The sequence below is a fragment of the Rutilus rutilus genome, assembly GCF_951802725.1.
Source record: "Rutilus rutilus genome assembly, chromosome: 8".
NCBI lineage: Eukaryota > Metazoa > Chordata > Actinopteri > Cypriniformes > Leuciscidae > Rutilus > Rutilus rutilus.
The window spans coordinates 29980114-30124292 of NC_140222.1; the positions used below are offsets into that span (position 1 = coordinate 29980114).

The 144179-nt window shown below is 38.5% G+C and overlaps 3 protein-coding genes across 8 annotated transcripts in view; 1 reads left to right on the forward strand and 2 right to left on the reverse strand.

The window, feature by feature from the left end:
* Positions 1–12861: 12861 nt before the first annotated feature.
* On the reverse strand, positions 12862–76709 carry nek7 (NIMA-related kinase 7). Of its 2 annotated transcripts, none has more exons than XM_084415922.1 (10): positions 76449–76709; positions 58636–58715; positions 52648–52785; positions 48883–48945; positions 45317–45427; positions 40989–41097; positions 38235–38342; positions 31697–31791; positions 18414–18527; positions 12862–14691 (listed from the first exon to the last, which is right to left on the reverse strand). In XM_084415922.1, exons 2-10 carry the CDS (start codon positions 58687–58689, stop codon positions 14581–14583), a joined length of 903 nt encoding a protein of 300 aa, XP_084272048.1. In that variant the 5' UTR covers positions 58690–58715; positions 76449–76709; the 3' UTR covers positions 12862–14580. The 2 variants fall into 2 exon arrangements, 1 of the variants encoding a protein (XP_084272048.1); XR_014628119.1 differs by lacking the exon at positions 12862–14691 and adding an exon at positions 17376–18098 and having other exon boundaries at positions 18202–18527; positions 76449–76703.
* A 9795-nt stretch (positions 76710–86504) lies between these two features.
* lhx9 (LIM homeobox 9) lies at positions 86505–98314 on the reverse strand. 3 transcript variants are annotated; one of them, XM_084416925.1, is made up of 6 exons: positions 98203–98254; positions 95398–95608; positions 94337–94539; positions 93482–93834; positions 89829–90031; positions 87708–89422 (listed from the first exon to the last, which is right to left on the reverse strand). In XM_084416925.1, the coding sequence occupies exons 2-6, from the start codon at positions 95569–95571 to the stop codon at positions 89168–89170; spliced, it is 1188 nt and encodes a 395-aa protein (XP_084273051.1). In that variant the 5' UTR covers positions 95572–95608; positions 98203–98254; the 3' UTR covers positions 87708–89167. The 3 variants fall into 3 exon arrangements, with proteins under 3 accessions (XP_084273052.1, XP_084273051.1, XP_084273050.1); XM_084416924.1 differs by having other exon boundaries at positions 88715–89422; positions 93482–93837; positions 98203–98314; XM_084416926.1 differs by lacking the exons at positions 87708–89422; positions 98203–98254 and adding an exon at positions 86505–87316 and having other exon boundaries at positions 93482–93837; positions 95398–95858.
* Positions 98315–108018: 9704 nt separating this feature from the next.
* The window catches only part of dennd1b (DENN/MADD domain containing 1B), an 89981-nt gene continuing 53820 nt past the window's right edge, over positions 108019–144179 (forward strand). For all 3 annotated transcript variants that reach the window (XM_084415983.1, XM_084415981.1, XM_084415982.1), the window contains exons 1-4: positions 108019–108297; positions 108973–109037; positions 132100–132143; positions 143707–143756. In XM_084415983.1, the coding sequence (XP_084272109.1) occupies positions 108281–108297; positions 108973–109037; positions 132100–132143; positions 143707–143756 (176 nt within the window). In that variant the 5' untranslated portion in view covers positions 108019–108280. The remainder of the gene's footprint in view (positions 108298–108972; positions 109038–132099; positions 132144–143706; positions 143757–144179) is intronic.

Here is a 144179-nt window from a genome sequence, read left to right on the forward strand (position 1 = left end):
CTGGCATTTATTAACTAGAGGCCGGATTGTAATTTGAACTGTAAGATTAAAAATATTATATGAATGCCTGGCTGAAGAGATGCGACTTTAATCTAGTTTTAAACTGGGAGAGCGAGTCTGAGCAACGAACAGTATCAGGAAGGCTATTCCAGAGTTTTGGAGCTAAATATGAAAATGCTCTCCCTCCTTTGGTGGATCTGGATATCCTAGGTATGACCAAAAGCCTTGAATTAAGTGATCTTAAAGAGCGCGATGGATTATAGGGCGATAGAAGATCCGTTAAATAGACTGGAGCTAAGCCGTTTAGGGCTTTATAAGTCAGTAGCAATACCTTGTAATTAATAACTTTATAGGTAACCAATGTAGTGATGATAAAATCGGTGTTATATGATCATATTTTCTTGATCTAGTAAGAACTCTAGCGGCGGCATTCTGGACTAACTGTAGCTTGTTAATTGAGGATGCAGGACAACCAGCTAATAAAGCATTACAGTAATCTAGTCTCGAGGTCATGAATGCATGAACTAACTTTTCTGCGTCAGAAACTGATAGCATATTATGTAGCTTAGCAATGTTTCTAAGGTGGAAAAAGGCGGTTTTTGTAACATATGAAATATGATTTTTGAAAGACAGGTTGCAATCGAGTATAACACCCAGGTCTTTTACTGTAGAGGATAAAGTAACAGGACATCCTACTTTATTAAAGTTGTATTGCGAGAGGTTTTGCGGGTGGTTTTTTGAACCGATAAGTAGTACCTCTGTTTTGTCTGGATTTAATAAAAGAAAATTGCGCGTCATCCAATCCTTTATATCTTTAACACACTTTGTCAATTTGGATAATTTAGCGTTTTCATCTGGCCGTGATGAAATATATATTTGAGTGTCATCAGCATAACAATGGAAACTAATTCCATGTTTCCTTATAATATTTCCAAGTGGCAGCATATATACTGAGAATAATAGAGGGCCTAACACAGATCCCTGCGGCACTCCATAGTTTACATAGTTTAAATCAGGACAGAAGTGGTTAAAAGAGATAGAGTGTTAAAACACCAGGTGTAAACGGGTATGTGTCTCCCTCGTCTACTTGTGATCCGATCAAACAAAATGCATCAATACCAGCAGTAAAAAGGGCCACAGATGAAAATACTTCAAAAACACTTGGTGGTAACATTTCCAAGTCCATCAAATTTAATCATACATGCTTGTTATAATTTTTAGCATACTAATCGGTAGAATAAGACATTAGTGGCAACAAAATAAGTGAGGTACTGGGGGACCATTCCTTGGCTGCCCGAAGGAATTGGTAATAAAAAGCTCCTGGTAGATGACCTATCAGCGATGAAACAGAGACACCGATCTAATGAGGTATTGCTAATGAGTAGTGTAAACGAATGTGTTTGTTCTTTTATCGTGGCTAAAGCTAATAAACATCAACTTGAACATGTGAAGCATTCTGAATTCTTATGTTTTTACTCTGAAAATGTAAACTGTATTTAACTTTGAACATTGAACATTGAATTTAACTTTCACATCTCAAAATAAGAACAAGAAAAATCACGGTATGCAGTGTTTATTGTCTGGCCTAGTGTATTTCCCAGTTATTATATCCCAATTTGATACACTAGGAAATAAGTTCACATATTAAAACACTTATTTAACAACATCATTGCAATAAAGACAATAATAATGAGCAAGTCCTACATCAGGAACTTGGAATGGCAAAGCATTCCCCAGAGAAATACCTTTTTTTGGAAAGATACCTTGGCTGCACCCCAGAGACTTGGCTCTCAAAAGCTAGCCACACACAGTATGCAGCCTTTGTTCCACTGAAAGCATTTGTCTTCAGTGCAGCGCAAAGAAGAGGGGTTAAAATCCAATTCAATCGATATCACTGGAGACGTACAGATACAAACAGAGGCTAAGGACCCCTCCCATCACCAGCTGAAAGTTAAAATAGAATAAAATGTTGAAATATCTTTGAAGTTTCAATACCAAACCCTGAGCAAGTCAATACTCACCGTATTGTTACAGATACCCAGAAAATGTCTACAGAAATCCACAGAAAAACAATGACAGTTCTATCTAAATATTCACATTGAGATGTTAATTATTGTCTGCTTGCACAAGGTCATGCATTTCTGAACAATAAATGGTATTTTAAACATTTGGTGGAGCTTATCAAGGACTTAATATTCAGCGAGAGTAAGGGTAGGTGGTCCATGTGAGGTTGTTTCATTGCAATCCCAGGCCAAGGTAGTGTATAAATAAGATGACTGTCCCACCACCATGACCAAAACCCCTCCCACTCACTCTCCATTCTCTTACCTTTACCACCTTCCCTCCAGGTTAACTCTGTGTCCCAGCTAATGAGGAGTTTCCGTGGCCTACTGAGCTCCCGGGATGGGATGGAGCTTACCCCCGGTGTGGGACTGGGGGAGCGGGACGGTAGAGCACCGGTGTCAGCCTCCGCTTCGCTGCACATACATCATGCCGGTCATTAGTGGAGGATCAGGCTGGACCTTTGGCCAGCGCGCAACTGGCGGCAGGGAGGGGATGGCCATAAAAAACCCCAGGCTCTGTCACTCATTGTCACTTAAAGTGAGAATTTATCAGGGCCTCTGTCTGCGCACCGATGAATAATGAATGAGGTTCTGGAGCTTTGCCTTGACGCTCGGGTGCTAATGGGGCCGGAAAGCTTCGGCAGGACCATCCTTTGTGCCAGGAGGTTGCACTGTCGGGGTACGGACTGGCCTCTATTGGTGGCCGAGCCTGGCGATAATATCACACATTCACTGTGAGGTATACGCCTTCTCTTGATGTACATGCCTGGAGCACCTTCTAGACCCTGGGTAGTCCATTTTGTAACACCAAAAGTGTTAGGAAGTTTAACACCAGTGCCTATTTAAGAAGCATAAGCGCCCTCAGTTTTGGAAGTGTCCGAATTCTTGTACAAGTAGTGCATGTTGACATTCCCTTGTGTTATTTGGCACAAGACTTGATGAATGTTGTTATTTTGACAAAGCTGCTTAGGGTGGCCTTAGAAGAGTTAAAACTTACTTGACTATAAATATAGAAGCCCTTTTGCTGTCAAAATCTGGATTCAGGGAAGAGAAGTTTATCCCTCACTGGGGCTTTAACATAGACTCATGAAGACCAGCATATTGCATCAGTTGTAAGTATTCAAAGAGAAATGATAAAAAAGGTCAGTTTATTTTTCTCGTTAATTCAGAACAAGTTTGAGATAAGATAAACACATCTGACATCTCAGGACCTTTGTATAACCGAAGAAGCAGATAAAAAAAAGAGATGTAGTCTCTTCAGAATCTATAAATTATTGCCCTATGCAATACTATCAACCTTGTTCTGCATGTAAACCGCGTGAAATACGATCCAGCGTAGTGCAGGAAATACTGTCACAATCAAAACGTTTGGAGTTAACTTCTTGTGAGGAAAGTTTGTGTTTTCTGGACCGAAAAGGACTGTTCGGTTTACACAGTTTTTGATACTGTAACTTACTATAAAACTCTACGCTCCTGATGAAATAAAGAGTTCAAAATCAGTCTTAAAGTCTGGGAGCAAAAGAGTTTTTGATTTATTCAGAGAACGATTTTGGGGCGAATAAAAAAGAAAAGAAACAATAAACAAGCGCACATTCTGAGCTTCTGCCACACTTTCTTCCTGTCAAGTCTGAGAACTTTCAACTAATTACGAGCAAAGCCCCACACCACAGAGAACTTGCATCCGTCGCTGTCTGAGGATGACAAAAGGCTTAGAGGGGGCAAGAAACAAACAAGCCCCAGAATACGAAGAAGGCTTTCCAGCTAGCTGCATGGGCGACAGCAACATCTAATCAGTTGGGTTTTTTTTTTTTTTCAGCGCTGCCTTCAGCGTCGCATCGAAGGCACAGTTCCTCTGATCATTGTGCGAAGGGGCTCTCCCACTGCGCCAGTCTCCTCTCCTCTGAACCACGGGTCAATCCTTGGTGAGTAGCCTTGCTCCTCCGTCTACTTCATGGTGGTGCATCTCAACTTCATTACCATGCAGAGACACATACCGGGGGTAACTGCACCCCAGGACTGCCTGGAGGGGCTACGCTCTATCCGGCCTCCATCGGGATCTCCCTCGCTGCTGGTTGCCGCCGAAACGGGAGCGCAGAATGGAAACGCAGTGCATTAAGTGACTCCGTGCCTCAGGGTCAGAGAGGAGGCGACGTGGCATCTCCGCCGAGCAATCGTAAACAAGCAGAGGATGTTAGATCTCTTCATCCTATTCAAATGCTTTATTATGCTGATTTTTGAGCAAACTGTAAGCTAATCAGGGCAACTTTTTCCCGTTCTCGCATGCACACAGGGGAAATTGTCAGAAAGGTTAGGTGCTGAGAGTCAATTCTGGTGCCTCGCCTCCAAACTTTGCACTCTCTGGATCATTTCAAACAAACACGGAGAGTCCGAGGCTCTGTTGCAGTGGAAGAGATTTCATGCAGCATACTTAATTGGAAGGGGGCTTGGTGGACCATTGCGAGAAATATTCACATTCAGTATGCTCGTCGGGACCGAAGTTGTAAATAGTTAATTATGACTCTGTATGCAAATGTTGGCCTTTAAATGAATTCAAGGAATAATTTCCATGTTCATGTATTTGCATAAATGCATATTACATGCATTTCACACTCAACACCTCAAAATGTCATAAAGAGTGATACAATTTTAAGTTGATATCTAATGCATTAACTTGCCGTACCTCATACAGGTTACAGAAAGGACCTTGAGAATTTCACAGAACACAAAAAATATTTGATGTTTATCTTTATACACTACAGGTCTCAGTCCTATTCTTCCGTAGAAAACTAAAAATGTTATATACATTTACAATACAATAAAATAAGAAAAATACCGGGGTGATTAAACTGCCCTTACATCATATTCTTCCAAATTAAAAAAACTAAATTCTGAAGTAGTTTATAGTATATTGTTTGTTAAATCAAACTCATGTGTTGAAACCAACATGCAGGATAAAACAATTATCTACATTAACATAAATCTAAAACAAAAAAATCTAAAAGAAATAACCAAATAAATCAGGAACTGATCACTATACACTATAATTTTACATAGTAATTTCATATATTCTTGATAATAGTATAAATGTTTTATAACCATTTGAAATCAACATGGTTCATATGTTTTAATCAAGATGTTTATAAAAGATTTTTGGACACTCATATTGGTCGTAACAGAAGGCCACCAGAACATAATTTTAGTAAATAAAGTGATCCTACAAGCAACTACAACTGCAACAAACGATTGATGCAAATAAATTGTCTGTCGACAGATTTTCGATGACATTTTACCCGACAAATATCCTTCACTAATCACCACCTGCATTGAAGATCCAACACATTATTGTTATCGTTATTCCAGGTGGGCTGGTCTTAAGACAAAGCCTGAGCTCTGGCTGACAAGAACAGGTAGAGAAGAAGCAGGGGAGGGAAGGAGGGTGGCTAGGACGACTGTGTTAATTGGACTTTACAGTAACAGCGTGACAGGTGTTGTAAAAAAAAAAAAAAACCTCAGCGAGAGTAGGATAAAGAACACACCGAACAGTTTGTCAGGAAAAGGCAGCTCCATCCTCACGCAACCGTTTCCCTTGCCGTTCTCCCTCAAAATGAATGCTGTCTACTTGTTTCTCGCCGAGAGAACTCCAGGCCGGCATCCTCACACTTTTTTTTGGCCCTGCCACATGGAGGTGGGGCTAAGCCTCATCCTGATAGAAGCCCGCGTCAAGAGTAATCCGACAGGATGCCCCCCACCTTCATGATAGATATGCAATACTTGTCATTTAGAAGAGAGAAATTAGGTGTTTTAACAGATGTGGCAGGTCATAACACTTTGTTGCCTCGTTGCTGTCAGAGCAAACCACTTTTTAAAACACAGGAAGTCTTCTCTTGCGTTAAAAGCTGTCAACAAATAGAGCCGACAACAGCTCGCTCTATTCTCTCCGGGCAAAGGAATTTGTCCAAAACAGATGTTTCACCTCTAAATATATATAGTCTATTGCTGTTGCTTGTGATGGCACACACACAAAGTAATTTTGTTCTGGAAACCGTTGTTGTACAAACTTCAGCTATCTCCAGCTGCATTGACGTCAACTCTAAACCACGTTGAATGTGATGTAGATGCGATTTCAAAGCGGTTTTCTTCTAAACGAAGGACACACAAGGTCATCAGAAAATGAAAAGCATCTCGGCAGCGACTCTGCTGACAATTTCAGCCTTCCCTGCGTGTCTTTCTTCTCGTAATGACCGGAGACCAGCGGTACAGCCTCCGCTGGCATGCAGTACAGAGGAAAGCGTGGGAACGCACAGGCAGACGCGGGCTTTTGCTTCAGTGTGCAGCGAGGCCACAGGTTTATGCAGGAATGCCTGTGGTCGCACGCTCGCCGCGTAAATCAAGGCTCCAAAACAGAGCATTTCATTCAGTGAGGTTGGGGAGGCAAAAGCTCAGAGGACGCCTGCATCTGGTAGCGTTTTTGATTTACTAGGGACCTGCACAACATTACAGCACTGGAAAACGGTGGGAGCCCGAGTCCAAAGGGCTCTAATGTGTAGGCGAACGCAGTCTAAAGGATTCGGTCGTAGTGGTTGGCATCCAGGAGCGATATGCCATTCCACAGGATATGAGGCAACGAGCAAATGCGCTGGCTTAAATGAGTTTTCCTGTATGAATCTGCGAGAAAAAAACCCCAAACCTTTCAAAAGGAGCAGAACTCATGTCATAGCAGTTAGGGTAATAACACTTGAAAGAGAATATCACATTATCACATCTGACATGTTTATGACATGGCAGCACAATAAGTTTTTCATAATCATTCTGCATAACATCTTATTTGTTACGCCAAGTTCAGTTTGAACCTATCCAGACAAGACTGTCAACATAAATGCAAATAAATGCTAATTATTTAAATCCCTTAAAGAATGCAAACAAAACAATGAGGAAAAAATATATATTTCAGGTCCTTGATTAAGGAGGTAGACAATGTTTTTAACCCAGGTTGAATTAAATTTAGAGGATATCTCAATCAAGACAAAAACTAGAACTAAAACAAAATTAACATTAATTGATTAATTACTTTCAAATTTTCTTGTGTTTCCCAACTAGAGCATAAGCACAGTCTGATAAAACTGCCAGAATGACTACAGTGATTTAAAAAAGTATTATAAGCCTGAATGAAACCGATAAAATCCAAATAGCCAAACACGTATGTATTGCAGACTTAATTTGCATAAATAAATAAAAACTATCAACCATGCACCATTACTATTTACGTACAGCTTACAGGATGAACCCTGTTTCTCTTGTTAATTTAATTTTTTTTAGACTCTGAGTGATTTTAATTACTTTACACTCCAGATTGGAGTCCAAAAAGAAAATAATGGCAAACATTCTCTATTTTCATGCTTACTCAAGCAAGTCTATTTACTTTTTTTTCCCCCTCATTCGCAGCTTGATGGAGGGAGGCAACAGGATGGGATGTGACATTTTGGTTGGAAAGGCTTCAGAATTCAAAGCAGCTGTGGGTAAAAACCACCTGTAAAGACACTCTCTGGATCAGATTTCTTTTGAAACCTCAACCTAGCATTTGTTTCCAATAGTTGGCTTGTGAAAAACCCCAAAAATTTCTAGAGATGCTTCCTTGGCCGGGCAACAAGATCTAAAAATACCAGGAGATGGTATTCAAATGTTTATATGTCCCGCTCAGAGGGTAGCCTTTTTTAACTTTGTTAAGGTTCACCACAGATGACCATGTATTTCCCCATGCTTCCTCTAGAAAAAAACAACAGTATTGCAGTATGTGCTTATGTGTGCATGGTATGCATAAAACAGCCAGTTCATTGTCAGATTACTGTCATCTGTAAAGGGAAGTAATGAAAACAACAGGCCTATTTGTTTTGGCATGATTTTTTATTGTAAATTTAGGTATGATTTTAAACATTTAGTTAACGCATTGCGTCTTGTTAGAGTCACCATGAAATCAAAATGGACAATTCTTATGTTTTTACAGAATGTTGTGTTGTGTTAATTATATAGACATAATAAAAAAAAAAAAATTAGTTTTGATATTTTCATGTTAATTTCCAGGGTGAAGAAGGATAGTTAAAACAGCCTGCATAATGATTACCTGAGAGCTCACCTGTTACATTACTGTTACATACGGTAGGTGACACTGGTTATATACTCTACTGAAATCAAACTGTCTCTGTGTAGGCTATTTCACAACGAAAATAACTACATAGCACCATCTTGCGCCCAAGTTATATGCTGTTAATGGCAAATTGATGTATTTTCCTATGACAACAGTATAAATATGATTCAGCACATAATTACATTTCATAACTGAATATTGTCACCTTTGACTTGTTAGGGTGTTTTTTGTAAAACTGCTTAAAACAATATTTATTGTAAAAACAAATACACTGAATTGAGTGTGAAAACGCTGAAATGCACAAAAAACATTTTTATTTGTCAACTTTAATTTTTATTACCAAATACTGAACAAGAAAGGGAAGGAGGAGATGGATATATACCGGTAGATGTGAAATGACCAGACTGAGAACTTTATCTTATTAGGTAAAAATATATATGGAGAAAGTTTTCCTTTGGGGACATTTGCAGTTGAAGAAAGGTAATAAATCACAATGTATCACAATACTCAGCATAATCGCGAAATGTTTAAAATTGCAATATGGACCTTATTTACAGCGGCGCCATCTTTGGGAATGAAAGCGAGGCTATCAGGGATAGACATGCATCTCTTTAATGGGATGTACTGTAATTGAATGTGTTTTTGGATTGTCCTACTGACGAGCCACTGCAAAAATATATTTCCAAGGAGTTTCAGTAGACGCCAGAAAATTATAAGTAATCTGGGAGCTTTATACAGCTATTTACAGCAAATGCCACTGAAAACACGTCAAATCTATCTCTCACAGACTCGCTTTCATACCTGTCACGGCACTGCTCTGAATAAGGTCTATTGTATCGAGGCTTAAGTATCGTAATAATATCGTATTGTAGAGCCTCTGGCGACTCCCACCCCTAGTTGACGTGTTAAGATTATTCCCAAAGCACAAACAAAACAACATAAAATGACCAAAAAAGCCGAAACATACGTTTCAGTAACTGAAGTTTTTAAGGACGACGATTTCATTATGACAAAAAGTAAAAAAAATTGTAAAAATTATAATTAAAAAATAAAAAGTTAACAGGGTCGACGAATAACTTCCTTTAAATAATACATTTTGTCAATCAAAATGTTAGCCTGACTTCGTCATACTCATATTCTAGTCAGAATGTGAGTCTGATACCGCTCCATAGAGATTTGATTATGGGGCGTGTCTCAACCGAACTAGGAAAAAAAAAACCTCTGCACTCAATTGGATAGACCTACAACCAATCAGAGCAACGGAGTAAATGACGCATGTCCTTCATTCATATTTTCAACCAACAAAATGTCGCGGGCGCGGCTCTCTGTTCCTCTTTTAAAATGAATGCGCTGTCGATATCTTCTATAACAGACGCGATGGCGGAATCTACACATGATGTTTCATAAACAAAGTTCGCGAGGAGCACGTACTCAATCCAATATCAACTTGTCATCAAACAATACCATGTCTAACGTTACCGCGGAAGCATATTCACTCTGTCAACTTACCTAACACTCCTTGACAGTTTTTCAGCATCCCTCGGTCCCTCCACCACCCCGAATCCTCACTCTTGTCTTGTTCTCTCACAACCAGGAACACGGGGGGAGTATGGCTACCGAGCCCACAGCCCTCTCGGACAGCACGTCATATACGCATTTATTCTATCTTACTTATTTGTGTGAACTCATGACATCTCATATAGCCTACGCATTTATTCTATCTGACTTATTTGTAAATGTGAACTCGTGAAATCTCAATTCTCCAGCTGCAGTCGTCTTTGTTGTAAACTAATTCAAATCAAGCGCTCTTTGGTGACGTAACCGCAGACCATCTGTCCATCATCGATTAAAGCCCGCCCTGGCAATTTGATTGGCTCGGCCTTCTAGGAGCCGAGCATAATTACTCCTCAATGGATCGAGTCCAGACCGAACTTCCCGACCAAAAAATGTTGTGGGCGGGGTTCGGGCTGGCACCCAGGCTATCAAAATGTTACAATTATGTAATAAAAAAGACAAAAATGTTAGCTTTTATAAACACATCTTTATTTTTCATAAAGATGTGCATATTTGCCGAAAATAGCAAAGTGAAGTTAAAAACAAAGGGGTGGGAAGAGACCCCCCCAAAAAAGAAAGAAAAATATATTTTTGTTAATGCATGCTGAAAACTGTCTATGGTAACACAATAAAAGCTGGAATCAGATATTCATTGTTAAAGTCATTTTACCACGCATGTATGAGGGAACGCGTTTTGTAGAATGACCCAATAAAGAACAAAAGGAAAGTAAAAACAGAATCATTAACAATACATAAGGCAGAGTTTACTCGCTGTTGTTCTTTTTTCCTTAGAAACCGCAGTTCTAAGATATTGCCAGACATAGCATTTTGGAGAAAACTTTTCAAATAATAATAATAATAATAATACATTTAAAAAAAACCAAAAAAAAAACCAGCAACGGTTTGAATGGTGGATGTTTGGAGATCATCCCTTGATAATTCTCTTCCCCTCACAAACTAATTGGTTTAAAGTTGCCAAGCATGCGCCACAAGCTATTTCAAACCTGCATGCTATTGACATTTCATGTTTCAAAGCACAAATCCTTTCAATAAAGAAAAAAAAAAGAAAAAAAAGAAAAAAATCCTGAGATGCGCAAGCTATTTTCCTCCATACGTGTCCACTGGGGGGAACGAACATTGTCTACTTGTTTTTTTTTGCCCCGATTAGGACTTGTTTGTTGTCCCTGCTGCACTCACAGCTCCAAACTTGGACAAAGTTTGGCTCAAAAGCTGACACTCTCTGCTGACCACACAATCGGCCAATAAAGCGTCAGCTTCCCGGCCACTTCAAACGGCGTGAAAGAGGCGAAACTCGCCTCAAGAACCAGACCTAAAGAGGAACGGCACGTTTCTCTTACCGAAATACAAAAAAAAAAAAAAAAAAAATCTATGAAAATGCTGCCAGCAGCTGAATCTGCTGCCAATGCAGAAGGGACACGTTACAAGTGCTGGTCCCTCTGGCAACAGACAGATATAGAGAGCTGAACCAAGCACCTGGATCTTAAGGAAAGAGAATATATTTGGCCTTGGTGCAAAAGGTAAAAACATCTGAGTCAGTTCGGCTTCTGTAGTGACATCTCTCAGTGTCTGTGCAGTCTGCCGACAAAGTGTAAAACGGATCAGTGGGTAACAACTAGCATACTGTTCAATAACAGGTCTACACTACTTTGGAACATGTTTTGCGAACAGCGAAAAAAAGAAAAGAAAAAAAAAATCTCAATTTCTTCAGACTGACTGATGCAATTGTCGGACGTTAGGAAATGCATCATGCTACCACTAAATTAGCAGAACTTTTTAATGATCTTTCCAGTTACTTTTGAATCAGTTTGCTAACATAGATTTGAGAACCTAATCAACAAATTCATTGAAGAAGAAAAAAACAAAAAAAACATTGACTCAAAAGAATGATTCTTCAATGATTCAGTCATAAATTGGCTTCCGAGCAAGTTAAACTCAAAAAAAAAAAGAGACTAATATTTAGCCATTTAATTATGGTTAAATTGTAAATAGAGTGTTACTAAAAAAAATGCACAGTACTATTTAAAAGTTTGGGATCGGTAAGATTTTGAAATAAATCTCTTATGCTCAAAAAAGCTGCATTTATTTAATCAAAAATACAGTAATATTGTGAAATATTATTACAATCTAAAATAGCTGTTGTCTATGTGAATATATAGTAAAACGTCATTTATTCCTGTGATCAAAGCTGTATTTTCAGCATCATTACTCCAGCCTTCAGTGTCACATGATCCTTTAGAAATCACACTAATATGCTGATTTGATGATCAAGAAACATTTCTGATTATCAGCGTTGAAAATCAATGTCTTTACTCTCACTACTCACACAATTTTAACGAATCCTTGCTGAATAAAACTATTCATTTCTATTAAATAAAGAAAATTGGACTCTTTAATTCCACTGCTCATATGGTACGAACATGCCTCTCATCTAACAATATGTGAGCTGTACAACAGAAGGTTTCCATGCAGGTTAGTGTCAGTCTGTTATGCAGTTAGACTGTATCACCACTAGATGGATACCTGCATCTGTTTTCCAATATCAAAATGTACACTAAGTGCACAGACAACAAATAAAAAAAGCCCTTTTTCATAACTAATGTCGACATTGGACCAGTCTGGGTTAAAGGTAGCAGCTTGCACGAGGTTGGAAACAACAATCCAGATATCAATTGTGGTGTTTACTGAAGTTTGTTTTCGTTGTTCTGGCAGTTTCAAGGGAGCAATTTCCAGTGATACAATTGAACCGCTTTCCTTGAGGAATTCATTAGAATGAGAGGAAATAGTCCCCTTGTCGATGTCTTTCCTGGAGGGAGTAAGCCGGACGTGGACCCTGGGGCACGGGCGCGACACGCTGCCAGCTAATAAAGCTCGAGGCTAAGCGGAGACTAAAACAATACAAATAAACACGAGTGGGCGACGCTTTGGGGGATTGATTGGCATGTGCAATTAAAAACACTCTGAAAAGCAGCACAAATAAAGAGTTTTATAGCTAAAAAGTGAAACGGTTTCAACGTTATGCTAATTTTGAGAATGCTAAACGGATATCAAACTTTAATAAATAATCAAAAACACCAGAGTAAATGGTTTAAGTCATTTCATTTTATTTATTTTTTTCCATTTCAATTAGCATACAAAGAATTAATGTGCATCTTGAATGTTAAACGTTCAAATAAACAGTCAAAAAAGACAAATAAATAAAAAGTTGCCTGTCGCTCCCAAACGATTTGGGTGAAAGTAGAGTACAGACCGTGAGCGTCCGATTCACGTGTGCTTTACCGTGGTAAAGGATCCAGATCTCGCTGGAGGAGGCTTTGAGTGCCTTGTTGAGATAAATACATACTATTATCTATAAGGCAACAAGCATAATCTGTTATCGTGTTAACATAAGGCGAAAGGAAAAGGTGATTATTGCAAAATACATAAAAAAAAAAGAAAAAAAGAAAAAGAAAAAAGGGTAAACACTAAAAATGCTCTCGATTAAAGTTACAAAAAAACATACCATTTTATACTTGGTACTATCACAGCAAATCATACTGTCTGCAAAAGGTGCTGCATAATAGCTGCTGTCTGTATATTATAACTTCATACGCTTGTGCAACTCATATTAGACCGAGTTTGCAAAGATCACAAGCCACGTTCTGGAAAGCAGCACAGGAGCACATAGATTATAGTCTGGAAGAGGTCAAAGTTTGCGTGAACATAGTGGAATTGTACAAGGCCAAACGGACTCATTGTAAAAAGTCATTTGTAAACGTACCTCTTTCAGGATGTGTTGCATGTAAACCAATTGAATGATGTAATTAGAGCCAATCTCTTAAAAAAAAAAACCTTTTGGTTTACAGGAAGAAAGGCACTGTTTTCTTTTCCTTTCTTTTCAGAGCAAGGCATTACGAAGGCATAGAGAATGTGTGAATATTTATAAGTTACTGCATTGCAAGTGAGGCCTTTGCATTAAACATTTATTAAAGTTCAAGTATCAGCCGTAAAGGTGCGGATACTGGGAATAATAATTTCCTTTTTAAAACGGACCTCATGCTGAATGCGTTATACGATAACGCGAATGCACCGTATTGTCATGATCAATGATTTATTTAATGCATTTTAAAACCACAAAAGGTCTAAGACCTCAAATCCCAAGAAGAATCGCAATAAACATGTTTTAGGTGCGGTGGGGACGGCGAGGAAATAAAAAAATGACTTGGGCCTGAGTGCATGTTTTTCTGGCATCACAGCAAGATGCAAGTACAAACTGCTGAGGTTTAGATATGGACTAGTAATGTAGCCCATAAAAATTGCGACAAATACCACTATGATATCACGCTCTTTTAATAGAACGACAAACCTCCTAAATGTTTTAATGCAACGAAGTTGCTTTTTAAGGGGAATTTTCATTCTCTTTTTATAGGGATGTTTTTCTCATAAAATAAGTTCTTGGAAGGGTGTTATGGGATTGTGAAAAGCATATCAGATTTCATGCTAATGCGGTAACAGGAAAAAACGAAGGTATATACACAAGCATCGCACTGTACCAGCATCGAAACGAGCAAAAATCAAGTCAGACCAGTTTTTAGAACACTGCTTAATTTTCTATTTTCTTCTTTGGAGAGCTATATTAAAAGGTCTTTGTCTTTTTTTATGTTGTTTTGGTATACCAAAGGCCTTGCTTTGTGCCTTACATTGTATGTTTTGTACTGAAAGATGCCAGGTTTCATTACGATGGAGCAAAACAAGCTTTAAATGACATTGGTGGGCCAGATGAAGGTCTTCAAAGTAGAAGCAAGAGGAATCGGGTAAGCAAACTCAGTTTGCGATCGTCAAGGCTTGCATGTGCTTGGCGATGCTGTATACGTAGGTGATGTCAGGTCTTTTCTCTGGGTCGGGGTTGATGCACATATCTACCAGTTTTCTCAGCTTGTGAAAAAAAAAAAAAAGACGTTAATTCATAATACAGATAAATAATACAAAGCACCAGACAAACCCCACTTAGACCCCAAACTTTTGAATGGGGAAAAAATTCTATAATTATAATTTACATACATACATACCATACATACACATTTATAAACTTTTTTTTTTTTTACTTGCTAAAGCATACATTTTTTAATACATTTTTCATTTTATATTTATATTTACACACTCATAAATTCTTAATAATAAAAAATATATTTGCAACAGTTTTAGTTGGAGTCTGGATCCCTGTATTAGTCATTGGTTTAAGACAAACAAGATGATTGACAAAAATGGCAAGTGTTTCAGAGAACAGAGCTCAGAGAACAGGAAAGCCGAGGGAAAGGCTCCAAGCAATGTAACTTCCAGCAAGAAGCCCTCTGGCCCTGCGAATGTTTGTTAATTCTCTGCTACAAACATTCTACACATAAAAGAAGTACACAAACATATAGTCCCCGCCAGTGAGGGACGGGAATGATAGTCGTGATGCTGCACTGAGAAGTAAACTAAGCCCAGGCAAGCAGCAGCAGCATCATTAAAAGTGGGGGAAAGGGGGAAAAAAAAAGCGGAAGGAAAGAAGATGCCCCTGTGTCAGATCGCCATGGCAACCGCCTCTCTTGCCGGGGCCTGGCTGCTGTTGCATGGCGCGGCGTCTCCTAATCAGCCCGGCATGTGAAATGCAAATGCAGACAGTCTGAGAATTAGTGGAGAAGAAATAGGAGGCGGCGGCAGTGGGGGCGAGTAAGGATGCAGATATGTAAAATATTCATGCTTTTGCACGAGAGAAACGCGGGGGGTTCGATGGTCGCGTCCCCCCACCCCCCCCACCCGTTTTAAGGGGGGCTGTCTGTCAGGTGAGATACAAGAGACGGTAAATGACACACCAAAGATGAGCGGCTGACACTTTTTTGCCTTTCGCCTTCAGGAGCATTGTTTACATGTAGACAGGGAGGGAGGCAGACCTTCCTGCAGCACTGGAAAGCTGAAGGAAGTGCTGAATGGAGGAAGAGTCGTGCCAGGCTTGTAAATAATAATAATGGCAGCTTTGGTCGGACGTGCCGGATCTATCGGAGGATTTTGTGGGTTCTCCAATGGTTGACATCAGAGAGTGCCGGCATGTTACGTGGAAAGACCGGCTTTCCATGCTGGAAATTCACATGCTGTTTTGGTGATGGACTGCTTGATGGACCAGTACTGAACATGCTGTTCACAAGTATGGGGAGTAACTAAAAGAGATCGTTCTGATTATTTGGTCATCATTTACTCACCCTAATGTTGTTCCAAACCCATTTGACTTTTGAAAAATGTATTTTGTACATGCAATGAAAGTCAATGGGGTCCAATGTGTGGTCCACAACATTGGACCCCACTGGCTTTCAATGTAGGGACAAAAACAGTGGAATCATTATTCAAAATATCTTCTCTCGTAAATAAGCTCTTAAGTTATTTTTCGTTCTTTCTTTAGGAGTAAAACGAAGTTCGAAATATGTGATCAGCGATATACTGGTAGCGAATATCCGACCATGCCCACACTGCTGAGAGCGACGTTTAGATGAATATGTAAATGTGTGCTGCGTGCTTTCCTCTCAATAACAAAATAAACACACAACAAAACTGAGAAATAGGCAAGCATTTTTAAAATAAAGCATAAGAAAAGCATCCGATTATAGCAACATGGATTTGTTTACAAGAGCTCTGCAATTCGGCACTCCAGTAAAGTCACGTCACGTTTATTTATATAGCACTTTATACAATAGATTCATTAAAATCAAGCAGCTTTACTGTATTAAACATGAAAAACAGTGTCAGTGTCTCGTTTCATCAGAAGTACAACATTTTCTACTATAATGTAGCTCTCCAGTGTGTTCATGTTCTCACTAGGGCTGTAATCTCCCAGTCGATTAGTCGAATAATTGGTCGATACGTTCTGGCTCGACCAAAATTCTGATTGGTCGATTTTTTGCCGCGTTCATTTCATTAGTTTTGCCGCGTTCATTTCATCAGTTTTGCCGCGTTCATTTCATCAGTTTTGCCGCGTTCATTTCATCAGATGGAAAGCACTAATTGCTAATGGGGGTGTTTTCAGAGCACCCCTGTTTCACAGGTAACAGTCTGTCTTCAGAAAACCCCCCTTGTTTTCACTTCTTTTGGATTAGCCCAACCCACTGGAGAAGAGAGACAGATTGAAGAAAGTAGGCTACTAGAAGGTTTGCTGAATATGTTTTATTTAATTGTGAGAGCGTTTAATTCATAGTAACTCAGTCCTCTTCTACAATGTCAACAAAGACATCGGCAGTGTGGCAGCATTTAAAAAAAAAATAGAAAACGGGAAAAAAGTCAAATGCAAATTTTGCAAGCAACAGTTTGCATATCAAAGCTCGACGACAAACATGTCATATCACCTAAAAATGGTAAGCTAACTTGTCTGCGTTAGGTTGGCCCGTCTGTTTTGAGTAGGCTATATGAACATATCAGAATTGCCATATTTCAATGTTTTAGTGTAATAATATTTCTAGTATTATTTATTGGATTTGGGCACTTATGCGCCTAATGCGCAATGCGCTGTGCCCACTGTTTGTATTAGTTTTGAGCCTATGCTTTATTTTTCAGTTATGCACTTTATTTCATTCTGCTCTTGATCTCGTTTGTTTAATAAATATTCTTTTTTTATTAAAGTGGACGTGCCTTTTGTGTTTAAGAGTAAAAGCTTTAAGTTAATAGTCTATTCGTGTCTCGGCCGCGAAGCTGAGCTCCTGTGTTCAGCCTCGCTCTGTGCGTGTCTGTCAGTTATTATATGACAAAAACAATTGTCTAAATTATGTTGCATATTCCTCAAAAGTTCTTGTGATTATCACTAGTTGACAACGTAGTACTATTTTCGGAAATCATAGGCTATAACGTTATATTGCGCAGGTGCACGTGATGCAACGCTGTCAGAGCCGACAAACTCGTGTGTCATACTAATTTCCGTGCAAAATAATTAGGTAAAAAACGATTTAATATACTGCAAATAGCCTACTAGTTTTTATTTATTATTTATAATTCATTTAGGTGGACAACAAGGCTACCAAGTACTGCGCACAGTGCTCAGCTAATTAATTTAACGTTTTTTTTCCTAACGTCATTTTTAGTCGAAAATTTCAGGACTTCAGTCGGCCAAGATTTTCTTTGGTTAATTACAGCCCTAGTTCTCACTCACAAACGTCTAACCTTGACTGACTAATAAGACCAAATGAACCCAAAAAAATGTTTCACGTGAAAGAAGGCGGAGCCTCAGCGCACACCTATCTATTACATAATCGCCATGAACCAATGGTAGTACAAAGGTGTTTTCCTTTTCAGGAAAATTTGCTTTGGCAAGCTTTTCTGAACTGCCAAAACAAACTCCAAACGAAGTTAGTTTTGGCCTGATTTTGTTCGAAATGACATCACAGCAGTTCCTTCTTTTTGATTTCGCTTGAAGTATATCAGGGCCATTAGTGAGATTGACACAACTATTAAGGTTCGGCCACATTAGCAAAATTTCGACAATATCGACAACATTTCCTAGGCCAAAAAGGTAATTGCTTATTGTCAATAGTGTAGCGATGTATGAAGCACAGCTCACACGGAAGTCACTTTCAGACAAAGCAACTTGGTCAATGTGGCGAAATCTGCATGTGCAATTCTTTGAGCTTGAAACATACCTCTTCAGAGTAATGGTCAGACGGTAGTGGGGGGTAGTCACACTGCTCGATCTTTTTACACAGCGAGTACAGGTTCATTTTGTCCCCGTAGAATGGACTCTGCAAGGCAGCCATCTAAGTGAGAAGAAAAGAGAGAAGGTTTCAGACGTCCTGCTAGCTTAAAAAAAAATGGGTGACAAGTTCTTATGAAGCAATTTTGCAAGGTTCATATCATGATCATTTTAATTCAATTCATTAAAACAAAGGTACAAGTAGTGAAAATGCATTCCTATGAATAAAAAAAACAAAAAAAAAACATTTACTTATATTTTCAGTTCACACCTGGAGGTTGAGTAATTCATTTACTCCAATGCAGGTACCCATATCTCTCATGCTTGCAATGCACACTAAATCTTCATCAAGCAAAGGCTGACTGTCTGAGAAAGAGACTATGGTGTCCTACGTCACAGATGGCAACTGCCATCTGTTTGCTCAAGATGTCAAAAAGCTAAGAGTCAAGTCTATAGAGCATGTATCATGTCACTCTCGAGATGTTGTGCGTTGCATTAACGATATTAAGCACATTAAACATTCTTACACTCTTAAAAGTAAAGGTTCTTAATGGGCATTGATGGTTCCATGAAGAACATTTAACATCCATAGATCCTTTCCATAGAACAAGAGGTTCTTTATTGCAGAAAAAGTTTCTTTAAGATTAATAAAATGTTCTTCACAATATGGTTCTTCTATCAGTTCTATGGCATCGCTGAAAATCTTTATTTTTAAGAGTGTGGAACCTCTCCATTGCAGAATAGGTTCTTAAGATCGTTAAAAACATCTTCAAGGAACCAAAATGGTTCTTCTGTGGCATCACTGCAAAAACATCCAAATTCAACTGATGTGTGTGGAGACAAATGTGCTTACTCTGAGCATTTTTGGTCAAAGTTGTATTTCTGACTTGTTAACCAAGTAGTTCACCAAAAATATAAACGGTTTACTTGCCCTTGTGTCATTCTAAACCTTAATGACTTTGTTCTGTTGAACACAAACAAAGATATTTTAAAGACTGAAAACTACAACTTCTCCACCTGGCTTTCACAGGCGTGGTAATCACTGTTGATTGTCCTGATGTGTTTGAACACAGTTAAGTTGATTGCTACATTCATTGTTTGTATGCCCTGAGGATGGTCTTTTGACCAAGGATTTGCTTAAAGGATTCAAGTGTGCAGACAGTTTATTTTTTTAGATCTTCAGTCTTGTTTGTCTGGCACCTTGGTGATCGTGAGTGCGGTGTAACTCCTTCAAAAGACTGAAAACCGAAACATAAATTTAGGCAATAGAGTAAAAACAATAAAAGCAATCACGCCACAGGTGGCATGCATCTTCAAAAGAACAAAAAACTAAACGCATCCATTTACTCAACACTTCCAAACCACATTCGCCAACTCATGGCTAATTAGCTTTCTGTATCTGGCCTGATACACTTAGCAAGGAAAATTATGGATGTCCTGTCCCAAGAAACCATAACAACACGAAAAATTAAATGCAAAAACAAAGCTTTTAAAAAGGATGATAGCATTTCAGTAGATGTTTCGTGAAATGAATGTAGAAGATGAAAAACAATGTTGATGTCTCAGTTTTTGGGACATCAATCCTAGTGGTACGGAAGAGATGGATGCAGTGCATCCTGTTAGCCTGGAGCTGTGCAATCCCGCTCAGCCAGGAATGTGATGCTTTGATGACGTTATGAGATTATGATACTGCAAAAGCAGACTGGCAAAAACAGCCCTATGCAAAAAAAAGGAAAAAAAAGAAGAAGCTTTCCAGATGCCAAGCATGCAAGCCACACAGTACTCGCACGAAACCACTACACCGCAAAGCACACTGGACGAGAACTCAATTAAATTGACATAGAAGGACAGAGAGGAAACGGCAAGCGAGTTAACGGAGGTGGGGGTGTTGGGGGGTGTGATCGAGCGAGGCGAAACGGCGGTTTGGGCTGTCAGAGGAGGAGCGGAGGAGAGGAGGAGCGGAGGAGAGGAGCGCGGAGGGGCAGAACTCATGGAGCAGAGCCGGTTTCATCACCGCTCCATACAAAATGGGAAAGGGAGGGCTGGAGGAAGGGGGGAGTCCCTCTCTAATCACTGGCAGTGCAGGAACTGGGAGGGCTGGGATGTTTCTTTAACATGTACCATTCTTACACAACCAGTACTTCATACAGTACTTCGAACTAAATGTGTCAGAGCAAAAGTCACCAAAAAAATGCTCAGGTGTTGTTTGAACAAATCCAAATAAACCACACCCAAGTCTCCATACCTGCATTTACACAGCAGCAAAATTATGATGAAGTGACATATAAACAACAGTGACAATTGAATTCTATAACTAAAGTGACATTTTTAGGATTCACACTTGTATTCAAGAGTGAGTTTGGTTAACTTGTGAGTTATTGCATTTATTAAATTTTTTTTATGTGGGGTTTCCAGTAACTCAAATAAACAACGTGAAGAACTAAAAAAAAATAAAAAATGTAATGCAACAATGAAGCTTAAAAAAAAGAAAGAAGCATTTTGGTATATGCAAGACTTTGCTAAAGCAGAAAGAGATGAACAAACAAAAATGTCATGTCATCTGAAAGTTTTATATCCAGTCACTGCCTTCCATCAAGACTCGACAGATGAACTTATATTTTTACAAGTTATTTATTTATTTATTTGTAAATGGACACATTTGTGTGTGTGTATATTCACTGTCTAGGGGGAAAAAAAAGTTGCTGGATTTAAATAGGCAAATGCTTAAGAGTCTATGACTGGATAATTATTGCATTGATTATTGTGTTTCTAGCATGTTATACACTGAACAAAGATGTTATGTACTGCCAAATTCTCTGAAATGCCTTTGGAGACGGCTTATGGTAGAGAAATGAACATTCAATTCACGGGCAACAGCTCTGGTGGACATTCCTGCAGTCAGCATGCCAATTGCACGCTCCCTCAGAACTTGCGACATCTGTGGCATTGTGCTGTGTGATAAAACTGCACATTTTAGAGCGGCCTATTATTGTGGCCAGCCTAAGGCACACCTGTGCAATAATCATGCCGTCTAATCAGCATCTTGATATGCCACACCTGTGAGGTGGATGGATTATCTCGGCAAAGGAGAAGTGCTCACTAACACAGATTTAGACAGATTTTTGAGCAATATTTGAGAGAAATAGGCCTTTTGTGTACATAGAAAAAGTCTTAGATGTTTGAGTTCAGCTCATGAAAAATGGGGGCAAAAACAAGTGTGTTGCGTTTATAATTTTGTTCAGTGTATGTTTGGCAACAGTTCTTCTAACCCTAATTGATGGAGTGTGAAGCTTTTCATTTCTTAAACAACCATGTAGGAAGAAACATCATGGCCATATTCCAGGATGACAATGTCAAGATTCATCAGGCTCAAATTGTGAAAGAATGGTTGGGAAGGAGCATGAATAATCATTTTCACACATGAAATGGCACCTCTGAGGCCAGATCTTATACTCATTGAAAGTCTTTGGGATGTGCTGGAGGAGACTTTACAGAGTGCTGGACTCTTGCATTGACAATACAAGATCTTGAACAAAAATGTATGCACCTCTTAATGGAAATAAATGTTGTGATGTTATTTCCATCAAGAGGTGCATCAATTTTTGGTTGCAAGTGGATACAAAATATTACGAGCTTTCATGTTTGCGGTTGCCAGATGTCAAGGTTTTAAATCCCCCAATCAGAGCTTTTCTCTTAAAAAGAAGCATTTTCTGTCCGGTGTTTTACTTAATCTTTGCAATATGGCAACCATAAACATGAAAGCTCGTAGAGGTTAAAACAGTCTGTAATATTTTGTATCCTCTTTTTTTTGTACAAAATGTACACGCACTCTCTCTCCACACTGTGAAGAAGTGCCAATGATCTGAAAACAATGACAAACATTTAGGGATCTCCATCTGAGATATTATGCTTAAATAAAAGTATCACTCAGTCAGTCTGTGTTCTGAGCCGCTTGCGCTGTTTGCTGTGACTAAATCTGCCATCAAACCTCCTCAGTGATGAACTGTAATAAATCCAAACATGGATTGTGGTTGCTGAATAAATGCACTTACACTATGCACTATGTGCGGCAGTACAAAACCTTTTTTGCTGTTGTTTTAATAGAAAAACATTAATGTAATTTGGAATTATTGGAATTACTATTAGGAATTTCACTGTTTAAATTTTTGAGAGAAGTTTCTCGTTTTACCAGTAATATAGAAAGTGTGTTAATTTATATGATAACTAGATGTAAAATAAACCATGCATATGAGCTGACATTCTCTTGATTTGTGCTTATATGTGAAAGTGCAATAATTCTGATGAAATGCAAATATATATTTTTTTATTTAACCATTATGCAGCATGATGAAATTGTGACTAAAAAATTGACTAAACTGCCCAGACATTTATGCCTAGTTTCAAAGATAAGCCTTAAGCCTAGTTCCAGACTAAAATGCATGTTTTGAAAGCAACTTGCACTGATGCACACCAGAGAGGTTTTTTTTTTTAAGGCATGTTTATAAAAGTTACTAAAATGTCCTAATTGAAATAAGGCCTAATCCTGGCTTAATCAAATTGTCTCTGGCTTAATCCAAGCCCCGTCTTCGATTAAATTAAAAATGGATAACGAAGTAAATGGATAAATCAGTCAGGTAAACTAAAGGTAGGATGAAAATAATGGGGCCAAAACTAGATTTTTGTAGAAAAATGTTTTTGTAGAAAAATGCATGTCCTTCTTGTTCCTCCATCAGTTATGGGGATGGAAATGTGTGTATGTGAGTGTGACACTAATGGGCTCTGTGAATGAGTGTGTTTTGACCAGATTGCATTTGGTGTGTTTTTCCAGTGAAAAAAATTCTTCACAGCAAAAGGGTAGGTGTTTTTTTTTTTTCTTATACAGACTCAAGATGATATACCTATAGTGTCATTTCATAGCAACATCTGTTTTGCCAGTGTGCCGCCACTCTTGCGAAGAGTTCCTCAAGATAATTGCGATGTGCAGGACCGTAGAACGGCATTTAGCGAGATGAGAACACAGCCGTGGCTTAGACTGTTTACATGCGGTGTGCCTACCTGTGGAAGTGTGGCCGCAGAGGGGGGTCAGGGGCAAGTAGCAGCTGTAGCCAGCAAAGGGTTAAACAAGGACCACCATATTTTCATGCATCTTCCGCTTCTGACAGATGAAAAATGTCAACTGTCCTGTTTTTATTTTGGAGTTTTTGCACTATTCATCTGGTTCATTAGTGCCTGGGCGCTCTTGGCCCTGACAGCTGCTCGCCCCGTGCTCCCGGCCCCTGAATTTTTCAGGCTAATTTGATTCGGGGCGCCCAGGCGATGGGCAAGATGATTGACTTGCTCCCTGACCCCCGGAGCCCAGCAGCTCCCCTCATTGGTATTCCAGAGGAGTCCACCCCGCACCACGCTGGCCTGCTGTCTGTCTGCGGGGCTTCGGCTACCGGTGCACGGTGGCGAAAGACACACACGTTTACACACTCACATGCACACACAAAAGAGGGGAAAAAAACTTGCACACACAGACACCAAAGCTTAGAGGAACATACTTAAACAGAATCTCAACCACCAACATGGTGGTTGCGCTGACACAAAAACACACTCAACACATACAAAAAAAAAAAAAAGAGCCATGCCTGCTCAGAAACACACACGCATGCTCAAAATATCACAACAGCCGGAACCGAAAACAACTAGGACAGACATAACCACATATGGCCACCCAGACAGGAAGACAAAAACAGACTATTTTCTAATTCCTACCTTAATACAACCTGACCACCCTGGCTTGCGACGATAGTTCCTTTATTTAGTGAAACTCAATACACTACAGAATTAACCTCAAATATCTCACCCATTGTTGTAGCGTGGAGACTGCAGAGTGAACTTGTGTTAAGAATTTCCATTCCGAAATTCCCAATGGCGCATCAAATCAAGCTGACAAAGCAAATGCAATCAATCAAAATATAAACAACTCTGATTACGGCTGCTACCATTTCAACAAGTGTTTATTACAGCATTGCATTTAGGTCTACTGTGATTGCATAAAATGTTTCTATATACTTTTTTTTAATAGCTTGGGGCATTTTACCTAAGCACACATACATACTAGTACCATATATATATATATATTCAGATTAAGTGAAAGTGAAGTGCAAGTAAATGTAACTTATCAAATTAAAGTAAATATCCATTTTTCAAACCATACATCATCATGTCATGATGCCTAAATTCACTTGTAACATTTCAAATGATCGATTTCAGTTTGTACGGTTTTATTTTTTATATTTATTTTGACAAAATAGTATCCAATTTTAATGTCAGCCTTTGATCGCATATCAGCCATAACATGAAAATAAATACTAGCTTATCGTATCAGAATTCAGAGAGAATGTCTCAGTCAAGGAGACCATTGTTTTATTATTGATCTCTGTACCTTGTTGAATTCTTTGCATGCCAATTAAACTCCTAGAGAAGGTCCTGGCTCAAAGGAGCCATGGAGGAGGGCGTAGCATATGAAAAGACTCGTGTTCAAGTGTGAGAAAACCATCATTATTTCATGTTGCTCATCCTTCCCGCACTCTTTTTAATGATATATTAATCAAATGGAAGTGCAGGCATAAGGAAGGAACACAATTAAATATGAATCCATATTCTGCTACTTGAAAAGTCCCCGTCTGACGCCACAAACTGACTTGTACAAACGCGTAACCTACACACACATTGATGTTTAAGTTCTCTGGGTTTTCCTCTTGAACAAATGAGAAGTGAAAAATCACCTCTCCTTTTAGTAGCGCGATCACTCCAAGAAGAAAAGTTTTAGACACGTTTTGTTTGTAAATTTGCTGAATGAGTGTGCAACGCTTCTTGGTTTTATGCATCATTAGCAAAACATGGGTGCGGCTGCTCATCAGAATGTCAAGAGTTCTTCTGAGATGCTGGCGTTCACGTACGCCGCTCTCTCAAAGCGCCTTTAAAGAACATGAGTATTCTGCAGCTGTACACAGTTGGGGCAAATTAATTCACTAAGCTATCAAATTAAAATCTGAGATATGTGGTGAGAAGACACCAAGGTATACTGGGTAATCTATATTTGAATAGGATTCGGGGAGGGTTTAATTAGCTCAAACGTCTTGATGGATGTTTACTATTCAGGTGTGGGATAACACTTCCCAAAAAAATCTGCAAAAATACTAGAATATATAAACTTCTTGAGCTCTGAAAACGAAGTGCTATGCTGCATCCCGCCAACTACGGACTAAGCATTCTTATTTAATGAAAGAATATCATTAGCATCACATATCAAAAATTCAACACTCCTCTTGCACCATGTGCATGCTAATCTGCTTACTTTTAACGCTCAACGTCACTTAGCAGATTCGGTTCTCATCTCCGATGTTCTACTCAAAACACATGGTCGTAAATGAAGATGTGACTTCACAGTTTTAATTGTAAAACCTGGAGCAGGAAAACTGGCCTTGTGTTTTTGCGATGAAGGGAGATGCAATGGTCTCTGCCTCTTATTTATGCCAACATAAATCTGAAACACCTTCGAGAACGGCTATTAAGAAGAGTTTTAAGAGGACTTCAAAAGGCCGAGCCAGACCGTAAGTGCAGAGATCTACCAATATGAACTCGGTCTGTCTTTAATAGAGAGTGGAGATGGTGCAGGGCGGAAACGGCAAGGACACAGAGAGGGCCATCGGGGTAGCTTGAGACGATCCTTTCATTTTCAGCATCATAAAACCCAACACCAAAACCAATTGCACGAGTGCTCCAAGGATGGGTTAGGAGATCATAGGCTAATATAGCCACAGGAAATGGTCTTGATGATTGGGGGGGAGGAATATGTAGAAAATTTGTGGTCTGATTCAAGGTTAAATTGGAGTCAACTTAAAGGTGAAATCACTGAACGGTAGTGGTGAGGATTATGGTTAAATCTCAGCTAATAAAATCATTAGAATCTTTTCACCAAAAGATTTGGTCACTGATTGATTCATTAAAAGAAACAAGTCTTATTTTATTACAATTTGCACATACAAATCTAAAAAGTGAAACTAAAACTAAAATTAAAGAGAAAACTGAACATTTTTAAGATTAAAGCTAATTCAAAATATCCATAAATATTAAATACTTAAGTGAAAGAGAACAATTTGTTTACTTTAAAAATGTATTCAAAAACAATGATTCATTCAAAAATTTCCACCAAGTGTAGCAAAATGGTATCTTAGCTTAAAGCTGCAGTCCGTAACTTTCTTGTGTTCAAAATGTACAAAAATTCTATAAGCGAGTACATCATGAATCCATTTTCCAAACCGTGTTTTTGTCTTATTCTGAATCACTACGGTTCACCTATAATAAGTGTTTATATTCAGACTATTTTAGACTGGTTCGAGTCGGCACCGCTGCGGAGCAACACAGTACCTGTGTGACTCGTCATAGACATAAACAGAGAGAAGTAGCTCCGGCTACAATGTTCTTCCGCAAGACGCATGCAGTTCTGTTTATTAAAAAGTTACGGACAGCAGCTTTAATAACCTGTCTTTAAACAGTTACAATAAAGTTTAACTAGCTGCGCTACCTGTTTGCATATGTATATATTTGTATTGTAAATGCTATTAATTGCAAAACATGATGCTAAAAATACAAAATATTTGTTCTTATCGGCAACAGAGCCAGCTAACTGTTGACCTATTCAGGAAGTAATTGAAGAGAAGGACTGCAAAAACTTGGTATAAAGTTTAATAGTAGCTAGCGTCCAGTCTACTGAAAACCTTCATTGGCTACTTTTTTGAATAGCCAAAATATTACCCAGCTAACACCCAAACAGATCAAATGACCCTCAATTCTTCCACCTACCACAAAACCACACATTTTCTCCATATTGCAGAGCTGTCAATAATGCAGATGGACCGTGGTGTACAGTGCAGTGCTATTGACTGATGCGCCATGGGGAGAACGTGTCCCGTCTGCCGTGAAGGCCATTTGGGAGTCAACCCCAACTCTGGCCTCGTCCTGAACCCCTCCTATTCATCACAGGATGGCCGGCAAGCAACATCAGCTGACCAAATGAGCTCCAACCAAGTGCGTCGGCATCAAACAGAATAGCAGATGCATATGGAGGAATACAATGCACAGATATTGATGATTTTCAATCGAGGTCTCGCAACCTCAACGGCTTCCACCACCCCTCAACCCCCCTCGAATCCCCCATAACAGATCGACTAAAAGATTCATGCTCTCAGAATAAAGGAATTACATGCACACATATAGGCCCTCACACACAAAATAGATCAATGAGGATCAATGGAAGATGGCACAAGTCTGCAAATTAACAATTCAGCAGTTCAGCATGCAATGGAACACAGCAGATAGCTTTCAATTGTCTACTAAGACAATGTTTACACACACACACCAAAATAAATTATAAAACTGGACACACAATATATGTAGAGTACCTGGGTCTATGATATGATGCAATATCTTTTTGTCCCATCTTTATAAAATTATTCAAAAACTACCAGGCTTGCCCCCTAATAGTCCACTAAACATTAGTCGACAAGAAGAGACTTAGTCGAACAAATTTTAATTAGTCAGTTAGCTGCAGAAAAAAAACTCCACAGGAAGTGGCAAAGTGACGCAGTCCGTAACGGACAGATCGTTAACAAGGCTGGTCCATGTGGTATGTCGGGCAGGAAATCCAAATGTTCGCCTATCATTCATCAACCTCAAATATGGCTTATTATTTGAAACATGCAAGTAGTAGCCTAACAATAGTGACTTTACATGGCAGCTCACTCTAATATTAACCTAGATAAAGGCATTATTTGGTGCATATCCAAGGGTGCGGAGATCACTTGCATTTTTTCCTGATAACCGCAAAAAGAACTTAAAATGCTCCATAATTTCTGATCATATAAATAAGAGTAATAGTTCAAATTCAAACCTGTAAAGAGTCTACTTTTATTTGAGCAAACTCACAGTAACAACAGAAGTTACGCTGTTGAAAAATAAAGAAAAAACAGATGCGCTTTCTGCCATCTCAGACTCCGGGAACTGCTTTCTGGAGTAAGTCACAAAAATGAACCGAAACTTAGCATATACTTGCCTCACAGACATAACAAATATGTCTATCGAAAGCTTGAAATATCTACTTTAAAATGAACAATTCAAATCGAAAACAACCTTATGAAATGTTACTGTGTTAAACCACTATGCTGCAGAGATGGCGAGTCAGCATCATCAACTTTTGCAGCTGACACTGACTCAGAAAACACTAGTTTCATAAATTATTAAAATGTTCAGAAAGTCTCCTTGCTGTACGTAAAGGCAAAAATTAAAGGCAAAAAAAAAAAAAAAAAAAAAGAGATACAGCTATCCTGACATCACAAAAAAACCTGCTTCATAGCTTATTAAGATTTAACAAACTTGTTAAGATTAGTTCAGGTTGTAAAATGTGATTCACCTCCTCAAAAATTTGAATAATCAATTACAAAAATTGAAATGTTGTAAGAAATTACTTTTTTTTTTCAGTAGAAAATGAAAAATGTAAAATATTTCTTAAATTGTTCTTTTTTATTTTTAAAATGCAATGTATATAAAATGCTATATATACAATTGAAGAAGATATAAAAGTAAATTAAATTTTTCTCCAATTAGTAAATAGTAAAAAGATGATCAAATGAAAACTTCATGATAACGAAAAAAGACTCCAAAGTCATTGTTCTAAAAAAAAACTGCTTTAAAGTAACATCACAGCAACTGCCTACGGGTTTGCCGATCATCAGATCTGTCACTCAAACAGATGTCAATTCATCACCTCCCAGCTCCCCGCCCCCTCCAGGTCACGTGAACTGCTGGAAGTGGGACAAGATGAAAGTCTTCGTATACCATGGGGCAACAGCCCCGATCTGTTCGAGGCTGAGCCTGGACCTGGCTTTAACAGAAGCTTAAGAGATCACAACTGTAACCCGTTTGCCTTCTCCCTGCACTTGGCTGACCCATGGCCACTGCGAAGCAGGACGGACTGATCACACTGATGGGCCTGGTGCATTATGGGAGACTAATTAGTGCCAAGAAACACTGTCTCCAAGCAGCGGTGAACTCAGATGGTTGTTTTTCAGCCCCAGGCACTTTGGGAGGTGTAGCTACTGGTTAGCTCCCCCCCACCCAAAAGACGAAGTGGAGAAAAAACACACTCAGGGGATTTAAGGGATAGAACGGGTACCGGACTAACAATGTATCTATTTCCACACTGTGCGAGTGTGAATTTGCGCCTGCTTGCGTGTTTATACACCAGTTTTTGGTAGCCAGTGCATCCCACGGGATCGAGCATCGTGTCATTTATGGATTGCTGCTATCCATTCCAGGTGGCCCCAGTCACCTGGTTACAATGAAACCAGAGCCAAAAAAACAAAAAATGCCCAGTTTTGAACAGGGATGGGAATTTCGCAAGATCTGATGTTCAAAAGGATAGTTCCCCTGAAAATGTTAATTATTTCTTATTTACTCACCTTCAAGTCATTTCAAAGACATACTTTCTTTCATTGAGCACAAAAGGAGAATTTCTGCAGAATATACAGGCCGCTTTTTTGAAATAATGAAACCAGTTACAGTCTGAAATAGTTTGCCTAAGATACATTACAGGACAAGTAATTTAAGAATCCTATAAAATAGTTTTATATATTTTATAGTTTATATATTTGTATTACTAAAGAAGTACCAGAGGTACACATCAACCTAGACAGGAGGGCCTTGGAATATTGTCTCGTCAAAATGTTTGAGAACCACTGCTATCAAAGCATTTAAAAAATAATCAATTAATTGTTTATCTAAATGAACTGTAATCTAAATCAAAGTAACAAAGTATCACACACATGACCAGCGTCGGTCAATAGTGAGCCTACGTTCAGCCCAGAAGCGCTGCGCTGTTACACTACGTGAACTCGCTCAGAGGCCCACACAGAAGAAAATTAATAGTTGAATAAAGTCGTTATTTTTGTTGTTTTTTTTCCGCACAAAAAGTATTCTCGTCGCTTGATAAACTTATGGTTGAGCCACTGTAGTCACTTGGACTATTTTAAACATTGTCTTTACTAACTTTTCTGGGCCAGCAAGTTTCAGTAACATAGAAGCCTATGGAGGACTGATCCAGCTCTCAGATTTCATCAAAAATATCTTGATTTGTGTTCCGAAGATGAATGAAAGTCTTACGGGATTGGAACAACATGAGGGTGAGTAATTACTGACAAAATTTTCATTTTTGGGTGAACTAAGCCTTTAAAGATTCCAAATGACAAAATCTGTAGTTATACACTGTAAATCTTAATAACCATTGTAGCTCTTCTTGTTTCATTTATGAAAGCAAGAAGTAGTGATGTCTAATTCACAAATGAATCATTCTTGTGAATCAAATCCTTTTTTTTTATAAATCCATTGGTCCAATTCACAAAATACATGAATGATTCATTCATAAATAGGCTGATTTGGTTCTCAACTTCAACTGTGAATCATTGATCAAATCATTGCTAAACCTGACTGGAGACCAAGATTATTAACGAACAACTTACATTTAAGTTTATCATATGACTTAAGAAGCCTTAGAATAGATGAAATGGATGACTTGTATTATACTTTTATGTTGTTGAGTATACATTCACTTCTATTATATTGATAAGAAAGGTAAGGATGTTCTTCAAAAATGTACCCTTCATGTTTTTTCAGAAAAAGAATGCTATACGGATTTGGGACAAAATGGGGGCGAGTTAATAATGACAGAACTTTTATTTTTGGGTGAAGTGTCTTTTTAAGGTCCAAACACACTGTTGACCCCCCTTGCAACTTCATCTTCAATTTAGACTAAGTGCTGAAGAGAAAACGGCTACTCCGAGTCTAATGGATCCTGGTCCGCTGTGTCTTCGAGAAGCGTATGCTATTAAAGCATAATCAAAGCAGGCAGTATCATTTCATAGCAAGAGCACTGCATGTTATTTAAAACACATGTAAATGTCATTCAAATTTCCTCATCAGCTTGGGAACATACTCCAGGTATCCTACGCAGAGGCCAGTTACCTCAGAGTACATAACCATATTGTTATTTTCATGACAGACCGCGAGGTGTAGGATTGCGTCTCACAAAAGGAGACGAACGGTGCTGGCAGAAGCTTGAGAAGAGAAAGGGAGGGCCGGGCTGTATAAACGGAGGAAGGGGGAGTGATGGGATGGGTTTCTATACCTTACCTCATAGAGCAGGCAGCCTAGCGACCAGATGTCAGATTTGAAGTTATATCCGTTTTCGTGTATTCGCTCGGGAGACATGTAATATGGGGTGCCCACTGGAACAGAAAAAAAGACAGATAGAGACAGACAGAGAGAGAGAGAGAGAGAGAGAGAGAGAGAGAGAGAGAGAGAGAGAGAGAGAGAGTTAGGCTGTCTGGTTTGCTATGCGAGGAGTTCATCCATGGATGCTTCATTGACAAAGGTTTAAGACTGAGGAGTTTTAGATGACTAAAGAGAGGTTACTAACAACAAACTCAGTGATGCATGTGTACAGTGTGGAGGAAAACACATTTGAACAGTTTGTACACTACAGGCGGGTCAATTTTGAAAGAAATTAACACTTTTATTTGGCAATGAGACATTTATAATGTTACGAAATAAAAATAAAAGCTGTTCTTTTGAACATTCAATTATTTGTCAAATAATCGTGAATAAAATTAAGCAACACAACTGTTTGTTTGACATTGATAATAGTAAGAAACGTTTCTTGAGCAGTAAATCAGCACTTACAGTTCTAAATGGCAATGAAATAAAACAGCATTCAATGTATGATGTTACATTAACATAAACAAAACCTGTATAATTTGGGAACAGTAGAAGTTTGATGTTCATATTAGAAGTAGAGCAACTTTTACAGATGGAGCCTGGTGCTGTAAATGTTCATGAACGTATGTAGGTGGTTTAGAGATCTGGGGGGACTGCAAAGTGTGTTTTGGGGAATGAAAATCTCAGCTTACATTCGAGCAGATTTAAAATGTTTCATTCACCTCTCATTATAAAAGAACCTCAATGATTTACAACAGAAGCCATTCAACACGGCCAAATGAAACTTTAATCAATTCACTCGTGTTTTTTTCTTTCTCCACTCTTGTACGTTGGATTGTCTTTGAAATTCGATAAACCCCAAACAGCCACTGTACCAAAACTGTCTTCGATGGTTTTACCAGTTCTGCACAGGAAAATCGAGGTCCTATCTGATGATTTCACACTGTAGCACAGGGCTCATGCATGACGGCTAACCACCAACACATACTGGTTTGGTCTTGCCATTTGAATATTGGTCTTGGTCATTTGTGTATTTTTTTTTATATTACCAATAGAGTGAGAAGGGGGTGGAACTATCTGTTTGCTCAACCAATGGCAGACAGTGGAAATGTTTGGGAAACCTGCCAGAGGTAAACACAAATTACGTGCCATGATGTCGAACATGTTGGAAGCCATTGCGAATTGCACCGTGACAGACGTGAGACTGAGCAGAGCGTCAGGTCGCTTAGTCTGTGGCCCTGCAAAGAATTGTGGGTAATTGGCAGTGACTAATAGCCATCAGGCAGAAGAGCGGGACCCAAGAGGCCAGTCAAACTCCCTGCGCTGTACTCCCTGAAGCCGTGACAAGCTCTTTACTGCTCAGTGACTGTGGCCAACCAGCCATCCACCGTGAAAGATTGATGATAGAAAGGGGGGGATGGGTAAATAAGAAAAAAAAGAATAGAGTAAAAAAAAAAAACATTCTGACAAATGCTCGCAGTTTACGAAAGTTTAGCCTTGGCACAAACAGCTCAGATGTGACAAAGCGCTAAGAAGTCTCAGGTGGCGAGAACAAGAGCCAAAGCAAAACGTCTTGACACTGAACAACGTCAGAATGTTTGGGCGGGTAGCAGGGCTGAAGTTGAAACACTTGCTGAGAAAAACACAAGTGAAAACGTGGCCCTTCCCTCCTACTGTCTCGCCCCATGATGCAATCAGTGTCAAATAGACCTACGTTAAAAGCATTTTCTTTTATAAAAGTAGAGGAAAGTCAAACAGATGGTGAGAGTTGGCCTATGAGAAATTCCAAATGGCATCGGTGGGATCTGATTGGTCAATATTATTGATTTCAATTGTCATAAATTTGCGATTATACCTAGGGATGATTTATGTATTTAAAGGATTAACCAAGTAAATGTTACCAAGATGATATCGAGCTAATCGAAGTGTAAAAATAGGCAAAATGAGCATGTACAATTAAAGAAGAAAAATCCAACAAACCTCTAATATTGTTCGATAACCAATATGGTAGAAATATATGCTGTTGTGTATTCCTAAATATATCTGTGAAGCTGAAGGGAATTTAGAAAACTAGAATTGCAAAAAAAGAAAGATTACAAATGTTTTGAAAACTCATCTGCCACTGGTCAAACAAACAGATAGGTCCGCCCCCAAACGCATGCTATTGGTCGAGCCAGTGTTGCTATACTGGGTTGCTTGGGATTCTAAAAAAAACAGACCAATATTTTGAAAAAAATCAACTTGTGTTGACACTTTTTGCGAGAATGAACTTACGATTGGTCTATTTGAAAAGTTTCCCCTATTAAACTACTTTAAAAAATGTTGGAGATATAACCTTGAAACACAACATAGAAACTGACCTCTTCATCACATGCGTAACTAGCAAAAAAAAATTAAATGGTCATCAAATTTGTGCTGTTTCAAAGGAGTGCATCGACATCCATCATTAGAGACTTGAAAAGGATCTTCTTTCGTGCTAATAGTTTTATAATAGCCAAGAGCTACAGAGCAACTACTCCGACAACACGTCAAATTATGAGTGCATTACTTAGCCATGCAAATAAATCGTAAGTCGCGTTGGGATTCATTCCCATTATTATGAATTATGACATTACAATGCATTCTTTGAGAAATGGGCCAAGATCCTTTTTTGTACGGCAAAACAGAGAGAGAAGAGATTACCACAGACTCTCAACGGTACGCTAATTACACAGGAATCCACAAACATGCTTAATTACGTGTAAACGGTGCGAAGTGAGGGATTAACAGAAAAATCCGCTCGGTCCCGTTAACTCCTCAGACCTCTGAGTCAGAACAGATCACCCCATCACCTCAAAACCCTTGGATAAGACGCTAGCATGTAATTAACATGCTCTCTGCGCTAACTGCAGAATACGAGGGTTCAGGATTAGCTTCCTTTTCCTTATTTTAATTATCCATTATATTCTTATTTCTCTCCCCGACTTTCTTTTGTTCCGATTTCCTCTTTAAAAGCCTCCCTTTCAGCTCATTACCCTGCTTAATTTAAAGGCTAGGAAGCCTCTGGCAGGAAAAGTAAAGATGAGCTATCTTCCTTTCTTTCAGTCTTTCGCTTTGTTTGTATCTGTGGGCTGCAGAGCCACTCGGAGACGGAGTTAAAAGGCTAGGGATCGGCTTCTTAAGAGAAGAATTGACAGCCGTGGAACGGCACTTCCCGGACCTCCATCCAACGTGCATCCCAGAGTTCTACCGTGGTGGTTTGTCTCATTACAGGCTGAACTGTCAACCCCCAAACCGTACCGAAGAAACCCTGCACCCTCCACCCTAAACCGCCCCCATGCAGGGAGAGAAGCGAAAGAGGGGGAGAGGTGGAGCGATATTGCGAGGAGCGAGAGAGAACGGGAAGCTTTGGTCTGCTCGCCCCTGAGGGACACACAGATCGAAGGTCTCTTTGCCCATGGGTGAATTTAACCTGCCATGTAGACACTCATGAATTTCATACCCTGCTACGGTTCAACCTTCAGCCTTCGTATGGAGAGCCGGAGCCTACGGGACAGGTGACAGAACCGCAGGAGTCTATCTATTTCTCGCGCACACACACACTATCTACCTGGGTGTCTTTATGCTCGTTTGTACATTCATACTGTCAATACTAAAACATCCCGAGAGAAGAATTTCAGGCGCTCGGATAAATAAATAAGTAGGTAGGGAAGTGGCTAGGTAGATAACTCTACAAAAGACAAGTGCAACTGCGGTGGTACGATACACCAATGTATTAACGGTTATAAATCATGTCGGGGTCCTAAAAAAGCCTTGTTAGGGATCCCTAACATGGCAGTCTGTAAATGATATGGTGTGGCACCGGCCCCAGGAGCAGGTGCGAATGGATGATGTGGTCGGTTCCCAGGTGACGCAGGCGCCATTAAGACATGATTAAGGACAGCCCTGATTAAGCCCTCGCCGAGATTGTAGCTCATTCTGAGATGAGGAAGAGAAGAATCCTGTAGAGGGCGCTGTGAGTTCAGGTTTTCAGATGCATGCGTTTCCTGACTCACAGTGTTGTTTTCAGTAAAGGTGAATTCTGAAAGTATGCAATGCAAGACATGCTGCGAACTTGAGGTTTTTTCCTCATACATCACGTTGACATAAAACATCATTTTATACTCCTACACAGATGCATAGTTTACCTATACATAATGCATTTATATGCCATTTATATTCTGTTTCATATCGTAGTTTGTGAATACAAGACAATAGTTAAATCTATTCTGGTGTGCTAATTGTGTTGTTTACTGTAACCTGTCAGGAATAGCCTAATAATTGTAAATGCAGAAATAGAAGTCCAATAAGCTTAATTAGATAAAAATGATGATAATATTAATACTAAGTACATTTGTACATTTTATAAATAAAATATGAGTTTGACATGACCGACCAAAACTTACTAGCATAATGCTAAAGCGTCTCTGTGATATTTGGATCCCTAGATATGGTTTGGGTTCTTTATTATTTTTTTAGATTTGGCCTAAAATTAAAATTTAAATAACTAAAACCAATTGTTTAAGTGTTACAAATGAATTTAAGCATTACAGCATTATAAATGTACGGTATGAAAAAATATAAATTTATTTTGAGATATTTTTTAAAGATTATATTTAACAGTAGGGGTGTAACGATATTCAAACCGAACCGAAAAAACGCGATACACCAACCCACGGTACGTCGTGGCGTACCGAACACACCCCGCCCCCTTCTGCCCAGCCCATAGTTGAGGTTGACCTCACTTATGTCACAAAACTAATTTTTCTTCCTTGACATTTGATTAAATAGTCATTAGGGGTGTAACGGTACACATATTCGTCCCGCAAGTGTCTTATGTGTCTCGTTATAGCCTAACCACCACCTTTAACCACCAATAATCTCAATAAGCACCGCGTTTTGTTACCTTTTATATAAGAAACAAAGTGTAATTTTTCAAATTATGCCCATTTTATCACGAAATTCAAACAATAAATGCCGTTTTGACGCTCTTCAGCGTGGTGGTGTGACATCACTGTATAGGCACCTCAGTTTAATCCGCAGAGTGAACGCGATCATCTCTTCCTAATAAACATGAATGAACATATGTTGAAAGATACAGTACAGACAACTTACTGAAACGTATTATATCTCGTGTAATCGCTCAGTGTTTCAACGGTGGAAAAACAGCTTGTAAACAATATCTCACTTAGCATTACATTTACCTCAGGCAAGTCATTCAGTATCCACAGCTTGTTTTGGTCTCTTTTGCTAAATATATGTACTATATTAGCCTGTATTAATTATATTTTACTTAACCTGTTAGTGATGTCTTGATTATTTAATGTATGTTTAAAATATCTGTCATGAAAATGACAGCCAGTGTGTAAATTATTAGATTTCAACAACGAATTGGAGTAAAAACATAATTAAATTTAGAAGTTAATGCAGAAACTGCCTTATGTGCAGTCTACATGTCTGCATACAATTCATTATTTGAGTGTTGATTATTATAAAAAATGAAAATAAATAGCAACTGAATTTAGGCTAATAGTTTGGGCCCTGTTGTTAACTTTTAATATTATAGTAATGTGCAAGTAAGGGCTCCCTAAATATTTTACTGCATACAAGAAACTTTCAATTAGAACTGAATTCATTTTAAGAGTTTGTTCAGTAAACCACTGTTTAATATAAAAAAAAAGCAATTTTATGTTAAGTTTTCTCTGCCCTGCTGTACTGAACCGAACCGTCAAAACCGAGGTACGTACCCAACCATTTGTTTTGTGTACCGTTACACCCCTATTTAACAGTGTCATTAAAATCAATCAATAAATAATTGACTCTCAATGTCTCCTAAAGCCCAGTGAATCAAAGTGGATTAGACGAGAAAAATTATTTAAGATATTTTATACTAAAATGTAGCAAAAACTCTGACCTTGAGGGTGAAAAAAAAACTTTTTTAGCAATACCACTGTCTATAAAGCAGAAGACAAGCTGTTAACAAATTTGTTTACTCTTGAAATGAGATTTTAAACAACAGGTCATCTCAAATATACGGCGTGTTAAAACTGCACCTCCTCGGGCAACTTCAACCAAAAGTTGCTGTGTCACCATAGGGTGCCCTAGCCTAGCATCGTTAGGGATTGAAGATCCTGTACTCATCCAGACATCATATGTGTGGAGCGCGGACGTGGGGTCAAGGCAACAGGAAAGGCCAAGCTGCTCAATGAAATGGATACAGCCACTGGCACGCTTTGCTCTCAACTGGCCCCAGGGGCCGTCGGAAAGGCACTTTTTTATAAGACACATGGTTCTGCTAACAGCCAGCCCTAATGAAACGCATCCGGGCCCTACTGAGTAATTAAAAGTCCTTTCCGATGCATTCAATCCTCATTTTTACATTTTCCACAAAGGACATAAGGAAACAGACAAGGTGGTTGTAGGGAGGAGCACTTACCTAGAGAATGAGCTGCGGTTGTTTTGGAACTGAAGAAGCGTCCCAAGCCCAGATCGCCCAGTTTCACCACCCCAGTGGCTGTGATGAAGACATTAGCGGGTTTAATGTCTGTGGAGGGAGTAAATGTGAGTTTTAGTGACTGACCATCATTAAAATACATGGCCTTTTTAAAAATGTCGGCACTTTTTTTGAAGGGGTGGGCAGATATAAATATGGTCAAATGAAGGTTAATTGAGCTGGCAGCACTGTACTCTGACTGGAAGAAACAATTATTATGTTAATTGTGATTGTTAATTCAATACAATTAAAATTAAAGAAACAATTTTATGTTTAGTATGCTCCCCCCTGCTGTGCTGTACCGAACCGTGAAGTCGAAACCGAGGTACATACCGAACCGTCAGTTTTGTGTACCATTACACCCCTATTTAGCTCCAATGACAAGACTCAATTATGTTTTCCTGCTGGTCCAGTCGTGTGAGTAGCTCTGATCTTATGTGACCTGCCACATTTTTAATGGCCTCAAATGGGGGATTTTTTTTCTGAAAATTTTTCATATTTTCAAGAAAAATGTATATTTGTACTGTTATTTTTATATTATATAAATATAATATATAATAATATAACAATGACCCTGGGTCCATTGACCAATAATATATAAATATTATACATTATATAATTACTTGTATTTTTTTATATTTTTATAAAATACATGACCTAATTACTAATATATATATTTCTCTTTTTCTCTTCCATTTTTTGTTCAATTCCACTTCTTATTTTTCTCCAGAATTTGCAACAAGTGCTACAAATTTAAAGTAAATCAATAAATAAAATTGGATTACATTCTAACGGTTTCAATAATCTCACAGCTAGATAACATCATCTCTTCAAATCAGCAAATCAATGTGCAGCGACAAAGTAGAACATTACAGATAAGCAAACATTTAGGTTTTCAAGGCATAAAAATGGATGATCGATAATAATAAAACTTTCAGTGGCAACACAGCACTTTTTCCACTAAGTCCTAAACTACAAGTATGAAAACTTTGTGAATGACAAGCATTGAACAAATCAGCAGGAACCTGTTGATCCTGTTAATGCTAAACAGAATCACACCAGTCGGACAGAAGAAACATTTCATTCAGATCCACAAAGCAAACAAAAACGGCCTACATAAATGTTAGGAAACATTTAAGAAAGGTTAACGGAAAGGTTACCATTAGCAAGGTATTACGCATCACCTTGGCTCAAATGACTTTCAAAGAGACCAGCCGGGACATGACGGTGCAGGAAGCATGTGCTCGTGTTTGATGTCAGACACCTCTGGACATGAACTTTTCCAACAGTAACATATACATATAGGCCAGGTGCTTAAGAAGAACAAGATCTGAACTGACTGCCAGCGCTGTGAAAAATCCCACCACAGGAGTTTACAATCAACAAGGGAAAGGATCTGAATGTAAACCCACGGCCTACTGTAACCTTTATCGAAAACATACACTCACACGAGTCTCGTATGTTACAATACTTCGACAAGTGTTGCATAAATACATGGGAACTGGGGAAGACAGTCTCAGGTCGCTATGGACAGTTGCGTCATCTTGCTTGTTTTCAAATGGCAAAAGGATGATGCAATGCGCTCGGCAGTGTGTCTGGTCAAGCTTGTGAATAGCAAAGACCTTAGAGTCTCGTCTCAGAGCTGATGAGAAGCAGATGAGAACTTTTTTCTTCATAATATGCAATAAAACACAAGGATGATGTAGTGTGGTGTCAATGATGTCCCAATTAGTGATACATCATTATGTTCGACTAGTCATCCGACAGCTGAACATTTGATTAGTAGTTTATGTATTTTCTGTAGTTTTCTGTAGTTTTAACAGTGTCACTCTGTCTAGCTGTGTCTAACAACACAAGGATGCATCTTATGGAAATTCAACCTTAAGAAATCTGTACAATAGGGGTCAGATGAACCTAAAATAAATCTAATTAAAGAGAGTTCCTTAAAGTAACAATGAAACCGGTCACTCACAAGATCATCCAGCCACCTACTCAATTCCCGATGGACAAAATTAAGTCCCGTCCTACATTTTTTCTTGTTTGAAAAGCTATTTCACTCGGATATACGTCATAATAGGGAAGGCAAGAGTATCGCAACATCCGTTTTATGCAGACTTTAATTTGATAAGTCAACTAGTTATTCACACAACCCAACGACTAGTCAAAATAATTTTGCTCCTCCACAAGAGCATTAACATATTTACATATCAAAATCTATCAAGTTTTTCACAACTTTATCAAATCAGTCCTTCCTGATTAACATCAGTGTGAGTTTGTGGCAGTCAGCCAATTATAACGCATTCATTTACATAGATAGTTCTTAAAGGTACAGAAGCAGTTATTTTAACTCTAAAGGTGGGGTCACATTTACCGCTGTTCATCAAATTTTTGTGGGCAAAAAAAAAAAAAAATCATAAAGTAATTTTAATAGGAATCCATGCAATCAAGAATTTTGAAAAAGATTTTCCTATGCATATTTCGCAGTGGGTTTAAGTTGGTTAGTCAAATTTGTGTGCTTCATACGTAGCTACACCATTGATCGAAAAATCAACCTTTTTGGTGGGTGATATTTCATTAACGTCTTTAAAATTATGACACAAAAAAAGTACAGAATGCAATAAAATGTCACAGAAATGTAGAATATGTGCCCTTAAAAAGTCTGTTTCTTTGTGTTCATGTCACTGGATTTGTGTGTACCTCTGTGCATGACGCGGCGGGAGTGCATGTGCTCCAGTGCACTACACAGCTGAACAAAGTACTTCCATACTGTCTTCTCGGGAATCAGCCGTCTTTGTTTCTTGAAATGCTGCAGGCAATAAACAAATAAATAAATAAATAAATATGTTGGCGGCACAGACTTTTCATAGACACATGCAATCTTCGTTAACCCAGAACATCAACATTTTACTCAAACAGCTCAACTGACAGTTTTTAAGGATATTAAGAGGTCTTAAGATGAAAATGTTCCAAAAGCTCAGCATGGACTCCTGGTAGGTTTAAAGCAGTGACCATGGATGTGAAGGGCTCTGGGTTTGCCTATAATCTGATGCAGGCTCTAGATTGAAACCCCTCAATAAACTTTCCTTCCCTTTTCATTTGAAGTAACGGCAATGGAAAACATCTGAAGTTTGTGAGTACAGCAGGAGGCTCATGGGGAAACAAACATTTGGGGAGACTTTCAAGATGCACACATGCTTAGGATGATTACGGCATACAAGCACTGAAAAACATCTCAATGAGTCTGACAGAGGGCAATTAGATAAAGTCAGCATAATCTTTACATTATGGAGGCACAATATATTTTGAACATTTGTTTGCTGATATTTCAGATTCTATCGGTCGATACTGAATATTAATAAGTCAATATTGTACGTTTAACAAAGGATGCTCAAGACGAGTTTGCTGTAGTCCAGCACTACCTTAAAGAGACAGTGATAGTTTACGGTATATGCCTTTAAGAGGACTATTTCTTGTAGTATCACTATTTTCCCTTTAAGAGCATGTCACTTTATTCATTTTACTTCGAAATAAATGGTAAACATGTTATTTATCCATCTATCATCCATCTTTTGTCAAGCTTCAACTTTCTGCACAGTTCAAACGCTTGGGGTCGGTAAGATTTTTAATGGTTTTGAAAGGGGTCTTTTACGCTCACCAAGGCTGCATTTATTTGATCAAAAATACAGTAAAAACAGTAATATTGTGAAATATATACTATTACAATTTGTAATTGTTTTTAAATGTCATTTATTTCTGTGATGACAAAGCTGTATTTTCAGCATCATCACTCCAGTCTTCAGTGTCACATGATCCTTCAGAAATCATTCTAATATGATGCTTTGATGGTTAAAAAACATGTATTATTATTATTATTATCAATGTTGAAAACAGTTGAGCTGCTTAATATTAAAAAAAACAGTGACACATTTTTTCAGGATTCTTTGATGAATAGAAAGGTCAAAAGAACAGCATTTATTTTATATAAAAATGTTTTGTAACATGTCTACAGTTTTTGTAACAAAGCCTTCACATTTTGTAACCATGTCGTTACTGTCACAGATACATCACCGCATACGGTCATCATACGTTTTTCAATTATATTTAAAAAAACAAAAACATTTTATTCTAGCTTCATGCATTCTATTTTTATCAAGACTTGAATGTTGGATAAGTTTCATAAAAAAGCAACATTTTAAACAAAAAGCTGAGAAAACCGTTTTTTTGTCGATTTAGTAGATAGATTTAGTAGATCGAGTCCATCAACACCCCCAAAGTTTGGAGAGTCCTATACCTCTTCATGGGTTCTTCGGTATTCGGTAATGTTATTCGGTAATGTAAGGCAGTTTTGATTTATGTTCCGTTTAATGTTTGATGATCACATTAGCTTACATGTGCATAAGCAATGCTTTTATCACTTGTTTCTGCATCTTCTTTGCCTGTACTCTTTTAGTAGATGCGTAATAGCGCCCCCTACCGTATAAAAGTGAAAACATGGATCGCTAGAAAATTGTCTCAATGGCGTAGTCAAATTCACTAAAGCCATATTAAACTATTCGTTTTAGTTTCAGCACTGATAATTTGACTTGATTTTCAATCTAGTTTTATATTTTTAGAACAACTCTAATGAATTTGTGAAGCGAAGCAACCGATTCATTTAAAAGTACGAACTCAAACAAACTATTTGCTCATAGATCGGATGCAATATCCAATGCAAGGGTTTTAAAATGTTGTAAATCCCTGATGATTTTAAATGAATGCTTAAAAAGTAACAAAATAAGATTTTACAAAAGAATCAATCTAGGGCTGCACAATTAATCGAATTTCTAATCGCAATTACTATTACGGATGCCATGATTACGTAATGGTTCAAAGCCGCGATTACAAAACAAAATTCCACTTACATTATTCTGTGTGCTTAAGAGGTGTGTTTAGAGCATGTTACGTTGTGAGAGGCGAATCACGAATACTTCAGAGAAACCAGCACTTAAGTGTATGCTGATTGGTCGAACATACGCAAAACACCAGCACCCGCCATTTTTAAAAAGCCGCGTAAACACACAGATTAGAGTCTATATATTTACTCCACAAACTAACTCTTCGAACATGCAAAACAGTGATAGATGGAGCTCTCAACAGTTACAACATCCAACATCACTTTGAAGGGACCAAGTGAAACATTATTATGGTATTTCTGCTCAGCTAGCGACATTGGGCATCAACCACATGGCAAAGGCTGATATTTTCTCATACCTGTCTACTTTGTATAACAGCTCTATCTAATAACGTATTAGAAAAGACTGTTAAACAGATAATCAACCAATGAAGATGGAGAATCGGAGCGCTGTGGACTTGGGCCATATCCAAATCAATGGTATAAAGCTATTCAAAACATCATTCAATGCAAATAGTGATAATCGTAATTAATAAATCGCAATTACAATTTCAAGGGAATAATCGACAATAATGATTTTTGCCATAATCATGCGAAGGCGTCTAAATCAATCCGACTCCAACTCTGTACTTTTTGAAACCACACTGAATATTTAATCTCTTAAACAGATTTCGAGGGTGTTTGGAATTGGTTTGACCAATTCCACCTCAAAGAGCAACGTTTGTTTTAATAAAAAAAGTTTAAGCCTCGTCGTCAATTCTGAATAGTACTTAATAAAACCAATAGATATTTATCCTCCTAAAACGGTGTGATACAGCATCAAATGATATGTCTTTAGAATTCTGAAAAGATTCAAAGCTTTTAGTACGGTGTCATCCAGTGCGGTCGGTTTAGTCTGGATGAGGTCTGCGAGTGCATGACCTTGCTTCAAAGCAGAAACCAATATGACTTTATGCTATTAATTAAGACAGAATGAAGCTTGCTTAGGCAAAATGGCTCGGTAATTATGACCTTTTCACATGCAGTCTCAATAATTGAGACACCGGCAATGAAGTAAACCTGCTTGTCAAGGCAGTTAAAAGGGGTCGGGAATTGATTAACGAAACAAAACAGAGGTTATTTCAGCGCGACATATTACTTCATTGTGCGAATGCTCACTCCGCCTATTTTGAGCCTCGTCCGCACTTGTACCGCTTCACAGAAATGATCAGAACGGCGGTGAGCGAGCGGGCTCGAGCCCCAGAAAACCTTGGCCCACATCCAAACAAAGCCGGTGGATCTATTCTTCCCTTGCCTTTCTATTTGCATATCAGAGGGCTGTTTGATGTCAATGAGGGAGAGCGGCAGCCCCCTCTGTGCCTTTAAAAAGCAAACACGGCACATGCAATATTCTGTAAGTGCATGCAAATGAAGGGGCCATTTGATTTCATTTGAATTCCGAGATGGACAGAGCATTGAGGAGGGGGCTGAGATGGGAAAAAAAAAAATCAAAAAGAATAAAAAACAAGTAAAATTTATGCATTCGGACCCTCTGTTTTACATATGGCTCAATGTTCGGTCGTACAATGCTGGGGGGATTAGCCCTGCTATACACCTTTGGAGTGACATTGTTTAATAAAAAAATAAAACTAATTAAAGCGCTGCTGAGCAGAAGGGCTGAGAAATCCAGCGGCGCAGTGGAGCAGACCGAAGTAGCTGACGGTCAGGATATTTGCACAAGCGTGCGTTATGATGCATATGTCGAAGGCGTCTTCATACTAATCCGTCCTGTTCCTCATTTACAGACGCAATCCTTCTGCAAACGCTTTGTTTGCGCCGGGAATGATTTATGCGGGTGGAGATTTGGCAGCGAAGGGTTTTACATGCAGACCATTAAATGTGGAGCATCAGGTTGTAGATGTGAGTTGCAGGGGTTGTCAGGAGGAAACGGGAAGGCTGAGCGTATCGAACGTGCGGAAGCTACATGATTCTAATAAACAATACGATTCTTGTAACAGAGCCAAAGGGATCCCAAAAACGTGGTCGTAGTGCAGATCATTTTACCTCCTTTCAGCCGTCTAGCAGCCGGGGTGGTGGGAATACTCTGAGGGGGGGGGAAAAAAGAAACTGCTGACAAATCGGCATGTGTCCTTACCTTTATCATTTGTGAGAGGTCCCCAGCGTCTGCGAGTTCCAGTACTATATTTAGCTCGTTCTCTTCAATGAATGACGCGTGGTATTTAATTACATTGGGGTGGTTCAATTGCTGTGGAGAGAAGGGACAGAGGAAAAAGACAGTGTGTCAGTGACTGTTTAAATATTAACAAGACTCTGTGGGTCAGGAAAGCCTGCAAACATGAAGGCGGCAGAAACCACAGCAGATGCTTGTATGAAGGTAAACGTGACATTATTGTCTAGTGTTTTAGGCACACTGGTGTCTTCAAAACCAAACGACTTGAATGGAACACAAATAACAACAGTGGCACAACCATAAATATTAAAAAATTATATCAGTCCAATAATGTGTGCATGTATATTTATGAACAAATATTTGTGCGAGTGAGATGTGTACATAAAATGTATGCACTTTAATATAATTATACATACACAACATTATTAAGAGAGTGTGTGTGTGTGTGTGTGTGTGTATATATGTGTGTATGTGTGTATGTATGTATGTATGTATGTATGTATGTATGTATGTATGTATGTATATATATATATATATATATATATATATATATATATATATATATATAAAATACAATTATTTAGGTAATATTAGATTAAATATTAAAATGATTAAAAGATTCAAATCTACATACGTACATATTATTATTATTAATTGTATTATTAATATGCATAAACTTTGCAACTAGACATGTTCATCGTTTTAAGTTTGTCTGTAGTCTTCTGGGAGGTCCAAAGTAAAAAAGCCCACCCTCAAGTCTCTACATATGGCTCAGGTCCCTCCCTTAATGCGAGTCTAAGGGATTTTTCCAGCATTTTATCATCAACCAGGTGAAAATGTATATATATCAGACATAATAGCACACCTCAAGCCACATGCTTTAAGCTATCATTCACTTCCAAAGTTTAATACTAAAGGCGATTGGTTTGTTCACATCCTTTAAGTATGAGCTATAGTAAAACCGACGCTTGCCTTAGCAAACAAGGCAAATAAACAGAAGAAAACAAACGTATTGAATCCTATGGCTGATGTTAATATTAGAGGCCAGACAGCAGCAGTGCGTGGCAGAACGGCATGATCCCCCAGCCCAAGCCTTCAGCTTTTCCTTGTTTCCTGTTGGTTGGTCAATGAGTAGAAGAGCTGCGATCGGTTCGTAGCGCTGAAGATGACTGGGGGTGGAAAATAAAAGGAAACAAGTGTATCAATGAGAAGCGAGACAGGCAAAGGCCCTCGCGAACGGGAGGGTGTCGAGGCCCCCGCAACGCGCTGTGACACAGCAGAGGGGGTTATTAAAGAAATGTTCATGCCCCGCGCTGATATAGGGGAGGACGTGTGCGCCTCTGTCGCCATCCTGTGACTTTCGTTAGATGTATTTTTGGATCACACAGCTGCAGCGAGTGCAGCCGGCGGTGTCATCCCCATTCTTGCTTCCCCTTAGCTGGCACATCCAATGTGGCGGACATGAAACGCAGCACGATGTTGACTTTAATCAGGTTAAACGCTGTAATTTCACTCTCGTTTACCATTGGGAACAATATTAAGCCAACCCTCTGTTTACGACGAGGCAGATTACAGTGACAATTATATTATGCCGACTCACACTTGTGGGTTCTGCGAGCGGTTTCGCAATCCCAGTGATTCCTCATGAGTCAGAATGTTAATATAATTAAGGGTTTGTGCTTCAAACTGATTACCGTATTGATCCATTACAGGAAACCAAGAGAGGGTGGTTCAGAATGGGAAACGGTACAAGTATGTCAGAATCGTTTGCGATTTCTGTCGAAAAAAAAAAAATGTAGAAAGCCAAACAATTTCCGCATAACAGCGTCATTTTGTTTACAATGTGAAACGGGAGGGTCTAAAAAGTGACAGAAAAACAAATAGACAGATACAACTGGGAGGGGCTGCTCACGCCGGTCTCCCTCATTATTTTGATTTGCGACTCTTTCGTATTTTCCCCCAGCTTTGTCCACTGAGGTAGAAGGCATGAGTCTGTGTTCCACGCAAACGGCTTATTAGCGGCTTGAGGTGAGCTGGTTATAACGACTGAATTCATTAGCAGTGGAGTAGAAATGATTGTGTAAAGGAGACAAAAAAAAGGGGCGAATGAGAGACAGGAAGAGGAGGAGGAACATGATAGGAAGACCAGGAACGAGGCCAGTGTTTTGCGGCAGCCTCTGACCCCAGCGCATTCGGTTGGCAAAGTGTTGTTAAGGAGCGTAACGGTGACCTCCGTCACCTTCGCCGGCTACATGACCTCTTCACCCGCCACCTCCCGTGGGAATGGAGGCGTCTCAGGGGGCCTGAACTTGCTGAACTGAGTGCCAACTTGCTTCTTTCTACCCTGTTCTTTCATATTGATTTTATCGCTGGAGGTTGCCAGGTCACTGTACTTTCAGTTGCCACCAAAAATCATTCAAAAATCAATGATATTCGGGTAAAGACAAACCCTTTATGCTCATTTGAGGCACAAAACTTTGTAGTTGGACTCCCACATCACAGTCAACACAATTCGTCAACTCTCGTAGAGAAGTAATGACTTCGGGTCACTTTGTGCGAACGGCCCTTTTGTCTGATTATTACTGTATATACAAAAGAGCAAGAATATAAAAAAGCAGCAGGGCGAAAAAGGAAGCTATTATGCTGTCTCAAGGAAGATGCGTACAGACGGAGACGGAACGAGAACTGGCAATGGACGGCAATCGGAGCTGAAGCAATTAACATGACAACACAGAGAATTGTGTGTGTGTGTGTGTGTGTGTTAAGGGAAGGCTTATCCGACAACTGCTACAAAAACACAACAGAGAAGAGAGGAGCCAGACACCTCAGATCAGCTAGACATCAGCTCTTATTGGTGTTGTCATTAACTTTCGTTAGTGCTTATGCTACCGTGAGCTGTAGCCTGTTTAAGGTGGTTTGATGAACGACAAACGATAGAGATTAAGAAACATCAAAAGATTCATGGGAGAATGTGCTAAATTTCCTTAATGTTGCAGTGTTACCTTCATCCTCAATGTAACTAGTGATTGATAAATAAATTTTTCTTTTTTTCTTTAAACAGTTTGGTAATTAAAATATAATATAATGTAAAATAATTTAAATTAAATACCATGTAATTTGATCATATCCATGGCTTTGTGGCCAATCAAAATGTTAGCAGGGCATGTAAAAATCTTCAATAAATAAATAAAATAGATTGCTAGCCAGAAAAAAAAAAAGAAAGAAATGCCCGCAGAACAAGATAAAACCTGTATTTTGTGGCACTGCAAAGAAAAAGTGTCAATCTTGGCCTGGAGGAACGACACAAAGAGGACCGTGTTTTGCACTTGCCTAAACAGAAAGAGAGAGGAGAACAAGGAAGAGGGAGAGACGGATAGAAAGAGCTGAAGGTCTAATCCAGATCAATTGTTTTCTGTCTCTGAATCTCTCTCTCTCACCGTGTTTCTCTGGTATCGGGTCTCGGCAGAGGCACCTTTAGAGATCCTAATAGCGGCACATGGTGTCGGTCTCTCTTTTCTCTGGTTTCTTACCTTCAGGAGATCTATTTCTTTGATGCAATCTTGCCGAGCTTTGGCATCCATCAAGTCGAATATCTATCAAAAGATCAAACGGGAGAGAGAAAGAGGAAGGAGAAAGAGTGTTATGGCATAAAGATGGAAAAAGAAAAAAAAACAAGTAAAAATAAAATGCTACTAGTACAGGGTGGTAGGGCAAGGAGGAGGGGGTACGTCACACTGAAACCCAGGACCCCCAAACCTCTGGCCCACCACATCTACACCCCTCCTGCCTCAAGCATACCCGTTTTCATATATTCACCTGTGTTTATGGTCTGGAGAACTGTCAAGCAGATGGGAGTTCATTTTTAGTTCATCCAATTTCTATTACATGTTTCTTTAAAATACTTGATTTTGATTGGTCAGTTACAGCAAATATTTTTGTATAATAAACGCTATAGAGTTTATTTGTGATTGTTTCATGGCTGTCATATCACTTCACATTTTCTTTATTCTTGAAACTCAAATTAAAAGATAAATCAATATGGATTAACTTTTAATTCATTAGTATTAATGAATGTTTTGATCTTTTAAGCGAATGTATTCATTAGTATTAATTACTATATTTGTCGATGTATGTATTTACCCATATTCATTTATTTATCTTTTAATTTTTCCTTATTTTCTTTAATCTATTTATCTTTTATTTATTGATTTGAATTAACTAATTTATTTATTAGTATTAATTCATATATATTTTATTCGCATTTAATTCTCGTCATTTATATTTATTTAATTACCTACAAATGTATTTATCTTTAAATATTTTTATTAAATAATTTATTAGCATTAACTTATTTGTTTATTTACTTTTAATTCATATATTAAATATTTTGTTTATTATGTAAAATACAAAAAAAAATTAAAACACCATCCTAATAACACAATTTATTTTGCGATAATAATAAATCAGCTGACTGTACATTATCGCTTATAATTTCTGTTCACACAGAAAGCATTTTTCTATTCCAATGCTCTACTTTTCCATTGTTTTTCTATGTAAAGTGTGACCGTTGAGCTCGCGTCTTTTGCAGCATCTCGCACGCCGCTCATCAATGTCAGTTCCAAAACAGCGGACCAATCAGAAGACCCCGGAGGCAGGGCAAGCGTTTGTTTACAGTAGCAAGTTGGCATGGCAACTGTTTTATTTCTGTTATTTCCGTTATAGCATCACGTCTCAAAAAGAAATCTTGATACCCTCACGGTCCTCGCTTTTTTTTTTTTAAACCATTCCTGAGCGTTTTTAGACGCAAAGATGCGTTCTGTGTGAACGGCCCTTAACTTATTCTAAAACAGCACAATCTTGTTTTACAAAATCAAAAGCTGATAATCCTGACAGCATGTTAGATGTATCTGTTAGAACACTGTTTTGATCATGTCTGTCCTGATTATGATAAAGCACACAGTGTAAACAGCAAACAGAAATGTTAACATTGCAAGGCCAAAAGTCTAAAATCAAACCAAAACTTTCTAGCCTAAAGAGTGTAAAACTAGCCCTGAAGCAAATATTACATTCTTCATTCGTGCAATCAGGGTTGCACAATATTTGCATCAGGAAACATCATGTATATTCATTATCCTAATCACAAAAGGTGGAAATGTTGCCCATAGTGGACTTCCACCCTGACAAGCTCTGAACCACATGCAAAAATCATAGTGAAGTTCATTGAAGTTTGCATTGCAATATGTAAGTAATATTACATTTCTGCAGCTCTAAATGTGTTTTAAAGAAAGCTTGAATTTTTAAGTCAATATTTATCTACTATAAGAATATAACAAGTGGCAGTATTGCATGGATGAACTGCATTATGGGATATATTCACCGAGTTAAGAGTGTTACTACCTGTCATTTTATAATGGCATATACAAAAATACCAATTCTTTCTCAGCTCATCATTAGTGTTAATAAAGTCAGTGGTAGTGAGGGAGACGACCACTGTGGCGGAGGAGCTGTGTGTGTGTGTGTGTGTGTTGGGAAAGCAGAGGCGATGGTATCCGGGCACCGCTCTTTTTAATCTAGAGCTTGCCAATTATTTCTTCCAGCACGTCTGCTTTGCACATCCACAGGAAACTGTGTTTTGAGCTGGCTGTGTCTGTGAATATGTTTATGGCAAGAAAAGAAACACATTCAATCATGATTATCAGCACAAGAGCCAATCAGATGCCGGCTTCTGTTCAAATGAAATTTGAGCAAATGCACTGAAGTCCGGTTTTATGCAAGGGGTGTTTTGGTGCTTTCCAATCGTTCAACCCAATACTGTTTTATCTCATTTGTTTTTGTTGTGCAAAATTTACGACTTGATGTAAAAAAAAAAAATTCGCTAAGCCAACGGCTTTGGATTAAAGTTGTTTAATTTGGAATTACGCATTGTAAAAAAAGTACATTTAAAGTATTTGTATTTCCCTTCAGATGAACAAATCTTGTTCATCAAGATACATGGACTACAATCAACTCTGGAAGGTTTAGATTCACGCTTCATCATTTACTATGACTGGACAGCATACTTATTGTTTTAATAGATATATTTGCAATGATTTTATTGCATACACTTAACCCTCTGGTGCTGTTCGGTCATTTTTGACCTAAATATTTTTGGGTTTTTGGGATGGTATGAAACTTGGTAAAGGTTTTTGAACTTGCTGTGTGAAAAAAAAAAAAAAAAAAAAAAATGGACGATTCATAACGGTTAAATGATCCTAAAAAAAGTCACACTTGTACTGTTGGCGGTCAAAAATGACAGCATTATAAATGAATGGGAGACAAATTTCATCTAGTGGAAACGTTTGGTACTGCGCCCTAACAAGTTCTTAGTGAAAGCTAATTTGGAACACAGATTGTTTAGATTTATGGGTTTGATTGTCTCAGTTTTAGAGTAAAACGTGTTTTGGAAAATATATATTTCCTATAAAAGTTAAAAATGGTATTCAAGTTCGTTTTTTAAAAACTTCACTTCATCAATGAACTGCCAATTATAGTTTTTAAAAAGAGACCAAACTTAAGTTTACGCTCCAAAGCATTCGAGATTTGTGACCGCTAAAGTAGGACATTTTATTTTCAAGTCTATGCTCAAAAAGAGAATAAATGGATTATAACTACTACATAAATATAATTTAGTACCATAAAATCTAAAAATACAAAAAATTTAAAAACATTATTGAACTAAAATCTAGTACATTCATTTCATTGAAAAAAATTAATAAAATACATAGATCAGTCATTTTTGACCGACATGTGAACAGTACCGGAGCGTTAAACAAGTGTTGCAACAGAAAATTGACAATATAGCTATTTGCAAGACTTATTCACACTTAACATTATCCATTTGTAATATTAACAATGTTATGTGTATGTAATTAACAAAATTGGTACAAGTCAATATAATGTAAATATTTAACCCCAATATTCATATTTAACTATGTAAACTTAAATTTTTCACAATGTTAAATGTCTTAAGGGACATGTTAAGGTTATTTCAAGCCATTTCAGAGCAAATATATTTAGCTAAAATGCCAGGCCTAAAATTTACCAACTTAAAACTTACACTAAAAACCTAATTGCAAACATTAAGGGATGTAGAATATGGTCATGCAGAATAAAGCATTAATATGTGCTTTTTGAGTACTATTAAACAGCCAATATCCTAGTAATAATATGCATGTTAATAAGCAACTAGAATCGTGAGAATTGGACTCTTTTTTTTGAGGGCATAAAGACATTACATGACAAAAGGAAGTTCTTACCTGCACTTTTTTCAAAGCTACTGGAGTATGGTCTAGTATGTACGTAGCTCGATAAACCTCGCTGAACTGTCCCCTCCCGATCTTCTTTATAATGGCAAAATTGGCTAAATTGTTATAGCCCAAATCCTGTTGGATTTTCTGGAAATGAAGAACAAGATAATAAGTACATTTCAAGAAAGAGAAACGAACATCAAATGAACATCAGACAGCTTTTGTTTTGCGCTTTTCCAATCGTCTTGACAAAACAAACATGTCCCCACAGATCGGCCATTGCTAGCCAAACCCCGTGATTGTTTTTGTTTATATGCCAAGAGATGTAAGAAAACTCTCGAGGGCATCGGGGATAGGTGTCATTAGGGCGATATGTCAGGGCAAGAGAGTGTGGGAACGAATCAACATTAACCATCCACGTTGAATCCAAAACGCCGTATGAATCTTTGCCGTATACTGTCTGGACAAATCAGGCGAGTGGTGACATCCCTACTTCTGAAGTGACTTATGCTGGACCAGTTAGTGACAAACTGCCCCGAGTGTTCTTCCCAAGAATTCGTGCGGCGCCTTGACACTTGTGCTCTAAAATTAAAAATCTAAACAAAACCCAGAATTAGCCCCTCGGAGATGGCGTGAGCAAATAAATAAATAAATGAATTAACACCCTGACCTTTAGAGGCTTTTGGAGTGTAAACTTTAATCCCGCAAACGTTCTGGCTACTGGAGGTGACAGATAGTGGAACGCAATGTCATGTCATGGCGAACTACCCAAAGTTGGCCATAAGATGGCCTTGAAGGCAAATTATATTGTGAAGATGGCAACGGTAGGGGAAGGATGACACAATTGTAGTCTTGTCAACAAATGAAATCTCTTTTTTTTATAGTCTTGGCATGCATTTTCATAATATGGTTCCAAGTTAAGCTTAAGCTTCACACAACTCTCTGAAATGTTCATCCATTAAGATATTCAGTCATGGCAACAAATGACAGCTCAGTGTGAACGGCATCAGTGTCTTTCTTACAATACAAGAATACTTGGACGATCTGTCAAATCCATCAACATTATTGTGTAAAACTGTCTGATATATATAACAGGTTGAACTGAAATAAATGAGTTGGAGGAAGCACTGCAACTTGACTAGATGCCGGAGGGGTGGATGTAGATCAAGGGGCGACCAATTTAAGAATTTCATTGTTTTTTAACTTGACAGCTTTAAGGGGGAAAAAAAAAGGTGTGAGCCAAAGAATTGCCCCATCCAATTAACACACCGAGGTAGCTTGTTTTTCCATGTGACAACACGCTCTCAGCCCCTTTGTCCAGGGACACATCTGGTGCAGCACAAGAAGCGCTCTCTTTTCTGCCACCACAGCGAAGAGAGAAAGCTGGATCTGACTAAATGTAACAATATCAAGCTAATATAAAAATACACCAGGTTCCTTGGCAACATTTAGTAATTTTGTGTCAAATCCAGAGAGGTTAATAAAAAAAAAAAAAATGATTTAAACAATAGCAAGTTGGAAAGTTCATGTTTTTCTAGGTGGGGGGTGGGGGGACAGGGTGATCTAACTGAAATAAAATAAGTTAAAGTACTAAAAATAAAATGAAAATAATTGAAGCTAAATAGAAATCTCAAAAAAAAAATATTCAAATTTTTTTTCAAAGATGAAAAATTATAAACAAACTGAAAAAATTAAATGGTCATTCAAAATAATAAATAAGATATTATATAATCAATGCTAAAATAACACTGATTAGTTAACTCAATTATTTTAATTAAATAAAAATAAATGAATTCATACATATTAATATCTGCTTGACTGCTTATATTTCAAACTTTTTCAGCCAAATAAAAACCATGTGGTGCAATCAGGTGTGGTCCAACTTTTTTTTTTTTTTTTTTACTTAATAGTTACACCACAAGAACTTTTAATGAAAAGAGTATAATTTTCAAAACCATATGAATCCATCATGAATACACAGAGCACACAACTTGACTTTTTTTTTTTTTTATGTAGATTTTCCTATTCTTTATTCTAGACACTCTTATACGTCATTGCCCCATAGATGATGCATACATTTCGTGTTGATTTGGTCAGCAGCGGATGGTCCGCAGAGGGGCAAGGCATTGCTTTCACTCCCCACATGGTCGCTTGACAAATGTTAGCATGAGCCTCTAAAGCGGCATGACAAGCGCATGCTGAGAGCAAAGTCGAGCTAATGTGTTCTGGCATGCGGCTCGCTAATCACACATTTACATATGCAATGACCTACATTTGCATGTCAGCTCGCGCACTGTCCGGCCTGATTAACGATGGGCACCTCCCAGCGCCTGGGAGGCCGGCATAGCGGCGGGAGGAGGCCAGAGGGTGGCGGCTTTTTTGGCAGCCGAAGGGACGCACTGCCAGCCAGGATTAGGCCTGACGCGGCCTGAGCTCCAGACACTTCATTAGAGGTAATCTGTTTAGCAGTGGGCAGTGTATGTAAACTTCACAGGCCATTTGCGGCACCTTTCTGCCCCCTGGCCTCGCCTTCAAAGGGCAGCAGGGGCGCCCTGACTGACAGCTTGTCTCATCCGTGGCTCTGCGCTGTCACACAATTTAGAGCACTGAGCTGACACGAGATGAACCGCAGCAGCCGAGGATCTCCACGACCGCCGGGGTCACTCGACAGCGGCGTGACGCAGTTTGTACAGATTGCAGCTTGCAGGAGGGGCGAGAGCTCAAAGGGCTTGTTGCCGCTCTGCAGGAAGTGGAGAAAACAAAAATAACACACGGAGGTGGGAGGAAAGGGGCCAAGGATGCCTTGAATTGGGATGCTGAACAACTTTTATGCAACGCTTTCCATTAGGATAGTCACATTAGATGGAAATGAAATGTCAGCGAAATTTTGCAGCAAAAAAAAAAGAAAAAAAAGGCCAGTCTATTGTCAATAGCGTAGCAATGTATAAAGCATAACTCACACTGAAGTCACTGTCAAACCAAACCGCTTTTTCTCTCAGCACGGAAAATTCATGAGATCAACTTGAACATGAGTGAAATCTGCGAGGGGAACTTTTCCATCCTCACACAAAACTCCCAAAATCGCGCAGATTCCTATTGAAATGACTGGATTACGCTTACAACCTTTAGCTAAACAACAGTAAACAGTATCGCACCTTTCACTTCAAGGATGATGACTATACCGATAACAATAACTTTCAAGTTTTGACGAATCGTTCTAATTTTATGAGAATAGAATTATCTGACAAAAGAATTCGAATTTATGAGAATAGGGAAGATGAGGAAAGTCCTATAGTTGTGTATACCACAACTGTAACGATAACGGCACAGAGAAATGATAGCTGGTATGACTTTCAGAATGATTTTTTCCAGATGATAAAACAGTAGCACAGAATTCATCCAGCTTTAAAGAGCTCAAGCATTTAAAAACGACAAAACTATAGCACATTGATGATAAATATAATGTTATCGTGCATTGGTGTGGATACTAAAATAGTTATCATTCTTGGTGTGAATGGGCCTTTAGATCCGTCGTTTCGGTTAAATAAATAAAAAAGGTCAGAGGAGACGGAAGATGAAGCAAAGCATGCTGGGTAAATGACTCAAAGGGACAACACATCACAGGAGCAACAGCAAACGATGGAGGGTTGGCCACTGGTGACACGAATGTAAAAAGAGAAATGCAGACATGCAGCCGTATGACAGGGGATGCGAGATAGGAGGAGGAAGAGAATGACGGAGGACGGGGCGGCAGCAGCGTGGAGACTAGGTGTGAGCTGACAGCACAACACTGCCAGCGGCTGCCAAGGAAAGGACAACCGAAGCGCTGAAGAGGTGGTGGAGTAGCAGTGGTGGTGGTAGTGTTGGTTGGTGCTGGAGGGGGGGGGATCTTTGTGGTGGGGGGAACAAGGCAGGAGATCCTGTTCGCATCCTTTTCATCAACGTCTCTCTCCAGGCCCGGCCCATGCAATATTTATACCTCCTTCGCCCCGCTCCTCTTCAATCTGCTCCAGTATTTAAAGCCCTTGCTTTGCAAGGGGATTTTGCTTCGTCGAAAAATCCGCCGTGACGATTAAAATCGGATCTGAAGATCTCGCCCTCCCACTCGCTCTGAGAGCAAATGAGCCATCAAATATGCACGCCTTACCGACTCATCCGGCATCTCCTATGCATATCCATCAAACCTTGGGGACTTTAAGATATGATATCATATGCGTGATTGCATTCACAATTCAGCATTTTCTCTTGCTTTTTTCCAAGGAAATACGAGCTGAACTTGAATGCTTGCTGCGAGTCTTGTAAAAGTCATTCTCTTAAGCTGTCACGGTGTAATCCGTAGCCAGACTTACCTTGAGTGTTACCTTCAAATTAATGTCAAATGTCTCATATGTTTATTGATGACAGCGGGCCTTAAGTTTTCACCCTCAGCTGCACTCGACAATATTTTGTAAAATAAGACCAATCATTATGACCGGCCAAGGAAGTTTGAGCGATATTGGATTTTGTGCAATAACTAAGGTTAAAAAAAGCATATTGGATTTTGTGCAATAACTAAGCAAAAAAAAAAAGCCAAATTCCAATTTATCGGCCAATGTGTTTTTAAATATGTTTGAGAGAGTATAGGAGCCTAGAATGTATGAAATCCCAGAAGCAGCTTGCAACCAAAAATCCCCAAAATAACCAAGAAATTGTTTTTATAAACTGATTTAATACATTTCGAACTTTTGTAGTTGTCTGGGCTGAACCATCCCAAAACATTTATTTACACACATTCAGCATTTATTTTAAAACCTTCTGGATTCAGCTTTTCCCTTACCTTACCTATTGGTGTCCATAAAATTCAATATATGTCGACTGGTAGACTTCTAATTCAAATATAAATCAAAGTATACAAGATATAATGTTAGTTTGAATGCAACATTCATGGTAAGTCTAGCAATTGATTATTCAATGAAAGGTTAAAAAGAAGAATGTCTTAATTTTTTAATGAAGAGGGACTTTAAACAATTACACGCTTGGAAAAACTCCGAATTTTTGAAATTCTCTCCAGATAAGGGACACCCAAAATACATTTTGTCAATCATCTACAACTTACTACAGTATAAACAAGAATGAGCAGTAACTTACCAACAGTAATATTTCAATACTGTTTTGTTTTCCTTTAATAACATCCGATATTAATAATTACACAATACTAAAAATATTAGTCCATAAACAATAATGATGTAAGAATTCACAAGATGAAGATGTTTTAACATTGACCAAATTACCAAAAACAGAATGTCTGTGACAAGGCACATTTCACTTTTAAAACTAATCTAATCTAAATCTTCTAAATATCCATTTAGTGAGGATAAAAAAAGTTTAATGACTGATTTACACGCACAAGAAAGATACTGCCCATGTAAAAATGAATAAATAAATGAGGAGTGATATCTGATGTTCAGAAAGCTTGTATTGGCAGTCATTAATAAGCGAAGAAACATTACGACAACAATAATGGTGTCAGATGATTGGAGGAAATTAGTTTGGGCGTGTGAAAAGGAAGTACGACAAAAGAGAGATTAAGAGAGAGAACGTTGAAAAGAGAGACCAAAAGACTGCTAAAAGCAGCAGATTTCCAACACCTCTGTCTCTGGCACTGAAAACACATGATGGCTCCTGTGTGCAGGAAACATTGCTTGCGCAGAGAGCAGAATCTCATTATCACCTCTCACCCGGCACAGCAGAGAGACAGCCGGAGCAGACCGCCGCCTGTCTCTCTGCGGGTGGATTGACAGACACGGGGAGATTTGAAGGGGGCAGATGTGGATGTGGAAGAGGGCGACAGGCTCGTGCTACATGCTGCTAAGCAAGCAGGTGTTGAGTCAGGATGGTAGACGCCAAAAAAAAAAAAAAACTCAAGTGTCTTTGTAGAACTGCTATATAATGAGATTACAAAAGAAAGTTTGGCTAGACTGTATGTGTGTTTGTGTTTATGTGTGAGAGAACACAAACCTGTGGCTGAAAAACTGGCACCGGCGGCTGCTGGCCTTGTGATTGGGCGTCCATCGTGACAGCAGCAGTCCCTTACACCCCTGTGAAAGAAACAAACAAACAAAATAAGATGCATCAACCATTCCCGGCACGGCTACAGGAACAAACCCTCCCTCCGTGTAATAATCTCCAGTGAAGGTGGACGTGTGAATCTGGTAATAGAATTAGGGTCAGGAGAATCGCTCCTGACAATCACGAGCTTCCGCGGGAACGGCTGGCCTGCGTCACCTCGCACGAGGAACCCGATCCGACGAGAACACAACACCCATTGTGTTAATGAGACCTGTCAAAGAGCCACGCTACTGGAGACCCTTCAAACCAAATTGCAAATATCAATTGTTAAATCAAATGCTAAAACTTAAAGCCCATTCGTCGAGTGCCAGAGGAAATTATTGCAACAAAAAAAAAAAGATGCAAAGATATTCTTTGAATGGGTGTAACCAAATACAGTGGTCACAATACTAGACCCACGATTACAGTTTAAAACGAGAATATGTACTAGGTACAGGACCAGGTCCACTTCTGAAACTCAATATTATTATCATCTGTTACATGATCTATAAATCCTTTAATTAGTATACCGATAAATAATAATGTGACTTATTCTGTATTCTTCTGAAATCATCATTTCCAGTAGATTAAGTGGAGCTTGGTGTTTTTGCACAGGGAACACACAAATGATCAAATAACCACATTAAAACAGATCTAAATTATTAATCACAGACTAAATGTTGTAATTATTAGAAATTTAAACTAAATTATCCAATTAAGTCAACTTTCCTGAAACGCAAATAAAAGACGTAATATATACGTTTGCCATTGGATTCCATCGTTGGGCCATTTTTTTTATTGTTTTACATTACAAAACCAAAACATATTTGGTTTTAAATTCTTCTTTTTTACATTTTGTTTAGAGTTAAAACCCAAAGTCTTTATTTTGGTGTGAAAACTGAAGGTAGACCTTTAAATTCAGTGTGTAGGCTGGCAACAGTTTTAACCCTGCCCATTAAAATGTTTGAAATGTGAGCGTAAAAATGTAGTTAACCTTGTCAACTTATCTTTTTCAACTCACATTATAAGCAGACCACACCGTGACCCACACTTGATGCACATTCAGAGATGAATTGTTTAACCTTTATTATTGCCATTTACCGATAACTGTTTCCATGTAGTTAAAATCAGCCCGCTTTCTTGAAAACATGTTCCTGTTATCACTGTAAAGCTGCAACAATCTGTATTGTGTAAAGAGCTAGCCTATATAAATAAAGGTTGACTTAACTAAGTTAGCTAATTAACAGCAATTTGTTTTCAAATATTTTGGTGGTCTAAGTATTGAGCAAAATGTGTTACTTACATTTTTTAATAAACTCAATTTTAATTCAGAAACCGTGTGCATGTTTTTTGGAATCATTAAATAATATCTGTCATCCTGATCTCAAGATATCCGTTTTAGGACATTATTAAAAAAAAACATACAGGTTAACCACAAATGTCAACCCAAAGATTGCTTCATTATTTTTACACACAAAACCCAAACCTTCAATAACGACCTCCCATTAAGAACCTAATATCTGCTTGTTGAGTCTACAGCTCCTCGAAAGCCTTAACATTAATGTGGGCACAATAAAGCGTATGTGCAAGTAAGAAACAGTGAAGACGAGTTGTCTTCGCAGAGCCGACGATGAGAAGGAATAAATTAGGCCTGAGCTCTCGTCGGTGACAGAGAGCAAATACAAAAGATGGCTGCGTGCTTTTCTTTACATCAAGCCGGGAGATGGGCCTGTGCGTGCAGCAGCCATCAAAATTTTTAATGATTGCTCGGTTGTCACTTCACTGCGGCGTGCAGCTCGGGTGAGCTCGCCGTGTCCTCACTGTACTGAAGGAATATGAGCGAGGGGTTACACACAAAAAAAAAGAAACACTCCTTTCATAGAAAGGCCATTTACATGTCGCTCACCGCGGTGAACGTCCGTCTCCGCGCGTTGTCAGGGCTGAGTGGATCGAGGAGCTCGAGCCAATTAAAATACCTCATGCCGGTGAACGGAGAAATGGAGCTGAAGCTGTCACCATGGCAAAATAAAATCAGCCTGGTTTGTTGAAGGTTAATAACACTAATTAAGCACCAACCCCGCGTCTGAGATTTGAGTGGCAGTGCGAGCAGGACAGAGTTTGTTGCCACCGAAGATTTGTTTCTGTTAGCCATTTTTGCAGTTTAGCTAAATTTGTCTCCACATTAAGGATTGTAGAAACTGCTTGCGTGACGCATTTTCTCTGGGGAAGAAACTAGTCATTAAAGCCACACATTTAAACAGCCTCTCTACGAGTATGTAATTAGTATTGGAAGAGTACGTTTTTAAATTAATGAAACACACCCGAGCTCCCAAAAAAAAGGGTACTTATGTAACACACTCTGACTAAGTTCTTCCTTTACAAAACTTCAAAATGTGACTAAAGTGAATAATTCTGGGCACCAATTAGCAGTTTGAGACTGCAGTTCGAGTTATCTCCCTATTATGATTTTTTTTGTTTAACTACACTGAACAAAATAACAAACTGCACATTTTAGAGTTGCCTTTTATTGTGGGCAGCCTAAGGCACACCTGTGCTGCTGTGCAATAATCATGCTGTCTAATCAGCATCATGTTATGCCTCACCTGTGAGGTGGATGGATTATCTCGGCAAAGGAGAAGTGCTCACTAACACAGATTTAGACAGATTTGTGAACAATATTTGAGAGAAATAGGCCTTTTGTGTACATAGAAAATGATCTTAGATCTTTGAATTCAGCTCATGAAAAATGGGGGCAAAAACTAAAGTGTTGCGTTTATAAATTGTTCAGTGTATTTTACGCAATTCCATTGATCAGACTGACAAATCAAAATGCAATCACACAAGCACAGTTGAGTTTTAAAGTGAACATGAAATGCTGTTTGTAAATGTGACATTTCAGGGGAGGACATAAAGAAAATGATTGTATGATAAAATGAAAATAATAAGATTATAATGCTTTGACAACAAAATTATTTTAAAAGAAAGGACTTAATGTTTTAATTGTTGTATTGATATCACAAAAAGATGGATGGATGGATGGATGGATGGATGGATGGATGGATGGATGGATGGATGGATGGATGGATGGATGGATGGATGGATGGATGGATGGATGGATGGATGGATGGATGGATGGATGGATGGATGGATGGATGGATGGATGGATGGATGGATGGATGGATGGATGGATGGATGGATGGATGGATGGATGGATGGATGGATGGATGGATGGATGGATGGAGTTTCATGGCCGATAACCCCCTCTGCAGGTGACAGGTGTATATAATTTTGCCCCTTTGGTAAAGAGTCTGTCTGGCATTTGCCAGTGTCAGCATGGGATGGGTTGCTCTCATTGTTGGTTAGCTCTACTTCAGTTTCAAGCAGTACAGATCGAGGCTGGCAGCAAAGCTTCTCTGATTGACCTATTCCGTGTCAAAATGACTTAAGGGCATCAGCGGTTTCCATCCGCAGCCCTTTGCTAACACCCTCATTAACAGAATCAATTAAAAATGCCACATGATATCAGCACAAAAGCACCCAAACAAGAATGATTGCAGGAGTCGCATGTTCTGGAGATGACTGTATACACACGCACGCAACACATTTCGACAACACCCAACTGTCTAGAGAAACATTCATCTGCGCTTTTTCCACTGGCTATTTACGGTGTCCACGTGGTTTACACAGCTGCATTGCTTGTAAAATTAACATACTGAAAAGAGGCCAACAACTAAGAAGCTATACATAGCTTAGCATGACAAAAAGGGCCATTACACGCTATGATGACAGTAGGCAACCTACTTGAAAAAGAGGCCTGGGAGCTGACTAACAACGTAAGCGGCAGTTTTGCTGCATAGTTGCATGGAAAGACTTCACACTTTGATCTGTTTCTTCTCTCACTCCGTTAAACTTATTGAATGCAAAAATGTTCTTATAACTAACATAAAGATAGTTAGAGCTGTGGCTTGGGGGTTAGAGGTTCTACACATGGAGACATGGTGCCAGAAATGTACATTTGAATCCAACATTGACTACGTTTACATGTGCACCGATAATGACTTAAATCTCAGTAAGAGATTCACTCCAGTTTAAATGCAATTTTCATTATTCTGATTATTCGCTAAGAAGAGAGGTTACTTTTACCACCATTATACAAATGAACAAGTCAGATACTAATCTGTTTAATCTACTTACATCAAATGCAAAACACACTTCTATGGTCGTATTGGAAGGTTATCCGGCGCTGTGATGAACATCGCAATGCTGCTGTAACTGGGTTAGCCAACGCTGCATCTCTTTCTTTGCGTCTCTGGGTGAAGACATGGACTGCGCAGCGAGTTGTGTTGACAGAGTTTAGCGATTCGGAGTAGAGGGAAAACTCCAGAATAATGTCACAGAGTTCATTCATGAAGTTGTGTGAACAACACACAGCATACTTTCGTCTACTGCACATACTCAGGCACAGGAGAAAGTTTAGTTGAACTTGAAGTTGTGACAGAAATGTATTACAATTTTACATAATGCAGAACAAATTTTGAAAAAATAGAAATAGGAAAAAAATGGGCCATAAAAATCCAATCCCTTTGATAATTTTCCATATTGTTCAATGAAAATAATTCAACAAAAAGGTCAAAAATTAAATTAGAGTTATCTTTGGCATTGCAAGTCTAGAAATTATTATAGATTTAATCTAGGCTATACATTTTGCACATTAACATTATTCATTCTTACATTTATGAGCAAGCAACATTAAAATATGTTGCTTTATATCAGTTAACTTTTTTAACACCCCTAACCCTGTCCTTAAATGCTAAAAGAGAACAAGTTAGAAGTCTTTATTGTGCGTGGGTGTCCATCATGAATCAATGCAGCCTTCAGTTATGTGGAAATTATGAGTAATTGGCAATTTTACAAGGCATCAACTCCTGGAGGCTGAAGTGATTTTATATCACATTTCCAATAAGTGTGCATGGACTGCATACTTCTTTCTTTGAAGCAGGAAAAGTTAATCAAAGAATAGATTCACCCAGTGTTCCCATGTCCAGAATAATAAAAGTGGACATAACTGAACCCATCGGTAGCCTAGCAAGCACAACAGGGCAACTTAAGTGATCATGTGATGGCAGGCTGCCCTGTATGTCCTTTATTCCCTGTTTCTTGGCTACTTTTTCATGCATGAAAAAGAAAGAAGAAGAAAGGGTGGAGGGTTGGATCAAGGAGTCTGGATGTTAACTGGTTCTGGACCTAAATTAGCCTTTCCTCACAGGTGTTCATGCAGACCAGATCATACGCAGATGAATTCAAAAGTGCATGAAGGAAAGGAAAGCCAACAGTAGAAGAGCATGGTATGAAGAGCACATGAAAGGCCGCTTTGAGCCTGTGAATATAGTAAAAGCAGTGGCCATGATTATAAGAATCCTTTTTATGACAGTGAGGCTGATCATTAATGATGGAATAGTTGGAAATTAAAAAGGACAGACATTTGCACATTTATTTTAATCAGTGCCGAAAAGAAACATGAGCATAGAAGTACAAGTCGCCATGGAGAAGCTCAAGACATGTTTGAAGTTTCAGGCTACGGCCCTGTTGATTTTGCAGCTATTTAATGATGCCATTTATGAATTTTTACTTGTCAAAGAGCACTTTTGATCTACTATCTGACTAACTGGACAATTAAGATATTTAACACTGTTCAATTAAAGAATAATGTATATATGTATATATATATATATATATATATATATATATATATTTATATATATATATATATATATACATACACATATTATGCAGGATTTAATCAGTGTCGGTGTTAATTGACCCTTAAACAAATGCATATGTTGCACCATATGCTCAACACACTGCTGTATTAATGTTCAAATATTACAAAGAATTTCATTAATCTCAATAAACCTTCAAGAAGCTTTATGTAAAGCAACAAATGCAGCCTAACTGTATAATATCCTGCAAATCTACAAATGCCGCACCCCACTAGTTCATCTAATGGGCTGTTTTCTTGTACCCTACAACGATTGCATTTCCATAAGGAACCAAGTCTTGTGGTCTTGAGGGAGTGTGGCCCGGCCATCCATATTCCTGCTCGCCGCCTATTTATAGGCCTCCTTTTACATTTTTCACTTTCACATTTTATAGGGTAATGATTATTTCTCAGCGGAAGTAAATAGCACAGCACAAATGGCCTCTGCATGTGAGGGCCGGCTTTGATTTATACCCACACACAAAGTAGTGCGCGGGCCTTTGCCTTTAACGCCCGACTCTATTTTACGGCAAGTCTCGGAGGAGCACGCTTTTGAGAGCACTACCACTCTGCTTTGGGGTCAGAAACCCGCTACAGTAACGGCGTGCGAGCGTTTGTATCTCTTCCAAGTCGGCCTCCTTCAATCATCGCGCACACAAACACTGGATGCGGCGTAGGAGGCTGGAGTGCGTGCAGGTGTAATGATCCACTTCACGTACGCTTGAGTCAAAAGGACGTGGCTCGGAGGAGCTGGCAGGGCAGGAATAGACACGGGCCACCTCGGCCTGCTGCCTTTTGTGTGCGTCTTCTCGAGGGCCAGTTTGATGAATCAGTTCTGGGCTTGGGCTTTTGTGAGTGTGCCGTCAAGCCTGCAGGTGTTTTATAGTGGAGGGTCTGAGAGGGAACAGTTAATTACCCTGCAGGGGCGCGCAGCTCCCCGAACGCTGTTTGATGTGCAGAGCTTGAGCGTGCTGAAGGGAGTCCTAAAGTGATGCAAATAATCCATTAGAGGTAACTTGACTAGCCTGTTGTCTGCGCAAAGATGACCGATTTGAATAACACAAGATGAGGAATAAACATTTTATCCAAAAACATTCAGACCTCTTATAGTTAATGAGAGGATTTTAATGTTTATTGTAATGTTTTTTTTTTGTTGTCTACAATGATTTTAGGGCAACATTTTCATTTAGGCCTACATGTAAATTAAAAACAGTAATATATTCAGTAGGGCTGGGGGAGAAAAATTGATTCACCTCATTTTTTTTTTACAATTCTAAAATCGTTTATTTATTTATTCCAGAATCGAAATTCAATTGCTTTATTTTTGTCCTTGCTTGTAGATGAGGTTGACAGAAGTTAGCCACTTTCGTTCTAACAGAGGATGAAATGTGTGAGTGTTGAGCGACGTAATATCCCAAGTGGACCGCGTGGAAGAGACGTGAGACTGAACGCACTGAAAAGCCCTCGCGCTACTCATATGCTGAGAGAGAGATAAGACAATAAAGCTGCACGATTCATCTTTAAAAGACTGTGATCCCGATTCAAACACCCACGCGAACTTTCAATTCATCTGTCTATTAGGCTAAACCTTTGACAAAATCATATCGCAACATTCAAAGCTGTGTTGGTGCTGCCGCTGACCCGCAGAGAGTTTTCATTACACAGCTTCACAAACAGTCTTTTCAAACTCATAGTATCATTATTTCTGTGATGCAATAGTTAAAATTATCATAGAAGTACTTGGATAAAAGTTTAAAGTTCAAATATGAACACTGATGTCTACGATAGCGATCAAAATCAGCTTTTGATAGAAACTTGGTGCTTAAAATAACACATTTATCAATTACATTGTTTCGCCACTAGGTGCAGACAAGTGACTTAAAAAATGTATTTGTTATTGAATCATTTATTCAAGAGAATGTATTATTGTATGATGCTTCTGAAATAAAAGTCAGAAAGATGTGATGATTTGTTTTTGTAAATATGACTCATCTTATACATCATGTACAGTCTGTATAAGCGTATGATTTTACTTCTCCCGATGGTCTAGTGTTACATTTTTTTGCAATATATTGCAGTATCGAATTGCAATACTTATAAAAATACCATCTCGGCACCCAAGTATCGTGATAGTATCGAATCGGGAGATAGGTGTATCGTCCCAGCCCTAATATTAGGGATGCACTGAAATGAAAAATTCTGGGTCGAAACCAAAAATTCTGGATGTACTTGGCCGAAAACGATAATTACTAATTTTCTATTTTTTGTATAGCCTAATTGTATTAATAATAGACTTTTTAATTAAATTCAATGATTTTATTGAATCAGAATTAAAAAAAAAAAAAGAGCAAAAAAAAAAAAATTTAACCACACTTGTCCAAAATTGGACAAAATATATTAAAATAATATTAAATATCATTCCTCCTTGCACTTATGAAATGTATCTATCTATCTATAAATACTGCTTATATAAATAAAATATAATTTCATATGTAATATTTCTTGTGTATAACCAACAAACAGCCTGAAATGAAGTGTTAAATTCTGAAGTGTTTCTGAAAAAGTCACTCAACAAAAGTCACTCAACATTAATAAACCATCTAAGAAGGAAAGAAAACAACTGGCACATTTGGAACCACAGAAAGTTTTTTTTTTTTTTTTTTTTTTTTTTAAATGCTGATACCAGTTGTCATATTAGCAATGTACAATGAGCTCTTAAAAACACTACCTTAAATAACCATTCAGTGACACAAACATTAATAAAGTCACTCGACCAAGCACTTCTTAACTCCAAGACGTTTCACTCTACAATAAACAATGATTATGTCTTTTACATGACAACCTTATATCTGGTCAAACAGGTTGATTTGAATGTGCCAAAGTCAAGAACAGCCCATAGACAATCTCTTCAAACTCACATTACAAAAATTTTTATCTGATAGGTCTTTCTTTAAAGATTCAACGAGCTGTCAAGTAAATCAATGTTACTTCCTGATTGACTTCTAAAGAAAGCAGAGCATAAGAGACATTAATCTGATAGATCTCAGCAAGATCGCATGCACCTGCAGGCACTTGTTTTTTCTTTTCTTTCTTTTTTAAGTGTAGTGAAAAACAGAATTTGGAAGAAAAAAAAAAGCTATTTTCAAAGAAACACAAAAGCTCTGATCTAAAAGGTGATACCAAATGAGATACCTCATTTAGCCCCAGTTCTAAGGAAGCACTGCATGTACTCTTCCCAGAATACACTGCAATTCAGTGGAAATAAGTTCAGTGGAAAACAAATGCTGATGAGCATACTTATATTTCATTAAACCCCAAGTATCAATGAAAAATAAGTCAATAAGAAATGATTATTTCATGCAATATTTGCACGATATTTCATTAAGTGCTACAAAATAACAATTACAATTGATATTACCATTTCAAATGATCAGTTTCAATCTAACAAGAATTATTTTACACAAAATGTGTGCAAAACAAAATGTTCAATACATATTGTGTGCAATATTTTATACATGTGTCATATTTCATTTAATAAAAAGTTGATTTAAATTGAGTTAAGTCTAACCAAAATAACTATTTTAACTAAGACATGAAAAAGTATCAAATTAATCCAAATAATAATTTACTATTTTACCCAATAAACTGTGAAATACATGATTTCAATAAAAAAGAAAGTTCAATCTACATAAAAACTAACCATTTTCCCAATACATGCTATATTTTAATCATAAAAATGTGAATTAAAAAAGCTTAGTCTAAATAAAAGTGTGTTACAGTTATCAGCATTTGAGTTAGCGTGTGGCTATGTATTCAGAAGACATCAAGGCTAATGTTTCACAGCCAACAAATGTTTTCTTGCATGATACAACTGCTTGTTATTTGTGGCCTGAAGACCCCTGGCTGTACCCGTGACCCAACGTGCGGCGGATCCCATGTCACGTGGTCTAATGAGGACTAAGCCATGTCACTGACCACAAAAGTTCTCCAGCTAACCTCTGACCGCGACGGGATGTGACAACTTCCACTTCGGGCCTAAATTCCTTTTATTTGCCGCAGCCAGAGGTCAAGGCCACCAGCTGCAATCATGCTAACAGAAGCCTACAGTGAATATCCCTCCATCTCTCGCTCCTGGGCCCTTTCTTCTCAGCTAAAAGTTTGACAACGATTTCAGTGGCGTCCCAGCAATCACTGAACGCACGATACATTATTACCGTTATGCTCTGTATCACGCAGAACCAAAACAACAGATGTTGATCATGCTTCATTTCTCTGGAATATTCATGATGCAATAATCGGACGCATATCATAACACGTTTTCTTCTGCGGCCTTTGACAGTTCGTCAACATCACAATTCAGTCGAGGAAAGAAACATTTTGTGTTTTTCTGCAAGGCGTAATGATACATGCCAATTAACTATTTCAACACCATGGTCATGCAAAGAGATGTGACATCTAAAATGTTTTATAAAACCTTGTCAAAAGGGATGTGCAAAATAAACATTTAACAATATTTTTGTGTGATAGGGCCTACTTCATTCTATATATATATATATATATATATATATATATATATATATATATATATTTTTTTTTTTTTTTTTTTTTTTTATCAATCTACATAAAAAGTTTACTACTTTAATAAATATTTGGGCAACATTTCATTCAATACTACAAAGTATTAATTAAAAAGTTCAGTCCACATAAAAATGTACTGTTCAACACAAGGAATAGCATACCGCACGATATAAGTCACCTTTTCTCATTAATATTCATTAAGCTAGCGACGGTTGCTAGGGGGGTCAAACTCGCGCGTGTCACTCATGCTAGACGCATGTAAACAGTTTACGGACGAGATGTCTACTGAGCTAAACCTGCTAACTCTGTCCGAGAATGATGTCCCCGGTGCCAAATTCACTGGTATAGAAGTAGAAGAACATACAAATATTCAATTGAAGAGATGGCTTGAGTGTAGAGGGCTGAAAAAGACAGGAAAAAGAGCCGACCTGATCCAGAGGTAGATTGTTAGTTCCATAGCAGCAGTGTTTACTCGGCATGTTCTTATTTGAGGGATAACCGGCAGAAAACAAGCAGTACTAGCATGAATCATAAGCGAGCGCGCTTCTATGTTGACCCCCTTCCGGTTTACGTTGCTGACGTCACGCGGCCTTGCGGTCTAAAAATAGCACTCGTGCGGCACGCTATTAAAATTAGGCTACATGTTTTCAAAATCAACTGCTTGGTAGGTCGATTGAACAACTAGTCTACTTATTTGTTTTAAAGGTGCTCTAAGCGATGATGGATGACGTCCAAAGTATTGTCAAACAAAACGGAGGCTAGCTCGACCCTCCCTCCTCCTCATCCCGTCCCCTCCCTTCTGTGCTTCCTGAAACAGTCATGAACCATTTAGAAAAGCTAAACTGGATTTACCCACCTGTCCAGCAAAAACAGAGCCATCTGAATGTCGGATAGGAAGCCCTTCTGCCAACGGAGTTCTCGCCACCTTTTGAACGCTTTTCCGATGTAAATTCGGGACTTCGCGCGTTCCTTTTCCCTATTCTTTGTTATTTGGTTATAGGAACGCCGTCTCTTTGGTCGTTCATGCTTCTCTCTCCTCCACTCCATTAAATCTGAGAGCTGGATCAGTCCTCCATAGGCTTCTAAGACATTATAACTTGCCGGCCCAGAAAATGCATTAAAGGGATAGTTCGCCCAAAAATGATATTTAAGCCATGATTTACTCACCCTCAAGCCGTTCGAGATGCATATGTCAATCTTTTTTCAGACGAACACATTTTCAGTTATTTTAGAAAATGTCTTAGATCTTTCAGTGGTTATAATGTGAAGCAATGGGGTCCAGCTCGTTGAAGTCCGCAAATGAGCATGCATCCTTCACAAAAGTAATCCGTCCGGCTCCAGGGGGATAAACGAAGGCCTTCCGAGGGTAATCCGTGCGGTTTTGTCGTAAAAATATACATATTTAAAACTTTATAAAGGAAAATAACTGGCTTCCGGTGGCGCTCGGCGCGCGTTCATGGAGATGGAAGCGTCGTGACGTAGAACGAACGTGACAGCGCAGCCAGAGAGCAGAGCAAAACAAAACTCTACGTTCGTTCTACGTCACGATGCTTCTATCTCCATGAACGCGCGCCGACCGCCACCGGAAGCCAGTTATTTTCCTTTATAAAGTTTTAAATATGTATATTTTTACGATAAAACCGCACGGATTACCCTCGGAAGGCCTTCGTTTATCCCCCTGGAGCCGGACGGATTACTTTTGTGAAGGATGCATGCTCATTTGCGGACTTCAACGAGCTGGACCCCATTGCTTCACATTATAACCACTGAAAGATCTAAGACATTTTCTAAAATAACTGAAAATGTGTTCGTCTGAAAAAAGATTGACATATGCATCTCGAACGGCTTGAGGGTGAGTAAATCATGGCTTAAATATCATTTTTGGGCGAACTATCCCTTTAAAGACATCGTTAATATAGTCCAAGTGACTCCAGTGGCTCAATCCTAAGTTTATAAAGCGACGAGAATACGTCGACGAGAAGACGAAGGTCTTACGGGGTTGGAACAACATGAGGGTGAGTAATTACTGACAGAATTTTCATTTTTGGGTGAACTAACCCTTTAAAAGCGCAAACGGAGAAAAAACAAAACAAGGTTCAGACATAGTGCCGGAAGGTTGAACGGAAGTTACCAAGGGGCGCTCAGTGGGGCCGTTTATTGATGCTGTCCGTTCATGCAGTGAGGAGCTCACAGAAACCCTGAGAGGTCTCTTCTCCACCCCATCTACCATTAGGGACTTCCCTTTCTATGAATCCCTTCAATGCTTATTCATCAATTGCCCTTCACCCCTTTCATGAAAATACATCTGTAAAACTCAAACCATCTCATACCACTATCTACTAGCAGTGCTTCTTTCTCAGAACACAGAGCAGAACTTAAAGAGAATGTCTTTGGTGAATCTTTAATGGGGCGCAAAGGATCTGCCCTTTTCATGAGAGATAAGGGTGCCGGGGAAAAACGCTGTAGTTGTACAAAGATTGTAGGACTTGCATTGCTCAGTACTGAAGTCTTATGCCCCTTTCTCAGTGATTTTACCAACCCTCTACGCACAGAATTGTAGTAAATTGGCTAGTAAATTTTTTTGTTTACTCACCAGACTGATATACTGTATGTATGTATGTATGTATGTATATATATATATATATATATACGCACTAAGGATTGATGACCTGCTGGGTTCATGAATATTAATCATGTTATCAACGTTCGCTCCAACTGATTTACTGAAATCAAAACAGGGAAGGTAAAAGATGAGCGATGAGCCAGCCAATGAGATTGATGTTTGCGCATTAGTTCCGCCCACTACTGGAGAAACCGGCATGTCTTCTGCTTGTTCTTAAAAGCTGAATAATTCCAAATGAACTTTATTTTGACAGGAAAATAAAACAAAGAATGTTGTTTATGCTCTCTCTCTTTGCATGTGTGAGAAACAGCGCCCTCAGCGAAGCGAAGGCTCACACTGGTTCCCTCGACAAAAACCCAATAGGCTTTTCCCATTGGCGTTTGGATTATCGCAAAAAAAACAAGCTCTGTGATCAACAAAAGTTTATGGTACTTGCACGTTTTGTCCAAGATGATTTTCACAGATGACTACAATTTTGAAGCCTAAATGCAGTCACAAGTAGAAAGCTAAAGGTAGGCTATAAAGTTTAAAGTTGCCTTTTTCAAGACACATAACAGCTTTAAAAAAACAAAAAAAAACACAAGCGGGGTAATACTGATGTGTTTTATGTCGTAGAATAAAACGTGAAAGTGTCTTGAGCTTGTGTTCACCACAGACCTTATTTCAGCCATTTAATCAAAAACCCATTGACTTTGGGACGATGGAACCGGAAGCGCTAAAATGCTAATTTGCTTCCGCGTTTTGGCCAACAAAGGGATGTCATACCTGTCCTGCACCACTCTATACTCCAAAACTGAACCTGAATCAAACCAAAAACAAACAGGAGCTTGAGAATCGGAATCAAATTGGAAAAATCTGTTTTCACATACACAGCCCTACTGACTACAAATAAATCATATAAATATATGGAGGATTATTAGCTAATAACTGCATTTTAAAAAGCACAAGACAGCACAGCAAATCCGTTGACTTTACTGATCAAGTTGGAAATGATTGCTGAATAAATGCTAACTTTTCTTCATAAATCACAATCCAAATTGGTTGCTTAAAAGGAGCCACAGTTCTGCCAAAATGCCAGTCCTTAAAGCTGATCTTGGATCAATAATGTTCATGTTTTAGAAAATAAAAGAATTACTTCACATCATTAAGGTCTACCCAAATCCACCAGTAATAGTCTTGTGTTCCTAATGCTGTTGTACTTTTAATGGTCGACGAATGCTCATGACAAATGACAGTTAACACTTTGAATATCATAAGCGTGCATTTAAAACCGCGCTTGGCCTGTTAACAACCAGAGAAAATGCTTGCAACATCAAAACATCAATATCAATGAGATTCCCTGGGATATTTTTGGCCGAAGCCAGAGTGAAAAAAGCATGGCTCAGCGCACGGTTTGACCCAGAGACCTGGAGATAGTAACGTGACAGACTCCTTGTTCAAAGAAACTGGCCTGCTTTCATCTCCGGCTTTTTCCCGAGCCGCACTGGCCCAAGCCATCTGCTTTATTCTAATACGGGGCTTAAAGATGCTGTTTTTTTCAAGGCTTCCCAAGTACGATAAACAGCCTTTATGTAGCTCACCCCTGTTTACAGCATGCAGTATGCTGTGCTGTAAAATATTCACTGTTAAACTGTCAACGAAGCTGGCCACTCGCCCGGACTTCGCAGTATGGTGGCACTTGCCCCCAGTTTACACCCCCTCGGCCCCCCACCAATGCCTGCTCGCGTAGAGGCCCGGGAACCGGCCCACTTCTCAAGACCTTCCAGAGCAGTTCAAACGCCCCACTAGCTTCCAGGCTTGGCTTCAGGCACGTGTAAAGTTTTTTTGTCATTCAACGCCCTGCAAAGGCACCGCCAAAAGTTTCCGAGTTCCAACTTGGCATGACTTCTGAAAAACAAAAAAGCGACCACAGCTTCCTCCTGCAGCCCTCGAGCCGGCTGTTTGTTTCCCTGACTGATTGAATGCAGAGAGCAGGGTCCTGTCGCGGAAGATCCCAGAACGAGGGGGTGTTACGTCTCACTCCAGCCACAGACCTCGACAGCCCTTGGGCCGAACAAACTCAGCGGAAAGCTGATGAGTGTTAGTATGCCAGGCTGGCGAGCCCGGCTATTTGCAACACTCGGGTATTGCGTATTAAGAGAGACAGGCTTTCAAAACACACGGCCTCTTGCCTTCTCTCCATGTCATCCTGTGTGAAACATTAAGAGTCGTTTGCAGTGAGAAATGCCGATAGCGACCCGTACGAAAAGACCGAGGATGTTCTTTTGGATCACAGTGCATATTTATTACGGTTTTTCTCGTATTTTGTGACAAACGCATGCTGTCAGCGTCTCCATTACTGTGTTTACAGTGGCATATGCATCGTGTAATTATGCTATGAAAGAGCTCATTTCCTGAGGAAATCTAAAGCAACGAGAGAGGCGAAAAAGGATGACAAATTTCACAAACATTCCTGTCTTGCGAAAAGAACTCAAATTGTGCCAGATCAGCCTAAAATACAAGTCATGACTACATGCTGATAATGACAATAAAATAAAATAAAATGTACACAAGGGCAAATATGAGGGTCAACTAAATGATATACTCTAAAATATTGCCTAAAAATCAAATGGATATATTCAAATCTCCTCAACTTCAATGGTGATTAAAATACTTTTTTTTTTAAAGTCTGTAAACGTCCCATTAAGCATTTGACCCAAATGTGTTTTTCAGCAGCCAATACAATATCTAGAGTGTTGAGTGAATGATTTAATGATATATTTAAAATAATTTACTTAAAGAAGTCAAATGAGACAGGCATAAAATTGATTAGATTAAATTAAATGAATAAATATTTTACACAATTACACCAATTATTTTTAATACAGAAATTAAATTGAAGATATTTTAATACACATTTTTAAAAGAAGTTAAGACCAATTGGGTAACAATGCAAAACTGACACAAGAAATAGGTCACATTTCTGTAAATCGGCTCACTCTGAGGTTTGAGGTTGATGCCTGGCATATAATAATTCCCCTACTTATACCTATGCCCTAAAAGTACTCTTTTACTGAAGAAAAGTGTGTAGCAGAAGATTAGGCAAGTTTTGGGACATACTAAAATGTCATAACTGCGTCTTTAACAAACCCCATTGTTGGATAGCTCCTGTCACCATAAACTGGCCTGTCAATCATCTTGTCACTTGTCACAATGGCCTCTTTTACACACTCCACATTTCAGTTAATTAAATTTATACAACAATTCTATTCACCTTATTTTCCCATCATATTAGCCTCTCAAAATTTCACTTCTATCACAAAATAGAAATAGAAGTGTCACTTCTATCTATGCTAAATATGGAACTTTGAGTCTCAGACCGCTGCAACAATATAAATGTTGTCAATATTAGAAAAAGATGAGATTATAAAATAGTGTAGTAAATTTTGTACAAATTTGAAACATGACGCCGCCCACTTGGGGGAGGAACCCACTAAAAAGTTATTACCGGTAAGTACCATTTCTTTCTAAACGGTTTTCACATGATGACTTTTGAGTTTTTAAGCTTTCGACAGATCAGATACCTAAATATATGATGATGATTTATATATTAAATATTTGATAGGGGGGAAAACTAGAGGGACACTGACAGTTAACAGGTGAAAATTATTTAATGTTCACTTCATATTTGGCAAAACTGAAAATTGTCATTATTTACATTCATGTTGCTAGCTACATCCAGTATGAAATCCTTTCTTTTGTGAAACTCACTTTCATTGCATCATCTATCATACAATGCACGTTGAAAGGTGCCTCAATCTGTCATTCTAATATCAGATTTTGTTTTCCACAGAAACATAACATTGGTTTGGAAAGACATGAGGGTGAGTGAATGAACAATTCTGGGGTGAAATATTAGCTATAACAAGCACTATATTTCAAAATTTGCATAACCACTGTATTTAACATTTTGTGCTGATTCATTGTTCAGCGTCATTCTGACAAACCCTGACTCCACAGTAATTTCACTGGATTTATGAGGTAATACACTCCATGAACTTCTAATATCTTCTAACAAAGGCCTAGTAAAATATATGAGTGACCAAAAGACGTGATAATAAACGTATCCCCTGATTCACTCGTATCATTGTGGACATTATGGAGAAGGTTCATCATGAACACAAAACAAGTAACAACGCTTTGCTGTCAACAGCTGGAAAGTGTTGCCAAAGTAAGAAATCCCTCACACTCACATAACAAGCTTAGTTATGACTTCTCTAGAGGAACAGGGCATTAAATACCTTTGCTATTTGTTTTTAAGGTTATTTGGTCAATGTTAGAGAAATTAGGAGTGAATTTCTCTCAACATTTCTACTGCATGTGTCACGCTGACAGACGTTAGCTTAGCCACAGTGCTCTAACTAACCGTGCCATGTCACTGCTTGAAACGCAACCAACACTCTTAAAAACAGCTCCAAACTAACTTTCAAAACAGGGTGAGTGAATGTCTGAGTGGATAAAAAACGTTTTAGTGTTAAATCAAATCATCTGAAAGTTTGTCTCGGGTAAATTACTGCCACAGCAGCGTTAGCCTAGCGCGCTAACTCAAACTAGCCCAAAGTTCGGTCAACTTTTCCTCAGTCTTTTCTGTTATAACCTCGTATAACATTTAGCGCATACACACTGCCTCACCGACTCAAAATGTCATTGCTGAGTAAGAATAAACACGGAAAAGTGACTATCAGTTTTTGAAGTTGACAGGAGGGAATGATGTTTAACTCTTACCAGGAAGTGCCAGCTGAGTTTCACGCGCGCTGAACTGGAGCTCGCGCCGATTAGGAGGATGAGGATGAGGATGAGGATGGTGTCCCAGACTGTCAAGGTCGGGCTCCTGTTGAGTTTCTGCGCGACACCGCAACACCAACGCGAGCTGTTCGCGCGCGACTATAGAGAGTGATGTGTGTTGTGTTCGCGTCAGTGTGTGCGTGTGCGCGCTCCTTAACACGCCATTCCAGACCTGTGAAAGTTACACACACATCCCAGCATGATCGAACGAGAGGGCGGGGAACTTCACACAGGCCAATAACTTTAACATTCACAGAGACCAGAGTAAAGTAAGGCTATGCAGAAAGATGCGTTTCTAAGTCTATTCTGCTCTATTCTTCACTGAAGGTTCACATCACTTCTATATTGTGATACTGTTGTACTTCACAATTGTTCTATCTATTAAGTATTCTGTTTCACGTCACCTCATCTATTCTCTACAATGTAAATTTCACTACACTCCTCTACGCTTAATCTGATTTGTTTCAGTTCACTAATATTCTGTCCTGTTTCACTTAAGTTCTATTCTGTAGCCTATGTTCCACTTCAATTGTATTCTATATTGCAGTTTTCACCTCACTTCTATTGCAATGTATTCTCTTGTATTTCACCACACTTTGTTTGTTCAGTTCACTAATAATCAATTGTTTCACTTTAGTTCTATTCTGTAAGTTTCACTTCAATTTGATTCTATAGTGCAAGTTTCACCTCACTTCTATTATAGGCTAATGTATTCTCTTATATGTACATTTCACCAAACTTCTATTTTTTTTTTCCAGTTCACTAATATTCTATTCTGTTTCTCTGCATTTCACCACACTTCTATTTTCAGTGTTATTCAATGTTATAAGTTTTACCTCACTTCTATGCTATTGTGCTCCATTCTCATAGAAAGGTTAACGCCACTTCTATTTTATTGTTGCACTTTACCACTGATCTATTATATATTTTTAAGTTTTACTATTCAGTTTTACATTACCTAACTTCTATTCTAATCTTTTCCATTCTATGTTATTCTGTTCTGCTTCAGTTCAAAACCTTATTTTCTGTTTCACATCAGTTCTATTCTGTAAGTTGCACTTCAGTGTTATTCCATTTTGCAAGTTTCACTTCAATGTTCTGTATCATGACACTTTCATGTCACCACAATTCTCTTCTAATTGACTTTGGTGTATTCTGTAAATGATCCTTCACTGCTCTTTATTCTGTTCTGTTTCAATTTACTAATATTATATTCTTATTTCATTTTTGTAAGTTTCATTTGATGCCTATCCTGTCCTGTTCTATTCTGTTTCACTTCACTCTGTTTGAATTTTTTGCTGTTTCACCTCACTTCTATTCAAGTTTCACTTCACCACTATTTTATGTTGTTTCAGTTGACCTACATCCATTTTAATCTCCAAACTTCATTTAATTTAATTTTATTCTATTCAATTTAGATATGTTCTATTGTTACAATCTAAGTTGTGTGTTGGAATATAGGTAAGGTTAAATACAAACAGAAACATTTATTATAATTCAGATCTTAATGGGGTGGTATAATGCCCCTTACACAGGATGTAAAGTAAGTCTTTGATGTCCCCAGAGTGTGTATGCGAAGTTTCAGCTCAAAATATCCCACAGATATTTTTATATAGCATATTAAAATTGTCACTTTTTGAGGGTGAGCAAAAACGCACCTTTTTTGTGTCTGTCCCTTTAAATGCAAATGAGCTGCTGCTCCCAGCACAGAGGGCGGAGCTTCAAGAGCTGGTGTCCTTTTACCTCACACAGACATGCACTGTAAATTGTAAAAACTTTTAGCCTTTTATGTTCAAACCAGAGTCAGACAATGATGGAGAGACTCAAGAAGAAGTGACACCATGTAGAATCATTTCTGAATGATTAGTTGATGAATTTATATTGCTGATGTATCTTCTAGTGATTAGCATATTCTGTCATGATAATCTATAAATCGTGTTTATGTAAATTCTAGGGTTGGTGATGTCACTTACCCGGGAGGAATGTTGTGTAGTCCCAACCAGCCGTTTGTTGTAGTCCTTAAAAAAACGATTTCTTTAAAAGCAAACATCTCCCTTTGCTTTGAACTTTGAGCGTTGTAACTTTGCAGATGTTGTTTATGCTCCAACAGCAACATTACACACTAACTAGAGTTAGAAAAGTGAAATCATAATCAACCACCCATTTAAATACTGACACTGCAGAAACATGATCAAAGAAAGTAGTCTACCCATTATAAGACGATTTACCAGTAAATGTGAAGATACGTTTCTACCTCTGACTGATTTTAAATCTTAATTTTGGCCACCCCTGAAATGGCTCGTACCATTAACTTTACCTGAGCTGTTGAATTAAATTATGCTATAAAACAGATTCAGTATTCCTCAATGAAAAAAAAAAAAAAAAAAAAGTGAAATGCAAACTCAGAATATTATGCATACTAGCAATAATTAAATATTAAATAACACACATACTTTATGTATTTAATCTCACTTTATTAACCAATGCCTTTGCTTCTGACCTTCGCTGATCTAATTTAACCATACAAATAAGCAAAAATTACTTAGATGAACATCACATTTGTGTTTTTTTTTCTTTCTTTATTGTTAAAGTAAGAGTGTGTCCTATTCTTCTTCAATCCAGAACGGCAGCACAGCAGAAGGTTTGTGTGAGCTGTGCCCTCTACTGTACAGGTATGAATTTGCATTTCCTTCAGTTTGAGGCTTATTCATTTCACTTTTGGTATGAAATGGCCTTTACATGTGCCAAATATATATATATTTTTGTTATTAAAAAACAAACAAGCTAGTCCAGCCCAGGTGAGAAAAAATAATGCAAAAGTAACGTAACACATTACTCTCCATGAAAAGTAACTAACACAATTAGTTACTTTTTTTAGGGAGTAACTCGATATTGTAACGCATTAATTTTAAAAGTAATTCTCCTCAACATATACACACACACACACATATATATATATACTCGAAGAGCAAATGACATTATCACTAATCTCATTCCTAATTCACTTTTCACTTTTATTTATTCTCCTTTATTATTTTATTTTATAAATGTCTGGCTCTAAAACAACAAGAGTTTTACCATTGAATGATCATATAATGTCTAATCTTATCAGAAAAACTAATGAACAAACAACATAAACATCATAATTTGTTGTGATTCACGTTACGCTGATTCACGTTAACTTCTGATTTTGGTGTGGATAGGCCTGTATTACCTGTGATTACCAGTTCCAAGATTGTTAGCGAAGCATGCAATATAATAAACTAAGACTCTTATTTAGTTACAACATGATAACCACCTTAGCATATCTACACTGTAAAAAATCATATGATCAATAAGTTATGACAACATACACTCCAAAGGATTATTAGGAACACCTGTTCAATTTCTCATTAATGCAATTATCTAATCAACCAATCACATGGCAGTTGCTTCAATGCATTTAGGGGTGTGGTCCTGGTCAAGACAATCTCCTGAACTCCAAACTGAATGTCAGAATGGGAAAGAAAGGTGATTTAAGCAATTTTGAGCGTGGCATGGTTGTTGGTGCCAGACGGGCCGGTCTGAGTATTTCACAATCTGCTCAGTTACTGGGATTTTCACGCACAACCATTTCTAGGGTTTACAAAGAATGGTGTGAAAAGGGAAAAACATCCAGTATGCGGCAGTCCTGTGGGCGAAAATGCCTTGTTGATGCTAGAGGTCAGAGGAGAATGGGCCGACTGATTCAAGCTGATAGAAGAGCAAATTTGACTGAAATAACCACTCGTTACAACCGAGGTATGCAGAAAAGCATTTGTGAAGCCACAACACGCACAACCTTGAGGCGGATGGGCTACAACAGCAGAAGACCCCACCGGGTACCACTCATCTCCACTACAAATAGGAAAAAGAGGCTACAATTTGCACGAGCTCACCAAAATTGGACAGTTGAAGACTGGAAAAATGTTGCCTGGTCTGATGAGTCTCGATTTCTGTTGAGACATTCAGATGGTAGAGTCAGAATTTGGCGTAAACAGAATGAGAACATGGATCCATCATGCCTTGTTACCACTGTGCAGGCTGGTGGTGGTGGTGTAATGGTGTGGGGGATGTTTTCTTGGCACACTTTAGGCCCCTTAGTGCCAATTGGGCATCGTTTAAATGCCACGGCCTACCTGAGCATTGTTTCTGACCATGTCCATCCCTTTATGACCACCATGTACCCATCCTCTGATGGCTACTTTCAGCAGGATAATGCACCATGTCACAAAGCTCGAATCATTTCAAATTGGTTTCTTGAACATGACAATGAGTTCACTGTACTAAAATGGCCCCCACAGTCACCAGATCTCAACCCAATAGAGCATCTTTGGGATGTGGTGGAACGGGAGCTTCGTGCCCTGGATGTGCATCCCACAAATCTCCATCAACTGCAAGATGCTATCCTATCAATATGGGCCAACATTTCTAAAGAATGCTTTCAGCACCTTGTTGAATCAATGCCACGTAGAATTAAGGCAGTTCTGAAGGCGAAAGGGGGTCAAACACAGTATTAGTATGGTGTTCCTAATAATCCTTTAGGTGAGTGTATGTTTTTACATTGCTTTAACTCATCAAAATAAGTTAAGCAATTTTCAACTTTTGTATATGTTATACAAGATCCAAGATCCATTTTGACTTGGATCAAATCAAAGTCAGTTTAATGTAATTTAAGTAACATCCAAATTAATTGTACTTAAAAATTTAAGGCAGCAACTCTTACAGTAAATAGTGTCAAAATAATATCAAAAGGAAGGCTATTTTTTGTTTACACCTCACAACATTAACACTCAAACTGTATCAATATCAAAAATATTATGTGTTGTCAGCAATAAAATCGCTGCAATAAGCTGAGAGGATACTATACAGTACCATAACATTCAATCAGAGCATTTGAGGGGAGCATTTTCTGTTCCGTATAAGGAAAGTAACAATGTTTTCTCCTACATTTTGACAGTTGATAATCAACAAGTGTTGTGCGCTGCTTTTCTTTCTTTTTTTCTTTTTTTTTTCTGTCTTGACACTTCAATAGCAGTTCTGCTAACCTCCTCACAAATACCATATAAGAAAGGTAAAGCACACACTGTGTGTTTTCCCCTCTTCTTGAACAAGCGTTGAAGATTAAAAGAAATGTCTGCGGAAAATCTGTCAATTCTGTTGGCGAATAACGGCAAGCTGGAATTTAATGGCATGAGTTATATTGGGCTCCCTCAACACCCACATTTTGCTCTCAATGAGATCAATGCTGCTTCATGACAGATAGGGACTGTCTTTAGTATCTTCAAATTTCTGGTTTCTGAGGGAATAATTAGATAGATGGATAAGAGGCAGCTCTTGTGACTGCACACAGGAGCTCTGGTTCAACACTGCAGTCTGTTGTCTTGAAATCTGTGTAATAATCAGATTGTGTCGATTGTTCTAAAAGTAGAACGACGGCAGCTCCATAATGTTAACTCTTTTTTTTTTTTTTTTTTAGATATTTGTTTTGCCAAAATCCTTGTTTGATTTCATATTTTTTTGGAATGTAGATGAGCTTCCTCGTGTCTTTTTTCGGGTCTTGTTTGTCTTTACCCCCAGACAATGAACTTTTTTGGTAGTGCACGAAAGGGTCGCGCTGCAGCGCATAAAAAAACCGCCAGCTTGATTTGATTTATTATTGCAGCTGTCGATAAGAAAGTTACACGATTCAAATATTCATGTCTACGTGCATTTATGTAAACACACGTGTGACTTTTGTCTGTTTCTGTTTGCTTGTGTGTCTGTAGTCATGGAATTCGAACAGTTTTGTTTTCTATGTTTTCATGAATGTACACATATACATCTATTTGTTTTAATTATTTTTTTATTGTCACTTGAGGACCATCTTTTAAGCGCACGTTTTCTAAATGACAAAAAATTTAAATATAGGCTACAAGCAGAGATTTCCATATTATGTCAATCTCAGTCTTTATATTTCATCATCCTTCATTTAATTACAGTCAGAATGCATTATTTCAGCATTGAATAAAACTTGTGTAATAAAATAAATGTAAATTTACAGTATGCAGTCAATTAAAATAAAGCACTAATACTTTGAATAACATTTAATAATGTAATTTGATTAATATGTGATCAAAATTATGATCATAAATTATTATGAATTGATTAATTTCTGTATGGATATAATTGAAAATGTGTATGATTTTGAAAAAAAAGTGCATTATTTAGAAACCAGTTTTCTAATTAACTGTGATTTAAGAATTATAGCATTTTGGGTGATTTTATGAGTCTGTACTACATGTATGGTTCAATTTAGAAAAATGTTACTTAACGTTTCAGCTTCAGTCATTAGTTGTTGTTTGTGTTCAAGAACTGTAAAAAGTTAAAATGTTACCTTAAGGTCCGAATTTGATATTTAAAAATGACTTAGACAGACAGACAGATAGACAGATAGACAGATAGATAGATAGATAGATAGATAGATAGATATACACTTCATTATATATGGGTGTGTGCACCTGTATAAATGTAGCCTACATTTGTACACTTACCCGACCTGCATGTTAGCCATTGACCTCTGAACTTAATGTTCACAAAATTTCAGATGTGTTATCTGCATCTGCTGCTAAGGGTCACAGAGTCTCTCTCTCTCGCTCTCTCTCTCTCTGTGTGTGTGCACTTGCATGTTTAGTGCAGACTGCTACATGAGCATGTCCTTTTGACAGAGTAGGAGGCAGTGATATGCATACTTTCCTGGGATAAAAGGTGCTGGTGTGGAACTGCCACTGTATGGTAACACACACACACACACACACACACACACACACACACACACACACACACACACACACACACACACAGGTGGCAGGCTGACTGTACACATCATCTGACACCGGGCTTCTCGTCTCAGCAGTGTATATGCAATGTACTTGTCGGTGTGTGTGTGTGTGTCCCTCTCAGGCTCACTCTACCGTGTCAGTCACAGGAGCACCTGAGTCCACATCACACACATCAGCTGTTTACACACCATCCTGTGTTCTGAACCACAGATATTCACTAGAGAGACAACATTGAGAATCCCCAGAGGAACATTTTATTGCTCAGAGGTTTCTCTTTCATGGCTCAGGAGACTTAATGGAGTCATGTTTCACTTAAGCATCAATTTTGACTCCGATGTTTTGCCTAAAACTACTTAGAAGAAACACAAATACACAAATGCGACACACAGTATATATAGAGCTATAAAGCCAAGGTGAATAGCATCACTTGTGAAAAAGAAGTGTGCTTAATTGTATTGGGGTTTGTTTGTTTTTTTAAATGTACTTAATACATTAATGAAATTAAGGCTAATTAAATTAGTGTACTACTTAAAGAGAGTACACATTTTATACGTTTCTTAACACACTTAAGTACATTTTTAAAAAGTGCACTTTGTAATGTAATGTAAAATTGAAAGTTTTAGTTAAAAGTCCTTTTTAAATAATTTTGTAATAATATTTTGTCATGATTTAGGGGCTAACATACTAAAGCACTTAAATAATTTTAACCATAGTGTGTTATTTAATATTACATTTTAAATGAATTGCAACTTCATCAATATAAAAATATGTCATTACAAATATGTTTAAATACATGACATGTTTTTCAATAGAAATTAAATGAAATTTTTGTTTACTATAAATGCTTGTCAGTACATTCAGCATTACACTTTAACCATAATTCAAAGACAATAAGAAGTCAGTTGAAAATTACACATTATATACGTAAGATGTACTGACGTGGGTAAAAAAAAAAAAAGAACATTTTCATCTAATTGCATTTAAAATGAATTTTAATTTAAACAAAATTTAACATGCAATGAAGTGTCTGAAACCATTACATTCAGTTTATAATTAAGTATATTATTTTAAAGTATATTATTTCCGTAATAAATTATCTTTTTAAAAGTGTAGGCCTACTTTTTTCACTAGGGATTGCATCACATTACCATATAGCTTTAGCTTGCAGTCGTGGAAGAATTCGATAAATATTTGAGTTAATATTGAGATTTCTGACTTTAAATAGCACACTTTGGTAAATCTGAGCACAGTCTGGAACATTATTATGTCTTTATTGATATTTGAGAAACATTTGGTTTCAACTTAATCTCATTGCCATCTAAGAGAGAGCATTGAAATGTTAAGAGGTCTTCATTTGTCTCTAGGTTGATTTCTATCATTTTTGTACATCTGTGGGCATAAGTGTCAAATGTGAAACGCAAAATATTTTTCTTCCACAGAAGAAAGGAAGTTTTACAAGTTTGGAACAACATGAGTCATTAAATGAGGACAGAATTTTCATTTTTGGACGAACTAACCCTTTAATAGTGTTTTTTTTTTTTTTTTTTTTAAGTGTAAGCCTAGTGTATATATATATATAAAGAAATGTAGCCTATATGTTTTCTGACATAAAATCAGTGTATCATGTAAACAATCACAAACCTTCCTGATTCATCATGCAGTTTGGCTCCTTGTATGTGAGAGAAAGATTTCCATGTAATCGCTGTCTGCAGGGGAGGACAGCATCCATCTTCCTGTTTGCTTCTGGTTATGGTGACCGTCCACTCCTCCAAGTGTGTAAAAATAAACCCATCATCGCCTCCTTTTGAACTCTCAAGGTCCCTTGTTTTCCTAAGAATTCCCTATGGTCACGGGTGTTAAGAGCCTCTTGTCTGTTGACTTTAGCCCAAAGGACAACGGACTACTGAATGTGACGTATAAACGTGAGGAATTCACATTTTTAATTAATTTGTTTACACTTAATCTTAGCCAAAAGGCAGATAAGTAATGAACGGATATTTTTATTACTACAATGCATATAATTACATAGCTATATACGCGTATAAACCATAGGCTACTGTCTAAGGTATAAACCCTGTTCCGACACTTGAAATGACCTCCGTTGGTGTTACCTATTTTATCCAGGTAGATCCAGTCATATTGAAGGTAGGGTAGGCTACACTATTTTGTTAAAAAATTTTTTCAAAAACTGTTTTCTCATCCTGATTCCCACTACGATAGGCCTAAAATAAGTGTTTATATTCGGATTAATTTAGTCCGAGCAGGACGCCAATCGCTGCGGAGGAGCACAGTACCTGCGTGAATCGTCATATATATCAACAGAGAGAAGTAGCTCCGGCTATAATGTTCTTCCGCCAGACGCCAGCAGTTTTGTTTATTAACCGCTAGAGCGGTCTTTAAACTTTAAAGAGATAGGCCTAGTTCACCCAAAAATGAAAATTCTGTCAGCATTTACTCACCCTCATGTTGAACACAAAATAAGATATTTTGAAGAATATGGGTTATCAAACATTTAACGGTAGCCACTGCCTTCCATTGTAAAAAAAATTCCTATGGACGTCAGTGGCTACTGTCAACTGTCAGGTTACCAACATTCTTCAAAATATATTTTGTGTTCAACAGATGAAAGAAACTCATACAGGTTTTGAACAACATGAGGGTGAGTAAATGACAGAATTTTTATTTTAGGCGAACTATCCCTTTAAGTGACTTATATGTTACCACATGAAGCACATTGTGTTGTCTGACTAAACACTTTTATGAAGGCAGCACAGAAATTGTCCACAGATTGAAAAGAATTACGTTGTGCGGTCATCCAGCATGTGCAGATCATTGATGCAGCCCTAAGCTTGACAAGTCTGGCATAGCAGGAATTCAACACTTTATGTTTACTAGGCCCCCATGTGGCCCAATGCTTTCCCCACACACACTTAACAGAGTATAACACAAGCATTGTTTAATAAAGCTGGCTTTTTAGATATTGTTACAATAAGAAAAATTCAGCATATTATTTTAAAACATTTACCACTACATCAAAATTACATAAAAAAAAAAGAGGAATATTTCCCTTTAGTATCTTATTGATTTATTTTTTACTAACACCACAAGAATGTGTTTACTAAGAAAATCAGGACACCCAATATATATATATATTTTTCTAAGATAACCAGTTTTTATTGTCAAATCAAACATGCTTTTACGGACTTTTACTGTTGTTTTGTATTAAGATTTTGGATTTACAAGAAGAAATGTGCTTTTAAGGTTATAGTATACAATAGACATCAAATGAAACATCAATATAAAATAATATCCACCTGAAATTTCCGTCAACAACATGAAGTGCATGCAAAAATCTGAATCTTTTTTCTTTTTTTTCCTTTTCTTTTTTTTAAATAACTTGTTTTCATTTTTAAATACAGCCATATGGTGTTCCTTTCCAGCTTCTCTTGGTCGGACATTTTGCTGCCAAGTTTTAGGAAGGCTGTGTGTTCATGATAAGTGACATTTGTTGCACAGGAATGTTTTACAGCAAGCAGAATTACAAGGTAGTGTGTGTGTGTGTGTGTGTAGACATGCATGCGTGCGTAGATCCCGTCTCCTGCAGTCGCCTCTTGGAGCAAGGTTGCTCTGTTATGTATCTACAGTACTGTACAACTTATCTTTCTTTGCCTTCCTGCCTCATTTCAGTCGTAAGAAAAATATCCCATTTGTTGTGGATTCTCTTACGAAGATGTTTTTAAACATTCAGGACCAAAAAAAAAAAAAAAAAAGAAGAAAAAAAGAAATTTGGAGTACATTTTTGGTAGATTTGGTACATTTTTTTGTTGTTGTTTAAATCACTCTAAAATCTGATCCTAATATTGTCTTTGTCTTCAATGGTGAAGAATTCCGATCAAAGCTTCTTTTAATACTTTAGGGAATTTTCAAACGTCGTGAAGTTTGGCTGTAATGCCCCAAGATTTGTTCTCCCTGAAAAAAAATCATAAAGTAACATTATATTAAACTACAGAGCAACCTTGCTTTGAGAGGTTTATGTACTAGTTTTTCAAAAAAAGGCTTTCTAGCATTCCTGTGCTTTGTATTTCTGTATAAAGTAGCCATGTTCATGCATTAAAAAGCATTTTTTTATTGACTACAGGGCTTTGGTTCAAATCCATGGGGCATTACTTTAACAACAGAAACAGAATAAAGTCAGAAATCCATGTCAGAATGAAAGCAAGACAAGGTTCGATCTGTCATGTCGTGTTGTGTGTGTGTGTTTTTTTTTGTTTTGTTTTTGGGGGGGGGATGTGTGAGCAGAAGTTTAAATCTGAAAGCAACACAAAAAATGGTTTGTGTAATGAAAAATAAAACGCTTGTAAAGCAAAGTAGTTTTATTCACACAAATTTAATAAGATATAACAACTGTTTGGTCCATAAATATTTAAGGGGAAATAGTTTCTATACACCATCTTTTTTCAAGAAACAAGGAAACATGGACAATCTTGATAGAACACGTACTGTACTATTAACACGAAGATCAATATATATGATTCTCGGATTTACCAACTAGTTCTGAAAGAGTGCACAACTGCCTTCTATGACATCGCCGCCCCCTTGTAACAGAATACACCATTAAAAAGATCTTCAGAAAAATCAGATGAAAAACAGAACAGTACAAAACTAGTGAGGCGTTCCAAGGATGGAAATCATTTAACAAACAAACATGTATCTCCTGAATTTTCACAAACTCTCTTCCAAGTCGCATAAGGCACATAGTAGAACTGAGTTAAGCATCTACTTCATGAAGCAGATCTAGTGTACCACTTTGTTCTACAACAGAACAAATTTGTCATCACACAAGGAAATGTTCCACCCTAGCGAGGAGCCCCGACCGATCTCCAACTTGAGCCGTAAATGTTGTTGTTTTTTTGGTCTGTTCGGTGGCAGAACATTAAAAAAGAAGGGGGGGGGACCAGAACAAAACAGGGTGATGCGTGTCTTTCCCAATTAACTTCCTGCTTCGGATTCACAAATCACTCATAACGCCTCCTACTGGGCACCATATTGTCACTGAGCGTTGGATATCTTCATTCGAAACAGTTGTTCCACTAGTTGAGGCCCGGCAAACGATCCAGGCCACCTTGTGATCTGATTCGCACACATTGTGGCAAATTAGGTGGTAACGTTTTAAACAATTACCGCCGTTATTTGGCATTGCAGTCCGGCGTCAGTGACAAAACAGACCTAAATTGAGGTTGCAGCATCCACTTGGCGTTTGAGCTCATGGGAAACATTCCCAGTGTATTTTTTTTCCTGCGGAATATACTCAAATAATGTTGGATATAAAACTGGAAACGTACTGTATGCGGACATACTTTTTTTTTTCTGTGGCGGGCATTTAATGTCTGAAATTATAAAGAAAAGTTGCTGCCTTCAATTTTTTAAGTACAATTAACTTGGATGTTTAAGTCATTTCAACTTAAATTACAATAAACTGGCATTTAAAAAAACAAACCCAAGTTGAATCCTGTATAACTTATAAAAAATGTGAAAATCGCTTAACTTGTTTTGATGAGTTAAAGCATTGTAAAAACATACGTTGTCGTAACTTATTGATCTATAATGATCACAAAAACAAATCAATGACAAGTACTACAAATTCAGCTGCCACGCGGTTGCAAATGCTACACATTTTTAGTAGGTCTCGTCTTACATTTCCAAAGGTCTTTCTGTGGTCGCCAAAGGATTTTTGTTTTTTGTTGTGGAAAATAAAAATAGAATCTGAAAATAAAGTGGGATAAAGACAAAAAAAAAAAAAAAAAAAACAGCAAATCCGTGTTAGAAAAGGTTTGTCAAGGTAGTTTGTGGGGGGCTCCCAGATTCGTGGCTGTCCAAACTAGAGGTCACTGATGTTACTACGGTGATAGAGGGATTGGTCAGGTCAGTTAGTGTGGTGGCCGTGCTGGGTGGGGTCATAGCACCGCTGTCGGAAGAGGGCGGCGGAAGTGACGTGCCGTCAGCCTTATCAACACCCCCATTCTCCTGCCGCAAAACGTTCCTTCTGAATTTGGCCCGTGCGTTTTGGAACCAAACCTGCAAACCAATCCCAGTGTCTTTACTCTTTTTGTGTTTTGCTGGGAATTATTGTCATATTTGTGCCTACTTATAAGTCATATCATTTCACATCACAAAGTTAATCACTACTAAACAATGCCAAAGTGATTTGAAAGGCTGTACAAAGTAACAGGCCTCAACTTTTGAAAGGGATTCTACTGGAAAACATGGACCATCAATTTGGATTTTCTTTTTCTTTTTTGGTGCACAAGTATTGCCCCTTGAATTAAGCCTCTATTTAGTATATTGCCTTGCAAAATGTCTAACAACATGACATAACAGAAAAATGACTGATGGATTAAAACGGAAAGCAAACAACTCAAGAAGGGGATGAGAAAGTGTTGGTGTGGATGTGAAATGGAGTCTACTGTGTGGCAACGCTTACCTGAAGAACTCTCTTGGTCAGTCCTGTCTTTTGGGCAAGCTGTTTTAAGTCCTTGGCATCGGGGTTGTGGTTTATGGCAAAGTAGGACTTCATGGTGCGAAGCTGATGGTGTTTGAACGACGTACGCATGCGCTTGGTTTTCTGGGAAGGAGGGTAGGATTGCTGATCCCGATCCAAATGGTCCCCTTCGTTTTCGTTACAACCTGAGCAAGGCGAAAATAAAGCAATGAGATTCGACATAGAATCACTCGACGATGTTTGTCAGAGAAATATTTGATTTCAAACTCTACATTGAGGATTCAAATACAGTATCGAAAACTATACAGCTGTAAATGACTTAATAAATCATAAACATGCCATTAACTTCTTAAACTCTTAAAAACAAAGGTTCCGAAAGTGGGTTTTCTCAGTGATGCCAAAGAACCATTTTAGTTCACAAAGGAACAAGTGAACAGTTCCATTTCTGAGTGTGAAAAGCATTTAAAAAATCTAAAGAACTGTTTTCCACTATAAATAACCTTTTGTAGGTTCCATGGATGTTAAAGGTTCTTCATGGAACCATCGATGCCCAAAAAAAGAACCTTTTAGTTTTAAGAGTGAAAAAGTCATTAGAATCACATGACACCTGACGAAATTAATTTAAATATAACTAAATTCAAAACAACTGCTTGCCAACCTTTATTACAATATTCTTATGAAAATTTGGGTGGATGAATAGCGTCACCTTCGTTTTATCTTATATGACTTCATTTATGGATGTATAGCTATTAATACCCGTTAACTACGTGCCATGGATAGCTAAAATTATTTATTAATCAAAAGTCTCAGTTGTAGCCTTCATGTTAAATCGCTGCTCCGTTTAATTCACTTGGTAATTAATTCGATCGATGCTCATTTCACCCCACCGTTTACGTTTGTGTTTACATTAGTAAATATATATATAAATTGCACAGCAAGAATTAACTATTAGAATTAACAATGATTTATAGCTTTGAGGAGAACAAAATGTTCTCACAAGTGTTGCCTTCACGATCCAGGCTCCTTTTTTGCCACCAGAGGTCTCTAGCTACAAATATCTATGCAACAAGTCGACTGGTGCATTGGGTTTTTAACGAATATGAAAATATACAATACTATGCAAAATTATATATCATTTTGAAATGCAAAACAATTTAAAACTAATAATAATAATAATTATATGGGAAAATAAAATAATTATTAGCTTATAAACATGCAAGCTGAAAGAACAAAAGATTGAAGACAATGTTAAAAACTAAATATTAACATTGTACCAAAAATTATATAAATAGAAACAAACAAAATGCTTCAATAAAAAACAAAAAATAACAAAAAAACGAAAACGACAATAAAAGGCCTCAGTAAATAAAACTGTCACCAATCATCAATAATATTGCGGAAGTCGTATTAACTTGAGAATTATTACAACTGACAACCATTTAATTTTGTAAGACAAACTGCAGCTATGATCAAATATTGCAAACTTCACAGCACGTTAGAGTCAGGATAAAATAGCGAAGGAGTTTAAAGTCGGACTGATGTGCGCTCGCGCTTGTGTCCTGAGAACAGCCATGACCTTCAAGTGGCTGAATCGGAGCTGGTTGAAAGCCAGAGATTCCGACGTCACATTCAATTAACGGAGAACAATTAACAGCCAGATTACCCTTATTTCTCTCCATTCATGAAGAACGGCAGAAACTTGGCACACAAAGCCACATTTTTTCCAAGCAGACAGTAATTGTAACAGCCAAAACAAAACAGGCACAGCGGGGGTGCATTATGACGTATGGTTGAATTCTAAAAAGTAGAAAAATGAGAAAAACCGAAGAAATAGTGACTGGTAATACGAGGGAAGATACAGGCCTGTGGGCGATGGATCTACATTGCTATGATCCCTGCACGTGCACGGGGCTGGGTCACGGGGTTCACTCCTTTGAGAATATCAAATTAGATGTTTGATGACGCACTAATGAGCGAGGCCTATAATTAATCAGATCCAACCATCAATACACAAGCGCGATATAGCCTACATTCTACTGTTGTCGCATAAATAAAAAAACAAAGAAAAAAAAATATAGGTCTAAAACAGGGAAAAATACAGTGTCATTGTTATACATATCCCATTATTTTTGTAGGCTATATATTCTGTAATATTCTAGGCATAGGATGATGTAGGCTACAGTATTAATGGAGGGTGGATATGCAGTTGTAAGATTTGTGTGTGTGTGTGTGTGTGTGTGTGTGAATTCGCGATAGAGCGCAATTTTTGTGATGCTACAAACATTTTTAATTTAAACCAATTTTTTATGTAATTTCTATGTAATAATGATAGACATTTGAACATACTGAAAACACTGATTTTCACTTGAACCGAAAGTGGGACACTTAGCCTATTGTTTGCAGGCATTAAGAACTAAAACGTAAACCAAAAAAAAAAAAAAAAAAAATCTTATGATCAAGATGGTTATTATTGGAACATAGTGGCTGGTTTGTTACTGGTCCAAGGTGATCTACAAGCATACCGTGGCCCTACCACCTGATAATCCATCTGATCCATTATCTAGACCAGCTTGGGCCAACTAATGACCATAGTGACCACCATGGTCCAGCCTGAAACCATCACACAACCAACAACTAATATATAATCTCAAGTCTATGCAATTAGTATATTTATACAGGCTCTATTCCTTGTATGACATGGTTTATGTCATGTTAGCTCATACACTGTGAAAAAAAAAAAAACAAAAAAAAAAAAAAACAAGGTTGCTGCCTTACATTTTTAAGTGCAATCACCTTGTATGTTTAAGTAATTTCAACTAAAATTACATTAAACTGACTTTAAAAAAGGAGTTGACTTTTGTATAAGTTATATATATATTAATTGTTTAACTTATTTTGATGAGTTAAAGCAATGTAAAAAAAACATATGTTGTCATAACTTATCAATCATTTAATTTTTTACAATGTAACAGTATGGTGATCAATGATCACAATCCCGCAGAACAAGTTATAAGTATCCCACTTTCCCTGAAAGAACCTGTCCCACTTTATCTACACATAGTGCACTTCAAACAGACCCTTACAAATAGGCCTACTGTAATGCAATTTTGCATATAGTGCAATATATAAAATTGAATTTGCTGAATTGAATATAAAATTTGCTGCCTTAAATTTTTAAGTAGCCTATAATCAACTTGGATGTTTAAGTCAGTTCAACTTAAATTACATTAAACTGACATAGAAAATGTGTTGAATGTAACTTATCAAAATAAGTTAAGCAATTTTCAACTTTTTTTATAAGTTAAAGCAATGTAAAAAACATGTTGTCATAACTTATTGATATTTTTTTACAGTGCACTAAAACAGGCTATATAGAGAAATGCATTTAGCGTATAGGGGAGCCTTGCGATAATTATTATAGAAGTTTGCATTTGATTGTCTATTGATTTTTAAACGGCAACTTAATTAAATGCATTTGTCCGCTTCCCCCTAATATTAAAATAAAATAAATGTTTATCGAAAGCACAATTATTCACATCTTATGTAGGCGATTACACGAACAATGAAGGATATAAAGTGCAACCAAAATCGATGTTACCCGTCCATTGAGTAAGTCCATTTAATGCACATCTCACCTGAGTTGTAAGAGCCGATATCTATCCCCATCGCTGGACTCTTCCTCTTCCTCGGCCTTCCTTTCTGCACCGTGCCGGTGCCATTGAAGTAAGGTAGCGCGAGCCCTCCGCCTTTGGCCGCTAATTCAGCGTAGTTTAATTGAGGGTGATACTCTCCCTGAACAAGGGTCTCAAAGTGAACCCGGCAGTAAACCAAGTTGTCTTTCATGCCGAAATGGTCACCCGTGGTCAGTGTTTTGTTGCATGTGGTGCAGGTGAAGCAGCTCAGATGGTACACGGAGTCCCTGGCGCGCATCACCATTTCCGAGGCGGAGATGCCGAGGTGGCAGCGGGCACATCTCTGCACGGAGAACCTTCTGGAACAGCAAGAGTCATTTATAATCAAAAATAATCACTCAAATTGGTGATAAAGTTCATTAGGTCATTAACGAACAGCACACAACGCATAGCAGATAAAAAAAAAGCGCATGCACGTGCACATTTTTTTGATTCATCAAATCATTTTAAAATTTTTCGAATTATTTGAATACACTAGGTCATCGTAGTGATGCTATGTAAGGAACAAATCATTTTGGATTTCCTTTAAATTCAATAATTAGGCTACAATATTTAAGTGGCAGTAAAAATAGCCTAAACGAATATAATTTGAGTTGAGGGGAAAAAAACCATCGTGCATTCAGCATGAATTAATTCTCCTTATTAGATTAATTTAAGCGTGTCAAAAAATCACTATATGGGTCAATGGCTTACACCGGCTCTTTTGACACCAGTTTTTTTATGCGTTTAAAAAAAGTTACTAACCAGGGCCTACTAAACAGGCCTAATGCACGGTTTAAGCCTCAAAGTTAAACTTACCTGTAGTAATCCTCTTTGCAGTAAATGCTGCCATCCTTCGCGAAACACGTCAGCTCGGATTCAAGGGCCAGTTTACATTCACAACACTTGAGACACCTTAAATGCCACTGTTTATCAACGGCGAGTAAGTAGTATCTGTCGGAGATTTTCCCACCGCAGCCGGCGCACAGCGCGGGCTTCTCTGGGCTCATGGAGGGCATAGTCTTCAGAAAACACAACATAAAGAGATGGAGGGAGTGAGTGAAAGTGTATGCGTTCATTAAAATATAGGCCTACCACACTAATTGAGTTTGCCACAATAGATTTAGAACTAAAACAAAATAAAAATAAAGCCTGAATGATAAAACAAACTAGCATGCAGATATAGCCTATATATATTTTTAAATGTAATTGTTATCATAGTGCGAGATGGATATACCGATTTATTAAGGCAAAATGAGATATAATGCATAGTTCTATAACGCAGGCCTATGTTTTGTTTTTACTACGATGTTTATAACAGTGTAGCATTTTCTAAAAATAAATCCAGTTTACAAAAGTATGCATATAGGCCTAATGATACTACTAATAACTACAATTATTATTAGCTTTATTGCATGTTTAGCACATTGACATATGCATATAAAGTAGACTTCTTTTTTGTAGTGTTTTTATTTATTTAGTGGTCTTATAAGAAGTTATTCTGTTGTGTTGTGACAACTGCTAAAATTAAGCCTATATAATATTTGTAAGGATATAGTTAAAAATGTAAATTTTTATCAATAAAGATCCCTCCTTTTTTATTTGAATTAAATACGTTTTACTTAGCCTACAAATTAGCCTCGCCATTTAAACAATTTAATATAGTCTAGGCTACTTTTAAAAAATCTTCCAGAACATGACTTTTTGTTTTCCATGTTTCTTGAGGCCTGCTAATCTTGCAAAACGAGGATCGTACATTAAACAAATTTTCGGTGTGTTTGTAAGTGGGTTACAAACTGTGAAGTCTGCGACTATAAAGAGTTTAGGCGTGCTGAGATTTGCTCAAACGGAAAACACACGCTAATAATGCAAAATCTTACCGTTTCTCGTCCGTTCATCTGGACTGTTTTAGCCAGACGAGACTCGGTTTTAGATCTCCTCTCCATCTCCTCCATGATCCCTTGAATATGATCCCCAGAGATGCCGTGGAAAAGCATGGCTGCTGGACGCAATGTGCAACTGCTTTCTTTCGCCTTGCACCCCACAACTTCCATATACAGCTTTCCGGATCCTTAAAACATCCGAGTGGATCTACACCAACAAATTCACACAAATGCAATCAATATTTAAAAATATAGCCGGTGGAATTTGATGGATGGCGCTGGAACAGTCAGGAGAACAAGTCCACTTCTCCAATGTCTCGTGCAGGAGGGAAAAAAAAAAGTATAGTCCGGACGATATAAGGCAAAGCTGAAGTCTGAAGGATGTTTTAAACCTGTTTTTTCAGATAGTCCCAATCTCCTACTGGGGATCCGAATGCTTGAAAGTCAGGTTTGGGACTGTGTGTGTTAGAGATCCTGTGTCCTATTTGTGAAGAGAGCAAACGCCTGCCCAGCTCGGGTAATTGGGTAGGAGGAGTCCTCCCTCTCTCCAATGCCACTGATTTCTATTCACCAACAAAGACCTGTCACTCTCTCTTCAAACCGATGGTGATGGGCAACACGAGCTTGGAAAGCACTTGGTACAGACCTTTTACTTCTTTTTAGCTGCAGTTTGCCACTTTTTTTTTTTTTTTTGTGAGGCTTTCTTTTTTTTCTTGTAGTTCTTAGCTTATGCTTCTATTAATGCTGGTTCAAAAGTGTAACTGAATTAAGTGTTGAATCACACTGTTATTCATCTGAGCTGTCTTTAGTTTTGTGTCTTGTTGGAAAATTGGGATTGGGAAATTCTTATGGAGTTGGTTGTTAAGTTTCTTATCGCAAATGATGCAACTGAAAGCCTGTATGTGTCATTTATAATTAAATTTAAATTCCTAAAAATAGTACTGTTGTATATTCTCGTTTTTATATTTGCATGCATATATTTGAAGCAAGTGTATTATGAAGCACCCATATATAGGCTATATATATATATATTACTTGCTTTCTTTAAATTGATTTGAAATTTGCACTCTGCACCTTGTATCTCAACTGCAGCTAAATTCAGCTATAATGTATTTTATGCTTAAATAAGAAAATGTAAAACAAATGTTTGAGGATAAAGTGTGTGACATCTGTAAAATGAAAGTGGACTAAAGTGGTGGCATAATTTAAAAAGTTGTCAGACTGCTTTATCAAGGTGTGTGTGTGTGTGTGTTGGTCTCTTTCTCTTCTTGTGTGTTTGCGGGAGAAAGAAAGAGAAAGGAGAGCGAGGGAAGGGGGAGCGATGCTGTTGGGAGGAGGAATAAGCAGTTGTTTACATTCTTTGATTTTCAGATGTCAAACGTCAAATGAATCTCATTGCCACAGTTTATTTTCTGTACGAATACATACGAGAAATGGTCTAGAATTATATTTGAGAATGATAATACCTACCTCACTGATAGCAAACTGAATCCAATTAGTCGTGATAGTAATGATATCAAAGGCAGAATGGATTATAGGCGATATTTTGCATCTCTTTATGTAGTCTAGATGTAGCGTTTAAACTGTAACACTCGTTTCGCAAATTTATTTTAAGTATTGCACGAGCATAGCCTTAAAATTCTTAAATTTACACACGCCATTTATTCGATTTATATATTCTAAATAAGGATTTGGGTGAGCATTGTAATTATCCTTTTTATTTAGATTTTTTTTTTTAAATATAAGTCTAGCCGCTTCCTTGTGTCATTTTATCTTTCTATTCAGTCTAATTTGTTTATAGTTTTAATTAGTCTAGCAATATATTCATCTTTTTCCATACCCTCCTCTCAAAAAAAAAATATATCCATGAATTATTTCGCTCATTAGAAGAAATTAATAAATTCGTCCTGATCTTGAGGTGGCTATAGCCTACAGCTCACAAATACAACAGCTTTCAATCGTGCGATTATTTTTCCATCAACTTCATAAAATCGACGGAAAAGGTTTATCTCACGTGTAAATAACGTGTCTGTCAGCGACCAAATGAGCTTTATGCGAGTTAATTGGTCCGACTGAAATCATGTCAAAATCTGATAATCTCAAATGCAATAGCAGCAACTTTTACATTTAGGCTACAGGAATACGAGGCAAATTACAGTCTTGAGTTTGTATACTGGCTTGCAATTGCTTAAAAAAAAAAAAAAAAAACATTTATGTTTGCTTCAGAAATAAATATTTGTATCGAAAAAAAAAATCGTGTTTTTCAGTTGTTAGATTTTTAACCATCTAATTATTTTTCTCTAAGTCCTTAAGCTCATGCGCGAGCAAATTTTATTACAAGCAAAAACGAATCAAGTTGTAGTCAATTTGTCAAAAAATAACCTTTGCTCTTTACCCTTCTCAAAGACCATCAAAATTGATTTTTACAAACGAAAAATATAATAAAAGTTAAATTACTGTTATATTTAGGTTTATTTGTACTAATTTCACAAATCGAGATGTCAATATTTTAATTGAATAGCGAAACGTCTAAATGTTGCTCATACCAGATCAGGCTTCAATATGCAAAGTAATCTTTAATTCAGTTTTCAATCTACATTGAATTTTCGCCTGCATTATCTTTTACCTGGCTCACCTGCCCTATATATAGGCCTATGTGCAAATTGAAGGTCTCTCCTCGCCCATTATGTATACTCTTTTTCGAGTTCTGAGGCAAATCTGCAAAGCAACGCAAATGATCCTTTACACCGATAAACAGCATATTCACGTATATATCTAAGCAATAGAAAAGTGTTGTTTTACCGTGAGCCGCTGAGCGCCGTCCTGAAGCCCCAGCAGTGCTGCGGTGAGAGAGGGATGAGGATGAGGGTGAGACACGAGCGATCCTACCAGCAGATGGGGGCTGTTCCTTGTTTCTCGCGTGAGTGTCAATTACGACAAATCCTGCGCGAGCACTGAGTACATCAATTGTATTACGCACAAGGCCCCTTTCGGGATGTGTTGGTAAAGGATAGATAGAGATTTTCTCTGTGTATTTTTTTAATGTTAAAACATTAACTTCATTAAGCAGTTTTCTCACCTTGAGATCATGCATGACTAGGCTACTTCACCAGATAGATAGATAGATAGATAGATAGATAGATAGAAGCTAGGGGTGAAATTAATATCATACATGATTGGCAATGGCAACCTTTGAAGTGACATCAAAAGTTGTTAGACTGTTTTCCCCGTAATTCTTTTATATTTTCCGCACAGTTTTGACAGAACTGATATCATCTGAATCAGCAGGTTCTTGATTAGTTTGATATGCAAGATCCAAGCTTTTCATCTAAAAAATAAATATCTAGCCAAGTCGACAGAAAGAGTTGTAACACATTCTAATGTATTTGCTGTTTTGCATTAAAATGTTTAGCATTTAATGGGGGATGGCTTAATTATTGATTTGATTATCACAATAAATTCATTGAAAACTGATGTCTATGTTTTACAACCCATCTGGTAGTGGGGTTGGTTGTAACAGCAGCATTCTTTGTACTTGATATTAATTACAATTTAGGAATAAGATTAGTATAATTAAGAATAAAAGAGTTACAGACACTGAACCAAAATGGTTTACTCCCAGTCTCTCCATAATGCAACCATAACATTTTAAAAGCGTCAGTTGCAATTGAATTGCAAAAGAAATTTAAATTGCACAGACTGGGAAGACATCCTAGTTCAACCAAAGACAACAAAACAAATGTAATATAATGCACAGCTTAGTGACAACACTTCAGATTAATTTAATTTAATGTCTGAAAAAACATTTACCTTAAGATAATCGTTGGGCTGTTGACTCTGGGAAATCTGCTATTATAAAAAAAAAAAAAAGGCAAAAGTATCTAAGGTAGTATACACTTAAACCTATATGTGCTCCAGGTCCTCTGTGCTTGTTCTTTATTTTGTTAGTTCACAAAAGCTTTTAGAGGGAGTTGTTTGCTCTATTGTGGGGAAACATACCTAAACTTTAAAAAGTGTGAATTGTCCAACACAAAAACATAAAAAAATCTGCTCTCCAAATCTTTGAAACACACAGAGCCATAACTTACAAAGCAATACCATCCTAAACACATAAATCTGAGTCAACTGATGGCTGACTGAAGAATGGAAAGTGTTTTTGATACTTTTAAATAAGCTGTTGGGAGTAAGGAGAACGCCATCTCATCTTGAGAGCTTGGCTTACAAGCAACATTTCATGCCATGCAAGTCAAAGGGGAGGAGACTTAGGCACACAAAAGTCTCCAAAAAGACCTTAAAAAATGAAAAACTGCTGCATCGTTACTAAAAACGCACTACAAAATTTCCCAGGCTCAGTTGCTGCTGACCAAGTCATACAAATCCATTAAGTTACAACATCTATCAAATGAAAAAATACCCTATAGCCATTATCATCTTGAATAATCCTAATACTTTAGCATGTCTCATTGATAATGTCTAAATAATGTCTGGATACTGACAGTTACACAAGAACCATGTCCATTTATGAACCATATGTGATGGCTGAATCACGAAACTAATATTTACAAACTGAAGATGGACAACGATTTCTCCAGAGTCTTCGCATTGCACTTTTTTATGAAGCAACAAAGCCACAGAGCAGATGCTTCTCACCGGTGTATCGTGCTTTGCTTCGAAGAGGGGACGTTCAGTCTAGCGTGCCTGATGAGAATTTAGCTGCTGTTAAAAATCTCTCTCTTTCTCTCTCTCACTTTCCCTCCCTCCTCACCCCATTTCTCTTGATGCTGAGCCCTGCTCTGCTGATGCAAGAATCACAACTCCCCGTGTTGACAGATGGAGGATGGCTCCATAGCACATAGCCCGTCCCAACAGTCCAACTGCTGCCTAACCAACAGTTTTTTTTTCGCTTCTCCACCTTTTTTTCCTTTTCTTGTTTTTAAAGCTGTATTCTTCCAGCACCATTATCCTGAATTGACTTGACCCAAAGAAGTTTTCCTCCATTATAGCGTTTGCAGGCAGTACTATATTGATATTCATCAAACATTCTGGTTAGGATCTGTTCTAAATTCCAACCTAAGTATTAAACCAACTATACCCTTTATACTCTAAAGACAGTTCTTTTGCTGTCTTGTAAGCAACTGCTTCAGGAATTATCAATTATTATTTCAATTATATAAATGTATCATTTTACATCACCATCTAAGGGTGTGTTTCAATTAGCTACCTAGTCACTGCAATGGCCAGGGAGTCAGGCATTACATGTCCCATTGTCAAAATATCTCCAGTGTACCGAAATGGTTGCTCTGTAGAAAACGCCACAAAGCACTGTAAAAAGAAACAGTGAGCACTGGGTGCTCATTATGTTCACTTACCAGTAATGTCGACATGTTTTCTATGGTCTCTCAATCAGACAAAAATGGAGGGCGAGTGCATATTTTATGATGTCACTGTAGATGCAAAATAAACAAATAATATCAGAAGGATATATAGCGATGTTGTAAATAAATAAACTAATTTTAAAGCATGTCCATAGAATTGTTTGCAGGCAATTGATTCATTAGCGTCCCAATGTTTAGAGCTGTTGCCCAAATTCATTTTCACAATATACTGGTTCATGACAGGGAACTATGCTTCCCAGCAATTAATATTTTGTATGTCATTAGTAAAGGCCCCATGACATAAATTGTGTGTTAAAAGAGACATCCAAAGTGTGTACCATTGGGGTACTCCAAGAACAAGTTTGGGAAACAGTGATCTAAATCAGTGTTTCTCAACTCCAGTCATCAGTACTCATCTCCCAGGATGTTTTAGATGTCTCCCTAGTCTCAACACTAAGACGCTGTAGTTGAATCAGGTGTTTTAAATAAGGAGACCTCTAAAATGCTCTGGTAGGTGGGTCCCCAGGACAGGAGTTGAGAAACACTGATCTCAGGGTATGTTTAAACAACACCATTTTCAACTGAAAACTTTTTATGTGTTTGGCCGTTCATTTACATAACAATGGCGTTTTAGGGGCCTGAAAACGTTTTGAAAAATGACTTTTCCCTTTGCATGTAAACAACAAAAACGTGAATTTGTGAAAACGGTGAGGTCATGCGCATGATTATTGCATGTTCACGCATGTGTATTACATGTTTACGGGGTGTTTCTTGACAAAGTGACATCTCTAACTACTGGCCTACCATGCTAAATACAGCCTTTTTAGTCATTTTCGCAGATCCGTGTGAACAGGAGTAAACTTCTGCTACCATCCTGTTGGCAAAGAGGAGTTCTTTAAAGAGTTGCCCTTACCCATTGGCACAAGTCATTTAGCACCATCACACTACATTTTGGTATTTTTTGGTGGATTTAATTACATTGGGCAATCAGGACAACTGGATTTGCAAGATATGGTGGGAATGGAAGGTGTCTACACCACATTGCAGAGATCATGCTGGCTGATCTGGAGATCATTCCTTACCCTTTCACACTAGGCAAAGTTAAGGTTTCTCACTGAATGAGTTGACCACCTGATCCAGTCTGAACGGTGCCACATATGGCATGATATGGCCAGACGGTCTGGCTGGAACACTGGGAGAGGTCTTGGGGAGATGCCCTACTGTTTTGTGGGGCTATTTACAGCCCTGTCCAAAGGAATCTGGCCCTGTGACTGTCAGTCAGATGTGGTGAGCTTTTTCAGGAGCACTGGTGCAACCACAGGGAAGCCGGTTGTCCATCTGACCACTTTGGTAAGGCTTCAGCCCCAAGGCTGAATGACATTGTCTCTGTTGCATGACCAGACGGGCAGCTCGGCTACAGCTTGATTCAACACACACACAAACACTGCCAACAACAGCGCTATGGACCACACACCCACGCGCACTGAGAGGGACAGCCCAGATGCTGAAACTGATTTTCTAGCCATCACTCGGCTGACATCCGTTCCTCTCAGCCAACGCGTATCATCCTCTGCCTGGCCTGGGCGCTTGAATGGCGGGGAGCGGCAGTGGTCCGTGGTGTGACTGAGGGTGCAAGGGTTTGCCCCCAGTCCCCATGAGCTGGAAAGGATGGACCTGGACTAGTTATACATTTGGATGCTGGACCAGGCATACTGTCCCTTTGCCTCTAGAAAAGTGGCAGTGCATGGACTCTGCTGTAGCATATGCTGTGGCTGAAGGTCAGGTGACGGACTCCAAAGCTCTGCAGATGCAGGAATTGTAGCCCCCACAGCAGCTTGGGTGGGTTTCAATTCAGAGGGAATTATCGGTGAGAGAGCTTAGTGTGATTGAAGCCAGAACCCAGGTATGTCTGACCTTAACAACCTGCAGATGAAACAAAGGTAAATTTGAGATGCGGAAAACGACAATATGAAAAATATGTTTAAAACAGGCTGAAAGATTCTTGCAATAAACCACTGATTTTACATAAAGTCTCTAACCTTCGGCCGACTTGTACATGCACAATTAACTGACAGAGGAAATAAACAGATCTCACCAGATGCTCAGGTTCGATACCAAAGGAATCTCCTGGATGGAGATGCTGCTCAAGCATAACCAGTTTCCTCTATTTCCAAGGAAGTCCCTTGAGGTTTTAGACTCATTTTCCCTTTCCTCACTCTCATGTTTTCTTGTTCAGTTGTTATGATTCCCACACCTGATCCCAGCACATGACAAGACTAGCGAGCGCATGGCTTGTGAGTTGTTTGCTAAAGCAAGTTTTCATGAAATCTGTCTATGCTCTGAGGGACTGAGCATTGTGTAGCGTTTGCATCTCAGTCACCAAATACTGAGAAACAGAGAAAGGAGGGACAGAAAGGGAAAAAGAGAACGACAACACTATGCGATCTCTGAAGTCATATGATGCAGAAGAATAAGGCAGACTTGAAAGTTGGCCTATTTCATGGTCAGGCACTAGGACTGGGAAGGGTCTTGAATGGCAATGCATCTACTTTAATGTGACAGACAAGTCCCTAGGCAAAACAAGCAGACCCGTGGCAGGCAGGCCCAGGTACTTGATGAGTGTGACACCTTTGCTATTCCACTGGAAATGTTGTTGCCGTACGCTCCGCTGCCTCATCTTAGGTTTTACCCAAATAAATTTGCCTCTCATCCGGACTGACGATGCCACAAGCCCCTCGCCTGCCTGTCCTCCCTGGAACTGTTGAGATCATGAATCTCCTTGTCGACGTTCACAGGGCCTTGCTCCTGATAAATGTGCACCCGCCTTGGGACCCTCCCGCCGCCTGGTATCGTGCCCTGCGCCAGTCGGCAAAGCTGGGACAGAGCTCTGCCACATACACATTCCCGCATTCAGAGACCATTTCCTTGTTCCTGCCCTGCGATGCTGTGTGACAGGTTGGATGGCCAGTGCCTGGGGCAAAATCTTACTCGGCTTTGCATATCTACAGACAAAGTGTCATGTCAACACAACGACTGCACATGATTATAAATAAAGAAATATCTAATAATAATTATGTGATCTGTGTACTTGCAGTGTTTGTTCTGAAATCACAGTTTTAGTGGATTAAAAAAGAATCAATCTCAGTTAGCCACAGGGACATATGATTCAGACAGGGAGATATGAAGATGCATAATAATGCTCCTGGTCACCACACTAACAACTAAAATACTTATATGTATTTTTCTAGTTTTTTTTGTATCTATATGAATAATAACTTAATTATTATATCCAATTAAACAATACTTTATGGTGAAAAACACACACAAAAACCATAGGGTCTATGGAAAAATAAAGGACCTTTAGTGGGCACTCACAGGGCCTTGACATCAACCCTGTGTATATAGTGTATGTAAATTGTAAATGCTACCAAAAAAAGAAAAAAAGATCTATTGAAGCTAAATTATTTGTTGCATAAAACATGAAACAAGTAAAGGAGAACTAAAGAAGTCATTTTAATTTGTTTAAATTACATATAACTCTAATCAAATATACGTCTGTGAACTCTTGTGTATAATTTCTTTATAATTTCCTATATATTTTTTATGAGAAATGAAGTCTTTGATGGTATTTAACGTCAACACACATTTATAAGAGGACTTTATTCTCCATTGTGTTTTCTTGGTTGAACATTTGCAGGGAGGAAGTACGTAGTCAGAATTGACAGATGTCAAAATTATGATTGCCTGTAACCATATGAATATTCATGACCACAGAAAATTCCCGCTTGTGAAATTCATCTGACAGAGGAGCACACCAACTCCTGTAAGTCAAATCACAGTGGATAGATGTGATTCAAACCATTTCCTGGAGTGTGGGTTGCACATCTGGTGTAGCGTATTTCATCATTTAAAACTGTGTAAGACGAATGTGCATTAAAAGAAGTCCAAATTCAATACAGGAGCACACAAAATGAGCTGTTCAGCCCATCTTAACATTTACTGCTATACATAAAACAAAGAGTTGAAGGTTTTCTTTTTAGCAGGATCCTCCACATTAATTTGCCCGTATGGACACTGTCGGAAAAAAAACAAGAAGTTTAGAGTTAACAAATGGTACTGTAAAGTTAAAAAAGAATTAATATCATGTGGACAGTTTGCTTTTTATTATGTATTGTGGGTTACTGACAGAATGGATTTCTCCTGTCTCAGCATCATGTAATCCATAAAAAATCAACTAAATTTCACTCTAAATAAAAAATACTTACTATAAAATTAATACAATACTGACTGACATTTTCTTTCAGTCCTCTTGTAAAGATACACGAGAAAAATATGAAGCTTACATGTCTACAGGCAGTCCCACAGCATCTTCCTCTTTTCCTATGGGCAAACTCAGTGAACACATTGTAGCCGGTTATAGGGTCAATGTATGTTCTTTTCTGATTCTGTGAACAGATGCAATTTGCAGATGATCATCTGTTTGTATTTGAGAAGATTGTTTATAAGGATCAATGTTCCGTAAAGAACATATTTCAGGGTAAAATATAAAACTACTAAAATTATTATAATAAATAAACTTTATTCTAATAAAGTTTTCATCCACTTTACTTCCTAGAAATTTAACAAGTCATTAATGAAAATACAGCAGAAACACAATGCAAACGTGTTTCTTAAGCATCATTTCTGACTCTTCCTCAGAGAGCGTTGGCTTCATCTATGACATCCTTCGACGCCAAAAGGGCCCGAGGCGCTTTTTGTGGCATGCCATTTCAGATGCCATCCTTTGGCTCCATAGTGAAGCTGACACTGTCTGTGCATCCTCCAACTCTACGGGTCTTCCATAACTTTCTCTCGGCCATCAAACTACATAGTTCCTGACAGCCAAAAGGAACATTCAAAAATGACCCAGTCTTCCACACACTTAAGTAGCCTTACTAGTCTGCAAGTTAGAGGTCTAGCGTGTTCTTTTTAGTTTCCCAAGAATGTAAAAATATCCTTAAAATTGCAAAATGTAGAATCTTCAATGGTAGGAATGCGTAGTTGCTAATACTGAACCATCTATGTTGGTTAGGTTCCCTCACATAGGTCACTGGCTCAGGTTTGTGTATCTACACGAGTCTCTTTAAATGTGACACCAAGTGCAGTTTATATAAGCGTTTGATTTTGCTCTTACCTTGCATGCGTCCAGATGGAGTTTATGAATGAACATGTCGTCATCTGAAAGCGTGCTCGTTTCATGTGACGCGGTTGTGTTTTTATCGTGAGAATTCGAATTTGATTCGCTCCCGCGTGCACTGCAATATGAACGCGGCGTTCTCTTATTGCACACCACATTTAACATTATTATATTCGTTCGACTGCGTTTAAAACTTGTTAATCTTAAAAGTATACATGAACCGAGCAGCCGCATAACTCGTGATATAACAAGGGAAACTAAAATGTCCTGTTACGACGTTGCTTGCAGACAAATGCAAACTTCTGACAGTACCTAGAGACAGTTCTCACAACAACCACTGCCTACAGGACAAAATGTTGTTGTGGTTCAAAGAACTATATTCACACTCTGCTCTGCTGCCAATAAATGTTAAAAACCACCAAACAAAACACCGCTGTGTTCTTCCTCATTGTGCTTTTCATGTTCTGAAACAGTGGCTATCACAAGATGCATTTAAGCGCCCCCTCTGTTGGACAGTAGAACTACAGCAGGGGAAAGTGTGTGTTGCCATACTTTTAACTCCAATACAGTGAGTATTTCAGGTTTAAACAAAAAACGTTTTTATTATTAAGTACATTTATGTGAAGACAGCTACATTAAAGACTGTCGAAAATTTCTGTGGTTATCAAGGTGAAAAAATACAGTTCACGACGACACAGCATGCCCCTTTATAGGTTTTCTCAATTAAATCTTAATATTATAGTTTTTTTAAAACTAAATTCAACGCTGATTAGTTCAAACAATCATGAAATCGAAAAAAATTCTTTAAAAAGCAAATGTAAAAGGTAAAATAGCCTACAAAATCTGGTCTCCATACAGTTGTTTTGGCCAACACATTTTGTAATTAGCAATTTTATAAATAAAATTCATTTTATAAATTATTATATAGTATATAATTATATAGTATTATTATATAAATTAATTAATTATAAATATTACAATTAAATTCATGACATTATATATATATGTGTGACATTTAACACATGACAACGTGCCCCAATAAAAATGAGATCCGTTTCACTGGCTTGACATTTATGAAGAACTTCCTTGTTCTAAGAACAGTTCAGGCATTTATAGTTCATCAGCCATCATTAAATAATTGACTTTTGCCTGTTTAACTGCATATTAACCTACTATAACAGGCTTGCACATTCAATTCCTTCGTATAGAATACAGTAAAGTGTGCTTATTCATCTTACTGGGGCAGAGGATAAACAACGGAAAAGAGTAAAAAAAGGAGTAACTACAACCACAAACAGATCAGCAGAGATAACAGTAGTGACAGGCCAGTGACATGTTTAGTAGCAGAGTCCCCTTCATTAACCACTACAATCACCACAATTTCCCCCCCACAGGAAACAAGCAAATACAAATTCATGTCCTTGAATTGCAACAGGTTTAAATTACTAGGCGTTGACCCACAAGAAACACAAACTATTTTTTTTTTAAACAAGTGGGTGGTGTGAATTTATACTTCCTTTGCTTTAGCCAACCACTAGAACTTGAGTGTTTAACTTATAAACAGGTCCTGTTTTTTACAAGCCTATTTTTAAACATTACAGATGTTCACATTCCTCTTCAGAAACATTTAAGGATGTAATAATATAAAGAAGATATTTGCAAACCATACATACATGCATAGTATGCAAGCTAGCATCAGTAGACATGCCTATGCATGCAAAAAAACAAAAACAAAAAAAAATGCTCTGAAGGATGCAATTAAAGGGACAGTTCACAAAAAAAGACATTTACTCATCCTCATGTTGTTCCAAACCTTAATGATTTTCTATCTTCTGTGGAACACAAAAACAGATATTAAATAAGGTAGGCTAACTACAGTATTAAGGACTGACAGGCTCAGTCACCATTGAAAGTGAATGGAGACTGGTGCTGTCATCTCAGTTTGTATTCCACAGCAAAAAGAAACTCATGCAGGTTTGAAACAACAAGAGGGCGAATAAATAAAAAAGTGTTAATTTCTTGGAATCACAATCCTACTGAAATACACACACACGCGCGCACGCGCGCATACTCGCGTGACCCAGGTGCTTCCTGGTGCTTCACTGCAGGATCACAGCCTGGGGAACCGAAACGGTCAGCAGCGCGTCTAGGAAGCGTCAGCGGGGAGCCCGCGCGCCGACAGATAGAGGAATGCAGCAGTTTCCGCGACCGTCCGTCAGGTAGCCGCGGATCCAGAAGGTTCGCAGGCAGCGCGCGTGACTCGGAGTGCGCTACGGTGTTTTATTTTCCCGCCGTCGGCGCGAGCTGCTGCTGACGCGATGCTTTAGCCATGGACAGCAGGATAAAGTAAGTCCACATTTATTTAACTTACACATTCCTCTGATTTGGCGCGGCACGCGTTATCAGTCTCCGTAAATAAAAGTATCTCATACGGTCAAAATGAAGATAGCTGCTATTGTAAATCGGTTAGTTAGCTCATTTGGCTAATGAGAGGAGATGACAGGTCCAGCTGACCGGTTAGCTGTTTACCTCAGACGTGCTAACTAGCCTAGCCGCATTCCTCTATAGACATTTAAACTTGACAGCTGCAAATATTTCATTCAGCTGGAATTAGACGACGTTAACATCTCGTTCTATTAGCATCTATAGATTTATACTGTAATTATTATTACTATATTGCGAATTCACAAGAGAAAACGTTAATAACGTTACATACTTTAGTCTCTAATGACATGTCTTGCTTTTAAAGGGATAACATTGGTTTACTCAAATTTAACATTAAATCGTGTATAACTTTGTATTCAGTGGAACACAAGCAGATGTTAGGATGTTGTAATATGCAAAATCAGCGCATGGAGATTGAGACTGTCATTTTCCTGTCATCGACAGAAGAATGAAAGTTACATTGGTTTGGAAAGAGTAAATAATATCAAAATGTTAGTTTATAAGTGAACTTAACTTAACTCACTAACTTAAGTTAAGTTGTTAAGTTGTGAATTGGGCTTGTTTTTCCTCTTTCAGCGAGAATCCTGCGAGAACATTTGATTTGGCACTTCAGGTTGCATGTCCATCATCTGAAAATGAAGGTGAGCCTTCATTTCAAATTTTTTATATTTTGCATATGCAAGTGTGTTTTAAACAGACCTGTGCCTTTTTTGTCTCCAAAACACACACGTATTTACATTAGAAAGACTTTGTTGAACCTCTATTTTAAATTACTTTTTGGTATTTTCCTTGCTGTCAGCATACTTGAAATGGCATGAAAGGGATCCATGTTTACTCAGGCTTATAATGTAGCACTGCTCATATTTCATGGCTTTAAAGTGATAATGTTTGGCATCATGATAGTTTGTCCAAATGAAGTTTGATTATAATTTTGTCTTAGTTGTAGTTTTTGTGTCAGTGATGACATATACAATCTTTTCTGTTTTTGTACATCGGAAAATGTGGCAACTGTGGGGCTGTTTACGCGACACCATTTTCAGCTAAAAATGGAAAACATTTTATGCGTTTTGGCCATTCTTTCACACGACAATGGCGTTTTGAGGGCGTAGTGTTACTTTACAAAGTGATACCGCCAACTACTGGCCTGGCATGAATACTACAGCGTTTTTAATCGTTTTCGCAGATCCGTGTGAATGGGGGAACGTTTTGACAATGTTGTCGTCTGTACACGAAACGTTTTTGTGTGTTTTTAGCACATCGTGTAAATGTATCCTGAGACAAAAATAAAAGTGCTGAAATTAAACCAGCTATTTTACTTCATTTTCTGAAAATTTGTACAAACAAAATTGAACAAAAAAGGCTAATATCCAAATTTAACCAAAGTCTTACTAAGCTTATCATCAATCATGATAAATCTATCTAACTTTGTACCATCTAAAAGCCTTTCTTGTAAAGTTTTGACAAAATTAGGCTAAGTGTTTAGTGTCTGGGGATTCACAGGAAGTAGCCTAAGTTATTGCTGTAGATTCTCTGGGTGGTCAGATTCACTTCTGATGGGCTTGCTTGTGTGCATTTCCATTTTAAATCAGCACGCACTTGGTTTGTATTTGCTTTGAGCTATTTAGAAAAACCTTGCAGATGCATTTTGGTGTAAGAAGAATTAGGTTAATGTGCTGTGATATCGATCTTGGTTTGTGAATCTGTCTGTATGCTTTGAGCTCTGCAAGGTTGAACAGAAACCACGCATCTTTAACGGACCAGGTAACGACTGCTGTGCTGTGCTCGTGCTGTGAAGTGAGACCATTATGAACCTTTTTTTTAGCAACAGAAAGAAACATTTCAATGTGAGGTAAACGGATATGAAAAATTGCTTGTTATATGCTCAGCATATCTTTATACCACCAATTTTTGTTCCTATCCTGAAACTATCATTACTCTTTTTGCTTGACATTGAAGGGGTGAGGAGCAGGTGGTTCACAGAGGCAGCTGTTGCTCTGACCGAAAATGGAAAATATTCCCGGTCCAGCCGCTGACGTGAAAGTTGAAATAAGCTATAATAACCCACTTCCCTCATCATCATATGTCTGTGTTCGTCTCATTTCCTGACCCCGACTCTCAGAACTGCAGCTTCATTCCAAGAGGCTTTAAGGCCAAACAGAAGTTCGTCAAGGACAGGAAACAATTCAAGCCTGGGATAACATACACACGGCGTCAGCCGCATACGATATCTTGTCACAAATTTAATGTTGTGGTTTACAAAATAAAGAATATTTTCCCATTTCCAGTTAAAGCATGTGATTGACTGCTCAGTTCTTGAGTTTCATGCTTTTCGTTCTGTTCAAACACGGTGGACCTGCGGGATAGCGCCTGAAACATATTTCTGTTGCCAAATGGGGTGATTCTAGAGCATTTGTGGTAATATGAGGCATTCAAGGGGATTCATTGAATCTCATCAGACATTCTGCCTCTCTACTCACCTCATGTGTCATTTTGTCTAATTTGATATTCGATCGGCCCAAATACAGGTCAGTTTCCCTTGAGGAAAAATGAAGTCAGACAAAATCAAGCGAACCTTCAAGTACATTGCATTTAGTTTCTATCCAAAGTGAGTTACATTGCATTTAAGGTGTGGATTTCTTGGGAATCCAACCCATGATCTTGTGGTCTTGCTTTACTTTGAGTTACAGGAACTACTGGCGAGATGTTTGTTTGTGCTCAGTTTGTGTTGAGTTTATTACTAGATACCAGATTAGAGGAAACCACCCTTTGCTTTTGTGTCATCTTTCGTTTCCCTCTTTATCCACACAAGTTTATACTCTTGAGTGCATTTTCTAGTAGTGATGCATCTTAGTTTCAGAACATGTCACGTTATCCTGCTACTTTTTGTAGTGAGTTGTTTCAAATGCTTGAAAATAATTTGTCAGCCATATAATTTTTGTTGGTGGTGTTTTATTAGCTTCACACTGTTAGCGTGTACAGTTTCGCTTTTTAAAGTTCAATTTCCTTTTAAGGACCGGTACTACAACAGTACACTGAACCTCTGCATTGCGTCTTGCTCTTGAGCGGTGTGTCTGAAGATGGTGTGTCAAGTTTAAATATACTTTGAATCGTGTTTCTAATTCTGTTTTAGTATTTTGCACATCGTGTGTTTTTTAAAAGAAGAAGTATCTTACACTAAGTTTTGCGGCGGTAAGTCTCTAATGCTCACACTTTATTTGATCAAAATACAGTAAAAACAGTAATATTGTGAAATATTATTACAATTTAAAAATGTAAATGTTATTCATTCATTTCAGTATCATTACTCCAGTCTTCAGTGTCACATGGTCCATCAGAAATCATTCTGATTTGCTGCTTAAAAATATTTATTATTATTATCAATGTTGAATTATCAACAGTCGTGCAGCTTCATATTTTTGTAGAAACAATGTTGTTGTTTTTCAGGATTTTTGATGAATAGAAAGTTTACCAGAACAGCATTTATTTGAAATAGAATCTTTTTATAACATTATGAATGTCTTTTACTAGGCCATTACTTTTGATCAATTTAATGGTTCCTTGCTAAATAATAAATAAAACATTGTCAATTAATCTCACTGCCCCCAAACTTATGAAAGGTAGTGTATGTGAAAACCACTAATGCCGAGGTCAGACTACACAATATCAGCCCGATTTTGGCACAATTCGTTTGACGTAGGGTGTCGATTCGTAAACGACAATGGGTGTCGGGACGAAGAATCGATCATTCTATCTCGTATACTGTGTCATAGTGAATCACAACCAACGCTGCTTCTGCAATGCTTCATGACATCCCGACAGAATGACTAGCATGTTACATTTTTGTTCGTTATTTCACGACTTCACGGTTCGGCCACATCTATGATGTTGACCAATAGGAGCACAGAAGCTCTTCCGTACACAGCTTTCAAACATGCCAAACCGAAAGAGAGATGATTTTATTAGTGCTGTTAGGTGGAATTATGCAATGGAGGAAAGGTTCATGGAGTTATGGCAAAGTTTATGAAGTTTTCTTGAGGAACGACCACGACAGAGTGAAAAAAGATAAATGCTGGCGAACGATGCCGCTTACTGGAATTAGCATTAAGCTAACACGTTGCTTCGGTAGCCATTGTTTGTTTACGCTCTTGTTTCGGGACGTCAGTCGCTAGTTCCGCCTTCTCGATGACATCACACATGGCGTTAAAGACGGCAAACGATGATTGGTTGGAAAGCAACCAACCTTGTCCACGGCATGACAAGAATTTAGGAGTCAAAACCGCATAATCTTGACACAGTGACTATCATAACTGAGAAAAGATATTGTGTAGTCTGGCATTGGACACTCAGAACAGCCTAATTATGCAGAGCTTCTTTAAGCTCACACTACACAACTTTTGGCTGGATTTTGCTGTCCAAGGTCTGCGACAAAACCCCTGGATCGTGGCCAAATCGGTGCTCGATGCGGTCGCCAATGCTTGTTAAAGTATGAGCAGGCCAGGGACGTGATCTGAGTCTCGAGCAGTCACAGGCTCTGCAATATCTAAAAAACCTTTTCGATATTACCGCCACATGATCTTGTAGTTTGTGCAATGCAGTGACAAGGTGGAACTAATCCAGCCATTCACAGTGCAGATGGTATAAATGGAATTTATGTGAGAGAAAATGTTTTCGCTGTAGGTCAGGACTGCCTCTTGAACAAATGTACTGTAGCTTAGTCTCGTCAGCTCGTCGTCGTTAACTATGACAAGACGAAGACACATGACAAGACACCTTTGTTGTGTACAGTCCTGTAGTGTGAGCTTGCCCTGTGAGTCAACTCACCAAAGTCGAATTTGAAAATATGTAGCTTTGCTCATCTCTGAGATAGATAAAATAGGTTACATTCAGAAACAAATGGTTTTAAATGTAATGCCATTGTTTTCTTCTCCAGCATGGGTCTGGGGTTGACAGGCCCAGAGACTGCAGAGTAGGTGACTTATTTTAGCTAACATTAGAAGATGAATACTTTGCCAGATTGGATTAAGCATGACTGCCATGCTTGTGCTTGGCACTAGTGAGCCGCATTGATGTTTTTCATGCCCTGTGCCAAAGCCAGCAGATGATGCTGACTGTGCCAAGGCAGTAGGTGGAGACAGATGCTACCTGTCTTGCCTCTTCTTTTCTTCCAGATTGCACCCAATAATAAAGCAATAAAAATAATAGACCTGAAATTTACAACTACACTTGTGCTGCAATTAGCAAAGTGATTTTCCAGCGATGACCAACAGCTTTATTTCTCTTTCGCACAGGCCACTTTTTCAATGGTGTTAAGGACCAGTTTGACTAGGTGGTAGACATAGTGCTATAAAGTTATGTATTTTTCTGTAGAAAATGTGAGTGGTCCTTGCTTGTGCAGAAGTCATCTCTAGATGATGCGGGGTGGGGGGGCCAAATTTAAAGAGTCTATCCTTGGTCTGTAAATATGGGATTCTTAAATTTATGTTACATCACTTACAAAAAGTTATGGTATGGTCACATTTACTGTTGTTCAGCATATTTTTGTGGGTGAAATCCAGTCATTTTAATAGGAATATATGTGATCTAAAATTTTGCACATGGGCTACCCTCTACAGAATTTGCAACGGGTTCAAGTTGACAAACAGAAAGCTACTTGGTTTGAAAGTGACTTCTGTGTGAGCTGTGCTTCATGCATATTAGTGCTGCACGATTAATCATATTGCAATCACAATCGCGATGTCAAGCCTACGCGATTATATGACGCAAAATGCTGCGATTTTATATTAAATAAACAAATTAGCGCTGTTAACGCAATTAACGCAGCATCTGTTCATTTTTGGCATCCTTTGGCTAGTGTTACATGATCCCGCTCTTATTCATGTAAATGCTTTTAAACCATTCATGCGCGATAAGACAAAAAAGAACGCGCTGCCTGTGACACACAGAAAGACTCGCGCTAATATTGTGCGTGCGCACAAAACAGCATGCCAGAATACAGTTCTCTTTTGAGCTTGAACGAACAATAACACACTCAATTATGCCAAAATGTCTTTTTGTCGAGTATCTTCATAACATGAGAGTAGTCTTATGATGAACGTGAAGAGTTGTGACTCATGAGAGAATGAGGCGTGTGAGATCCGCGTCTCTGACAGCAGCGGCTGGTCTTAAAGGGACAGTACACAGTAGCCACTAATTATATCTGTCGCTAAAGTTAATCAAAGAACAAAGGGAACAGAGAAAAACACTCACTGCTCTTGACTAAATAACTTTTTTCTTTAGGCAGATTATCGCTAATCTGTGTGTGCATTTATTTTCCTTGAGAACCAAGCAAGTTGACTCATGAAACCATTTGTTTATTATATCGCATATCGCAATCGCAATATTGACCTCAATTATCGCAATATAACATTTTCCCCAAATCGTGCAGCCCTAATGCATACCTGTAACTACACTACAAGATTTGGCTATTTCTGCCAAAATGTGACTGATAATGATGTTTACTGTAGCAAACACCTCTAATTGTAAGGTAATAATAAGGTGCCAAAACGAAACTGCAGCAATTTTGACTTTTCCTTTAGAGATCAAGTTACATTTGCGGACTACAAGATTAACCAGTTTGACTTTTTCATGCGAAGTTTGAGTCATCTAACTAAATATTTTTAAAATGTACCTGCAGTTGTACCTTTACCTTTTTAAATGTGTCCTAGCACGTTTATTCTCCTGCCTCAAATTTCAAATTGCAGCTTTTGACAGGTCTGTGAGCCAAGGGTCTTTTTTTGCCATTTGACCCCCACCTTGTTAAATAATCTGATTGGCGCTCAGCTGTGTCTAGGGTTCAGCGCCAGCTAACACTTTGTTGGGGCTCCGCTGTCAGACTAACAATGCCGCTGTGCCTAAGATGGTGTTGATTGGTCATTACTCATAACGGCTACAGGGGTAGTTTGCGCATGATTTTCTTTTCCTTTATAGTCATGCAGATTCAATTCGGTTTGATCTGCCCTCATTATACTTGTGCAACTTCATCAAGTCTCCCCGGATCCCCTTTGCCAGCATCACCCGAAAAATACAGCTTAATGATGGAAAAAAGCTTTAGTTTGAAGCCACGGAATAAGTTATCCCACACACCCCTGCTTAGAACTGAATTCAGATTGACCTCCAGTTCTGCAAGTTATGGATTTTCACTTCATGAAACTCTCTGTGCTTTTTTTTCTTTCCTTGCCGCGCTGAAGAGTCTCGTTAGTTGTGAACAGTCTGAAGCCGTTCCACTGGGGCTGTGAATATATGAATTTATGATTACGATGGAAGTTTTGCCAAATTCACCAGCGCTGGATGGTTCTGCAGTCACCTGTTCCTAAACTCCTACGTGTTGCCGCAAAAGTGGCGCACACTTCGAGAACCTTCTCAGATACGTTTTTTTGATTTCAAATGATTTTGATTGACACACAAGTAGTTCTGGGTTTGCTTTAGCTTCTTTACTATAGTTGGATGACAAGTAGTTCTGGTTTTGCTTTAGCTTCTTTGCTATAGTTGGATGGCAAGGCCGGTAATGTAGTGTCCGGTGCTGGCGAGTGAAGATCAGCAGATGTGACGGGAACAGTCAGGCCCTGCAGGAGTCGGCCTGTTTCTTCTCAGGTGGTTTGACCCCACACACACCCTCCCTCTTAGGCTACACGGGACGTGTTCTGCTGTGTGAGGACCGATGTTTTTGCGTGTCCACGGCAGCAGGACGAATCTGCTGATCGGTGTAATCTGAGAGGCAGTTACCGCAGGGCTCGTCACTGCTCTCCAGACTTCCTCATTTAAGTGCACCGTTGCAAGTCAGTCTGGAAGAACATAGGAAGACTTCTTGGCAGGTCTATTTTTGGAGCTGTGTAATGACATCGAAAGTGAGGATGTGGTAAATAATTAATCCCACTGATTTAGATTATTGTGTCGTGTCATTTCAAACACTTGAGTCTGAACTTAGAGAGAAAGTTTGTCTTCACTTTAACAAATGCTTATAAGGCCAGCTCTGAACAAAGACACATTAAAAGTCGCACAGGTTCTTGTGTAGCTTCGAACCAAATGTCTGTATTATCATACTCGTTATTGCACGTGATCTGAAAACGTTATCCATATAAAACCGTAATTTACAGACAAAAAGTATTATGAAAACATTTATTATGATTTGTAATGATGCTGTCAGATCCAAAACACCTTAAAGGTGCATTGCGCAAGTCTCTGAGTTTTTGCAGAACTATGCCCCCTTCTGGCGACATGCGAAACTGCAGCCAGAGTTGTGCACGCGGTTACGTTGGGGTTTGGGATGAACTAGAAGCCGGTCTCTTTGAATCCATCTTCTACTTTTGCAAAAGTCGCTTGAGTTGTCTTCGCTGATGCGGATAATGGCGGCGAATACACAAACCTGCCAGAGATAGCCAGGTGAGCGTGAACGCGCATGACGTCAAGCCCAGTCGATTCCGACCCGAATCCCTCTTATTTATTTTACTGTACAGGATTATAGAGGCAATCGCAGTGATCATAGAAGGGCTCATTCAGCCCATCAGGCAATTGTTTAAGCATGTATGGGTTAGAAAAACGGGTATTTTTAACATGAAATGTTGCGCAATAAACCTTTAATCTTTCAACCAAAGTTTCTATGCGAACTATTACACTGTGCCTCGTTTACAAGAACAAATGCTCAGAACAAACATATTCCTCCGATGCAATCCGGGATGCCATTAAAATAAACTCGCCACTTGTTTCCGACGCTGGGATCCTTCTGAAGTCTGTACAGCCTACAGAGATGCAAATGAGCTGTTTAAACGGGACACGTCAAAGCAAACGCTCTTTTCTCTTGTCGACAGACTCAAGCACGTGGAGCATGTCTATGGTACAGACCTCACATGACCGCTTTAAACATTTAGTTACATTTTTCTTCTTTTTTTTTCTTCTTTTTTTTTTTAAATAAAGATTGATTTTTTTTCACTAAAAACTCTTACTTTTGTAGGTGAACAGTTTAATGATTATCCTCAAAGATATCGGAAAAGTTTCCCGGTAACCTTAAGAGCAGGCTAGACTTGCTACATTAGCTCGGATCTCATTTTTCATACATTACAATATAGGCCCATCTAGGCTAAAAATGTTCATGTGCAGAGTGACTTGTGGCAATTTTTTGAGTTTTGTGTCACAGTGCTGGCCTCTTTTTGGGCTCCAGCCCACTTTTCATCACTGAATGTAGGTCAGTCCCCACTGCTTGTCTTTGTGAAGGCTTTGCTGTGCTATTTGTCATTGAATATCATGTGACTCATCCATGAGGTCTTTGTTGTCACACATGGAACCGTGTTCTCTCACTCGATTGGTTCTCGTCTCCTTCTCTGATTCAGAGAGTGTCATATGGAATTAGCATACAGTACTGTCATTAGTGAAGTATGTGAGCACGCCTCTCTCGTCTCCCCCACTCCAAGTCATGGCACTCTCAAACCATTCAGTTTTTCCTGTGAAAAATGCTTATTAAATCCTACACTACCGTTCAAAAGTTTGGGGTCGGTACAATTTAAAAACAATTTTTTTTTGAAAGAAGTATCTTATCCTCGCATCAAAGCTTTTTGAATCATTTATTGAATCAAAAATACAGTAAAGCATTAATATTGTGAAAAATTATTACAATTTAAAGTACCTGTTTTATTTTCTTTACATTTATTTGAAATGGAAATATTTTGTAATATTATAAATGTTTTAATGATCAGTTTTTGCATCTTTGCTAAATAAAAGTATAAAAAAAAAATAAAAAAAAAACTGACCTTAAACTTTTGTGTATATCACACCAATTTGTGACTAATGTTGTAAGTGGACCTCACAGAAATTTTTTTTTAAATTTCATACATTTTCAAAACATTTACGTGTAACAAATCTCATTCTTACCACACTTACTCACATTTGCATGCTGAATAGTTTTTTCTTTCATATATTTAAGTCTATAGCCTCCCTTACATGCAAAGACACATGTTGATTCTCCTGCTCTGGTGAATGTGTTTTACTACATATTGTCATATGAACAGTCAGTAATAATCCAGATTTAAGTGCCATGAATCATACTGTAAATACACATAATTTAAGTCAATTTCAACTCAACTATAAGTAGGTTTAGTGAGTGAGTCAGATGTTTCATTAATCCATTCATTCAGTGGAGAATTCATCATCACTGATTGACTGAATGACTGATTCAAGCTAGTAATTTAGAATGATTCATTAAAAGAATCGCTCATGGGAGTCATTTGCTTATGAATCTGACAAATTGAGAATTGTTGTCTTGCCTTTTCTTGGTATCAGGATTTCTCTGGATCGGAGTTCAGAAGAACTGGCATGTTTCTGTGTTTTTAGTCTTTATCCCAGAGGTGATTACTGATTGCCTGAAGGCATGGGTGCTGTAAAAGTGTATGATGCGTATAAAAGCACCTTCTCTGTCCAGTGTCTAATTGTCATATGCTTTAATAGATAATTGAGTTTTTCCTGCAAGCTAGCCCATTTTTAGATGCGTGTATGTGTTATGTGTGAGGCAGATGGTGCGAGCATATGGTTTGCAACTTGTGATTACCTGCTGCAGCCCCTTTCCAGCTTTTCTCCTCGCGCACCCAAACCGGAGTCGCGGCTGCCCCCCTTTAAGAGGTAAAGACATTTTAATGTCCATGAGATGTAGCCTAGCTTGAGATAAGGCAGTTTGATGACTGATGTGATTAGCGAGCCTGGCAATACCTCCAGAACAGCCTCCCTCCTGTCGTCTGTACTGTGCATATAAATTACCCTTGAGTCAGGAGTTAAGGTGTGATTTGCGAGGCAGATTGTTTGAATGTTGTTTATTCTCTTTGTGGTACGCTGGCTTTCTTTCCCGACAATGCATGCTAGCTATGAGCCCAACCAAATGGTATGCAAAAAAAAAAAAACATGAAGACAGTTGATAAACATTCTCGCAATTGGACATGTATTGTGACAGACTGCGCTAATATACAGTGATATGCCGGGACTGTCACATAGCCGACATCCATATGCTGCTCCACTCAATCATGAAGCTGTGAAATTGGGTTGCACCCCAACTAGCTTCAAGATTTTTTTTTTCCCTCTCTCTCCTTCTCTCTGCTGTTTCCTAGCTGTTTTCTGAAATCTATAAGTGTATGTAAAATATGCAAATGAATCCACACAGACGTTTGACAAATTGTCACACATTGAGATAAAACACGGGAATAATCAGCGTTTGATGTTTGTTGGAGAGCCCATTCCCATATTGTTGCCTGAATTAGTGTATTACACCACGCCAGTTACTCAAATGTATCAAATTCACCTTTATTTTGTAGTTGTTGATTAGTATTGTTATCTTTCAGAAGGCCTGTCACTATTATTTAAGATTAATTAAACCTAATTACATATGCCTATTCAAATTTGATGCTGTACAAATGCCACAAAATCACTAATTCCATGTTTTCATGTATGACTTATAAATGCAACATGCTTCAGGTTCACTTTGACATTAGCGTGATTGCGTTTTTGGACGTCACAGGTGATTATTAAAAGCTAATGACACATTATGACACAGAGGAGGTAGGAGTTAATGGCATTTCTCCAAATTTGGAACGAGGAGCATTTGGTGAAAAATGTTGTCAACAACAAAAAGACGCAATGCTTGAGGGTTTAACCGAACCATCTTAAAATGTCATAAGAAATTGGGACAGAAATATAGGCTGATTTTTTTAAAATAAATAAATATATATATATATATATATATATATATATACTGCTTATTGACAGCAAGGCAGTTGTTGTGGATATGCTTAGGAATGGGCTATACGGTTTAGAGATGTAGAATATGGTCATGCAGAATAAGGCATTAATATGTGTTTTATAAGTACTAATAAACAGCCGATATGCTAGTAATATAAATACGTGTACCTGATCAAATTTGTTAGCATATCGCTGCAAACTCATGCAGGTCCTTGTTAACTAGGCTACCTCAACTTGTAATCGTGACAGATGCACGCTTAGCTTCCACGGTACATGTGAACTATTGGGTTTCTCTTTTCACAGGCAGCAAATGATCAGTGTGATACTTTAAGAAGCATATCATTGCAGTAAAGTATATCCTTTTTTAAGGCTCTTGCCAGCTAAAGTGGCATGAAATGTAATGCTATTTGTGGCTTGCAAAAAAAAAAAAGAGTGAGGGGGGAAAAAAACATTTTACAACGACTGAGTGTTTTCTTTCTATTCAAGCTTAAAAGATGCCTGCTAATCTGCTTACCCTTTTAATTGTGAGATCTGGGGGCAGAGCTGCTCGAAGCTAGAATAAAGTTACTGATCCAGAAGTAAACTGATGACCACAGTTATTCCTTGCTTTTGGCTTCCAAACACTGCCCTCCCTCCCCTTTCCACTCCCCTTCATTCTGGAGGGGAAGAAAAAAGCTCCTTGTACCAACAAAAGATTTTTTTTTTTTGCCATATGTTCGGTTGACATCTTCATCAGGTTCACAGCGGGTTACCTTAGTTAACGTTCACTCCACTGCTTGATGGGATTTTCTACCAGTTTCTTGAGTAGCTGGCTCAAAGTCTAGACGAGCCTCCAAAGACAACCAGGACCCTTCCAGCATGCCTGGCACAATGGTATTATTGTGGACGTCGAGGAGCTGGTGCTTCCTCTTTACACAGACCTGTTCGGGCACAAAGACAATGGCTTTGTTCTGGGGCATGGAGTGGGTTAATCCAGACCTCTACATACTGTGAAATAAATCTTTTATAGATGAGCGAAAAAAGGAACGGAAGAAGAAAAGGTTTTGCCAAGGAGGTTGCGAGTTCAGCATTTTAACCTTTGGCCAAGAATAAGACATGAGGAGGAGGAGGCATGGAGGGAGGGTACAAAGAGGAAAGGCAGACAGGCAACACGTAGTCCTTCATCTCTGGATGAAAACAGAAACCACTGGTTTTTCAATGGGTTTGCACGCATTGGTCTGGTTCAGAAGAGAATTAACTGTAAATGTATTGGATCCTTTTTACAACATGCAGCTGTTGCTGTGAGTTAATCCAATGTGTTAAAGGTGACAGCTCACCCAAAAATAAAAAGTTTGTCATTTACTCACCCTTATGGCGTACCAAAGTTGTAGACATTTAGTCTGTCCAATGTTGTTGTCTTGGACCCCATTGGTTTGCATTGTATTGTCTAAACATTCTTCACAATACTTTGTTTTGTGCAGAAGAAATACAGGTTTGGAATGACATGAGTGTAAGTAAATGATGACAGAATATTCATTCCTGGATGGACTATCCCTTTAAGACTGCATAAGTGGACAATGAGATTTACAGCCTTGGTTTGCATTGGTGCTAATATTGACGTCATACAATCATCACATTAACAAGCAATTTGCCTCTCCACACTGAAAACACAAATGTTTTGATATCCAGCACATTAACTGCCAATCAGATGTTTAATATTCAGTCATGTGGACAAAATGTCCTGTTGCTCGTCTTGTAGCTTTTGTCTACTTTGCCAGGGTGCTGAAATTTGTCATCTGATTGTTCTGTCCTAACCAGGCGTCTTCCAGCGATAAGTCATTTTTCTGTCCACACTTCAAGCACAAATATGTGCTACAATAAGAGCCATATTTGATGTGATAATCAGTTATATGGAGTGTTTTGGACGCCACTGACGCTCACTGGCTAGGACAGCCTCCATTGCCCTGCGGGCTCCACAGTTTGGTCTCTACTTTGATAATACTTCGTACTATGATAATGACACCTCATATATTCACGGAACTTGTTGACACTGTGTATTAAACACAAGTCGATCCCAATGAGCCATTAAGGTACATTGAGGTTTTCCATCAGGGTACGAAGACAGCTTGGCAACTCAATCGGCTCGGCATGTATTCCGGCCTATTGGCTCTACACCCATCTCGTTCGCAGATAGATAGACAGAGGTGGTAAAAAGTGGTGTCAGCTGTGAGCTCTTTCCACCACTCACCTATTAACCTTCTTCCCCCCGGCCTCGGCTCTATCAAAGCGGCGTGTATCGACTTTTAAAGACAAGCATTCCCGGGACGTCAAAACATTGATTTGCGACTGACCCGCACTGTCTGCGCTCGGGGCGGCGGCGTGTTGCCACGCAGCGGCGGTCCTGTCGAAGGTTAGCCGTGCACGAAGCCCAAGGGGAATCTCTGGAAGGGCCCTCCCAAGCCTGCCATCACCCACGGCCGGCTTCACATTGGGTGCGAAGAGCAAAAAAAGAAAAATAGCTCGCTCCTCCGAGGTGATTTCAATTCAATTCTCACCCATTAGCCGGCGTTCGCTCCGCAGTCAAATTACTTGCCAGGTCTGATGCGAGCGGGCGAGATTGTTTTCCTAGCCGATGGGTTTTTAGATTTTTTCCAAGGTGTTTTCAGTGGTGGTGAGATGAAAACAGTGATGGCAATACATTGAGCTGCCACCACCTTGGCATGTTACGTCAGATTGGAAATGCTGAGGCTAAGCGTAATGATGGATTCCCCTCATCGTTACAAGTTTACTTCAGGTTGATAAACCGCAAATTAACCTGGACAACTGTTGAAGCTTTTGTTTAAAAGCCTCATTAGAGTTACATATGAATTCGATTTATTTAAATGTCTGTCTGGACAGCTTTGAGATGTAACTCCAAGGTTGGAACCTGGCTAGGATTTTATGACCAAAATCTCAAGAAATGTTCACCTCTAATGTTATTTTTGCTTGTTAAAATGCTTTAGTATATTAAAAATGCCCAATCAAGAATAACTCAGTGAATCAAATAAGATTCTCTCATTTGCTGCTTCTCTTCTTTTTTAGAACTTGATTGATGGAAACAAACAAACAATTGTCAAAACCGTAAAGCTAGAATCATAAAAGTAAAAAAATTCTTTTTTAATAATTTCAAGCCACTGCAAAATAGCCATTTGATTGATTGCAGCAGTCTACTTTTAGCAGCCTTGTTTCCAGAATTACCCCCCCCCCCCCCCCCCCCCCATTTTAAATAGGGCTGCACGACATTGGAAAACAACTGACGTTGCGATATTTAGTTTTTCTGTGATAAATATTGCGATATGGAAACAGTTTCACCAGATGATTTGAAATCATTAATCATTCTAGAATGATTGGGGTGATTTTATAGGAGAGTGCATATATGCATAGAAAATAATAAATAAATTACAAGCATAGATAAATACAATAGAACAAAGATACAAATGAAATAAGCAGTGCTTTGTTTTTCAGGTAGGCCTAAATCTAACAGTTCAGAAGTTGAATAATTAAATGTAAAATAACACTGCATAGTCTTCACTGTATGAATTAAATATAATTCATATAAAAGCTTTGTTAAAGCTACAAAGCTACATTAACATTGGTGACACAAACATCTGCGGGTATATTAGGCTGCTGTCACTTTAAGGCATATGTACGGATCCAATAAAATGATACGCATCCGTTTTCTTTCTCAATTGTTTACAACACATAACCAGCTGGATACTTGCCGAGACGGGCATTTGGACTTAATTTTGGACTTTGCTTGCACGTGTCCAAGCTCAAAAAGAAAGCTCAAAAAGAAGAGAAAGAGACGCTTGATGTTTTTTTTTGGCGCTTGATGTTTAAACTGACAGGTCTTAAAAGCACATGCAATTGATAAACTTTCATTCTATAATGGTTAAACTTTGCAATAATTTCGCGAATCACATTCGTTCTGAACTGGGGTAAGATGGCCGGTACGGATTACAGATCAACTACGATCCATATATTTCACATCACATATCCTTGTGATGTGACTATCACGAATGCACACATCGAGATATCAATAAGAAAAAATATATATTTGAAGCAAAAAAGTATCTGAACCTTAGGAAAACAACAAAGGTACACAACTGTGTACTTCACATCTAAGGGAATAATCCACAATCCCACGAAACACTATGGATATCGTAATTAAATGAAGAAAGAATTATGGCACAATACAAAACTTTTGATGTAAATTCTTTTGTTACAAATATAAAAACAACATATTTTGAATTTATTGCAATATATTATCATACACAAACATACAAGTTGTTACCAAGTTGTAATCAAGATAATACCAATCTGATTAAGTCAATGTTATTTATGTATTACTTGTATACTATTAAAATATTTTATTATTATTTTTATAAAGTTTTAGTGCTTTTGTTATTTTTTCTATTTAGCTTTAGCAGTTTTATTTAAATAAAATGAAAGTCTTTTGATTTTTAAAGTCATAATTTTGTAATTTTTTTATCTAATATTTATATTTTATTTAAAATCAGCTTTATTTCAATTATCAAAACCAATTTTTCATAGTTTCAGTTAACATTGAATTACGCCATTCACAAAGCTTCATGTAGGTTTGCTATGATCCCCTGATTGGTGGATCTTCTTGGGATTATGGGTAGTGTGGTTCAGCACCTGGAATTCTTGAAGGGTTTATAGAGAATTATTAAAAATCAATTTCTCCATGGAAAAAGCGAATGGGATATTTACTTCCAGAACCTGACTGTTGCACTCTGCATACACACACCTGTGACCGCACATCAGTTGAATTATATTTGACTATATATGCTCATCTTGACTTATTTCGGACACATCCGGCTCTGCGTTTTCACATAACCACTTGTTTCCTCACTGCTCTCACATGTAAATATCTCTACCAACTAACACTGTTCTCCTACTGTACGTTACACACTGCCCTTCCCTAGTTGAAAGTCAAGTTGGTCTACCCCTCTTCCTGTGCGTGGGTGTGTGTCTGTCTGTCTGTTTCCGTGTCTCTGTGTGCCCACTGGCTCGGGGCGGTTCGCAGACCTGCTGGGAACAGGAGCGGCCTCAGTGTGTCAAGCCCAGGAGGGGAGGCCATTGGGGAGCGAGAGGGGGATTAAGCAGCCCCAGGTCTGTCACGGTGACATTTCTCTCCCTGCCTCAGCAGCAGGGGTTGGGTTTACCCTCCTAACCTTCAACTTTCAGCCTTAACCCATTAATCCCTTTGTGTCTGCCCGCCCCGCGCAAACACACTCACAATATGGCAGCAGGAGGCAAGGAGGCAAGGAGCCGGGCTCCCTTTGACAGCTTTTCACCCACAGACAGGGGCCTTCATCTCTCTACATTCCCCAGTGTACAAAACTCCCCCCCCCCCCCCCCCCCCTCACCAAAAACAGACAGTTGGTCACCCAATCAGTCATTTTTACATGCATTTTTGCAGATTTGTGGCACATAAAAAATTTTAAACGGTGAATGACGGCAGGACTTTTGCCGAAGTGCGTTTGGGAGGTTTGTTGTTAAACAAGTTCATATTTGAACAGATGACGCCATCTTTTTTCAGCATCACTGCGACATTTTCAAAGAAAACCGTGATTTTTCGCGATTAAAAACAATTGCGCAATACAGAACTTTCAATGTAAAGACTGCAAAATATTCTTATATAAAAACATATAAGTTGTATAAGAAAATACCAACCGATTATATACTATTATTAATATTTTGAATTAGCTTTTAATTTTCAGTTTTTAGTTCTTGTGCCATTTTTATTAGTTATTTTTGCTTGCATTTTTCCACAGATTTTTGTCTGACTGTGGCACATTTAAAGACTCAAATGAATGAAAGCGGCACCTTTGCCGAAGTGCATTTGGGAGGTTAATTGTTGAACATGCTCATGTTTGAACAGAAAACGCATCTTTTTTTTCAGCGCCAATGGGAATTAGCGTTACCTGAGCACGTCAGATACTGTCATCTTTCTTTAAAAAACTGACAAAACGTTTAGATCTCCGCTTTGAATACTCTTACTAGATAAGTGTTTGGGCAAATATTTGATTGCATTGCTCAGATTTGAAGCCGGATCTGGCTTGTTGAAGGGACAGAGCGGGCGTTAATAATAAAAGAGCTCATCTGAATTTTTGGGGCTTTTCATGTGAGCCCCCCCGTCGTGCGAAAATCCCACAGGGATAGAGATTTGCAAGTCCTTTTGCCTCTGTGTATGAATAAGCATGTGTCTCAAGGTATTTTTGAATGCGTTAGAACACGGGAGCCTCCAGGATATGCAGCACAGAAGGTGCGTGGTTGGAGGGCAATGCCCCCTCTGTTACCCCTCCCTCTCACCTATCGCTTTCTCTTGCCTCCATTTTTGTTGTTCAATCTTTTCTTGTTTATTACCCTTTTTATTGTCTTTTCCCTCTCTGTATCAAAGTAGTTGATGCGAGCGCATTGACAGCAGTGTCCTGCACTGTGACATCTAAAATTGGTTAAACGTAATTTTCTTGCACATGCATTTTATGACAACATGGCATTGTTTTCTACCTTTCAAAAGGGGTTGGGGAGATTTTTGGAAAGAAGACTCTTATCCTCACCAAGGCATTTGATAAAAATACAGTAAAAACACTAGTAATATTTTGAAATAATGTTGCTATTTCAAATAACCTTTTTCTGTTTGAATAGAAATTAAAATGTCCTTCTAATATACTGATTTGCTGCTCAAAAAACAATTATTATCAATGTTGAAAACTGCTGCTTAATAATTTTGTGTATTTTTTTTTTTTCCGGATTCTTAGAATAAAAAGTTTAAAATAACTTTTTGTAACATAATATCTTTATTGTCACTTTTGATGCATCCTTTCTAAATAAAGATACTAATTAAAAAAAGAAAGAAAGAAGAGTTCAATCCCCAATCTAGGTTGATATTGTGATGTCATTACACTGTATTGAATCATGACATTAGTTGGAAATTAAAAAAAAAGAAAAAAAAAGAGAAAAAGGTGCATTTAAAAATATACACTTTCACATTCATTGAAATTTTACCTCCAAATCTTAAAGATGTTATTGTCAGCTACCCATCATTCTCTCTCTCTGTCCCTCTGACGCATCTCTTCATTCTTGTCTCTTTCCCTCTCCCTCTCTCTCCTCTCCCTTGTGTTCCTCTTTCTCTCCCTGGCAGTGGTTCCCATCCTCTCACCCATAAAATCAGCATAAAATTGACCTGACTCTGCCAGATCAGATGGAGGAGTTGGGCTTCAGATCCCTGGGGAGAAGGAAATTCAGTCTTTGTAAAAATATTATAAGACAAGGTCCGTGAAATCTCACAATGGGATTATGTAATGCACCTTTGTCAGTCTTTTCACTTCCCCCCCCCCCCCCCCCCCCCCTTTCCTCTCTGAACTCTGGTCAGCACCGGTGGAGAATATGCGGACGTATTTACCTTTGCAGAGAGAAGTGAGACTACTATGGTGGATTCGTCCATAGGGGTGGAGATACAAAAAAGAAGGGGTTCGGCTATGAAAAATGGAGAGATCCATTCGATGAAGGAAGGTTGAAGTTGGGTTCATGCCCGACATGCTAAATCATCACAGTGTTCATTCTGCTAGATGCTTCATCTGACATCACTTCTAGCACAGCAGAACTGAATCATCAACACTGTTGGCGTGGATTAGATCAGAATGAAGAAGCAAGAGTTTCAGTTCAAATATGATGGGAAGTTCATATTGTTACTCTCTAAATTAATGCTGACAAGAAAGAGGAAATGGCTGAAGTGCAAATAATCCATATTTAACTTGACTCCTTGATGTGATTTATTATGTGATTGTGTTTTAGCTGCCGTTTGTCTAAAAACCTACACTATTAGCGTGTTATGCAGTTGATAAGGTGTTCTAGGTGGTTGCTTGGTGGTTCTGCAGTTTTTTATTATTATTATCATGCGTTGTAGTTTTGCTTTAAACATACTTTCAGGGTGTGGTCACACTTGTAATTCGGTTCACTTGCTTCTTTTACCGACCCTATAGATACTAAACAGTGTTTTTTACCTGGCTTAAAACGAGGTGGAGGTGGTAAAATCCTGATCATGGCTGAAGAAAACACTTTTTACAAGCACATATATTAGGTATTTTAATAATAAGGTAATTATTATTATTATTATTAATTACATTTTACAGATAAATGTATTAATCTGGTGCACTTTGAGAGTTCAAAATTAAGAGCTCCAACCCATGTTCAGTGTGCAAATTGAACAAAGAAAAAGTCTGTGCATTGACTTGTACCTGAGCTTTAAAGGGGGCTCTAGGGCTCGTGCGCTAGATTTGCTGTTAAGAATAAATCATCCACCCGACAACTGCTCAAACCTATGATATTCTCTGATTTAGATATCTGCACCTGCCCATCACACTACAATTATTGGGATCGGGAAAGGTCCATGAGCTGGGACTCGAACACGGGTCGCCCGAAGCGCAACAGCACTACATGTCAGCGCTCTTGCCCACAAGGCTGAGCCGCGGATTATCTGCAGCATTCGCGGATATAACCGCGATCCGTGCATCACTATCGAACACTTAGAGAATGGACACAGGCCAGGAATCCGCAACAGAACCGTGTTGGTGGAAAAGGGGTAGCCTATCGGAGCATGTGAATTAGGGGTGTAAGAAAAAATCGATACACATGAGTATCGCGATATTTTATTTTGCAATACTGTATCGATTTTCAAAAACGCAATATCGATTTTTTTTTTTTTTTTTTTTTTTTTACGTCCAAAAATATTCATGGTAAGACGGTGGTTCACGTTTATGTTGTTTAAAAGGCTCGCCGAACGGTGCGTGTCCACTGGCACGGAGCGAGCGGAGCAAGCGTTTTCAATTCATTCCATGGAAGTCGAGCTTCACGCTCAGCAGTGCAGGACCGGAGAAAGCGTTGAGAGCGACTGAGAGCGTCAAAAGGTTGGGCAGTTCTCGACTTTATGCAAATATCAAGCGAAAAACGCGGTCGGCAGTTTATGATGGATTTAGTGCGTAAATCATTTTGTTTACAAATTAGATGCTTTGCAGTTGTTTATATATGTTAAAGATTTTATTTTGGATGTGTTTATTGTTATTATATTGGCTGGGTTTATAAAATTGAAAGGATCTTTGCTTGGTGCATTTGGAAACAAAGCTTGTCTATTTCTAAATGTAATCGCGTGCATGATGATTATACTGTCCGTGTGTTGAAAAAAACAAACACACTCGTAACAGACACACCCCAAAGCGGAGACGTTACAGCGTTGCCAGCGGCACCGAGCGTAGTTTTGCCGCTGTAGTGGACGCGCACCGTGAAGCTGCGTTCACACCAAACGCGAATAGAGTGTCTGGCGCGAGTGATTTCAATGTTAAGTTAATGCAAAGACGCGTTTACTCGCGTCTGTAGGTCCTGTGGCACGAATGAGGCGTTTAGCGCGGCAGACGTTAATTTGCCTCATTCGCGCGTCCAGTTCTTTTAAAATCTTTTATCAAATAAAAACTTGATTTCAATAGGCCTATATGACACATTCATTTTGTTCACTTTCATTCATTTTCGTCCAGTTCACGTTGTTGTTTTGTATTGTGACAGGGGCTCTGTATTTTCTTTTATTATGGCCTACTTGAGAAATATACAAATTTGCTCACTATAATAAGAACCTGTGAACCACAATACCAAACTGGCAGTCTGATTTTCTGTGAACTGAATTGTTAACCTAAAGTAAACTTCTTTGACTTTTATGCACATCATGTCTTTTTTTTTATATAATTTTTTCTAAAATTATAGTCCTACTTTAAAAAAATCCCAATATATCGCCTAATGCACAGTATCGAAATATATTGCAATATATTGAATCGTGACCCATGTATCGTGATACGTATCGTATCGCCAGATTCTTGCCAATACACAGCCCTAATGTGAATGCAGTCGATAGTTTTGTCGACAGCCGAAGGCGGCACGAAATTTGTGTGCTGGACTAAATGCGCTTGTTGTATATGCACACATACGATGGTATTTTTCCCAGCTGAGAAGAGCTTATAAAATGTGTAAACGCGGTTCTGATGTCTGTACCGAACTGTAATGGGCAACATGGCTTCTATGACGAGAAAAACCAGGTCACATTTTTAGGGTCGCATCTTTTGACATCATGTCCTGGTTTTGGTTTGTTTAGATGTCTTTGGTTCAGTTGAACCGCACCAGAGTTCATTTGGAAGTGGACCGAGACTTTTCAGCAGTCTCAGTCCACTTGTTTGGTGCACACCAGGTTTTAGATGGCAGCGTTCACACTAACAGAACAATCGCACCAGTGAAAAGTGTGAACTTTCTTAGCTCTGACTAGTCCAAAGGTCACAACAGTGAAGTTTTGGTGAAATTTGCGACAAAAGGTCCGTTGTCTATTGTCAATATAGTGTAGTGAGGCATGAAGCACTGTCCACACAGAAGTCACTTTCAAACCAAGTAGCTTTCTGTTGGTCAAAGCAATGAATTCATGTGAGCAACTTTAACACAAGTGAAATCTGTCTCGCCCTCACGCAAAATTCCCAATCTTGCAGATTCCTATTGAAATGACTGGATTTCTCCCATTAAATGTATGATATATATGCAAACGAACCTTTAGTTCTGTGTCATGGTTGTACAAGTTCTGTGTGATAATGATATTTATCTTTTACCAGACAGGATATTTAAACTTCCTGTAACAAACCCGGTATATGATGCAAGGTCAGTTATACTCTGAATTCTACCTTAGATGAAGAGGTGTTGCTGTTTGGAACTTTTGTTTTGGTTGCCAAATATTTAATGTGGTGACATAGGAAACAAGTCCAGTTATTTCAATAGGAATCCACAAAATCTGGAATTTCGCATATGGTTTAAGGTAGGTTCAAGTAGGTCACAGATTCGCTGTGTGGACCAACAGAAACCTGCTTGATTTGACATTGTCTTCTGTGTGCTGGGCTTCATGCATCACTACACTATTGACAATAGACATTGGACTTTTTTGTCTGCAATATCGATTTGCGCAAAAATTCACAACCCTATTGTCATAACATGGAGGTTGTAGATCAGACGTTCCTTGCACACCCTGTGTGTGTCTGTGCACCAAACTCATTGTTTCAGGGTTCTCACATTGACCTTCAGCAGACATTGAGTTGTTGTTTTGTGGTCCAAGCTGATCTCTTTAGAGTGACTCATAGCAGAGGCGTCTGGAGTGCTGCCTTATTATGTGTCACAAGGCGTTTCCAAGTCTGCACACACTTATTTATGTCAGATTATGGCATTTCACCAAATATCTAAAATAATACTATGTGTAAAAAAAAAACAGAGTTAATATGTTAAGTTATTAACTCCAATACATTGGTTAGCAGTAGCACACATGCTCTGACACATTGATGATAATAATAATAATAATAATAATAATTAATAAAAATGTACTTAAAACATAAAATTATAATAAAATTGGTTTTATTTATTTTAATTATAATTGATTTTATTTGTTTTATATATAATAAAAATAACTATTATTATTAATGTATTCGTATTTGATATTTCTTGAGGGACGGAGTTGCCCACCCCTGGCCTATGACATATAATATTTATAAAAATAAATAATAAATTAATTCATATTTTGAATGTGAACATTATATTTTTAAACGGCTGCAGCAAAGGCTTTCCTTTGACAAATTTAGGTGTGAAATATTAATGCAGCGCCACACATCTGCTGTTTCTGCAGGTAGTGGAGTATTGTCTCTGTGTCTGTGTTTCTAAAGGCCTCTATCTAACCGGATGGCATTTGCATATGCAGAACGTTCCATGCCTCTGCTCGTTGCCGCGGTGTGCCGACACATAGGAGAAACCACCCTTGCCCCCACCCCCTTCATTAATATGTATGTGTTCTGAACGGTGCGTGGTTGCTGATTAATGCTGTCTGTCAATTTCTTACAGATCCGACAGTGCTGTGGAAGTTCCCTCAGGACTTTGGAGACCAGGTTGGAGACAGAGGAACTTTTTTTTTTTCTCTTCGTACCCCCCCCACCCCCCCACCCCCTGCACCTAACCCACCAGCACCACATCCACGACCCCTCCTGCTCCTAAGGCCTCCTTCCCTCCCTCCTCACCTCCTTCCTTCTCTCTCTCTTTCTCTCTCATGCGGTGTGATGTTGCTGATAATGAAAAGCGGTGAGCAGGTCTTCAATAAGCGTTGTTCTGGTAATTATCAGCTGGCTGTGATGTGAATGGGTGCGGATGGAGCTTCTTCGTACGCCCACCGCTGTATCTCACACCAGTACAGCTGTGTGTCACTCATGGGTTGGTACTATATCACACTAGTAACGCATAATAAGCGTGTAATAAGAGTAGTAATAGACTGAAATATCTGCTTAATCAGCTGATATTTGCCTATTTTTAAGTTATCACATCACATTCAACCTAGTGTCAGTTCCAAAATATGTGATGTTTTATGTTATGTTTTGTAATGTTATGTTTTTTTATCTTATGTTTTATTTTATATTTTATGTTTCATGTTTTTTTATGCTGTTATGTTTTATGTTTTGTTTTGTTTTATGTTATGTTATGATGTTTTTAAATATTTATTTTTAAATAATATTTATATTTTTAGATAGATACTTTAGTAGATAGTTGGATTTTTAAAATATATATTTTTATTTAAAATTTTATTTAAATATAAAATGTATTAATTGAATATTATTTATATATTTTTTTACATATTTTTAAGTATTCATATTTAAAACATGCAAGTATTTAATGTTATACTTTAAATATATCTTATTTGCTATATATATATATATACATATATGCGTATATGTATGTATATGTGTGTGTTCAAATATAGTTTTTTATAAAAAAAAAAAATATATATATATATATATATATAAAAACTTTAATATTTAAAAATTTACATTTTAAATATTATATACAATTATATGTATATTCTAAATAAACATTTAAATTTGGAATCATGTATATCTGCATTACATTGGTGATGCTGCTCTCTATATATTGGCATTGGATGTTAAAAACTCGTATCAGTTGAGCACTAATTATAAGTTAAAAATCTTTCACACGTATCATTTTATTGCCCTCTTAATGATTCAACTTCCTTCAAATAGGCATTGCAGAACTTCTGAAACTATTATCAGTAAAAGAAGAATTGAAATGTTAGCATTTGTGTTGTTGCTTCAGTGTAGTTTAGGTCATATGTGTTCTCTGCACAAGCAGAAGTGGGTCTGGGTCTGGGCCTGGGTCATAGTGCAGCGTTGCGGTTTTCACACTTTTTTTCTGCTCACTCGGCCTCAAGGTCTCCATGTACACGCCTCTTCTCTCAGCAAAGCAAGTTGGACGGTTCATTATGAGCTACAATGAGAATGAAAGAAAGGCGACCTGAGCATCTTTGGCTTTCATGTGCACTTTGGTCTTCATCAGTGTTTTGCAGAGATGCTTCAGAAACTGCATGCTTAGCCTGCAAGAAGCGTAATTTAAATGTCGACGAATAAAAAGACTATAAGAAAACTTAAAAAACTCCTCCAGAAAAGTCTCCGCTCAGCTTGTTTGGTGACAAGATCGTTTCTAGTTTAAGATGTGTACAGATGGATCGGCCTTTTCCACATTGACATAAAGGCCCTCATTGAGTCGCCTCATTACCAGGATTAGGCTCTTTTCGCGTCTTTGTACGGCTGCTCCCTCTCTATCCGCCGAAATCCCTTTTTTCCCCGAAGTTAGCCAGCATATGGCAGCAGCAGCTCCGATCTCTACAGGCCTCCTTTGTTTATCCTCTTATTGTTGCGGCGCGTAATGACAGTTGTAGGCCGTAGATCGGGGTGGAGGGGTTACTTTACCCCAGGGGAACGAGAGAGAGAGAGAGAGAGAGAGAGAGAGAGGGCGAGGGAAGAGACGGAGACAGACAGGACTGTGGATTATGGAAATATGAATTGATTTTTTATCCTCCTCTCTTCCACTACCCGCTCTGCTCGAATAGGGACTCTAAATGAGGGGCGAACAGACTGGAAGCTGGCACAGAGGGCGGCGAAATATGAAGTGCAATCCCTCGGCCCCAGAGACTCGCCGTGGCCGCGGTCACCTACAGCTGCCATGTGGAGCAGCTAGAGAGCCGTATATATCTGAATCGCAAGGAGGCCATTTTTTTGCAAATGAAGCAGACAGATGGAAAAGCGAGACTTTATTGCCACAGTCTCTCTCAGATCTCTTTCCGGATGTCAGTTTAAAGGGAAAAATAAAAGAAATTAAACAGATATGCATATGCGGGTTATTATTCCTGCGCTTACCATAGAAACTGACATTATTTGAAGTTATTTGAAAGGATTTGCAACGAAAAGCCTCATGTTTTCATTGATGACGGGTTAAGGAGCACCAGCTCGTAAATAACTGGAGAGATTAGCTGTTCTCCTCTTTTACTGTTGCGTGCAGTAAATGTGTCACAGTGTCTTGAACCCTGTAAAGCACCGTCTTATCTTTGTGCTCTATGTATAATCTCAGTGGGAAGTTTAATTTGTAATTATATAGTAACACTGAGAAATCACAAATCTCTTTTTCCTTGGTGCTTTTATAGCACAGTGCAGCAAATTTTAAAGTTGCTTTTTACTAACAGGTGCAGTTATGGTTATTAGCAGGGAATCTGGAGTCTGTGCCCGGAGAAAGCTTGAAAGATTTGCACAGTATTTGTGCGTCGTTTATATATTTAAACTAATATGAGAGTGATTTACTGTCCAACCTGTGCCAGTCCTGTTCCCCCTACAGTCCAAGTTCTGCACCATACTATTAAAAGGCAAAAGCTGAAAAGATAAATCAATGTGTTTTATACATCATTATTTTATTTTTATGATATACTTTTATAAATAAATAAAAACAATGATGTGAAAAATTATATTTATATAAATATTTATGCTATATTATTATTATTATTTTTTTTTTTTTAAGGACAGGAAATTATGTACAGAAGAGGCGGGAGAACAAACGATTTGGGCTCCCAGTATCAATACATTATTATTATATAGTTTTTGCTCTGAAATCTGATTGGATGAGAAATCTGATTTACACAAACCTGTGGCTGCACATCAGTTGAATTCTGTGTTAAGATTTCAACTGAAACAATTAAATGAATATAATTGTTAAATATTTGTGTATTTCATATCGCTGTTTTATAAAAACAGTAAGCCGTTATAGGTTGTGTTAAACGAGTCTTAGGGTTAAGCAAGGCCTGCTATCCTGCATTTAGGAGATAATCATATTGCCTTGTTTATCCATCTCAAATTTAACCTTTAACCTTGACCTTATCATGCACATCCTTGAGATTTACACGTTTCTCAAGCATTGCTTTTGTATCCCAAAGGGAATAGCGCAGCGCTAACATCACATTCCAAGCCACCAGCGGAGTGTGTTTGACCTGATGGATGTTGGAGAGTTTCACAGGAGCCTCCAGATGTCACCCGGCCCTCCATCTCCTTAGTTAGGCGGTAAACCGGCATGCTGAGTGAAGCTACAGCTCATGTAACAAAGCGAGAAACTGCGTCCCCGGAGCCTCGCGGGGCAAATATTTGTCTAGCTTTGACACAGTGTACAATCATATGCCCCAAGCCTGACACTTCATGATTGGTAGCCTTTCCCCCCACGCTTCACCCCCTCCTCTGCAGGACACGCACCAGCAGCCCGGGGGGAAGGCCAGCCAGCGGAGCATCATCAAGGAGCACGAAGAGCGTCGGTGTGGTTTCAACGCTTTAACATGGAGGGCATGTGCGAGATGAGCCGTGATTGAGAAGAACATCGACTGCCGGAGCTGGAGGAATGGAAAGGGGGGCCATGCCTTGCTCTTGGGGTATCCCTTACTCGTCTCATTTGGGAGATTTTTCCTCAGTTCAGATCTCCAGAGAGTGGGTAATGTGAAGGCCGGGCCCAGTTAGCTGGCCTTTGCATCAGGCTAGTCGAGACATCCTCACTAAGGCCACGCTGTTGCCCGTGGCGTCTGATTACCCTGACCTTAGGGCTTTGAGAACGGGAAAAAAGCGTTCTCTTCATGGTTTTTTTCTGTTAGCAGTGCCAGAAACGCTGGAGGGTGCTTGTAGGAAACAGTCTTCATTACATCGGATGTCTCAGACATTGACTTATTCATCAAGAAAGTGACATCTTGCAAACAAATAAAATAAAAGGGATATTTTCAACTCTGGTCTCACGTCCTCTTTGGATGTGGAACGGGATGATTGGTCGTTCGTCGGTTTTACTTCCCTTCGCAGCCACAGTTTCAGTCCACGTAGTGAACTGAAATTAAGAACTGCACGATGACCTGCCATTTTAAATGTTATCTTTAAGTATTCTAGCTCTCTCAAACCTCTTGAGATTTGCATAGTGCGACAAACCTCAATCGAGGAAGGAAACACTTGTCGTTGGCCCAAAGTGCAGGATGTCCTGGTTTGGTGGAGGAAGAGATAGACGGAGAGAGAGAGCATGAGGGGGTGGTGGTTGCGTTTCTCAGAGACTCAACACGCTTGATGTAGCTTCTAGCCACAGCTGAGAGAAAGAGAGAGAGAGAGAGAGAGCGAGTGTGAGTGAGCGAGCGATCGCGTGGTCCAATGGGAGTTGACAGCTTAAACGCAGAAAATCCCCCAGGCCACTTGGCACTCAATTAATGATGTTTCTGGCTCTGTGGTTCTCGGGCATATGTAGCTGAATCTCAGCTTGGCCCAGTAGAATATCAGTTGTGTATTCTTAAGAACAAAAAACGCTTACCCGTCACATTAATATATTCATTGCAGAGTGTTTTGGAAAATCTATCCGCCTGCGTTTGCTTTCGAAATTAAGCGAAACCTTGTTGTTTGTACACCGTATTAGCAGCCTGAATATAATAGATACTTGTGGGTGGGCTCCTTTCCCTTTGAACCACCTAAAAACCACTTCAGAACACCCTGGAAACCACCTAGCAAACGTGTAGTAGCTTATTGATCGTGCAAACTTGGCTAATGAGCTAAATTTGATTGAATCTCTGTATTAATTTGGAAAATTAGGAATTGAAACAATTTTACACCATTATTCCTCATTTACATTCTAAATTTTTTGTCTCGAGGGCCAGTTTTCGTTTTTTTTCAGAAACCCTTTTCTCATGCGTAGCACTATAAAACTCTGGCTTCCAGTGACCACAGGCCTAGTGAAGCTGGTGTTGGAAGGCTTGGGGTTGTTAGCGTGAAGGTTGCGTATCCACACTGCCCCGTGTCTCCTCCCAGCGGTCCTGTCACGCACTTGTCAGTTCTTGAAGTGGGCAGAGGATCAATACATCACCTGCTACATTTCCTTAAGCAGTCTCAGACAGACGGCGTGTTTGCGCGGGAAAGAAATAACCTCTGTGCCAGCACACCGAATATTAGCTTTTTACCACCTAAGGGTCAGCGCAAGAAGCCGCAAAAAAGAAAGGAAGATGAGGGCTAAAGAAGAGAAATCAACCACCTCCCGCTCTGTTTGGCTCGTTTCAAGTGAAAATGTAATGCCCTGTGTCAATTTGAAACTCTGGAAGAGCTACCCCTTTAGCACTTTGCCTCGATCCAGGGGCGAAGTCGGCACTTATTAAAGGCACGTAGTGCAGGGTCAAAAGCGGCAAGCTAGCAGCATACGATTAAAACGTAATGAAAGGAATCTTGGTTGGAGATTTGAGGGTCCAGAGAAGGCAGACGATTATTTTATCCCCATTGATGTGCCGTTGCATCAGGCGCCGGTTCTATTAGAGAATATACGCTTTAAGCTACAGCACTTCAAACCTGCATGACCATGTCATGGATGGACACGACTTTATGCGCTGTCTAATATCAGGTATCATTCATTTAAACATTTATTTAATATCATTATGTTGGCAATATAAATAAAGTTGATTTTAAAATGAATCTGATTTGAAGCTTTACATTTTAATTAATGGTTATTGCTTAGCCATGATGTTTTTAAAGGCCAAACCTAAAGACATTTTGTAATTCGTAATTTTGCAAAACATTTGCAAGGAATTGTAGCAAATTTGTTACAATTACAAGAAATTAAGCCGCAGTTATGAGAATATGTTGCATTTGTTAGATAAAGTAGCATTCATGAGATACTGTTGCAGTTACAAGAAGTAAAGTTGCGCTGTGAGATAAAACATTGATAAAAAAGTAGTTACAGTTGACCTTAATGTTCTTTCCTTAGCCATGTCGTTTTTTATAGGCTAGACTAAATAATTCACAAAAATATTCACAATTATCCATGAGAAACCAAGTCACATTTATTGAGAAATAGTCGTAATTGTTAAATAAAATAGCATTTATGGGAAACATTTGCAGTTACGTTAAGTAAAGTTGCGATTGTGAGAAAAAACATTGCAATTGTGCAAAATAAAGTTTCAATTTTGAGTAGTTACAGTTGTCTTTATTTTTCTGTTGTGATCGAGAACACTATTTTCATATCGCGGGAGAATTTACATTGTTGGAGGGACCAGAGCCATATTTAGACCAGAATAGACCGTATGCACCAGAGAAACAAGCACGCAGAATTTGATTTTTGAACTTCGGTTTTTGCGATAGCTCTGTATATTTCTATGGCATCGCTGTCGAAGAGTAATTAGCTGGTGAAGTGGATTTACTTATTGTAGAGAATGAGATTGTAATGTCATTACAGATGTCATAAACCGGGAATATTTTAAAACGAGCAGTTCAATCATAAATCTGTAAGATCTTACCTTCATGCTGTGGGAATACAGACCGGAAGACAGAACACAACAAGCGCAGTTTTAAAAAGGGGCGTGGCTACATAAGGTTTATATCAGTAAGCGAACGCCTAGCAACCACCCAGAACACCCTAACAACCATGTAACGCTATGAAACCACACCTTAGCAACAGCATAGCAACCACCACCAATATTCTAGCATCGTGACGGCGAGCTTTGCACAGGCGAGCAGCGCTCACGTTTCCTTAAGAAAATGTAGTAATTGTAGTAGTAGACGCATTTGATTTTGGACCCAGTAGCATTTTCGTCATCATAACCACGGGGTGCTGCATGTGTTATGGCTCATTCCCTGACACCCAGAGAGAGAGGGATATGGAGAAAGAAAAAGCAGGACTTAATTGGGGTTTGGGGGTACAGTGAACACTGACCTGTGGGGAGATTGGGTTTGAACCTGTCACTGGGATCTCGGTGCCGTCAGCATGGTGGCTCTGCCAGTCTCTGTCTCTTTCTCTCTTTCCTCAGATACACACACACACACACACACAATCACACACTTCTCCCCTGCTGGAGACAGTTCCATAGCGCCGTGTAGACCTGCTGGCTGGCAGAATTTTTAAAGAGCATGGAGGTTTAAAGACAGAAACCCCTGGGGAGGAATCCCACCAGCTTGGAAAGAGAAAGGGGGAGTTTGCTGTCTCTCTCTCGCTCTCTATTCCTGTCTTTCTCCCACCTTATCTCTCTTTTCTCTCCTATCTTCGTCTGTCGGTCTGTCTGCCTGCCTGTCTATATATCTCAGTTCTCATGCTTTCTCTCCCTTACCTTCCTTCTGCCTCTTTCTCTCCTTTTCTTTCTCCCTCTATTTCTCACCACATATCTCTCGCACCCCCTCCCTCCTTCATCCCAGTATTGACAGAATGAAGAAATGCTTTTCACTCGCTCATCCGGTGCACCGCTTAGTTCCCACTCACAACATCTTTCTCTCTCTCCCTTTTCTTTTTCTCCCTCCCTCCCTCCCTCCCTCCCATTCTGGTCTTACTGTTACCATCTAAATATTCAACTCTAACGTTCACATCACCTAGTAACATTGGCTACGTTCACGCTGCAGCTGAATGTGGCCTGAATCTGATTTCTTTTTCTCCTTACAGATGTGACACAGATCTGTTTTTTTTTTTTTTTTATAGAAGCCCATTTCTGAGTAAAAAAAAGAAAACGGAATTGTCAGAGAAACACATTTGCAGTTGTGTCAAAAAGTTGCAATTGATACAAATAAATTGGCATTTACATAAAAATTGCAATTACGAGAAATAAAGTTGAGAAGTAGTTGCAGTTCAAAATACAGTTGCAGCAATTTAAATAGTTGCAGATGTTACAATTATGAGAAATATAGTTGCAATTATGAGAAATTTGCTTTATGTGAAATGGTTATAATTAATAAAGTAGCAGTGGCAATAAAAAGAATGTTGCAATTGTCGTTCAAAATAGTCGCAGTTGTCCAAAATTGTTTAAAATAATGTCACAATTATCTAAATTTAAGTTGCAATTAAGAAATAGTTACAATAATGAGAAAAAGTTGCTGTTACGAGAAATGTCGCAATTATCAAAAATAGTTCGTTAAGTTTCGCAAATGACGTTTTTTTTTTTTTTTTTTTTTATGACAGTGTTATGCACAAAAATCATAACGAATCTGGCTTTTTAAACCCTATCCAGGCCAAATACATATTTAGAAATACATTGAAATTGCTTTTTTTTTTAACACATCAGTCTAACTACAACATGTTTGTAGTAATTGCTGCTTTGAAAGCACCCTTATAGTCAAATGTTTCCCTATCCTCAACTACTTGACACTGATTGCGCGTCTGAGTTGTGGTTCCACTATTTCGAGCACCCATTCCATTGGAATCGGGCAGTTCTGTCTTGAGGTGTGAACGCTGTCATTATGCAGAAGCCCCCTGATATCTGCTGATGCTGATGCCAGTGTGGTGGATCTTCTGCTTCCATCCAGCCCAGCAGAAGCTCTCTTCCTCTGCAGGGAGTTCAGGGAGGGAGCGGTAGTGTCTCCCGGTAGCGTGGGGCGGTAATAAATGCTGCTGGTGGAGGAGAGAGAGAGATAGTGATAGAGAAGCTGTGATTGTAGGCCTCCGCATTGGGACCAGGGGGGAATGGAGACTGCTGTCTCATTGAGTGATATCCCTGTCTCAACAGTAAATAAATAATGCAGCCTGCAGAGTTCACCCTGCCTCCTCCAGTGAGTTGTAAATGCATTAGCTGTTTTATATTCTTTTGTCTTGGGAAAATGGTTGGGAGGGAGGCAGAGAAAGGGGAAAACAGTACAACCAAACAACAGGAACGATAGCAACTCACGTTCCACCTCTTCACAGGATCTGACTCTCCTCCCAGAGCACGCTTTGGTGTAGTCCCCCGATCACCTGGATGAATAGTAATAAAACTCTGAGAGAAAGAGGTGCGTAATGCACATGCGTACAGAGATTTAGATCTACTAAAACCTGGAGGAGAATCGTGAGAATATTTCACTCGGATGCCGGAAGCCAAGTGGCTCAGGTTTAATGGATATGAATGGGTTCGAAAATCACTTGAAGTAAATAAATATACAATCAGAATTTACTTTAATGCACATTTCTGCTACTTTGAGTTCAAATAAATATCATTGTAATGTTTCACCACAACCTGTTCCACAACCGAAAAACTGACATTTTGTCATAATTTACTTCGTTCCAAACCTGAATGACTTGCAGAGCATGCAGAATAAATACGATGATTTTTTGGACCCCATTGACTCTCATTGAATGGACAAAAAAATAAATAAAATTGTTTCCCTCTTAGCATCTATTATATCGAGACCACTTATCAAGGTCTCCCTATGAATTATTATATATATATTTTTTTTTTTACAAATTGTCACAATTAGAAATTACAAATTGTTGCAAATGCCATTTCATGTTGACATTTAATGAAGGCGCAGGCTTTGGAGTTTCTGTGGTCTTAATCATGGCTTTTTTTGTGTTTATTTAACTCTTTAGATTGTTTCAATTGATACGGCATTATGAATGCATTCATTCAGCTGCATGTCATCTAAAATATTGTCTTTCGTCTAGTCTGAATATAATATCCAGTATGAATTTTATTCGCTAGTTCCTGTCTAACAGCTCAGATTGACAGCAGGGACCAGCATTGACTGGCGTCAAGCAGGCCAGTGTGGGACCGGCGACAACTTCTGCATCTGCGAAGGAGACGATTTTATTTGTGTTGCATCCGTTTGCATACACTTCTGCAAAAGCGTGGCGCAGCTTGGCATAAACACTCGGGGGAAGCGCCTATAGGAGTTAATGATAGTAGCAGTCACATACGGCAGCATCAGGCTTGCGTTCGCGTGACAGCTTTAGTGCCGTACAGTCATCCGCCGCGCCACGACACGGCGAGGATGTTTCTGCCGCTGCCAACGTTCCTCTCTCGCCTGCCAGAGCCTTCAATCTCCTCGCCGCTCTCTGTATCACATACTAACTCTCTCACTCTGTCTTCCCCCATCAGCACCACCGCCTCCCACCGAGAACAGCAACCAGTCATCATCCGCGCCGCATATGCATATATACGCGAATAAAAACAGACACCCTCGCAGGCTGGTGCACATACATGCACGTTGAACGGCTAATTTTGTTTAAAAGTGCAGGTACGGGTATGGAAGCCGCTTTTGAACTACCCAGCTGCCCCAAAAAACATCGGCACCATTCATCTGAATGGTCGCAGCTTGTTATACTTTGAGCAGGGGATCACTGGCAGTTCCCCATGGCTAGTCTACAGTGCAGGACTGGCCAGACGTGGCTAACCCATATGGCTATGGAAATCCATATGCTGCTGGTGCTAGGACTCTCCCTCTGGGGCTGTGCGGGAAGGTAAAGCCCCAAAGGCTGGGCCTACTTTTGCCCCCCCCATCCTTTCCGCACCTCCTCTGAACCCCTAGTGCTGCTCAGCCATTGTTCCAACAATCTGCCGTCAACTCCGTCGTCCCCACACCTCAAGCGAAACGATCAATGAGCTAATGGCCGCTAATTATTTTAGCCTCTGAACGCCCTCCCCTTTACGTCAGCTTGGTGTCGTTTCCCTTTAAATCCATTCGTTTGCTCATTTGTTTCCCAGCTACTGTTCTGCTTAATGAATAGTTATTTGAAACTGATTTACACCTATAGGAGTATGTTTGAGAAAAGTGATGTGATTTCACTCTTCGAATCAATTGAACTCATGATTTTCGTCTGGCAGACAAAATAAATAAAACAGGAAAAAAGTCCCCTAGATTTAAATTAGAACCGCATCTAGGGAGCAGAATATCGCAGAAACGTGGAGTTGGGCTCTTGAGACAATACGCAGCCACCAAGCAACCATTTAACAATGCACTAAAAACGTAAATACATTTGTTTGCCAGTTAATGTTCTGCTTAAAGAATGTATATTTCAAATTAAGCCGTTTCATTTGATTAACACAATGTGTACTCCAAACCATGCAGTTTGTTGAGAAAATGTGTTTTTACTTTTCTAATCAATTGCACTTATGATTTTTGCCTGGCAGACGAAAATTCTTTAGACAGACATTAGAGCCGTATCTGAGCACCAGAATATCATGGAGACATGAAGTTGGCAATATGCAACCTTTTAGCATTGCACTAAAACACTCAGAACACATTAGCAACACCCTGGCAAGATCTCTGTTTGTCACATAATCCTCTTTATCATATCGTGTCATGTCATTATCATTAAGTCAGTAATTAAGGCTTATCCTTAAATTAATTGACGTGATTTGAATGACGCATAATGTCTCTTCTTGTTTCTTTTCAGGAGGTCCTGCAGACAGTGCCTAAGTTCTGTTTCCCATTTGACGTAGAAAGGTAGGACGTCCCTCATGCTTCCAGAAAAGAAATCAATCGATGTGTGAATTGGGAAAAATTAGGATGTTTATACAACACTCATTCAAACATGTTTAAGAGGCTGTCGTAAATGACTCACAGGGAGGAGCCGCACACCTCCTTTGGTTCCAGTAGTACTGGTCTCTAATGTCAGACCCTTCACTTAGAGGTCCGGAGAAATAAAACGCCTTAGTAGAAATTAAGATCTCCGCCTCCCCCCCAGTAGACAATGTGTTTGCATGTCTCTCCTAACTGGCATGATGTTAGACACGTCACCTGAATAAACAGCACTGTGTGTGTGTTGGCTTGTTTGCTCTTGGAAATGAAAAATGGAAAGTGCCGTTGTGTAGTTGATGTGCTGTGTGAGTTCACTTCCTTCCAGCTGAAGCTTTCTTGCTGCCATCT

Coding starts and splice junctions, on each gene's coding strand:
- lhx9 (XM_084416924.1), bottom strand. CDS start 95,571: ATGGAAGTTGTGGGGTGCAAGGCGAAAGAAAGCAGTTGCACATTGCGT. Junction 93,838..94,336: donor TGCAAAGAGGATTACTACAG/GTAAGTTTAACT, acceptor TTGCTGTTCCAG/AAGGTTCTCCGTGCAGAGAT. Junction 90,032..93,481: donor TATCGGCTCTTACAACTCAG/GTGAGATGTGCA, acceptor CGCCTTGCTCAG/GTTGTAACGAAAACGAAGGG.
- nek7 (XM_084415922.1), bottom strand. CDS start 58,689: ATGGACGCCCAATCACAAGGCCAGCAGCCGCCGGTGCCAGTTTTTCAG. Junction 18,528..31,696: donor TAGGCTGCCTGCTCTATGAG/GTAAGGTATAGA, acceptor CTTCTCACTTAG/ATGGCTGCCTTGCAGAGTCC. Junction 14,692..18,413: donor CTGACCATTACTCTGAAGAG/GTATGTTTCAAG, acceptor TTTTTTCACAAG/CTGAGAAAACTGGTAGATAT.